General features: G+C 46.2%; 1 protein-coding gene and 1 long non-coding RNA gene across 6 annotated transcripts; one reads left to right on the top strand and one right to left on the bottom strand.

Moving 5' to 3' along the window:
• Positions 1-38,180: 38,180 nt before the first annotated feature.
• Positions 38,181-46,676, bottom strand: LOC125512373. 5 transcript variants are annotated; one of them, XR_007285338.1, is made up of 7 exons: positions 46,402-46,676; positions 44,853-45,198; positions 43,872-44,769; positions 42,378-42,543; positions 42,172-42,251; positions 41,631-41,733; positions 41,244-41,513 (listed from the first exon to the last, which is right to left on the bottom strand). It is a non-coding gene; the product is annotated as an uncharacterized LOC125512373 (long non-coding RNA). The 5 variants fall into 5 exon arrangements; XR_007285337.1 differs by having other exon boundaries at positions 42,378-43,929; positions 44,660-44,769; positions 46,402-46,670; XR_007285340.1 differs by lacking the exon at positions 41,244-41,513 and adding an exon at positions 38,181-38,569 and having other exon boundaries at positions 42,378-44,769; positions 46,402-46,672.
• Positions 46,677-48,745: 2,069 nt separating this feature from the next.
• Positions 48,746-76,237, top strand: LOC125512371 (nuclear pore complex protein NUP205). The gene is made up of 44 exons (XM_048677463.1): positions 48,746-49,008; positions 49,108-49,203; positions 49,802-49,876; positions 49,975-50,079; positions 50,164-50,274; positions 51,174-51,333; positions 51,542-51,624; positions 51,739-51,861; positions 51,967-52,194; positions 54,699-54,788; positions 54,972-55,127; positions 56,064-56,180; positions 56,251-56,457; positions 57,198-57,299; positions 57,385-57,516; positions 59,395-59,525; positions 59,619-59,738; positions 60,010-60,127; positions 60,828-61,025; positions 61,112-61,230; positions 61,546-61,696; positions 61,785-61,897; positions 61,969-62,050; positions 62,144-62,230; positions 62,317-62,394; positions 62,986-63,180; positions 68,962-69,054; positions 69,122-69,235; positions 69,310-69,468; positions 69,548-69,603; positions 69,714-69,786; positions 69,888-70,078; positions 70,184-70,394; positions 71,080-71,244; positions 72,101-72,271; positions 72,354-72,488; positions 73,113-73,256; positions 73,331-73,453; positions 73,532-73,624; positions 74,580-74,708; positions 74,926-75,026; positions 75,421-75,540; positions 75,630-75,705; positions 75,906-76,237. Exons 1-44 carry the CDS (start codon positions 48,862-48,864, stop codon positions 75,987-75,989), a joined length of 5,562 nt encoding a protein of 1,853 aa, XP_048533420.1. The 5' UTR covers positions 48,746-48,861; the 3' UTR covers positions 75,990-76,237.
• Positions 76,238-144,179: the final 67,942 nt, after the last annotated feature.

Below are 144,179 nucleotides of genomic sequence, written 5' to 3'. Positions count from 1 at the left end.
AAGAGAAATTGATCACTGCTCCAGTTCTGACTCTGCCTGATGAATCCAAACCGTACGAGGTCTTTTGTGATGCCTCTCTCCAAGGTCTTGGCGCAGTATTGATGCAAGAGAAGAAAGTTGTTGCTTATACATCTCGCCAGTTGAAGCCTAATGAGAAGAACTAGACCACTCATGATCTCGAGTTGGCGGCAGTTGTGCATGCTCTTTTGACTTGGAGACATCTTCTATTGGGAAGAAAAGTGGACATTTTCACTAATCACAAGAGTCTCAAGTACATCTTCACTCAGCCTAATCTCAACCTCAGGCAAACTCGATGGGTCGAAATGATTCAAGAGTATAATCCGAGTATTGAGTATACTCCAGGCAAGGCTAATGTGATTGCTGATGCTTTGAGCAGAAAGGCCTACTGCAACAGTCTGATTCTCAAGCCTTATCAACCCGAGCTTTGTGAAGCTTTCCGCAAACTTAATCTGCAAGTTGTTCCTCAAGGTTTACTCGCCAACCTTCAAGTCTCTCCTACCTTAGAAGACCAGATTCGCCAAGCCCAGCTTCTTGATGCTATGGTGAAAAAGGTGAAGATTGGGATTGCCAAGAGTCAGTCCAAGTACAAGTGCTACCGCCTTGATGACAAGGACACTCTCTTCTTCGAGGATCGTATTGTTGTGCCCAAGGGTGAACTTCGTAAAGTGATCATGAACGAGGCTCACAATTCTCTCCTCTCCAGCCACCCTGGGAGCACGAAGATGTATCAGGACCTTAAGCAAGCTTATTGGTGGACTCGAATGAAGTGCGAGATCGCTCAATTCGTGAATGAATGTGATGTCTGCAGAAGAGTGAAGGCAGAACACCAAAGGCCAGCAGGTCTCCTCCAACCTCTTGCCATTCCAGAATGGAAGTTTGACCACATTGAAATGGACTTCGTGACTGGGTTTCCAAAGTCCAAGCGTGGCAATGATGCTATATTTGTTGTCATCGACAAACTCACCAAAGTGGCTCATTTTCTGCCTATCAAAGAGTCAATTGCTGCAGCTCAATTGGCGGAACTCTATACCTCTCGCATTGTCTCTCTGCACGGTATTCCTCAAGTGATATCTTCAGACCGTGGCAGCATCTTTACCTCGAAGTTTTGGGATTCTTTTCAGAAGGCCATGGGCACTAACATCCGCTTCAGCACTGCTTTCCATCCCCAAACAAGCGGTCAAGTCGAGCGTGTCAACCAGATTCTTGAAGATATGCTCAGGGCTTGTGTGATCTCCTTCGGCATGAAGTGGGAGGATTGTCTTCCTTATGCTGAATTCTCCTATAACAACAGTTTTCAAGCAAGTTCGGGCAAGGCCCCATTTGAAATTCTGTATGGCAGGAAGTGTCGTACCCCTCTCAACTGGTCTGAAACCGGTGAACGTCAGCTTTTGGGTAATGACTTAATCACATAAGCAGAAGAAATGTGCAAAGTCATTCGTGATAACCTCAAAGCAGCCCAATCCCGCCAGAAGAGTTACTATGATAGTAAGCACCGTGATTTGGCTTTTGAGATCGGAGATCATGTTTACCTCCGTGTCTCTCCTATGAAAGGTACTCGTCGCTTCGGTATCAAAGGGAAGCTTGCCCCTAGATACGTGGGACCTTTCAAGATTGTCAGCAAGAGAGGCGACCTCGCCTATCAACTCGAGCTTCCTTCAAACTTTGCAAATGTTCATGACGTGTTCCATGTCTCTCAGCTTCGAAAGTGCTTCAAGACTCCTGACCGCACCGTCAACTTCGAGGACATTGAGCTCCAAGAAGATCTCTCCTATCGTGAGCACCCAGTTTCTATTCTTGAAGAGACTGAACGCAAGACTCGCAACAAGTCAATCAAATTTCTCAAAGTCAAGTGGTCACACCATTCCGACCGTGAAGCTACCTGGGAACACGAGGATCACCTCCGTTCTGAGTACCCGGAGTTCTTTCAGTCCTAGATCTCGGGACGAGATCTTTTCGTAGTGGTGGAGTGTTGTAACACCCCGGGTGTAACTTTCCCTTTTTGTACTCCAACTCTTGCCATTTCCGGCGTTAAGTTATATTTATTTCTAGGGTTCGGGTCTTTGTCTCCTTGTGTTGTTGCCTTTTTCATGCATCTCATATCATGTCATCATGTGCATTGCATTTTCATACATGTTCGTCTCATGCATTCGAGCATTTTCCCCGTTGTCCGTTTTGCATTCCGGCGCTTCGTTCTCCTCCGGTGGTCATTTCTAGCTTTCTTTCGTGTGTGGGGATTAAACATTTCCGGATTGGACCGAGACTTGTCATGCGGCCTTGGTTTACTACCGGTAGACCGCCTGTCAAGTTTCGTATCATTTGGACTTCGTTTGATACTCCAGCGGTTAACCGAGGGACCGAAAAGGCCTCGTGTGTGTTGCAGCCCAACACCCCTCCATTTTGGCCAAAAACCCACCAAACTCTGCTCCATGTCCTAGAGCGTTCGATCACGATCGCGTGGCCGAAAACCGCACCTCATTTGGACTCTCCTAGCTCCACTTATGCCTATAAATAGACCCCCCCCCCTTTTTCTTCTTCTTCTTCCCCCCGAAACCCTAGATCCGACACCTCGCGCGCGCCGGACACAAGTCCCATCGACGGACTTTGTCCGCCCCGACGTCCGCCGACACGTGGCGCCCCCTCATTCGCCCCGCGCCTCAGGCCCACATCGCCGCCGCCGCCAGCCCGCGGGGCCCGGGACGGGCCCTCCCGGCCCACGCGCGCCCCCGCGCCCTCCTCCTCCCGAGCCGCGCGCGAGCTCGTCGCCGGCGCCCTCCGCCGTCACCAGCCCGGGGCTGCCGCCTCGCCGGCCGCCCCTCGCCGCGGCTCCCGTCTCGCCAGCCCGCGGCTGCCGCCTTGCCGTCCGCCCTCGCCGCGGCTGCCCTCGTCGCCGGCGGGTCCTCCGGCGCCGGATCCGCCCGACCTGGGCCTCCTCCGACTTCCCCGGCGCCTCTCCGGCGAGAGCTCCGGCCGCCGCGCCCTTTTTTCTTTCGGTGAACCTCGAACGGCTACAGTGCAGCGCCGCGCCTCGGTTTCCGTGCGAAACCCTATATCTGATCCGAGAGGTTGATTTTTTTTGCTAAGTCCTAGGAATTTCACTTCATATGCTCCTGTTCGAGGCCCCGTAACTTTGCATCCGTAGCTCCGTTTTGGACATATAGTATATCAGAATGTTCGTCTCGACGAGTACATCATTTCATTCCATTGCATCATTTTCATATGAGTTCATCTTGATGCCCAAAATGCTGTTAGAAGGAGGCTTCGTGAGTTAATTGCCAGATCTGCTAGTTCATCTTAGACTTTTGTCATTTTTGCCATGATTATTGTGTGCACGCTATGCCTGTGAGTCCTTCATATGTTTTGTTAAGGATTTTGTCTTCTTTCCAGTGGTGCAACCCATGCATTTTTAGGATGTGTGTGGTGACTTGTGCAAGCTTGCAAAGTGAGGCACCCGGGAAATCAGTTTTCAGGGACTTAGTAGTTTTCACTAAGTCTGGGATTATTTAGTTCATGATGCCATGTGTTCAGCTTGTTTCCTAGTGATCCGTGCCTCTCTTGAGGATGATCAGTAAGGAAGTTTTGTTAATCATGTTATGCTCTATCCACCCATGTCTTTGTTTGCAATTATGGAGCACCCTAGCTTGAGTCAATCGAGCTCTACTTTTGCTTCGTTGTGAATCTGGGCAGATCGTCAACTCGTTTGCGATTTTGCCGGCGTTGTTGTAGTTGATCCGTGCATGCCATGCCATTGTTCTTGCCATGTCTAGCTTGTATTTTGTGCCTTATTAATGAATGTATGCTTGCCTTTCCATGACTTGCACCGTGGTGAGTGCATCGAGCTCGTTTACATGCCTTCGTGAGTTATATTTCAGCATGTCTCAGTTTTCACTAAGTCCGAAAACTGATTGTGTTTGAGCTATGTTCGTGTGCTTGTTAGTATATTTTGTGATCCCTTTTGACCCCAGGTCACTTTGGGACTTTTGTTAATATTGTTGAGTAGCTCCATGCCATGTTCTTACTTGTCTTAATCAGGTCATGTATCCTATTGTTTTGCTACTCCGAAGAGGGCTTCGTGATCTGAAATTTCAGACAAGTGTTAATTTCACTAAGTCTGGAATCTGTTTTGCATTTGCATTTTTGCCATGCTTGTTTGAACCTCATAATGGATGAATTGGCCGTAGCTCAGTGCTAGTCTTTTGTTAAGCATATTTTGTGCATCCCTGCCATGTATTTTTTTGTCATGTTTGGTGGCTGTAGCATGTTCATCTCATTGCATTTAGATGCCTACTTGTTGTAAATCGCAGACCAGTGTCATTCTTAAAACGCTTGCCATTTCCAAACCGTAACTCCGATTCCGATGATCTTTATATCGTTTTCAAGCGATTTCATCTCATCTTTTTAGTGGCACCCTTAGAATTCCAAGTTGAGTCCAGGTTCATGCATTTCCTGTCATATCTTGCATTTTTGCATCCCGCATCGCATCCTGCATAGCATATCATCGTTTCATCATATTGCTTGGTCTTGCACGTGGTTGATTGTATCCTTGTTGCTTGTTTGTCTTATTTGGGTAGAGCCGGGAGACGAGTTCGCTACCGAGGAGCCCATTGAGTTTGCTTGTGAGAATCCAGTCAACTCTGACAACTGTGCAGGCAAGATGATCATACCCTCGAAATCACTACTATCTTTGCTATGCTAGTTTTCTCGCTCTTTGCTATGCCAATGCTACGATGCCTACCTTTTGCTTGTCAGCCTCCCAATTGCCATGTTGAAACTCTAACCCACCATGTCCTAGCAAACCTTGATTGGCTATGTTACCGCTTTGCTCAGCCCCTCTTATAGCGTTGCTAGTTGCAGGTGAAGATTGGAGGCCGTTCCTTGTTGGAACACCATTTATTTACTTGTTGGGATATCATTACATTGCCATGTTATCTTAATGCATCTATATACATGGTAAAGGGTGGAAGGCTCGGCCTCTCGCCTAGTGTTTTGTTCCACTCTTGCCGCCCTAGTTTCCGTCATGTCGGTGTTATGTTCCCGGATTTTGCTTTCCTTACGCGGTTGGGTTATAATGGGAACCCCTTGATAGTTCGCCTTGATTAAAGCTTTTCCAGCAATGCCCAACCTTGGTCTTACCATTTGCCACCTAGCCTCTTTTTCCCTTGGGTTTCCGGAGCCCGCGGGTCATCTTATTTTAAACCCCCCCCCGGGCCAGTGCTCCTCTGAGTGTTGGTCCAAATAGAGCCACTTGCGGCGCCACCTCGGGGCAACTTGAGGGTTGGTTTTAGTTGTACGTAGTGTTCATCTGAGTGTGCCCTGAGAAAGAGATATGTGCAGCTCCTATCGGGATTTGTCGGCACATTCGGGCGGTGTTGCTGGATTTGTTTTAACCTGTCGAAGTGTCTTGAATTACCGAGATACCGAGTCTGATCGGAACGTCTTGGGAGGAGGTCTATTCCTTCGTTGACCGTGAGAGCTTGTCATGGGCTAAGTTGGGACTCCCCTGCAGGGATTGAACTTTCGAAAGCCGTGCCCGCGGTTATGGGCAGATGGGAATTTGTTAATGTCCGGTTGTAGATAACTTGAACCTTAATTAATTAAAATGAATCAACTGAGTGTGTTACCGTGATGGCCTCTTCTCGGCGGAGTCCGGGAAGTGGACACGGTGTTGGAGTAATGTTTGCGCAGGTTACCCTCTAGTTTCTCGCTCGTTCTTTGCCTCCTCTTCTCGCTCTCTTTTGCGAATAAGATAGCCACCATATATGCTAGTCGCTTGCTGCAGCTCCACATATATATTTGCCTTACCCTTCCTATAAGCTTAAATAGTCTTGATCGCGAGGGTGCGAGATTGCTGAGTCCCTATGGCTCACAGATACTATAACTCCAGATGCAGGTCCAGGTGATTCCGCTCCAGGTGACGAGTACGAGCTCAAGTGGGAGTTCGACGAGGACTCTCAGCGTTACTACGTGTCTTTTCCTGATGATCAGTAGTGGTGCCTAGTTGGGGTTTGATTGGGACCTTGTCGCATGTTGGGTTTCTTCTATTTTGGCGCCGTAGTCGGGCCATGAGTGTTTGTATGATGGATTTTATTTATGTACTTTGATGTGACGTGGCGAGTGTAAGCCAACTATGTTCCCCCCCTTTTATTATATATTACATGGGATGTTGTAATGATTGCCTGACTTGCGACATTGCTTTCAATGCGGTTATGTCTCTAAGTCGTGCCTCGACACGTGGGAGCTATAGCCGCATCGAGGGCGTTACATTACTCCACCAAACAGTAGCAAAACCAGTGAATGTACCAACCGCGAGCTTAACTTTTTAACATTCGGGAAAATTATGGGAATCAAATATAGCATTTATTTCGAACTCTCATTCAATATATAAATCAGGCTTAAAATGACCATTAAAAGGTGGCATGGAAACAAGAACCTGTTTGTGCGTATTCTGACGTCTTTGTACCTCTTGTGATGGTGGCTGTATTGTCTGAGGTGATGGCACGTCTCCCACAATCGATGAAGCCCAATCGATTTTGGAACCTGCCATGATTAGTAGAAACAGGAAACAAAATCCGTTCCTATGAACTACTGGGATGTGGTGATAAAACGCTCACAGTAGAGAAAAAAATCAAAGTCTGGCAAGTTCTTACCATGCAGCAGGAGGTGATCGGCAACCAGCGGTGTCAAATAACTCCAAAAGTTGGGTAAAGCGATTGCCAGGTGAACGTATATATGCACGGTGTAGAAATATGTGGAGCTAGGTGTTGGGGAACGTAGCAATTTCAAAAAATTTCCTACGCACACGCAAGATCATGGTGATGCATAGCAACGAGAGGGGAGAGTGTTGTCTACGTACCCTCGTAGACCGAAAGCGGAAGCGTTAGCACAACGCGGTTGATGTAGTCGTACGTCTTCACGGCCCGACCGTTCAAGCACCGAAACTACGGCACCTCTAAGTTCTAGCACACGTTCAGCTCGATGACGATCCCCGGACTCCGATCCAGCAGAATGTCGGGGAAGAGTTCCGTCAGCACGACGGTGTGGTGACGATCTTGATGTTCTACTGTCGCAGGGATTCGCCTAAGCACCACTACAATATTATCGAGGACTATGGAGGAGGGGGGCACCGCACACGGCTAAGAGATCAATGATCAATTGTTGTCTCTTTGGGGTGCCCCCCTGCCCCCGTATATAAAGGATCAAGGGAGGGAGGCGGTCGGCCTAGGAGGAGGGCGCGCCAAGGGGGGAGTCCTACTCCCACCGGGAGTAGGACTCCTCCTTCCCTTGTTGGATTAGGAGAGAAGGAAAGAGGGGGAGAGGAACAAGGAAAAGTGGGCTGCACCCCTTGTCCAATTCGGACCAGAGGGGGGGGTGCGCGCCTCCTTCCTTTTGGCCTCTCTCCTCTATTCCCGTATGGCCCAATAAGGCCCATATACTCCCCGGCGAATTCCCGTAACTCTCCGGTACTCCGAAAAATACCCGAATCACTCGGAACCTTTCCGATGTCCGAATATAGTCGTCCAATATATCGATCTTTATGTCTCGACCATTTCGAGACTCCTCGTCATGTCCCCGATCTCATCCCGGACTCCGAACTCCTTCGGTACATCAAAACTCATAAACTCATAATATAACTGTCATCGAAACCTTAAGCGTGCGGACCCTACGGGTTTGAGAACTATGTAGACATGACCGAGACACGTCTCCGGTCAATAACCAATAGCGGAACCTGGATGCTCATATTGGCTCCCACATATTCTACGAAGATCTTTATCGGTCAGACCGCATAACAACATACGTTGTTCCCTTTGTCATCGGTATGTTACTTGCCCGAGATTCGATCGTCGGTATCTCAATACCTAGTTCAATCTCGTTACCGGCAAGTCTCTTTTACTCGTTTCGTAATACATCATCCCGGAACTAACTCATTAGTTGCAATGCTTGCAAGGCTTAAGTGATGTGCATTACTGAGAGGGCCCAGAGATACCTCTCCGACAATCGGAGTGACAAATCCTAATCTCGAAATACGCCAACCCAACAAGTACCTTCGGAGACACCTGTAGAGCACCTTTATAATCACCCAGTTACGTTGTGACGTTTGGTAGCACACAAAGTGTTCCTCCAGTAAACGGGAGTTGCATAATCTCATAGTCATAGGAACATGTATAAGTTATGAAGAAAGCAATAGCAACAAACTAAACAATCAAGTGCTAAGCTAATGGAATGGGTCAAGTCAATCACATCATTCTCCTAATGATGTGATCCCGTTAATCAAATGACAACTCATGTCTATGGCTAGGAAACATAACCATCTTCGATCAACGAGCTAGTCAAGTAGAGGCATACTAGTGACACTTTGTTTGTCTATGTATTCACACATGTATTATGTTTCCGGTTAATACAATTCTAGCATGAATAATAAACATTTATCATGAAATAAGGAAATAAATAATAACTTTATTATTGCCTCTAGGGCATATTTCCTTCAGTCTCCCACTTGCACTAGAGTCAATAATCTAGTTCACATCGCCATGTGATTTAACATCAATAGTTCACATCACCATGTGATTAACACCCATAGTTCACATCGTCATGTGACCAACACCGAAAGGGTTTACTAGATTCAATAATCTAGCTAGTTCACATCGCTATGTGATTAACGCCCAAAGAGTGTGTGAACATGTTTTGCTTGTGAGAGAAATTTAGTCAACGGGTCTGCCACATTCAGATCCGTAAGTATTTTGCAAATTTCTATGTCAACAATGCTCTGCACTAAGCTACTCTAGCTAATTGCTCCCACTTTCAATATGTATCCAGATTGAGACTTTGAGTCATCTGGATCAGTGTCAAAACTTGCATTGACATAACCCTTTACGACGAACCTTTTGTCACCTCCATAATCGAAAAACATATCCTTATTCCACTAAGGATATTTTTGACCAATGTCTAGTGATCTACTCCTAGATCACTATTGTACTCCCTTGCCAAACTCAGGGCAGGGTATACAATAGGTCTGGTACACAGCATGGCATACTTTATAGAACCTATGGCTGAGGCATAGGGAATGACTTTCATTCTCTCTCTATCTTCTGTCGTGGTCGGGTTTTGAGTCTTACTCAACTTCACACCTTGTAACACAGGCAAGAACTCCTTCTTTGACTGTTCCATTTTGAACTACTTCAAAATCTTGTCAAGGTATGTACTCATTGAAAAAACTTATCAAGTGTCTTGATCTATCTCTATAGATCTTGATGCTCAATATGTAAGTAGCTTCACCGAGGTATTTCTTTGAAAAACTCCTTTCAAACACTCCTTTATGCTTTGCAGAATAATTCTACATTATCTCCGATCAACAATATGTCATTCACATATACTTATCAGAAATACTATAGTGCTCCCACTCACTTTCTTGTAAATACAGGCTTCACCGCAAGTCTGTATAAAACTATATGCTTTGATCAACTTATCAAAGCGTATATTCCAACTCCACGATGCTTGCACCAGTCCATAGATGGATCGCTGGAGCTTGCATATTTTGTTAGTACATTTAGGACTGACAAAACCTTCTGGTTGCATCATATACAACTCTTCTTTAATAAATCCATTAAGGATTGCAGTTTGTTTATCCATTTGCCAGATTTCATAAAATGCGGCAATTGCTAACATGATTCGGACAGACTTAAGCATAGATACGAGTGAGAAACTCTCATCTTAGTCAACACCTTGAACTTGTCGAAAACCTTTTTGCGACAATTCTAGCTTTGTAGACAGTAACACTACTATCAGCGTCCGTCTTCCTCTTGAAGATCCATTTAATCTCAATGGCTCGCCGATCAATGGGCAAGTCAATCAAAGTCCATACTTTGTTCTCATACATGGATCTCATCTCAGATTTCATGGCCTCAAGCCATTTCGCGGAATCTGGGCTCATCATCGCTTCCTCATAGTTCATAGGCTCGTCATGGTCAAGTAACATGACCTCCAGAACAGGATTACCGTACCACTCTGGTGCGGATCTCACTCTGGTTTACCTACAAGGTTCGGTAGTAACTTGATCTGAAGTTTACATAATCATCATCATTAGCTTCCTCACTGATTGGTGTAGTAGTCACAGGAACAGATTTCTGTGATGAACTACTTTCCAATAAGGGAGCAGGTATAGTTACCTCATCAAGTTCTACATTCCTCCCACTCACTTCTTTCAAGAGAAACTCCTTCTCTAGAAAGGATCCATTCTCAGCAATGAATATCTTGCCTTCGGATCTGTGATAGAAGGTGTACCCAACATTTTCTATTGGGTATCCTATGAAGATGCACTACTCCGATTTGGGTTTGAGCTTATCAGGTTGAAACTTTTTCACATAAGCATTGCAACCTCAAACTTTAAGAAACGACAGCTTAGGTTTCTTGCCAAACCATAGTTCATACGGTGTCGTCTCAACGGATTTAGATGGTGCCCTATTTAATGTGAATGTAGTTGTCTCTAATGCACAACCCCAAAACGATAGTGGTAAATCGGTAAGAGACATCATAGATCGCACCATATCTAATAAAGTACGGCTACGATGTTCGGACACACCATTACACTGTAATGGTGTTCCAGGTGGCATGAGTAATGAAACTTTTTCACATTGTTTTAACTGAAGGTCAAACTCGTAACTCAAATATTTGTCTCTACGATCAGATCGTAGAAACTTTATTTTCTTGTCACGATGATTTTCCACTTTACTCTGAAGTTTTTGAACTTTTCAAATGTTTCAGACTTATGTTTCATCAACTAGATATACCCATATCTGCTCAAATCATCTGTGAAGGTCAGAAAATAACAATACCTGCCGCGAGCCTCAACATTCATCGAACTGCATACATCAGTATGTATTATTTCCAATAAGTCAGTTGCTTGCTCCATTTGTTCCAGAGAACAGAGTCTTAGTCATCTTGCCCATGAGGCACGGTTCGCAAGCATCAACTCATTCATAATCAAGTGATTCCAAAAGCCCATCAACATGGATTTTCTTCATGCGCTTTACACCAATATGACCTAAACGGCAGTGCCACAAATAAGTTGCACTATCATTATTAACTTTGCATCTTTTGGCTTCAATATTATGAGAATGTGTATCACCACAATCGAGATCCAACAAACCATTTTCATTGGGTGTATGACCATAGAAGGTTTTATTCATGTAAACAGAACAACAATTTATTCTCTTACTTAAATGAATAACCGTATTGCAATAAACATGATCAAATCATATTCATGCTCAACGCAAACACCAAATAACACTTATTTAGGTTCAACACTAATCCCGAAAGTATAGGGAGTGTGCGATGATGATCATATCAATCTTGGAACCACTTCCAACACACATCGTCACTTCACCCTTAACTAGTCTCTGTTCATTCTGCAACTCCCGTTTCGAGTTACTACTCTTAGCAACTGAACCAGTATCAAATATCGAGGGGTTGCTACGAACACTAGTAAAATACACATCAATAATCTGTATATCAAATATACCTTTGTTCACTTTGCCATCCTTCTTATCCGCCAAATACTTGGGGCAGTTCCGCTTCCAGTGATCAGTCCCTTTGTAGTAGAAGCACTTAGTCTCAAGCTTAGGACCAGACTTGGGCTTCTTCACTTGAGCAGCAACTTGCTTGCCGTTCTTCTTGAAGTTCCCTTTCTTTCCCTTTGCCCTTTTCTTGAAACTAGTGGTCTTGTTAATCATTAACACTCGATGCTCTTTCTTGATTTCTACCTTCATCGATTTCATCATCATGAAAAGCTCGGGAATTGTCTTATCCATCCCTTGCATGTTATAGTTCATCACGAAGCTCTTGTAGCTTGGTGGCAGTGATTGAAGAACTCTGTCAATGACACTATCAACAGGAAGATAAACTCCCAGTTGAGTCAAGTGATTATGATACCCAGACATTTTGAGTATATGTTCACTGACAGAACTATGCTCCTCCATCTTGCAGCTATAGAATTTATTAGAGACTTCATATCTCTCAATCCGGGCATTTGCTTGAAATATTAACTTCAACTCCTGGAACATCCATATGATCCATGACGTTCAAAACGTCTTTGAAGTCCCGATTCTAAGCTGTTAAGCATGGTGCACTAAACTATCAAGTAGTCATCATATTGAGCTAGCCAAACGTTCATGACGTCTGCATCTACTCCTGCAATAGGTCTGTCACCTAGCGGTGCATTAAGGACATAATTCTTCTGTGTAGCAATGAGGATAAACCTCAGATCACGGATCCAATCCACATCATTGCTACTAACATCTTTCAACTTAGTTTTCTCTAGGAACATATCAAAAATAAAACAGGGGAGCTAAACGCGAGCTATTGATCTACAACATAGATATGCTAATACTACCAGGACTAAGTTCATGATAAATTTAAGTTCAATTAATCATATTACTTAAGAACTCCCACTTAGAAAGACATCCCTCTAATCCTCTAAGTGATCACGTGATCCAAATCAACTAAACCATAACCGATCATCACGTGAAATGGAGTAGCTTTCAATGGTGAACATCAATATGTTGATCATATCTACTATATGATTCACGCTCGACCTTTCGGTCTCAGTGTTCCGAGGATATATCTGCATATGCTAGGCTCGTCAAGTTTAACCTGAGTATTCTGCGTGTGCAAAACTGGCTTGCACCCGTTGTAGATGGACGTAGAGCTTATCACACCCGATCATCACGTGGTGTCTGGGCACGACGAACTTTGGCAACGGTGCATACTCAGGGAGAACACATTTATCTTGAAATTTAGTGAGAGATCATCTTATAATGCTACCGTCAATCAAAGCAAGATAAGATGCATAAAAGATAAACATCACATGCAATCAATATAAGTGATATGATATGGCCATCATCATCTTGTGCTTGTGATCTCCATCTCCGAAGCACCGTCATGATCACCATCGTCACCGGCGCGACACCTTGATCTCCATCGTAGCATCATTGTCGTCTCGCCAATCTTATGCTTCCACGACTATCGCTACCACTTAGTGATAAAGTAAAGCATTACAGCACAATTGCATTGCATACAATAAAGCGACAACCATATGGCTCCTGCCAGTTGCCGATAACTCGGTTACAAAACATGATCATCTCATACAATAAAATTTAGCATCATGTCTTGACCATATCACATCACAATATGCCCTGCAAAAACAAGTTAGACGTCCTATACTTTGTTGTTGCAAGTTTTACGTGGCTGCTACGGGCTTAGCAAGAACCGTTCTTACCTACGCATCAAAACCACAACAATAGTTTGTCAAGTTGGTGCTGTTTTAATCTTCGCAAGGACCGGGCGTAGCCACACTCGGTTCAACTAAAGTTGGAGAAACTGACACCCGCCAGCCACCTATGTGCAAAGCACGTCGGTAGAACCAGTCTCGCGTAAGCGTACGCGTAATGTTAGTCCGGACTGCTTCATCCAACAATACCGTCGAACCAAAGTATGACATGTTGGTAAGCAGTATGACTTATATCACCCACAACTCAATTGTGTTCTACTCGTGCACAACATCAACGCATAAAACCTAGGCTCTGATACCACTGTTGGGGAACGTAGCAATTTCAAAAAAATTCCTACGCACACGCAAGATCATGGTGATGCATAGCAATGAGAGGGGAGAGTGTTGTCTACGTACCCTCGTAGACCGAAAGTAGAAGCGTTAGCACAATGCGGTTGATGTAGTCGTACGTCTTCACGGCCCGACCGATCAAGCACCGAAACTATGGCACCTCCGAGTTCTAGCACACGTTCAGCTCGATGACGATCCCCGGACTCCGATCAAGCAGAATGTCGGGTAAGAGTTCCGTCAGCACGACGGTGTGGTGACGATCTTGATGTTCTACTGTCGCAGGGCTTCGCCTAAGCACCACTACAATATTATCGAGGACTATGGTGGAGGGGGGCTGTCGTAGTTCTAAGTCTGACAGTAGTGTAGGGGGGTAAGTATGGAGAGGCAAGATCTTAGCTATGGAGAAGTTGTAAGCACGCAAGGTTTACGAGTTCAGGCCCTTCTCGGAGGAAGTAATAGCCCTACGTCTCGGAGCCCGGAGGCGGTCGACTGGATTATGTGAGTATGAATTACAGAGGTGCGAACCCTTGTCTCGGAGGAGGGGGCGGCTTATATAGAGTGCGCCAGGACCCCGGCCAGCCCACGTTACAAAGGGTTCAATGTACATTAAGGCAGGGCGTTACTAGTAACGCTAGTAATAAAGTGCTATGATGACCATAAAAGCTACTTAATGTTCGACCGTTAGCGTGTGGAGTGACTTTAGGTCTCCTGGCCGTCGAGTGATTGCTTCTTGGTCGAAGTGATTGCTTCTTGGTCGAGTGTCTTCGAGTCTGTCGAGTGGAACACCTCCAAGTCGATTGAAAGGTGATTTCTTCTAGGGCAGTTAGGACAGGTCCATGACCCTACCCTAGGTACATAGCTTCATCATTAGCCCCCGAATGGATCGAGGTTTGAGTGGGGAAGGAGTTGAGAACTTCTCTGACTCGTTTTTCATGCCGTGAGCATATCTTGTTTCGGATCAACGGATCTGAGTGATGACAGCAACTTCCTTTTCAGTCGCCTTGATCCATTCTTAATTCTTCGTCGAGTGGGTTTCTTTACTTGTAAGGCTCCGAGTGATGGTGCGGAGGAGATCTTTGGTCTGACAAGTTGTTCGCTGCCTGCAGATTCCGTGGGATCCGAATTTTGGGAAGCACGCGGGACGGGGGAGGCCGCAGTAATCGGATGGGATAGAGCGGAGCCGCCTCGATCCCCGCGCCGCCTTTTTCGCCACGTATCGCGCGCGCGATCGTTACGGGATTTGACAGAGCCACCTGGGGCTACCCGTCAGCCACTCGGAAGCGGCCTCATATAAGGCGTTGGACCGGAGTCTCCCAACAGTGCGTTCCCATTTCCTCTTCTCCTCTTCACGCCCCCCCCCCCGTTGCACTCGTTCTTGCCCCAGCACCACCGCTCCGTACGCGTCTCGCCGGCGACAATGGGGAAGGAGAAGACGGCGGCTCTAGAGCGGGCAAAGAAGGCGACGGCGAGGTCGAAGGGGAAGGCGACCAGCCGGGGCAGATCTTCCTCACGGACCGGCCTACCGAAGGGCTGGATCCAGGGCGACTGGATCCACTCGAGGATCACCCAAGAAGACCTTGACGACCTGGCTGAAGGGGGGCTGATCCCCTATGACTCGGCGCGGCTTCCGGGGAAGGAATCTGAGCCGCAACCTCGCGAGGGTGAGCGTGTTCTTCTTGCCACCCACGTCGATCGTGGATTTTTCTTGCCTCCTCACCTTTCTTTCGAGGGTTTCTGAACTTCTTTGGGGCACAACTCCACCATTTTACCCCCAACTCAATCGTTTATCTCGCCGCTTTCATTTCTTTGTGTGAAAATTTCCTGGGTTGCCGGCCTCACTGGGGTCTTTTCAAGCATATTTTCACTTGTCGCTCCCAGATAGTGAAAAAGGCTAATCCGAGTGACGAGAGGACCCAAGTGATCCAGATGTGTGGGGGTCTTGGCATCCAGACGAGAGGGAAAAGCTCCTTTCCGGCCATGATTCTTCCTAACTTAGTTCGCGGATGGCAGTCGGCCTGGTTTTACTGTAAAGACCAGTCGACGCCAGGGCAATTGACTGGCCTCCCTCCCTTTACCATGGACCGAGTGGAGAAACCCTCCCCTTTGAAGGTGCTCCCGGAGGAGAAGGCGCACGTGAAGGTGTTGGTCGATCGAGTGGTCCAGCTTATTCGTGACGGGATCACTGGTATGGATCTCTTGGAGGTCTTCCTTCAGCGACGCATCCAGCCTCTTCAAGCTCGAGACCATCCGATGTGGATGTATTCGGGTCTTGAAGACTCCACTCAGATCCACCCGGAGGAGGTCCACGACGACACGCTGGAGAAGTGGTTGTCGGGCATTACCGGGAACAAGGACAATCCCAGGGGATCCAGGAGAGTTCCCCCATTCGACCAGTCTCATGCACCAGAGCAGGTCTGATTCTGAGTTTTTGCTTGTAATCTGAATTCACTCGCGCAGCTGCCTATATTGCGTCGACTGACTTTGTTCCCCCTGCTTTCTTTCAGGCCATTATTGAAATTTATTCAATGCCCAACGGGGAGCAAGAGCAAGTTCTGGAAGGCGAGGCGAGTGGCGGCGACAGTGGCGAGTGGACTTCCGATGGTGAAGGGGATGGAGGAAGCGACGACTCAAGCGATGGAGAAGAAGTCGAGTCGCCCCCTCGCAGGGAGAGGCGATCCAAGCTTGACCAAGAACGGCTGAGTGCCCGCGACAAGGCAACTACTCAGGCTGGTCAGTCTTCGAAGCGTCCTCGGATCTCTTCACCAACCCCGACTGAGAAGGCACCAAAGCACCCCAAAGTTGCAGAGCCGAGGACTCGGAAGGCGTTGCCGAAGATCAAGATTGATATCCCCGTCGCCTCCGCGTGAGTGTCTCTCTTTGTATTCACTCGACGCTCCGCGCTGTTTGTTTTTCTTGTTTTAACTGGACGAACTTTGGAATTGTCAGAGCTGCCACTTTTGGGACCTCAGCTTACAGGGATGATGATGAGGTGATGGAGGATGCGGTCACTTCTAATCCGGGTATGATTTCTGCCATACTATCTTTATTCGGTCGATTCAACTGCAATGTGCATCATTGGGTGACGTGATTTTGGCAATTGAACTTTGCACAGCTCCCAACATTATTGACCTCCCTGATGATGATGAAGAGTCCGAGAGGCCTTTGACGAGGAAGAATAGGCGAGGAAGAATTGGCCTCCATGTAAATCCTACTACCATCGGCTGTCACATTCGTTCCCACTTACCGCAGGGATGGATCAAGTAACTGGTGATTCTTTTCAAGGTCAGATGCTTTTTGGGCTTATTTTCTAAAAAAATCTTCATTTTGATCAAAAAAACCCAGGGTTAGGCGAATGCGCGGGTACTCTTGATCTGGCTGCTCCATGTAAATTTCCTCATCCAACTCCCCATTAAGGAAAGCCGTCTGCCCATCTGATGAACGAGAAGACCGTGCGAGGCAGCCCGTGATAGTAGTACTCGAATGGTGGTAAATCTAGCCACAGGTGAGTAGTATCAAAGAAATGCCTACTTTTGCTGCTATGCGGATGGAGGACTTTTGGGCCTGGCATTACGAGAAATCAGGACCTCAGCTTACAGGGATGATGATGAGGTGATGGAGGATGCGGTCACTTCTAATCCGGGTATGATTTCTGCCATACTATCTTTATTCGGTCGATTCAACTGCAATGTGCATCATTGGGTGACGTGATTTTGGCAATTGAACTTTGCACAGCTTCCAACATTATTGACCTCCCTGATGATGATGAAGAGTCCGAGAGGCCTTTGACGAGGAAGAATAGGCGTGCTCCTGTAAGTGAGGCGCTACAGTCGACGCCGAGGGCGGAACCAGTCGTTCGGGACACTGGCGACGTCAATCGGGGTTCTGTTACCTTCGCTGAGCCACTGTCGAGTGCCTTGCCTTCTTCGTCGACTGCTCGGGCCCCTGTCGACCCGCCTTCACTTTTTGCGACCCATCATGTCCCGGAGGACGAGGTGAATGCTGCTAGGGAAGCCATACGCCAGGCGGGCATTATGATGGAGAAGATGAAGACGGTGCGGGACGCCAGCCAAGCCGCCTATGATGCCAGCTCAGCTCTCCAGAGCAACGTTCAGGTTAGTTGGTCGCAACTTGTTCTGTTAGGATATGCTATCTGAAGACTCTTTCCGAAAATCTTTTCATCTGTACACCCACTGGGTGTGTCGATTGAATTTTTTGGACTAGTGGGGGCACGCTGAGTGCACCCACTGGGTGTAGTCCCCGAGACTACGGTGGACTGCTGGCAGTCGACTGTAGTCTTTGTATTTTGTCGAATGTATAAATAGTTTGTCTCTTCCACTCAGTCTGGTTGAGTGGGATCAGAACCGGTGGGGGCAGACAAAGTGCACCCACTGGGTGTAGTCCCCGAGACTACGGTGGACTGCTGGTAGTCGACTGTAGTCTGAGTTCTACTTTCTCTCTTTCTGCCTTTTTTTGGACTCGACTTCAGCAGGCCGGTCGAGTGGGATCAGAACCGGTGGGGGCACGCAAAGTGCACCCACTGGGTGTAGTCCCCGAGACTATGGTGGACTACGGGCAGTCGACCATAGTCTTAGTATTTATTGCCTTTGTTGTTTTTCGCTGTAAAATAACTTCTCCCCTTTGATTTCAGAAATCTTGTGATCTTGGAGCTCGCTTTGCTGACTTGGAGCTGGCCAGGACAGAGCTGCAAAAGGTCAGAGACGGCGCCGCTGGTAAGACGAGTTTGTCGACTGGTCAGTTTTAGGCTCGAGTAGCCTTCTACTATTTCTGAATCAATCGTCATTTCTTTGCAGAAAAACTGAGAGAAGCTCTGGCGAAGAAGGATCAGGATTTGGCTGCTGCTCATAAGGAGGCTGACGACAGGACCGCTCTGGCCGACCAGAAGCTGGCTTCGGTCGGCCAGTTGGAAGAAGAGAATACCAGGCTGAAGACCGCTCTGAATGACTCCAACAAGGAGTGCTCGCGCTGGAAGAAGGCGAATCTCGTCCAGGGCGAGAAAATGGAAAGCATTGCTCGCAGGAGGGATGATCTGGAGAGCTATCTGAGAAGTCTTGCCAAGAAGTTGTTCATCAAGCTTGAAGGTGCACATTCTGTTCCGACTGATTTTTTTTGTGTCGACTCAGTGTACGAAAATTGACTTATCCTTGGATCGTGGATGCAGAGTTTTGCCAGAACTTTGAAGAGGAGACTGGGCGGATCGAACCATGTTTGGATCCAATCAACTCTCCCGTGAAAGATGAAACTGCCATGAATCTGCTCCGTCTGGAATCTTGCATCGACAGTGCCGTGGGCTACTTGGCTCAACTGAAGGTCGCCATGTCACGGATCGACCCGGCACTTTGGCCAGAGGCTGTGCTCCAAAATGATAGAGTCCCTGATGACTCGACTAAATGAAATCCCAGACCGAGTGCAGGAGTGGAAGAAGTCTGCTGCTCGGTGTGGCACTGACGTGGCTCTGTCTTTGGTTCGTGTCCACTGCAAGGAGGTGCGACAAGACAAACTGGCAGCAATCAAGGTTGCCAACACTTAGAAACATGACTTCCGAACCTTTATGGAGACTTTCATCGCTGCAGCCACTCGGATAGCCGACGGCGTCGACCTGGATGAGTTCGTCGAGCCTGCCAGCCCTCCTCCTGCGGAGTGAACAAACTCTTATGTCCCACCTTAAATTTGCCTCAGAATGCCGAGTGGTTTTTGTAACCGTTTAAACTTTTTCGGGCTGCATGCCTGAGTACTTCGATCTGTGATCCGGGACCTTTAGAATTTATCTGAACTTGGTTTACCGTTGAATATCTTTATGAATCTCCTGCTGAGTGAACCCGTTCTCCATTCGAGACAACTTTTGTATTCGCAACGCAGCTCCGAAGGAGAGGGAAGCAGTCGACCCATGTCTTGTCGCCCTTGCGGGTCGGCGATGGAGTGCGCATCGTATTTGTGGCGAAGCTCTCCAGGGGAAGGCGGCGGTCAACCCACACCACATTGTATTTGTGGCGAAGCTCTCCAGGAGAAGGTGGCAGTCAACCCGCACTTCGTTACTATAGAGCGGGATGAATCGCGCATTGTATTTGTGGCGAAGCTCCCCAGGAGAAGGTGGCAGTGTTGGAAATATGCCCTAGAGGCAATAATAAAAGCATTATTATTATATTTCCTTGTCCATGATAATTGTCTTTATTCATGCTATAATTGTGTTATCCGGAAATCGTAATACATGTGTGAATAATAGACACCAACATGTCCCTAGTAAGCCTCTAGTTGACTAGCTCGTTGATCAACAGATAGTCATGGTTTCCTGACTTTGGACATTGGATGTCATTGATAACGAGATCACATCATTAGGAGAATGATGTGATGGACAAGACCCAATCCTAAACATAGCATAAGATCGTATAGTTCGTTTGCTAGAGTTTTTCCAATGTCAAGTATCCTTTCCTTAGACCATGAGATCGTGTAACTCCCGGATACCGTAGGAGTGCTTTGGGTGTACCAAACGTCACAACGTAACTGGGTGACTATAAAGGTATACTACGGGTATCTCCGAAAGTGTCTGTTGGGTTGACACGGATCAAGACTGGGATTTGTCACTCCGTATGACGGAGAGGTATCACTGGGCCCACTCGGTAATGCATCATCATAATGAGCTCAAAGTGACCAAGTGTCTGGTCACGGGATCATGCATTACGGTACGAGTAAAGTGACTTGCCGGTAACGAGATTGAACGAGGTATTGGGATACCGACGATCGGATCTCGGGCAAGTAACATACCGATTGACGAAGGGAATTGTATGCGGGGTTGCTTGAATCCTCGACATCGTGGTTCATCCGATGAGATCATCGAGGAGCATGTGGGAGCCAACATGGGTATCCAGATCCCGATGTTGGTTATTGGCCGGAGAGCGATCTCGGTCATGTCTACATGTCTCCCGAACCCGTAGGGTCTACACACTTAAGGTTCGGTGATGCTAGGGTTGTAGGGATATGTATATGCAGTAACCCGAATGTTGTTCGGAGTCCCGGATGAGATCCCGGACGTCACGAGGAGTTCCGGAATGGTCCGGAGGTAAAGAATTATATATAGGAAGTGCTATTTCGGGCATCGGGACAAGTTTCGGGGTCACCGGTATTGTACCGGGACCACCAGAAGGGTCCCGGGGGTCCACCGGGTGGGGCCACCTGCCCCGGGGGGCCACATGGGCTGTAGGGGGTGCACCTTGGCCTACATGGGCCAAGGGCACCAGCCCCAAGAGGCCCATGTGCCTAGGGTTCAAGAAGGGAAGAGTCCCAAAGGGGGAAGGCACCCCCTAGGTGCCTTGGGGGGGAGGGATTCCTCCCTTGGCCGCCGCCCCCCTAGGAGATTGGATCTCCTAGGGCCGGTGCCCCCCCCTTGGACTCCCTATGTATAGTGGGGGAAGGAGGACCTCTCATAACACATCTTTGGTGCCTCCCTCTCCCTCTCCAACACATCTTCCTCCTCCATAGTGCTTGGCGAAGCCCTGCCGGAGTACTGCAGCTCCATCACCACCACGCCGTCGTGCTGCTGCTGGAGCCATCTCCCTCAACCTCTCCTTTCCCCTTGCTGGATCAAGAAGGAGGAGACATTACGCTAACCGTACGTGTGTCGAACGCGGAGGTGCTGTCCGTTCGGCGCTAGGATCTCCGGTGATTTGGATCACGTCGAGTACGCCTTCCTCATCCCCGTTCTTTGAACGCTTCCGCGCGTGATCTACAAAGGTATGTAGATGCAATCCGATCACTCGTTGCTAGATGAACTCCTAGATGGATCTTGGTGAAACCGTAGGAAAAATTTTGTTTTCTGCAACATTCCCCAACAGTGGCATCATGAGCTAGGTCTATGCGTAGTTCTCTTGCACGAGTAGAACACAATTGGTTGTCGGCGTTGATGTTGTCAACTTTCTTGCCGCTACTAGTCTTATCTTGCTTCAACGGTATTGTGGGATGAAGCGGCCCGGACCAACCTTACACGTACGCTTACGTGAGACCGGTTCCACCGACTAACATGCACTAGTTGCATAAGGTGGCTGGCGGGGGTCTGTCTCTCCCACTTTAGTTGGAGCGGATTCGATGAAAAGGGTCCTTATGAAGGGTAAATAGAAGTTGACAAATCACGTTGTGGCTTTCACGTAGGTAAGAAAACGTTCTTGCTAGAACCCTACTTCAGCCACGTAAAACTTGCAACAACAATTAGAGGACGTCTAACTTGTTTTTGCAGCAAGTGCTTTGTGATATGATATGGCCAAAGTTGTGATGAATGATGAATGATATATATGTGATGTATGAGATGTTCATGCTATTGTAATAGGAATCACGACTTGCATGTCGATGAGTATGACAACCGGCAGGAGCCATAGGAGTTGTCTTTATTTTTTGTATGACCTGCGTGTCATTGAGAAACGCCATGTAAATTACTTTACTTTATTGCTAAACGCATTAGCCATAGTAGTAGAAGTAATAGTTGGCGAGCAACTTCATGGAGACACAATGATGGAGATCATGATGATGAAGATCATGGTGTCATGCCGGTGACAAGATGATCATGGAGCCCCAAGATGGAGATCAAAGGAGCTATGTGATATTGGCCATATCATGTCACTATTATAATTTGATTGCATGTGATGTTTATCATGTTTTTGCATCTTGTTTGCTTAGAATGACGGTAGTAAATAAGATGATCCCTCATAATAATTTCAAGAAAGTATTCCCCCTAACTGTGCACCGTTGCGACAGTTCGTTGTTTCGAAGCACCACGTGATGATCGGGTGTGATAGATTCCAACGTTCACATACAACGGGTGTAAGACAGATTTACACATGCAAACACTTAGGTTGACTTGACGAGCCTAGCATGTACAGACATGGCCTCGGAACACAGAAGACCAAAAGGTCGAGCATGTGTCGTATGGTAGATACGATCAACATGAAGATGTTCACCGACGTTGGCTAGTCCGTCTCACGTGATGATCGGACACGGCCTAGTTAACTCGGATCATGTTATACTTAGATTACAGGAGGGATGTCTATCTAAGTGGGAGTTCTGAATAATTTGATCAGATGAACTTAATTATCATGAACTTAGTCTAAAAATATTTACAATATGTCTTGTAGATCAAATGGCCAACGTAGTCCTCAACTTCAACGCATTCCTAGAGAAAACCAAGCTGAAAGACGATGGCAGCAACTACACGGACTGGGTCCGGAACCTGAGGATCATCCTCATAGCTGCCAAGAAAGATTATGTCCTACAAGCACCGCTAGGTGATGCACCTGTTCTCCCTGCAGAACAAGACGTTATGAATGCTTGGCAGGCACGTACCGATGACTACTCCCTCGTTCAGTACGGCATGCTTTACAGCTTAGAACCGGGGCTCCAAAAGCGTTTTGAGAGACACAGAGCATATGAGATGTTCGAAGAGCTGAAAATGGTTTTCCAAGCTCATGCCCGGGTCGAGAGATATGAAGTCTCCGACAAATTCTTCAGCTGTAAGATGGAGGAAAACAGTTCTGTCAGTGAGCACATACTCACTATGTCTGGGTTGCATAACCGCTTGACTCAGCTGGGAGTTAATCTCCCGGATGACGCGGTCATTGACAGAATCCTTCAGTCGCTTCCACCGAGCTACAAGAGCTTTGTGATGAACTTCAATATGCAGGGGATGGAAAAGACCATTCCTGAAGTATTTGCAATGCTGAAATCAGCAGAGGTAGAAGTCAAAAAGGAACATCAAGTGTTGATGGTGAATAAAACCACTAAGTTCAAGAAGGGCAAGGGTAAGAAAGCCTTCAAGAAGGACGGCAAGGGAGTTGCCGCGCCCGGCAAGCAAGCTACCGGGAAGAAGCCAAAGAATGGACCCAATCCCGAGACTGAGTGCTTTTATTGCAAGGAAAGTGGTCACTGGAAGCGGAACTGCCCCAAATACTTAGCGGACAAGAAGGCCGGCAAAACGAAAGGTATATGTGATATACATGTAATTGATATGTACCTTACCAGTACTCGTAGTAGCTCCTGGGTATTTGATACCGGTGCAGTTGCTCATATTTGTAACTCAAAGCAGGAGCTGCAGAATAAGCGGAGACTGGCGAAGGACGAGGTGACGATGCGCGTCGGGAATGGTTCCAAGGTCGATGTGGTCGCCGTCGGCACGCTGCCTCTTCATTTACCTACGGTATTAGTTTTAAACCTCAATAATTGTTATTTAGTGCCAGCTTTGAGCATGAACATTGTATCGGGATCTCGTTTAATACGAGATGGCTACTCATTTAAATCCGAGAATAATGGTTGTTCTATTTATATGAGAGATATGTTTTATGCTCATGCTCCGATGGTAAATGGTTTATTCTTAATGAATCTCGAGCGTAATGCTACACATGTTCATAGTGTGAGTACCAAAAGATGTAAGATTGATAATGATAGTCCCACATACTTGTGGCGCTGCCGCCTTGGTCACATAGGTGTCAAACGCATGAAGAAGCTCCATGCTGATGGACTTTTAGAGTCTCTTGATTACGAATCATTTGACACGTGCGAACCATGCCTCATGGGTAAAATGACCAAGACTCCGTTCTCAGGAACAGTGGAGCGAGCAACCAACTTATTGGAAATCATACATACTGATGTGTGCGGTCCAATGAGTGTTGAGGCTCGCGGTGGCTATCGTTATGTTCTCACCCTCACTGATGACTTGAGTAGATATGGGTATATCTACTTAATGAAACACAAGTCTGAAACCTTTGAAAAGTTCAAGTAATTTGAGAGTGAGGTTGAGAATCAACGTGACAGGAAAATCAAGTTCCTGCGATCAGATCGTGGAGGAGAATACTTGAGTCATGAGTTTGGCACACACTTAAGAAAATGTGGAATAGTTTCACAGCTCACGCCGCCTGGAACACCTCAGCGTAATGGTGTGTCCGAACTTCGTAATCGCACTCTATTAGATATGGTGCGATCTATGATGTCTCTTACCGATTTACCGCTATCTTTTTGGGGCTATGCTTTAGAGACTGCCGCATTCACTTTAAATAGGGCTTCGTCGAAATCCGTTGAGATGACACCGTATGAATTATGGTTTGGGAAGAAACCTAAGCTGTCGTTTCTAAAAGTTTGGGGATGCGATGCTTATGTCAAGAAACTTCAACCTGAAAAGCTCGAACCCAAATCGGAAAAATGCGCCTTCATAGGATACCCTAAAGAAACTATTGGGTATACCTTCTACCTCAGATCCGAAGGCAAGATCTTTGTTTCCAAGAATGGGTCCTTTCTAGAGAAAGAGTTTCTCTCAAAAGAAGTAAGTGGGAGGAAAGTAGAACTTGATGAAGTATTACCTCTTGAACCGGAAAACGGCACAACTCAAGAAAATGTTCCTGAGGTGCCTGCACCGACTAGAGAGGAAGTTAATGATGATGATCAAGATACTTCTGATCAAGCTCCTACTGAAATTCGAAGGTCCACAAGGACACGTTCCGCACCAGAGTGGTACGGCAACCCTGTCTTGGAAATCATGTTGTTAGACAACGGTGAACCTTCGAACTATGAAGAAGCGATGGCGGGCCCGGATTCCGACAAATGGCTAGAAGCCATGAAATCCGAGATAGGATCCATGTATGAAAACGAAGTATGGACTTTGACTGACTTGCCTGTTGAGTGGCGAGCCATAGAAAATAAATGGATCTTTAAGAAGAAGACAGACGCGGATGGTAATGTGACCATCTATAAAGCTCGGCTTATCGCTAAGGGTTATCGACAAGTTCAAGGGGTTGACTACGATGAGACTTTCTCACCGGTAGCGAAGCTAAAGTCCGTCCGAATCATGTTAGCAATTGCCGCATTCTATGATTATGAAATATGGCAAATGGACGTCAAAACGGCATTCCTTAATGGTTTTCTTAAGGAAGAATTGTATATGATGCAGCCGGAAGGTTTTGTCGATCCTAAGAATGCTGACAAGGTGTGCAAGCTCCAACGCTCGATTTATGGGCTGGTGCAAGCATCTCGGAGTTGGAACATTCGCTTTGATGAGATGATCAAAGCGTTTGGGTTTACGCAGACTTATGGAGAAGCCTGCGTTTACAAGAAAGTGAGTGGGAGCTCTGTAGCATTTCTCATATTATATGTAGATGACATACTTTTGATGGGAAATGATATAGAACTCTTGGACAGCATTAAGGCCTACTTGAATAAAAGTTTTTCAATGAAGGACCTTGGAGAAGCTGCTTATATATTAGGCATCAAGATCTACAGAGATAGATCAAGACGCCTCATAGGTCTTTCACAAAGCACATACCTTGACAAGATATTGAAGAAGTTCAATATGGATCAGTCTAAGAAGGGGTTCTTGCCTGTATTGCAAGGTGTGAAATTGAGCTCAGCTCAATGTCCGACCACGGCAGAAGATATAGAAGAGATGAGTGTCATCCCCTATGCCTCAGCCATAGGTTCTATTATGTATGCCATGCTGTGTACCAGACCTGATGTAAACCTTGCCCTGAGTTTGGTAGGAAGGTACCAAAGTAATCCCGGCAAGGAACACTGGACAGCGGTCAAGAATATCCTGAAGTACCTGAAAAGGACTAAGGAAATGTTTCTTGTTTATGGAGGTGACAAAGAGCTCGTCGTAAAGGGTTACGTCGACGCTAGCTTCGACACAGATCTGGATGACTCTAAGTCACAAACCGGATACGTGTATATTTTGAATGGTGGGGCAGTAAGCTGGTGCAGTTGCAAGCAGAGCGTCGTGGAGGGATCTACATGTGAAGCGGAGTACATGGCAGCCTCGGAGGCAGCACATGAAGCAATTTGGGTGAAGGAGTTCATCACCGACCTAGGAGTCATACCCAATGCGTCGGGGCCGATCAAGCTCTTCTGTGACAACACTGGAGCTATTGCTCTTGCCAAGGAGCCCAGGTTTCACAAGAAGACAAGGCACATCAAGCGTCGCTTCAACTCCATTCGTGAAAATGTTCAAAATGGAGACATAGATATTTGTAAAGTACATACGGACCTGAATGTAGCAGATCCGTTGACTAAACCTCTCCCTAGAGCAAAACATGATCAACACTAGAATTCCATGGGTGTTCAATTCATCACAATGTAACTAGATTATTGACTCTAGTGCAAGTGGGAGACTGTTGGAAATATGCCCTAGAGGCAATAATAAAAGCATTATTATTATATTTCCTTGTCAATGATAATTGTCTTTATTCATGCTATAATTGTGTTATCCGGAAATCGTAATACATGTGTGAATAATAGACACCAACATGTCCCTAGTAAGCCTCTAGTTGACTAGCTCGTTGATCAACAGATAGTCATGGTTTCCTGACTATGGACATTGGATGTCATTGATAATGAGATCACATCATTAGGAGAATGATGTGATGGACAAGACCCAATCCTAAACATAGCATAAGATCGTATAGTTCGTTTGCTAGAGTTTTTCCAATGTCAAGTATCCTTTCCTTAGACCATGAGATCGTGTAACTCCCGGATACCGTAGGAGTGCTTTGGGTGTACCAAACGTCACAACGTAACTGGGTGACTATAAAGGTATACTACGGGTATCTCCGAAAGTGTCTGTTGGGTTGACACGGATCAAGACTGGGATTTGTCACTCCGTATGACGGAGAGGTATCACTGGGCCCACTCGGTAATGCATCATCATAATGAGCTCAAAGTGACCAAGTGTCTGGTCACGGGATCATGCATTACGGTACGAGTAAAGTGACTTGCAGGTAACGAGATTGAACGAGGTATTGGGATACCGACGATCGGATCTCGGGCAAGTAACATACCGATTGACGAAGGGAATTGTATGCGGGGTTGCTTGAATCCTCGACATTGTGGTTCATCCGATGAGATCATCGAGGAGCATGTGGGAGCCAACATGGGTATCCAGATCCCGCTGTTGGTTATTGGCCGAAGAGCGATCTCGGTCATGTCTACATGTCTCCCGAACCCGTAGGGTCTACACACTTAAGGTTCGGTGACGCTAGGGTTGTAGGGATATGTATATGCAGTAACCCGAATGTTGTTCGGAGTCCCGGATGAGATCCCGAACGTCACGAGGAGTTCCGGAATGGTCCGGAGGTAAAGAATTATATATAGGAAGTGCTATTTCGGGCATCGGGACAAGTTTCGGGGTCACCGGTATTGTACCGGGACCACCGGAAGGTTCCCGGGGTCCACCGGGTGGGGCCACCTGCCCCGGGGGGCCACATGGGCTGTAGGGGGTGCGCCTTGGCCTACATGGGCCAAGGGCACCAGCCCCAAGAGGCCCATGCGCCTAGGGTTCAAGAAGGGAAGAGTCCCAAAGGGGGAAGGCACCCCCTAGGTGCCTTGGGGGGGAGGGATTCCTCCCTTGGCCGCCGCCCCCCTAGGAGATTGGATCTCCTAGGGCCGCCCCCCCCTTGGACTCCCTATATATAGTGAGGGAAGGAGGACCTCTCATAACACATCTTTGGTGCCTCCCTCTCCCTCTCCAACACATCTTCATCCTCCATAGTGCTTGGCGAAGCCCTGCCGGAGTACTGCAGCTCCATCACCACCACGTCGTCGTGCTGCTGCTGGAGCCATCTCCCTCAACCTCTCCTTTCCCCTTGCTGGATCAAGAAGGAGGAGACGTTACGCTAACCGTACGTGTGTTGAACGCGGAGGTGCCGTTCGTTCGGCGCTAGGATCTCCGATGATTTGGATCACGTCGAGTATGCCTTCCTCATCCCCGTTCTTTGAACGCTTCCGCGCGTGATCTACAAAGGTATGTAGATGCAATCCGATCACTCGTTGCTAGATGAACTCCTAGATGGATCTTGGTGAAACCGTAGGAAAATTTTTGTTTTCTGCAACGTTCCCCAACAGGCAGTCGACCTGCCCCTCGTCGTCCTTGAGGATTGAGATGTGTTTCGTACTCAGGCGAGTTCTGGACTGCAGCTAAGCCCCCGAGTGGGAGGATTGCTCTCCACTCGGTAGGATTTTTTCAAACTTAGGCAAGTGCCGGACTGCAGCTAAGTCTCTAAGTGAGAGAACTTAGGCGAGTACTGCACTGCAGCTAAGCCCCCCGAGTGGGAGGATTGCTCCCCACTTGGTAGGATTTTTTTTTCAAACTTAGGCGAGTGCCGGACTGCAGCTAAGTCTCCAAGTGAGAGAACTTAGGCGAGTACTGGACTGCAGCTAAGCCCCCGAGTGGGAGGATTGCTCTCCGCTCGGCAGGATTTTTTCAAACTTAGGCGAGTGTCGGATTGTAGCTAAGTCTCCAAGTGAGAGAACTTAGGCGAGTACTAGACTGCAGCTAAGCCCGCGAGTGGGAGGATTGCTCTCCACTCGGTAGGATTTTTTAAATACTTAGGCGAAATGGATCCGCAGCTAAGTCCCCGAGTGGGAGGTTGGCTCGCCACTCGGTAGGATTTTTTCAAACTTAGGTGAGTGCCGGACTACAGCTAAGTCTCCAAGTGAGAGAACTTAGGCGAGTACTGGACTGCAGCTAAGCTCCCGAGTGGGAGGATTGCTCTCCACTCGGTAGGATTTTTTCAAACTTAGGCGAGTGCTGGACAGCAGCTAGGCGAGTACTGGACTGCAGCTAAGCCCCCGAGTGGGAGGATTGCTCTCCGCTCAGTAGGATTTTTTCAAACTTAGGCGAGTGGCGGACTGCAGCTAAGTCTCCAAGTGAGAGAACTTAGGCGAGTACTGGACTGCAGCTAAGCCCCCGAGTGGGAGGATTGCTCTCCACTCGGTAGGATTTTTTCAAACTTAGGCGAGTGCCGGACTGCAGCTAAGTCTCCAAGTGAGAGAACTTAGGCGAGTACTGGACTGCAGCTAAGCCCCCGAGTGGGAGGATTGCTCTCCACTCGGTAGGATTTTTTCAAACTTAGGCGAGTGCCGGACTGCAGCTAAGTCTCCAAGTGAGAGAACTTAGGCGAGTACTGGACTGCAGCTAAGCCCCCGAGTGGGAGGATTGCTCTCCACTCGGTAGGATTTTTAAATACTTAGGCGAAACGGATTCGCAGCTAAGCCCCCGAGTGGGAGGCTGGCTCGCCACTCGGTAGGAAACTATTTTTACAAACTTAGGCGAAGCGGATCCGCAGCTAAGCCACCCACTGGGGGATTTCTTATGCAAACAAAAACAATAATAATCACTGGGAAAATTATAACGCTCTTGTCTTTGATAAATAAACTACAGGAGTTTTTCTTATTACATCTCATCCGAGTAAGAATTTAAGTATAAAAGGGGCGGAGTAGCTCCGCATTCCAGGCTCGTGGCTCATCAATCTGGCGATCAACATTGTAGAGGTGGTATGCTCCATTGTGGAGGACTCTGGTGACTATGAAGGGGCCTTCCCAAGTAGGAGCGAGCTTGTGTGGTTTCTGCTGATCCACTCGGAGGACTAAGTCGCCTTCTTGGAAGGCTCGGCTCTTCACGTTTCTGGCATGGAATCGACGCAAGTCTTGCTGATAGATGGTCGATCGAATCAAGGCCATTTCTCTTTCTTCTTCTAGGAGGTCGACTGCGTCCTGCCGGGCTTGTTCTGCTTCATCTTTAGAGTAGAGCTCGACTCGGGGAGCGTTGTGAAGCAGGTCACTCGGTAAGACTGCCTCGGCTCCGTAGACCAGAAAGAATGGGGTTCTTCCGGTCGATCGATTCGGGGTTGTCCTCAATCCCCAAAGGACTGATGGAAGCTCGTCGACCCATGCACCTGCTGCGTGCTTGAGATCGTGCATCAATCGAGGTTTCAGTCCTTTGAGAATTAGGCCGTTTGCCCTTTCTGCTTGCCCATTCGACTGGGGGTGAGCGACCGAAGCATAGTCAACCCGAGTGCCCTGAGATGCGCAAAAGGCCCTGAATTTGTCGGAATCGAAGTTTGACCCATTGTCCGTGATGATGCTGTGCAGAACTCCATATCTGAATATCAACTCTCTGATGAAACTGATAGCGGTGCAAGCATCAAGGTTCTTGATAGGCTTGGCTTCAATCCATTTGGTGAACTTGTCGACTGCTACTAGCACATGAGTGAAGCCGCTCCTGCCTATTCTTAGTGGTCCAACCATGTCCAGCCCCCAAACAGCGAAGGGCCAGACGAGTGGGATGGTTTTCAGGGCTGACGCGGGCTTGTGCGGCATATTGGAGTAATACTGACATCCTTCACATTTGTCGACTATCTCTTTTGCCATCTCATTGGCTCTTGGCCAGTAGAACCCCGCTTGGTATGCTTTAGCCACAATGGTCCGAGAGGACGCATGATGACCACAGGTCCCCGAGTGGATATCGTTAAGGATCATCTGTCCTTCTTCTGGTGTAATACACTTCTAGCCGACCCCAGTCACGCTTTCTCTATATAACTGTCCCTTTATGACTGTAAAGGCCTTGGATCGACGGACGATCTGTCGAGCCTCTTCTTCGTTTTCTGGGAGTTCTTTCCTTAGGATGTACGCGATGTACGGTTCCGTCCAGACAGGAGTGATAACCAAGACTTCCATGATCAGGTCGACCACAGCTGGAACTTCAACTTCAGTCGGATCCGTGGTGCTTTTTGGCTGCGGGGCCTCTTCAGTGAAGGGATCCTCCTGGGCTGATGGTGTGTGGATGTGTTCCAAAAACACATTGCTGGGAATGGCTTCTCTTTTGGAACCTATTTTTGCCAGATCATCAGCTGCTTGATTTTTCAGTCAGGGTATGTGATGAAGCTATAACCCCTTGAATTTCTTCTCCAGCTTTCTCACTGCATTGCAATAACCAGTCATGGCTGGACTTCTGACGTCCCATTCCTTCATCACTTGATTAACCACCAAATCTGAGTCGCCATAGACCATGAGGCGACGGACGCCGAGTGAAATGGCCATGCACAACCCATATAAAAGTGCTTCATATTCTGCCTCATTGTTAGAGGAATCAAAGTGGATTTGAAGAACATATCTGAGTTTATCTCCTCTGGGGGAGACCAACACTACTCCGGCGCCGGAACCATTTAGCATCTTGGAACCGTCAAAGAACATGGTCCAATGCTCCGAGTGAACCTGAGTCGGCAGTTGTTGTTCAATCCACTCGGCGACAAAATCCGTGATTGCCTAGGACTTGATAGCTTTATTTGCCTCAAACTTGATATCTAGAGGAAGGAGTTCAATCGCCCATTTTGCCACTCGACCAGTTGCGTCCCTGTTATGCAAGATCTCTGACAACGGAGCATCGCTGACGACTGTAATGGAATGATCAGAGAAGTAGTGGGCAACTTTCTTTGTGGTCATATAAATCCCATATACGAGCTTCTGATAATGAGGATATTTTTGCTTCGATGGGGTCAAGACTTCAGAAATATAATACACTGGGCGCTGAACTTTGAAGGTTTTCCCTTCTTCTTCCCGCTCGACCATAAGTACCGTACTGACGACTTGTCCTGTGGCTGCAATGTAAAGCAGCAAAGGCTCCTTGCTGATTGGGGCAGCAAGCACCGGCTGGGTGGAGAGCAGAGCTTTGAGCTCTGCGAACGCTGCGTCAGCTTCAGGAGTCCACTCGAACTTGTCAGACTTCTTCATCAATCGGTAAAGAGGCAATGCCTTTTCACCGAGATGAGATATGAATCGACTTAGGGCGGCCAAGCAACCAGTAAGCTTCTGAACATCGTGCACTCGCACAGGACTTTTCATTCGGAGTATAATACTGACTTTTTCTAGATTGGCGTCGATTCCCCGTTCGGAAACGAGAAAACCGAGTAACTTTCCGCCAGGAACCCCGAATGTGCATTTTGATGGATTAAGCTTGATATCAAACCTTCTGAGGTTGGCAAAGGTTTCAACAAGGTCAGTCAACAGGTCGGAACCCTTCCGTGACTTGACCACAATATCATCCATGTACGCCTCCACATTCCGACTGATTTGTGTGAGCAAACACTTCTGAATCATCCTCATGAATGTGGCTCCGGCATTCTTGAGGCCGAATGGCATGGTAACATAACAGAAGCACCCGAATGGAGTGATGAAAGCTGTTTTGATCTCGTCAGGCCCATACAGACGGATCTGATGGTACCCGGAATAGGCGTCTAAAAAGACAGTCGCTCACATCCCGCAGTCGAGTCGACTATCTGGTTGATGCGGGGGAGAGGAAAATGATCTTTCGGGCAAGCTCGATTGATATGTTTAAAGTCAACGCACATGCGAAGTGACTTGTCCTTCTTGGGGACCATGACAACATTGGCGAGCCACTCGGAGTGGTAGATTTCTCGGATGAACTCCGCCGCTAAGAGCCGAGCTACCTCTTCGCCAATGGCCTTTCTCTTCTGGACGGCGGACCGTCGGAGATGTTCCTTGACAGATTTTATTTTTAAGTCGACTCTTGGGCGGTGCTCAGCCAGCTCCCTGGGAACACCCGGCATGTCAGAGGGCTTCCATGCGAAAATGTCCCAGTTCTCACGAAGGAACTGGATGAGCGCTTCTTCCTATTTGGAGTCGAGTGTTGTCGAGATATGAGTTGGAGCAGCGCTGGGGTCGGTCGGGTGGATGTGAGATGTCTTCGTATCGCCAGTCGACTGAAAAGCTGACTCTGTAGCGGGCTTCTTGGCTCGCAACAAATCACTCGGGTCTGCAGTCTTCTGGTATTCCTGCAACTCCACCACTGCCATCTGAGCATCGGCGATCTTCGAACCTTTCTGAAAACATTCTTCCGCTTTCTTCCGATTGCCCGTAATAGTGATCACACCTTTGGGGCCAGGCATCTTCAATTTGAGATACACATAACACGGTCGGGCCATGAAGCGTGCATAAGCCGGCCTGCCCAAAATAGCGTGGTAGGCACTCTGGAAGTCTACAACTTCAAATGTCAACTTCTCTTTGCGGTAATTCTTGGAATCACCAAAAACCACATCAAGAGCAATATGGCCGAGTGATTCAGCCTTCTTCCCAGGAATGACCCCATGGAAACTCATATTGCTGGCACTGAGTCTGGACATCGGAATGCCCATCCCTTTCAACGTCTCAGCATACAATATGCTCAAACCACTGCCACCATCCATCAGGACTTTGGTCAGTCGAGTGCCTTCAACAACTGGGTCGACCACCAAAGCTTGCCTCCCAGGGGTGGCGATGTGCATTGGGTGATCGGACTGGTCGAATGTTATGGCAGTCTGAGACCATTTCAGGTAACTAGGTGTCACCGGAGCGACCATATTCACCTCTCGGTTAATAACTTTCAGTCAACTTTTGCTTTCAACATCGGCAAAAATCATCAGAGTGGAATTGACCTGAGGGTATCCGTCGTCACTGTCTTCTTTGTCCTCGACCTTGTCTGACTCCTTTTCCTTACCTTTGGGATGCTTGCCCTGGAACTGCTGGATTAAGAGTCGACACTGTCGAGTGGTATGTTTCGGGTAAATGAAATTACCCTCTTCATCTTTCTTTATGTGGACGAGACATGGTAAGTCCAACACATCATTTCCGTCCCGGTCTTTAACTTTTTTGGGGTTCCAAGGTCCTTTAGGTTTCCCTTTAAACTTTCCTTGGGTTAAAGCCAAGGCCTCCCCAGGAGCCGCTGGCTCGGCTTTCCGCTTCTGTTTCCGATTGGAATTTCCTCCGGTTTCTTGGGCGACTGACTTGAGCTTGCCACTCCTGAGTCGATCTTCATCTTCACCATTAGCGTACTTGGTGGCAATCTCCATCATCCGATTCAGGGACATATCTCCGGTTCGACCGAATTTCAAATTCAGTTCTCTGTACTTGACGCCTTCCTTGAAGGCACAAACTGCTTGGTGGTTAGGCACATTCTCCACCGAGTGATGTAACGTGATCCACCTCTGGATGTAATCCCTCAAAGTTTCATTCGGCTTCTGCACGCAAGACCGTAGTTCCGTCAGCCCTGCCGGTCGCTTGCATGTGCCTTCAAATGTGGTGACGAACACTTGGGAGAGATCTTCCCAAGTGTAAATGCTGCTAGGTGCTAACTGGTTCAGCCACGCTCTGGCCGAGCCCTCCAACATGAGAGGCAGGTGCTTCATGGCCACTTCATCATTGCCGCCGCCAATCTGGACGGCCACTCGGTAGTCCTCAAGCCAAGTATCGGGCTTGGACTCACCAGTGAACTTATTGACTCCAGTCGCCAACCTGAACTTGGGAGGAATCACAGCGGCCCTGATGGCTCTACTAAAGCACTCTGGCCCCGAAACATGTACTCTGCTGCTGGTAGGTGCATCTCTGTCGTGACCTTCTTGGTGAGCCCTGTTCCTGTTGACCAAACCTTGGACGAGAATGGATCTCGCGTCAAAGCCTGGCCCTCTGGGGTCGACTGGAATCCTTCGTCCACCACTATGAGGGCGCCTGTCATCCTGGTAGCGAGGCGTGGGCACTCGGCGTCGACCGTCACGATCGACTCGGTGATCATACTGCTCATGGTTCCCATACTGGTCACGCCGGTCTCCACGTCCCTCACGCCTCGGGGGCGATCTCGGGCTGTGAGCCGACTGGATTGTGTCCGCAACAACGGATCTGCTGTGAATCCTGTTCCGCGACTGAGAAACAGCGAAATTTTGATCTCCTACTGCCCGAAGTAACGCTCTGATCTGCAGCAAGCCTCTACCAGCCTCCGACTGGGAAGGCTGAATCGACTCCGCTATACGGGCCGCAGCTGCTAAATTCTGAATCGGAGTTCGATATACCTACGGGGGCGGAAAGAGCTGACGTCGACTGGATTCGGGAACCCGTTGTCGCGCACGCTCGTCGAGTGCTCGCTGGAGGTTCTCCAGTCGAGTGCGCTCGGCCAAGTTTGCCAGGCGCGCGTCCTCCAAGGCGCGAGCCTCGGGGGTTTCTCCAACGATAGGAGTGTGAAGTGCATCCACGTTCCGGCGGCGAAGTTCTTCTCTCTGCAGCGACGTGAGAGGCTCGGGAAGGTACTCCTCATGGAGATGCAACGGGTCGCCTCCACCCGCGCCTCCGTCGGTGCGGGGAAAACTGGGAGGACTGGGCGGTCCATCGACCATCAGAACCTCCGCCGCCGGATCGCTGTTGTCGCACTCGGATGCGGTCTCTGGGGAGCCAGTCGACAGGTCGAACAGGCCGTAGAGGGATTCGTCGGGCTCGATCGCCAGGACTTGAGGGGTGGCCGACTGACGTGCCACCGCGTGTCTCACCCACCGCTGAAGTCTCGACCGACCGGAGCGCTTGCGCCGGCGGGAAACGGGGAGGGAGGACAACACAGGAGCCGACCGGTAGGGGGTCGACGGTTGCCGCAGGAGAATGCCGCGGACGCACGCGCTAAAGTGCGTTGCCCCGCGAGCAGGGAGTGCGTCCACGTCGAGCGGAGCCTCCTGGAGCCAAGCAGAGTCGTCGACGATGAACGTGAGCGCGCCGAGATGGATCTCGCGGCCCTCCACCAAAACTCCGCCGAAAACCATGATGATTCGGGTCGGAAAAGGTCGCAACTCCTCCAACAAACGCTAAAACACCTGCCCCACGGTGGGCGCCAACTGTCGTGGTTCTAAGTCTGACAGTAGTGTAGGGGGGTAAGTATGGAGAGGCAAGATCTTAGCTATGGAGAAGTTGTAAGCACGCAAGGTTTACGAGTTCAGGCCCTTCTCGGAGGAAGTAATAGCCCTATGTCACGGAGCCCGAAGGCGGTCGACTGGATTATGTGAGTATGAATTACAGAGGTGCGAACCCTTGTCTCGGAGGAGGGGGCGGCTTATATAGAGTGTGTCAGGACCCCGACCAGCCCACGTTACAAAGGGTTCAATGTACATTAAGGCAGGGCATTACTGGTAGCGCTAGTAATAAAGTGTTATGATGACCATAAAAGCTACTTAATGTCCGACCGTTAGCGTGCGGAGTGACTTTAGGTCTCCTGGTCGTCGAGTGATTGCTTCTTGGTCGAGTGATTGCTTCTTGGTCGAGTGTCTTCGAGTCTGTCGAGTGGAACACCTCCAAGTCGATTGAAAGGTGATTTCTTCTAGAGATGTCCTTGGGTAGGGCAGTTAGGACAGGTCCATGACCCTACCCTAGGTACATAGCTTCATCAGGGGCACCGCACATGGCTAAGAGATCAATGATCAACTGTTGTCTCTTTGGGGTGCCCCCTGCCCCCGTATATAAAGGAGCAAGGGAGGGAGGCGGTCGGCCTAGGAGGAGGGCGCGCCAAGGGGGGAGTCCTACTCCCACCGGGAGTAGGACTCCTCCTTCCCTTGTTGGAGTAGGAGAGAAGGAAAGAGGGGGAGAGGAACAAGGAAAAGTGGGATGCACCCCTTGTCCAATTCGGACCAGAGGGGGGGCGCCTCCTTCCTTTTGGCCTCTCTCCTCTATTCCTGTATGGCCCAATAAGGCCCATATACTCCCCGGCGAATTCCCGTAACTCTCCGGTACTCCGAAAAATACCCGAATCACTCGGAACCTTTCCGATGTCCGAATATAGTCGTCCAATATATCGATCTTTACGTCTCGACCATTTCGAGACTCCTCGTCATGTCCCCGATCTCATCCGGGACTCTGAACTCCTTCGGTACATCAAAACTTATAAACTCATAATATAGCTGTCATCGAAACCTTAAGCGTGCGGACCCTACGGGTTCGAGAACTATGTAGACATGACCGAGACACGTCTCCGGTCAATAACCAATAGCGGAACCTGGATGCTCATATTGGCTCCCACATATTCTACGAAGATCTTTATCGGTCAGACCGCATAACAACATACGTTGTTCCCTTTGTCATCGGTATGTTACTTGCCCGAGATTCGATCGTCGGTATCTCAATACCTAGTTCAATCTCGTTACCGGCAAGTCTCTTTTACTCGTTTCGTAATACATCATCCCGCAACTAACTCATTAGTTGCAATGCTTGCAAGGCTTAAGTGATGTGCATTACTGACAGGGCCCAGAGATACCTCTCCGACAATCGGAGTGACAAATCGTAATCTCGAAATACGCCAACCCAACAAGTACCTTCGGAGACACCTGTAGAGCACCTTTATAATCACCCAGTTACGTTGTGACGTTTGGTAGCACACAAAGGTTCCTCCGGTAAACGGGAGTTGCATAATCTCATAGTCATAGGAACATGTATAAGTTATGAAGAAAGCAATAGCAACAAACTAAACGATCAAGTGCTAAGCTAATGGAATGGGTCAAGTCAATCACATCATTCTCCTAATGATGTGATCCCGTTAATCAAATGACAACTCATATCTATGGCTAGGAAACATAACCATCGTCGATCAACGAGCTAGTCAAGTATAGGCATACTAGTGACACTCTGTTTGTCTATGTATTCACACATGTATTATGTTTTCGGTTAATACAATTCTAGCATGAATAATAAACATTTATCATGAAATAAGGACATAAATAATAACTTTATTATTGCCTCTAGGGCATATTTCCTTCACTAGGTTGGATTTATATGTGTGAAAAAATGCTACAACCACGTTAATTAATGCAAGCTGAATATTGCGAATATGCATGAAATATTGATAAAAGTGGGGTTTCATAAGCAGTCTTGGTCTGGTCGTTGGACACAAACGAAGTACACGAAGTTGCAGCGATGGATAACTTTTAACTAAATAAAATCCCAAGTCTAAACGATGCCTTAAGGGCTATATTTATAGGGGAAAAGAGATGGGATTTCGTCCACACTTGGCAAGGTGGGACTAAAATACCTCCTGGTTCGTTTCTCCTATAATATGGACTCTAAAAACAGCCTATGAAGTAGTATTTGAAAATTACATGGACATGGCCCAAAAAATAAGGTGGCGCAACACCAATAATAAGCTATGGGCGAAATTTATAAAATGCCATGTTGTATATTTCATCCATCTTCTTATATGACATCATGGTGGCTTCAAAGTGCGGAAATCTCCACTACAAACTATGTTCTTGTTCTCTTCGCGCGCGCCTTCATCTTCATGCTTGATAATGCTCCAATGTTGTTCCTTCTTGTCCAAGCTAGGCCCTTCAACTATAAGCAACAAAAATGTATCGAAGTTAGGCAGCATCATATTCTCATGAACTTCAGAAACATTATCAAGAAACGAAAGTACCTGATAATATAACTACCGTGCGCAATCTATACTAATTGATCCAATAGGTACAATAGTAGGGGCTATGGGTGTAACTATGGCCTCCATGTCCTCATCAAGCAAGCCTCATAAACTTGGACTCGAAGCTCGCCCACGCTGGCGTTCCCTGGGATAATGAGTGACATCTCTCCGGAGAATCAGACCACGCGCCAGCGTCGTCACCCAGGTTTCATGGCCCGTCCTCATTCGGACCCCTGGTCCATCCCTCCCGAGAGACACACGAATGCCACCAAGTTTTGCCCAGCAATCAAACATGATCCGATCACTCGGAAAAACCTTTAGTCCAGAATCCGCAGTGGTTTCGCCTAGGTCACGATAGGTAACCACTTGGCAACGGATCCCGGGTGCTCCCGAAGCACTCAGACCAAGCCAATGATTCAACCCATTCGTCCTACCAAACCTCAGCCGACTCGGGGGCTAATGATGGGGTCACCTACTACTGGTAGGGTCAAGGACCTGACATCTAAGGCCCACCTAGGGTCTCACACCATCATTGGAAGGTCCTTGGACCACAAGCGCATTCGGATGCGCATCCCTAGAAATCCACTCAGATATTCCATCAGCACTCGAACGTCTTCCCACCAGTCGGCCTCGCCAGCATCACTCGGATAGCGGAGGCGTGGAGGCGACGTGGGAACCGCTAAGGTCAGGTGCCTTAATCCCAGATTTCAAGTATAGTTATAGCTGTCGCTACCGGTAACTGTTGTAGTTATGCTCATTTAACCCCTTGTAACATGACATTAATGGGTTGAGGCGCACTCTATATAAGCCTCCCCTCAACTCCATGGTAAGGGTTCAACACCCATTGTAGTCATACACCCCAAGAGAAAACACAAGCCTCCGAGCATGAGACGTAGGGCTGTTATTTCTCCGAGAGGGGCCCGGACTCGCTAAATCTGAGTGAGACACTTGCGCCGTAGGTAGGTTCCGCCCTTAGTTCGTACTCCTAGTACTCATTATCAGGTTCATTACCTCGACAATAGCCGCAACCATCCTTCTCCGATCCCTTTCTCCTCTCTGCAGCACGCCATGGCCTCCTCGCACTCCAAAGTCCTCGGGGTCACCCTCTCCTCGGAGCAGAAGAAGGAGATGGCCGCCATTACTGCAGGCTAGCAGGCCGGCTAACAAACAGCGGCCGATGACGCCCCAATGGAGGATGAGGCAGCGCCACCCTCCTCGCTGGTGCGTGCGGGCCTCACCGATGGTGAGGCCCGTGTGCACTACACAGACATGCCGCGGGAGGAGGAGGAGGCCAAGTTCCGGCAGGCGCTGGTCGACAAGGCCTACAACCTCCGCCTCCTCGAGGAGCACCATGAGGCGGAGGAGTTGCTCGTCGCCAGCACATCCATCGTGTTGTACATGGAGGTGCCTGAGTAAGAGGTGTTGCTCGAGTCCTACCACTCCGCCCGCGAGATCGACGGCGACCGTTGGTGGTTCCGCCAACACCAGGCAGAGTTAGAAGCCGCCTACAAGGAGTCCGACGAGGCGGCGGATGAGGTGTAGGGCAAGAGCAACGAGAAGGAGGATATCACCAGCTCCGCCCCGGCCGCGCCCTGCCACCACGGCCACGAAGCCGAAATGTTCACCGGCGCCGCCGGTAGCGAGGAAGAGTAGTGCATGGTAGGACACGACCGCTTGGGTACCAAGAAGGCCACTGCTCCTCCCCTCCCATTGGAGGCAAGCTTCTGGGCTGAACATCGTCGGTCGATTAGCTACTTGTTGGCGACGTGAAGGTGGACAGTTTCACTTCCGGGGTCTCCGGAGGCGAAGCTGGAGAGCGTCGAGATGAAATTGGAGAAGGCGAAGCTTCAATTCTCGGGGCTCATGGCCGGACATGGGGAACAGGCGCCGACAATCATTTAGTTTAGGTTTAGAGTAGGGTTTACTATGGTTTATATGAAAAATGTAATGAATTCATCCCGTTTATATGAAAAATGTTCAAAATGTAATGAATACCGTCCGATTTATATGAAATCCACCGTGTTTGCATGAATTTCGTCATGTTAGTTCAAACAGTGATGGAAATGTATACAGGCAACGTTGGGTAGCCGCCTTGAGCATCAGCGTCCGTGGCCTGGTCCCTCCTTGTCAGTGGATGGATGTCGGAGCAAATTTACGGGGAGAGCGTTGGAGATGCCCTTAGTTGGATTTGGGGTCGGCGCTGCAAAGCAACGGCGCGACGCTATTCCTGGTGCTCCCCAGTCCACCAGGGTTCAAGTCCTGATGCTCGCATTATTCCTGAATTTATTTCAGGATTTCTGACGATGCATTTTCAGTGGGAGAAGACTATCCCGTCGATGATGAGGCGCCTACGGTAACTTCGTAAAACTAAAGATGATATGCCGTCCCAGTCTCTCAAAGGTGCTCATAGGGGTAGGATGTGCATGTGTACATTCATAGAGGTGAGTGTATGTGTATATGTACTAAAGGCTAGGGCGCCACCTGGTGGTGCCTCCTGAGGCGGGCATGTCCGCACTCATCTTGTCTTCGCACATTAAATTCCCATACTCGGTCCTCGCTCTCACTCATATACATTAATATAGACGTATGCTATAGCATTTAAGATCTCTTCCTGTTGTGGATGTAACCATATAAAATATATTCATTACAACAATTCCTTGATGGGTTTGCCAACTGAAGAGGGGAGCGGGAAAATAGCTTAATTTAATATTAACTATTTGTTGGTTTGAAGCCAAACTTTAACCATACAAATGAAGAAAAAAGATGAGAAACATAAGACATTCCAGATTTTATTAGTGAGCATTTTCTGGACATAAAAGCTCAGTCGCTCACATTGATAGCCATCATCTTATCTAGAACAGTCTACAAAAGCATATATTAAGATGCAGTTAGAAGAAAACAATCATAAGTATGTCCAAACCCAAAAAATCAATGGAATATCTTTTAACGAAACTATATCAAGACTATGCCCAATCTCACCTTTTATGGCATTTTATCTAGATTCTTATGGAGGCACTCGGTGTGTAGTACAACCTAATCAACTTTGCCTAACATAAGCCTTGTTTCTTTCTACAACTTGTCGCTGGCCACCAGGTTCATAAAGGAAAATAATAGAAGAAAAGAAATCAGCAGTCAACTCAACACAGCTTATGAACTGCAACTAATAGGTGTAATCGCAACAAGAATTAAAATGTGATTTATAGTTTTATCAATGTTTTGTGACCGAAAATAACTTTGAGCATTGATTTTACCAACAACATGTGAGTTATACGCCACAAAGAGTATGCCATTGGATGCATATTTCAATGAACTTTCCAATGATATATTTTTGATGACGTATAACTCATATATTGTTGACCAATAAGTCAAAGTTTCACACAAAAGACACATCAATACAATGTATGCAATCTTCTCAAAATGTACAGACCAGGAAAGACAGAATGGAGTAACAGATATCCACCGCCCGTTCTTCAACTGGAAAGAAAAAATTATGAGACAAACCACCAACGAGTGCACGCACCTGAGTCCATTGACACAACCTCGCTCTTCTTGGTGGCGGCCTCCTTATAGAATGAGGTGTCTATAATTCTGAAGACAACACTAAAATACATAGAATGAGGTGTCAATAATCGGCGAACTGACACACACACCTCCAAAATGGTATACTCGTCTAAAAGTATGAACTTTCAACTTGTAGAGTTCGTAAAATGTTTCAGCTAGATTTACCTGAATGGGTGAAACATGATTCTTAAACAGGGGCAAAGGGAGATCAATCAGGAGGATACAGGGTTTGAACTGTATCTTGCTGAGTAGTAGTGTCCACTGTATTCGTCCTCCTGATCCTCTTCTTGGTCCAGATCCCGTTGGCAGCGTGAAAGATGCTTTTCATTCTCTACAATGAAAAGGGGAGCAAGGAAATAATAAACTTAAAATAAGCTAGCAGAAGAAGTTTCTGACTTGCATCTAAATGCCTCCCATCCTCCATTCACATGTCTTGTTAAATGTGAATTACTAAAAATCAGAGAATTTTGCCTTGGAACTAAAAGAATAAACAAAATAGGTCTCAATGGAAACAAAAGGACATAGTAATATATATGTGAGTAATGAGGATTCTCGTTTTTATTATTGCGATATCTCTATGCCAACATCCCTACTAAAGAATAACATATAGGACATTTAGTAGCAGTGCAAAAGTCTGCAACACCAACAATGCATGAAGTGCCTAAACCATAGTTCAAAAAAGTGCTAGGCGTTAATTGTGCGTTTTGTAACCTATGCGTAGTTATGCACAGATTAAGCGTAGTTATGTGCAATGCGTTTTGTCAACGCCTAGAGCCTAGGCGCGCCTAAGCGAGCGCTTAGGCGCGCCTTTTTTAACTATGGACTAAACCATCCCCCGCCCCAACAAAAAAAGTTTATCAAGTATTTATGCTTTATCTCTCCACTTCCATTTGCTAATTATAATATAGCCAACAGAAAGTCCAGGATCAGTTTAGCAGCAAGCACAACCCCACGAATTTGAACCCTAACTTGGGTTTCAACACTTTTGGCATGCTTGTCTAAATAAATTGGAATTACATAGGACCAGAAGTATGCAGATTCTTCAGAACTAAAACTGATCCACATTCCCATGTCTAGGAATGCAACAATTCAGTTTAGACATCCAATCGCAGTTAGGTTCAGGTTCATGCTATTTTACATGGCCAGCAATAGCAAATGGAAGGCCTTCGCCTTAGGGAACTACTTGTACGTATGTATGTCCTCTGACTAAACTGAATAAAATCACCACGTCGCTATAATATGGTGTCCCATTCTCATCCTTGTATGACCTTTCTCCTCCAAAAATCAAATATTTCTGAACCAAAACAGAAAGAAATTCGTTTCATTTACTTTTAGCAACATGTAACAAAAATAAATTGATAACATAAAGCCTACTAAATTTTACTTTGGTGGAATCTGCACTTTCATCTATCCAAAAGGGAACAATTTTGCACAATAAAGCACACATGCGGCAAGGACTAATACACATGAAGTGAGATCTCCCCCCCCCCCTAAAAAAAGTGAAATTAACCTATCATACATGCCTGTCCCTTAGTAGAAGTATCTACTAATGCCGAACAGTACCGTTCTTGGAAAAATGAAGGGAAAAGGGAACAAATTTAGAACTGAAACATATTTGAAACATATTGATAAGAAATAATTTTTGAATTTTTTTATGACCTGATGCATGGTCATGGGCTTGTTGGTGGATGGATGACGGCGCAAGGGAAGCTGCTCGCTGTATAAAACACACAATAAGCAAAATCAACCTACACATACTTATACAATAGCAGGGGTAAATCAAAAGGCACAAATTTAAAGGAAAGCTCACAGTGATGTTAAATAATCAGTCAAAATTCTATTTTTCTACTATGACATTGTGTACTTGCACATTACTCTGTTATGATAGTGTGCATTTTCAGGCCTACAGGAATTTGCAATAAAATTCCTTTGACAAATCATCAACCTGTCAATTGATATATAAAACTACGAATATCAGATACTGTGATGACTATTAGTTAGCAAACATTTTTAATATTCACGGGATACTGGAAGAAGAAAATGCTGACGTGTATAACATTAACAAGTTTGTAGCTGCTCCATGCCTTGTGTGAGTATTTTCTCTGTTCCTAATACCCCTATGGTGAACAACGCCTTGTCCTTGTTGAGCCCAACTGCCAATGACTCAATGTTGTACTACCCCGGCAATCCGATTGATCATCCCACTCTCATCCACAACAAAGGATGATATCCTGTGGCGCTTGACTACCCTATACGTACACGTTATTAAAGGGGAAAAGGAATCACAATAGATCAATGCTGAAGTGCATCCCATTTGTTCCAATCTTCACCCTGTTCAGCTGATTGCCTGATTTTGAACACCCACAGCTCTTGATCGGCCGAGACAGACATCAAAAACTTCTCGCTAGAATCAACATCCATCGACCATATCTTGATGTGATGGACACCTTACAATTTGAAGGCAGTGTTGTGTGTCGAGGTCCCAAACCCAGATAACCTTGTCCTTGGAGCAGGTCACTAGCTTCTTACCCGAACCCAGGAACACAAAATCAATTACCTGCAGCAAGCAATCCCCAAATTAGAGTTATTGGGCCACAGCAATGAATGGGGTCATAAAGAGGCATGAAACCATATCCAAACCTGATCACGGTGGCCACGGGGTCGGAAGAGGCCAGCATGTGCAATGACGTCCAAGAGGTCCTTTTTGTCGGAGGTGAGGATGGCACCGGAGGGAGCAAAGCGTAGGGCGGAAGCAGCAGAGCGGTGGCGGTGGAGTGTCACCTCGCAGGACACGAGGCAGACCCTTGGTTTCGCCGAGATGGACACGGACAAACGAGGCGGTGGCTGGTGGTGATGGCGGGATCCAGTCCGGACAACCGCCTAGCCGCCATGCCAACTTCGCTCTGCTCTGCCCGTGACGGCCGCCGTGTCTGCTCCCATGACACGCCGATCTGCCGTTGGCCGCTGCTGCTCCTCCACTGCCGGTCTAACAGATAAATTAGTGAGTTTATAATAGAACATATTGGTAGAAGTTTATACAAAAATTTAATCAACAACCATGTACATGGCAGACCCTATCACCATATCAACAAATTCAATTCTGTGTAAATCAATAACAAAGTTGACCTAACCAACCTTTATACGCATGCTCTGTTTACTCTCTGCAATGTATTTCAACTACTCCCTCCGTCCCAAAATAAGTGTCGTGGCTTTAGTTTAAATTTTAATAAATTTGAACTAAAGACACGACACTTATTTAGGACGGAGGGAGCATTACTTAAGGTAACCAGTACCCAAGCAAGATCTAAATCAACATAGCAGAAGCCATGCTAGTTGCCACATTACCAATTTTAGAAAAATAAAACAATCACATCCTCTCTGCTTTCCTAATAGAAGTAGGCACATCACGCACTAACTTCGATGGCGTATGGGTATTCGACCGTTGAAACAAAACATAAGATGACACACACACGAGCAATCTTGACCAAGTTGATGGTTATATAATCTTAGCTAAGGTAAAATCAGGGCTGTAGAAAAATCATATGATCTTACTTCGATGGGTGATTGACAAATAGTAGACATTGACATCCACACACCCGAAAGTGCAAGGCATTATAAGAAGGCACGACTGCACTTAATTACAGGCATAACACGAGACACAAAATGATACTACAAATAGGGGATATGCAAATGTCAATGATCTGAACATAAGCTCTAAATAAATAAAGGAACATTAATTCTTGTTTTGCCTCCAGCTCCTTAGACCAATACTCAGTTTTATGTGAGTACAATTTGTTAACACGTGAGAATCATTTGACCAAAATGTTGACTACATAAATAAAATTAAACAAGAGCAGTGAGTTTTCCATGATGGCATCAGTAGTGCACACTCGATGTTCTTGTTTTCTTTAAATTCTGGTTGTTGGCGAACTGGAGGTGAGCATGCTCGGATGTTGCTGAACTTTCATCAAACACCTTCTAGGCATAGACAAAAAAGAATTTGTGCAAAAAAATAGAGGAGCTGAAGAGAGAGGGTAGGAGGTAAGGGGGGGGGGGGGGGAGAGATTAGACTGTACGGCAGGTAGGGTGCGGCACCGCACCTTGGGGTCCGCAGCTGCCCTCTGTGTGTGTGTGTGTGAGAGAGAGAGAGAGAGAGAGAGAGAGATCATGGATTGGATCCGGGACTCACCGACGACGGCGCCGGCGCGGTGGACCATCGCTGCGGCTTGAGCTCCTCCCGGGGTCGCCGCTGCACGCGTGGAATAAGCCACCGCTCCCTTTGCTGCTAGGGCTCGGTGGTGGTGGCTAGCACCACATCGGCGGAGGGGAGATGAGGTAGGCCATTGCTGCGGAAGGAGTCGGGGTGAGGCAGAGGCGGCGGCGACGCGGAGGAGTGGTTGCGTGTGGAGCTGGAGAACATGGCCCGTGCGTTTGCTTTGTGAGGAAGGGAAAAGTAGAGGGTGGTGTTATCTAGCCCAGCCCCTACCCAATCGCTTCTCCAAGCATTTTTTGTTTCCTAGCGATCTGATGTGGCATAGCCCAACGAGCGCACCTTATTGTTTTGGATGGGCATTTGCGGGTGTATCGTGTTAAAAAAAAAATGACGCGGCGGGCGCGCCTAGCCCCCTCTAGTAAATGGTTTATTAGGATGTAATATTGTCAGAGTTGCTCTAAGTGCATCTCCAGCCGCGTCTCAGAAATGCCTCCTCAGGCGATTTTTCCGCGCCGGCGCCAAAAAAACGTGTGGCATTCCAGGAGCCCGATTTTCACCGGCCCGTGTCGAAAACAGCGCCGGCGGACCCAGGCCGAACCCGGCGCGCTGGGGGCGTCCGGACGAACTGTTTTGGCGCGAAACAGTCGCGGGCCCGCCGCGTCAGCGACACGTCGCCTCGTCTTCCCCCAACGGCCTCGGTTCCCGCGGGGAATCAATGCCAAGGCCGTCGCCGGTCAGCCTTGCCATTGATTCCTCACAGGCGGCGCGTCACGGGACGGCGCGCCGACGCCTCCCCTCCCTCGGCTCGGCTATATAGCTGGTGGCCTGCACTCGCCTGTGCCCACACCAGCCCCCACCCCCCCCCGCCGCCCAGCTCCTCCCTTTCCCTACCTTTCCCGAGCGCCGCCGCCCAGCCCCTTCCTCTATCTCTCTACCTCTCCCGAGCCCGTCGCCATGGCGGAACGCTTCCCCGGAGACGAGGCGGCGGCCAACGGCTTCGGCCGCCGTTCGCTCCGCGAAAAGGAGTCCTGGCTCCTGTTCCAGGCGAACATCCCGGCGCCGCCGGACATGCGTGCCGGGCCGACGGGGTGGAGGCTCAGCGCCGGGGGAGTGCCCATTCCCCCGTTGCCCGACGCCGTGGCGAAGCCGAAGTACTTCACCGAGGAAGTCGAGGTCGTGCGCACCTCCCTCACCGACGCCCAACTCTCCCTCCCCCAGTACGCCGCCGACAACCACGCGGCTTGGGCGGCGTATTTCAAGCGCCACCAGCAGCAGCGCTTGGTGTCCATCAACGGCGCGCCGGTGGTTGGTGGCCGACAGAATAGCGAGGGGCGCCACCTGTGGTGGGGCGTCCCCGGCCGCACACTCGAGGGCGTGTTGACGTACCTCGAGGACGGCAACGACCCGCCGTTGGCGTACCCGGCGAGGGCGGCCGCCCCGGCGCAGCACCGACGCGCCGGGCCATGGGCGCCAAGGAGGTTCGGGTCCTCCTCCTCTTCTTCCTCCTCCCGATCTTCATCGCACTCCTCCGGCACTGCCCGGCGTCAAGGCCGAGCCCGCGGCGGAGACGCCGCTCGGCCGGCGCACTCGCAGCGCCGGCATCGTCATCAACGAGGGCGGCCGGCGCGCCTACTCGTCGGCTCCTCCTCCGCGCTTCGTCAAGCCAAAGAGGGAGCCGGGGCTCGGCCGGTGAAGACGGAGTCGGGGCTCGCGCCGGTGACGACGGAGCTCGACGACGCGGCCCTGGAATGGGCGCGCAGGGACTCCATAGCGATGGAGAAGAAGCGTCTGGAGAAGGCGAAGGAGCGCCAGTGCGCCGCCCTGCTTCGTTTCGCGGAGCGTCGACGCGGCCGCAACGAAGGCGGAGTCGTCGTCATCTGCGACAGCGACGACGACGACGATGCGCCGCCACCAGTCCGCCACAGCGACGCCGAGCAGGGGTCCAGCAGGGGCGCCCGCGTTAAGGAAGAGAAGGCCGACGACGACGATGACGGCGACGGCGGCGACTTCAGCCAGTTTTTCCTTTAAATTAGTTTATGTATATGTGCTATGTAATGAAAATCCGTGAACTTCGTCGAAATGTGCCGAAATTTATCGTGTTTGGCCGAAATTTATCGTGTTTGGCCGAATTTTATCGTGTTTAAGCCAAACTTCGCCGAACTTCTTTTATTTTAAAACGTGTCTGGGACGGCCCTGAGACCGGCGGCTGAGGACCAACTCATCCTCAGGCCTAATTTTTGCGCCGGCTCATTCTCAGACGGCGATTTTAGGCGCCCGTGAGGGCCAACGGCTGGAGATGCCCTAATAAGCAGCCCAAAACTCCCGACTCCAAAACCCAGAAGCCCGCCTCGAGCTCCCCTAGGGTTTAATCCGCCCCCCTCCCATTCCGCCGGCCACCGCCGATTTATAGGGTTACGACGGGAGAGCTCACCGGCCATGGCGCCGCCACCGCCGCGCGAACTCCTGGCCGTCGTCGAGGCGGCGCTGCTCGGTCCCGCACCGGCGTCGCCGGCGCAGCGCGTGGAGCTCCTCCACGCCGTCCGCGATGCCGCCCCCGCATTCCGCACGCTCCTCTCTTACCCGGTTCGTCCTGTGCCCTCCTCGTTGTATAATTATTAGTCTGGTGTGAGCTCGGTTTGATTCGGCTTGGCTTTGGTGTCTCTGCCGTGTGCGCGCGTGCAGGTGCCAAAGGCGTCCGATCGAACTCAGGTGGAGGCCAAGGAGGTTCGGCTCTCGGACATGCCACCAATCACGCTCGATGACACCGACGTGCAGACTGTAAGTTTCCCCCCTCAGTCCCGATATATTGGTTCGAGACATGCAAGGAGCGTGTGCAAATTCCATAATTTGTTATATATGCTGCTTATGTTGATCACTGTGTGACATTTTGTGCTGTTAATTGGAGCTCACGAATAGAGATGACACCTTACTACAGTTAGCTCTTGATTCCTTGTAACTTTGATTAGTCTGTGGACTGTGGTAGATAACTGAGTGGGATTAGTGATTGCAAATGCACGGATTTTGTTGGGATTTTGTAAGGACGGGTTGGATTGATGTTTTCTCAGGTGGTGATTGTGGTGCTAAGTAGCTTATTCAACAATGTTGCATGAACAGACGGGTCTACTTTTGGTAGGCCATGCACAATTTTTTAAACCTACGCGTTGTGAATTTGGCTTATGGCGCTCAATTGAGATCGTGTACAATCGTCTTAGCTCAAGGTGCCTATTGTACCATAGAAAACTGTTGTTCACGTGTCCTGTAATTTCATACCTTCTAATTATACTTACGATTCTTTACATTCAGTTTGTAGTATGGCTCCTGGCATCCTTTTTGGTAGCTTTGTTGATGCTAAGATTTGCATCTATGATTTTTTCAGGCCCTTAAGCTGAGTGATGAACTCAATCTTAATGAAATTGAGTGTGTTCGCTTGCTAGTTTCTGCCAACAGAGAGGTACAATTTGCAGAACTAAAGTTTACTTTATGTCCACATGTTATCTATGTTTGTATTTGACCATTTACCTTACATGCATGCCTTGTTGTGATTTGTAGTGGGTTCTATATGGCCGGGAGCCACTGGAAATATATAGGCTTGCAGCTGGCCTTTGGTACATGGAGAGGAGAGATCTGATAACTTCTCTGTACATTTTGTTGCGGGTAGTCTACCAATCGAGTTCATCCTAGCTACATCGGAATTTGAGATTAAAGGGCGCTTTCATTGGTTTTCTTTATCTTCTGTAGTCTGTTGTACTTGACCAAGGACTTGATGCTGATCTGATGTACGAAATCCAAAATCAAATGGAGGCTCTTTTTAGCGACGGTCTCCGACAGCGGATAATCACCCTTGTAAAGGTTGGACTTTATGGAACTTGAATATGCCATATGCTGCATCCTTCACATTTTAAATACCAAGTAATATTGACATATATTATATTACAATCATGTGAGGCAACTGAATTTAGTCGCAAAGTTGCTAGCTTTTCTGCCTTTTTATGCACAGGGCACACAATTTTTTTCATGAAAATTTGCAGGCAACATAAAGTACACACACATCTACAGGTTCTTTCTATTTTTTTTGGAACATACATATGTCTCCAGTGGCAAAAAATGAACACAGGCTTCATATGCTGAATTGCTGATTTTGTGTACCTCCCCCCTCCTCCTATGAGGAGTTGGAGTTTGCTCTCGCTGAGCTCAAGCTTCAAGATTAATTTAAAATCAACTAAAATAGTGGACAATAGGAGGGGGCTTATGCATCAACTTCACCATAACCTGGCCCTGTTGCTGTTGCTGTTGCTGGCATTGCCCCCTTCAAATTTTTGTAGTTGTATTCCTAGTCAGACCATAAAAGTCATATCTTAGTGTCTACTCTGTTAAAAAATATATATTACATTTGAAAACGTGTAGCCAGTTTTCTCATACCGTGTCCACAAATAAAGAGCCATCTAATTTGACACTGCGAACTAGTACCATTTGATTTACCACCAGAAGTACTTCCATACTATAGATATTTACATTATTTTGTCAATACATTACTATTACAGAAAGTGATTGTCTTAACATATCACGGGCTGCCATATCCAAAGCACCGTTTATCTTTGAAGTTTGAATAATAGGAGTAGCGTATTGAACAATTCATTCCAGGATGATGCATTAGTACAGGTGTCATTTCTCTTTAATTTCTATGATGCATCTCTCTTTCACTCTATTGAAAAACGGCCACTGACAGTTTGATCTCTTTCCCCATAAAGGAGCTTAACCGGGAAGAACCATCTGGTATTGGCCGACCAAGCTCTGAGTGCTATGTGCTTGATTTCAGAGGAGCTCTTGTCGAGAGGCGTGCCATTGTCTCCCGAGAGAGATTAAGTTTGAGTCACTGCCTTGCTCTTTCTGCACTTATCAAACTAATGGGTGAGTTAAATGCAATATGAATTTGAATTTTCCATATCACCTGCTATGATCTTCTGATACGCTTGCGCGATGACTTAAGTTGTTATTCTTTCTGAGGGAAATGAATCATTGTTATTCATTAGCCTTCCTGGACTGGAAATGTAGGTTTATCCTTCTGTTCACTTCAAGTTAAAGCGAACCACCACTAATGATCTGCAACTTCATGTAGGTCCCAAGGAGGTTAAGGATACATTTTCAATATTAAAAGACTGCGCTGCTGAAGTAAATGAAAATTCTACTGTTGAGCTTCAGGTTTGAAGTTTTAATTAGTTACTTTGACATTTGTAGACATGATATTTGTGCAATTTTTAATTGTTTGTGTTCTCAACTTGTGATGCAATGCATAACTATCATTTACCTTTGCAGATCACCTATGGCGTTCTATTCTCTCTTGTAATAACTTTTGTTTCTGACGCCCTAAGTAATTCCCATGAGAAAACATCTTTGCCATCGTCTGATTCCTCGTTCAGACATGAATTTCATGAACTAGTAAGCTTTTTTAAAATATACTTATATTTACATATTAAACTAATCTATGTTGGAACATATAGCAAAATTTATGCTCATTGCAAGCTGGGATTGTCGTCATGCCAGGTGATGAAGACATGTAACGATACAACTGCTGAAGGATTTGTTGGTGTTGTGCGGCTTGCATGGACTGTTCTTTTGATGTTAACACAAGATCGAAATAGCGCAAGAGACTCAGTCATTAATGCTTCCTCCAGAGCTGTGACTGATATTTGGTCATGTCTGGATATTATCTGTTGCCTGAATGCTTTTAAATTTTTACGGGAGCGGGTTATGCAAGCAGCTGCTTACCAGGTATGGCAACTCTGCACTCTTGAGGCCATCTGGTATTCTGATTTGGTAATGGTATACCCAATTAACCATATGACCACCACTGTTTGAGCACAGCAAGCTTGTTTTGTACATAAGAATATAAATGTTTCTCATTCAGTATTTGTATTTGTACAACTGTGTCACCTTAGGGCCATTTAGAATGCTAGACATATAAAACACATGACTTAGAAAAATATGGGAACTTAGGGCCTGTTCGGATCCTCTCTGGCTCCGCGCTTAACCAAATCTGCGCGTGGTGCTGGCCCGAATGCTGCAGCTCCGTGAAGCCCATGCCTCTTTCAGTGTCATTTCGTGGAGCTGCGTTTGCCCAGCTTCGCCAAAAGAGGAAGCGTGGACTTGCTCGAAATTATGTGTGAGTGCCCTCCCGAAGTTGTGTGTACCGTCTCATCTTGCTAGAAGGCACCCTCGACCTTGCCCAGTCAGACCGAGGCCAGCGCCTCTCCTCTCGCGCTAACCCTAGGCAGCCGCCACCCCCATTGCCCGCTGTCGTTCTCCTCTCCCCCGAGCTCACCTGAAGTCGTCGTCCCAGGCTGTCCGGATCCCAGTCGCCTTCCTCTCCTACAGGAGGAGGCGTGCTGTAGTGAGGCTTGCCGCTGGCACACATTTGGAGGAACCATAGAAGCCCCATGTCAACGAACGGAGGTGGAAGAAGACGTAGTAGCCACTGGATATGGCGAGGTGGATGCATCACAGCCATCCATGCCTTTCACCCCAAATTGGGCCTGTAGCCCATGTCTCCATCTGCCTTCCCTAACTGGCTATCTGCCTGCAGACCATCCACAGCCCATGCAGTGTGGGGAGAAGCTGACCACATCCTCCTGAACGGACACAGCTCCTCACGGGAAGCTGGCGCATGAAGCCGGAGTCGTGGATTTGATGAAGCTAAGAGACATCCGAACGGGGCCTTAGTGTCATGCTGTCCAGTTCATTTGTACTGTTCTGCAGAAACTGGCGTTAAAGAAAATATTAAAATATGCAAAATATGTGTTTGATGCACCACTAAAAATGCAGGAATTTTGAAGAATATGTGACGAAAGTAGAGATCGAGAGGAGAGAGATGTTACACTTGCCCGTACACCCCATGTGGATGCTGGAATTGAGCTGAGAATTTGGCAATTGGAGTTGTGTCGCATCCATATCTGCTGTTCGGATGGGCAGGGCCAGGACCGGATTTCGAGCCCAATTCGACAGGCTGTGCTGAACAACTAGGACCAATAGCGAGCTTGACACTCTGTATCGTTTGGAAACAGCCACCTCTCATTTCCTTCAGTAACTCATGTCGACCCATCACCACTGCCGCCAAGCTCCTGTGACACGCTGCAGACACCTGATCCTCTTCTTCCCCATTGCTGGCCCACAACCTCTTCTTTCCCATTGTCGGTGCTCCCTCTTCTTCCCCGTCACAGGTGCCACCTCATCCTCTTTGTCTTTGCCGATTAAGCAGATGGGTGCAGATTCTGTCATCCGAATCTGAGTCTCCTGCATATTATCTGGTGAGCTCAAGATCTGCACCTCCCCTTACCTTGCCGTCTCCATCTCTTGAGGTTACATCTGGAGGAAAAAGTTCTCAATCTCTATTGTGTGCAGGGTGAGTTTACCAGAGTTCGGTCATGTTGGTAGAGTCGCAACTCAAGATGCTAGGGAAGCAATGGCCATGGATGGAATTGGGCAAGGGGAAGATGAGAAGAGGAAGAGTGGCATGAGTTTCTAGGCTTATATATGGATAGCCAGCAAGAAAACAGAAAATGGAACCAGGCTGTGATTTCATTTCCATGATAATATTCCTGAACCGCAATAAAATAATATCGAAGTATGGGATGCTCCCATTTTCACATGAATCGAACTGGTACTCTGGTTTCAGTAGACCAATTCAATTTCAATATGCAAACGGACACTTAGGGTTTTCAGCTGCACACACAGAGCCACGGCATGATGAGAAAGAGCTCGACACCATGGCAGTTAAGGGCACATTGCTGCCTTGATCTTGATGACAGCCATTCTCTCTTCCCCTCCTGCACTCGAGTCCCCTTAGCTAGTTGGCCACCTAGGTGAGCTGGGCGCTAGTTAGCCCTCTGCTGCCCGACCAGCACCTCGCACCATTTAGAACTTTGAGCTGATTAGGCGCTGCTCTGTTGCTTAGCGCCTTGGTGAACAAATCATCTATATTATTTGCTGTTTTATTGTTCATGAATACTTGTAATATGGACAGCTGAGGTTATCATTAGATGCCAAGTAATGGTTAATATTTTGTCGATACAATGCTACCATTTTCATATCAAAATTTGGCCAAATCTGACCACAACACATGCAGAAGTATGTAGATTTGGGCCATTGTGCACATGCAAAGTGAGATCAACATCTCTTTTGGCCATCTTCATTTTTTGATATTATTGGTCAAATTTGTTGTGTAAGAATAGTTTTTGATATGGAGGTAATATATCACTGTTTCTTTCCATTTGACGCAGAATGACGATGATGACATTGTTTACATGTACACTGGCTATGCGCACAAGTTGATGATGTGCTTTCTCTCCCATCCGACTTCTAGAGATAAGGTTAGAATAGTTCCTCAATGTATGTTGACACTTGCCACAACATGATTTCTAATTTCTTTGTTACAACCAAATGTGATCATTATTTAGTAACTGTTATACAATGCTTATAACGTGCTAAGAACCTTTAGTCACTCTTGTTACAGAAAAAGGAAAAGAAAACAATAACATTGTCTTCTTTAACAGATAAAAGAAATCAAGGAAAAAGCAATGAATGCTCTCAGCCCATACTCTCTACCATGGGATCATAGAGAAGATCCTAATATAAGTGGGGAGCAGATTGGTCAGCCTACTAACCAGCCTTTTGTATCCCTACTGGAACTAGTTGGAGAAATCTATCAGGTATTGCTTCATTCATTTATACGTTCTTCCAGTCAAATGTATGGACCTGAAAATGTACATGAGGTAGCGTGATGTCATGGTGTTTAACCTTGTCTTCTTGGTTTTATGATAATTTGTATAATTAGCTATAGTACTTTAGTGTTTCCTAAAGACACAGGAGTCATTAACTATCCTGTGCACCATACGATATGATGTGTGATTTCGGTTTCTTTGCTAAAGCTATGAAACTATTTATGTATGATGTGCATGTTTTTGGGATTTTTTTGCACAGATTTGGCATACTATTTAAATCACAGATAATGGTTCTGTCAATATTTCCATCCACTCCAGCAATACTGACTCAAACCACAGTTTGCTTTCCTAGTTAGATGCAACCTTTATTTTTATTGGTTAGGAAACTGTATCTACAAATATGAAGTGTTTGGTGCACCTAGATTCCTAGGCATCCAATTCAATACCTGCTGGTGTATATTGATGTCTGTAATGCTCAAAGATCTGCAATTTGTTTTTGTTGTTGCCAATTGCAGTAATTTGACCTGGATTTAGTGTGGTCAAGCTAGTTGACACACTGCTTGTACTGACTGAATTAATCAATGTTTTCTCGAAGTTGAGTTTAGGTTTAGGCTTCAGCAAACCTCTTCTTGACCAGTTTCATCTAGCAACTGCCACCAGCCATTGCCTTTGTGACAATTGTATGAATGTTTTTGTATCAATTGCTTGACCTTAACATAGAATTCCTGTTTTACATTAAAGAAACTTCACTGCCTTTATTATCTCTTTCTATGTACTTTTTAATTGTTGTCAGTAAAAGGACCTCCAAGTATGCTCACATTTACGTTTAAAAAAAGTGCTCACATGATAATTTTCGTTGCTTTATAAGCTGAGTTTTGATAACTTTGTTTCTGTGATTACTCTATCCTTTTGTGTTCTCATCAGAAAGAGCCTGAGCTAGTGCATGGAAACGAGGAACTGTGGACCTTTGTCGTATATGCAGGCGAAGATCACACCAATACACAAACCCTCGTGGCCTTCCTTGGACTTCTAAGTACTTTGGTATGCAAAATGTTTACTGATCTGTTGAATATTCCATCTTGTGCTCCGACTGAACTATTTGGACTTTCAGGCTTCCAGTGACGTTGGTGCCGCCAAGGTATACGAATTGCTCCAGGGAAAGATTTACCGCTCAGTTGGATGGAACACTTTGTTTGATTGCTTATCTATTTACGAAGAGAAGTTTAAGAAATCCCTACAATCTTCCACAAGCATGTTGCCTGATTTTCCAGAGGGAGATGCACAGGCACTTGTTGCGTATTTAGCTGTCCTTCAGAAGGTTTGCAATTTCGGCTGCTCTTATTCTTGTGCCTTATATCATCTTCCATAGTTGGAAATTTTCAAATTTATATTTTTTCAGTATTAGCTCCCCTGACATGTTATACATGCTGTAATTCTCTAGTTTTGGACAAATGTTGTCAAGCGTATATTTTTCTAGTGAAGTTGAGAAATCATAGTAAGATTATATGTTAGCAAATTCAATCTGTCTAACCTTTTAACTACTTCCCTTGTTTATGTTATTACCGGCATTCCGAAATAGTAGGATTTTCAACAAGGCTAATAAAACATTTGTCTTAGTTCTAAGTTATCTCACTGATCCCTGCTGCCTATCATGGTCCGAGTTGTTCTTCGCCTGATGTTCCTCTCTGTATATGTTGTATTTAAGCTAGACTGTCTTTTCTATAGGCTTGTTTATTTTTGCCAATGATGTATTAATATTTAAATTCATGCTGCTTTTATTACTTGTGCACATCAGCACATGCATCCGTTTCTCAATTAATCTGTTTCTGTTGTCTCAGTCTGCTTCTTAGATATGTTCTTTCTGAAGCAAGGAGCTATTTGTGGCTTGCCTAAAAAAGTACTCCCTCCGTTCCAAAATAGATGACTCAACTTTGTACTAACTTTAGTACAAAGTTAGTACCAAGTTGGGTCATCTATTTTGGAACGGAGGGAATATGTTTTTTGGTTACGAAGGAATACTCACTTCCGGTTTTTTTGGAAATTGTCAACATACTGTAGGTGGTGGAAAATGGAAATCCATCTGAAAGAAGAAAATGGTTCCCTGACATTGAACCTTTGTTTAAGCTTCTAAGCTATGAAAATGTGCCCCCGTATTTGAAGGTACATGTTTTTTTATGCCTACATGTGTACCTTTGGCATCTTTTTTTGTTGTTGCTTTTCATAATTTGTGCTAATTCATGTCCAGGGGGCTTTGCGGAATTCAATCACTGCATTTGTCAAAGTTTCACCCCAGTTGAAAGATGCTGTTTGGAGTTATCTTGAACAATATGATCTTCCGGTGGTTACGGTACCACCTGGGCAGCATGCGGCAACACAGGTACCCCCAAAGTTCACTTTGAAATTACTCATGTTTACCTCACATGGGTTATATTTGCTACTCAGCGACTTGAGTTCTAACTTGTTGTAAAGCAATACAAAGTGAAGGAAAATAAATTATTCCTATTCTCTGTCCTGTATGTTAAGAATATAAGATATAATATACTTAAATGGACTGTAGTTCTTGGTAATTACATTTTTGCTTGTTCATATTGCTGTTGTTTAGCATGCTAGTGCATATTTTTGGTTATTTTGAGGCATATTTGCGTCCTTTGACTACCCTTGCTACTTGCAAGTGGGCAATGCAATCACTGTTAGTGGAGGTGATCAATTTGTTTCTTCCTCAAAAGCAAGGAATTAAGGAAGTCCTACCTCACTTTGCCAAAAGCAAAGATTACAAGTCGTAAAGTCAAGTGGAGTTCGTGGGGGTACCGGCTTGTGGATTGGTCGAGACTAGCTAAGATTAATCATGACTGATCGTTTACTAGTCGATACTACTATATCCTACAAATACCATACCTAATAACAACAAATACGAAAAATAGGGAGGATGACCGTTAGTTGTTGGGCCAGCCCAGCTAGTCCCATTTCCTCTCCCAATGTCAAGACCCACTGGATGCTACAACTATTAATCTGCACCGTCAACTCAAGCCCCTATCTCTCTCTGCTCTAACTCCGTGAGAAACTGTGACCAAGCCGCCACTGCTCAGTCCTCACTTCCATAAGATGGATCTCTCACGTCTCAACTCCCTTAGCTCTTTTGCCACCGCCCTCCTCTCTTGCTGCTGCAGTGGGGGGTGCGGCGGGGGCGCAGCAGCAGCTTGACGGCGTGGGTTCCTCCTGGTCCAGTGCCTCCTCAAGTGGGATAACCAGGAATCTCCGATTAACAGCGCCTAATCGATGATTAGTCACCCAGTTGCGCAACCAGGACCGCAAGTCGAGTCGAGCCCAAGTCGAGGCTGCTTCTCTGACCGGTGGATTAATCGATGATTAGTCGTCTAATTTTTTTCTTTTGCCAAAAGTAAAGCTAGGCAACGGAACCACACATGTATCCGTTACCTCCATTTGCTCTTGTTGTGGCCGTGAGCATGCTCACCTCCTTCTGTACGTATGCAGGGGGGATGATGACCTATGTGTTGGAGCTGTTAACACTGCCACCACTGCTCCCTTCCTTTCCCCCTTACATTTCATCTTTCCTCTCTTCTCCAAGCCAAGTCAACAACTTGGAGTTCAACTCGCCGGCTAGCTAACCTAGTCAAGTCACTGAGTCTAGTACGCTGGTCTGATACAGAAAGTGAGGTGGCACTTTTCTGGTCACTGGCAAGCCCAAATTGGTGAATAGAAGAGGTACACCAAAGGAGAGGAGCTCAGCAAAGTACCAGTTGTGTAGCTGCCAACATGGCAATGAGCCAATGACCAGCCTACAAGTGATTTTGCACCAGTTTTGATAGTCTTAGGGTGTCGAACACCTGGTTTTGTTTCTGGATTGTGACCAGGAGGTCACGGGTTTGAGTCCTGGAAACAGCCTCTTGCAGAAATGTAGGGAAAGACTGCGTAGAATAGACCCAAAGTGGTCGGACCCTTCCCCGGACCCTGCGCAAGAGGTAGCTACATGCACCGGGCTGCCCTTTATTGTTGGGCATGAATTGAGAACTTGAGGGGGTAAAATGGAGTTCTTACTAATTTCCTACTCCCTCCGTCCGGAAATACTTGTCATCAAAATGGATAAAAGGGGATGTATCTAGATGTATTTTAGTTCTAGATACATCTCTTTTTATTCATTTTGATGACAAGTATTCTCGGACGGAGGGAGTATATAATACTAGGTGTAAGTAGCTCGGTTAATGTTTTTCATTGTTGATGAAAGTATTTTTCATAGGTCTATGACATGAGGTTTGAGTTGAATGAAGTTGAAGCAAGGAGGGAGAGTTATCCATCAACCATATCATTTCTCAACTTGGTCAATGCTCTCATTGCAGAAGAAAGAAACATAAGTGACAAAGGCCGGAGGTAAGTTATCATCATCATCATCATCATCATCATCATCATCATCATCTATTCTGTACTTAAAACATTTTGGATAGTAATATCTTTTCCTTCTAGGTTCATGGGTATCTTTAAATTTGTATATGAGGATGTCTTTGGGCCTTTTCCCCAAAGAGCCTATGCTGACCCTCGGGAAAAGTGGGAATTAGCACTGGCCTGCTTGGAGCACTTTCATATGTGAGTATAATGATTTATATCTCTCTCTTTATGTATATTTTGTTTATTTGCGAACAGTCGGGAGAGGCGTATTTATATTGTATTGAAAGACCAACTATATGCAAGTGGGAAATAACTCCTCTATGTTATCCTAGCCAGTGGGAAATATCTTCCTTAGTGAGAGAATTCAGCAGTTTTATTGTTGATGGAAGTTTCTTTTATACTGAAGTTATTCTGCTACACAATGCAATTATTATGCTCTTCAAATAAGTTGGCTATTGTTCGAATCCAGGGTTTTGCGCATGTACGACATAAAGGATGATGATATTTATGCTGCTTTTAACACGTCTGGGCCTTCAACATCAAATGCCTCAGTCGAGAAACAGCTCCCGGTGCTAGAACTTGTGAAAGTATGTCCATTTTTTTTGCCCTTAGATCTTATATAATTTACATGTCAGTATTGTACCTGGGAGTTCATCACAACTTTTTCGCCGTTTGGATCCCTTGTGAACGGTGTGTAACTTTTGTCCTTACTCATTGCCCAATGCACTGATCTACAGTAGTATGTCCTATTATATTTCTGTAGTAGCCTTTCACTTTATTTTGGTCAAGGGTCATCTGGCATTATGCTGTATTGCATAGTTTTCTTGATTATAGTGGCTGATAACTTTCTTGAGACCCTACTAAAAGTACAAAAAAAAACAAAGATCTTCCTCTACCGTGTTTAGAAATTGAAGGCCGGAAGATAGTCTCTGGCACTTGTCATCAGGCTTGCTGTCAGCTTTCTTTTCGTATGTCGTGCATCTTAGCAATGATCTGAGAGAAAACTCTTTTCAGGAAATACTATCTGATTTAATTTGTTAATTCTCATGCTTATCAATGTCAATTACAGTGTACAGATTTATTTTCTTGACTGCATATTTCTCAACAAAACAAAGGTTTAAAGCAGATGAGTATACATTCTGTGCTCTTGAATTTATATAATATACTCATGTTCTTTGCTCCAGTAGCTGATTGCTGCTTATGCTTTATGGTGTATCTCTGATGACATTGTTTCAAAGATCTAAAGATTTTTCATGAACTTGTACACAACAACCTTCATATGTGCAGGATTTCATGTGTGGGAAGGTTGCATTCCGCAATATTATGAACATCATACTAATGGGTGTTGACACTCTTATTAATGAACGGACTACCCAAACTTACGGGATTCTTCTGGAGAAAGCTGTCCATCTTTCACTTGAAATATTTATTCTCGTAATGGAGAGAGATGTGGTTCTTGCTGATGTTTTCCGTCCACTCTACCAGGTTTTTATTCTTTCTTATGTCATTTTCTAGTTTTTGTTGGTCATTCCTCTCTCTATCTGATTGTTTTTTTCCTTTGAATTATGCAGCCCTTGGACATTATATTATCTCAAAATCATAGACAAATTATATCTTTGCTAGAGTTTGTTCGATATGATTATCTTCCTCAAATTCAGCAGTGTTCAATAAAAATTATGGGCATCCTGAGGTATGGATTTTCTCTAATATTTTGATAGAAGTATTTTCTGGAAATTTTCACTTGGGAATCCATATTACTTGCATTTTTTTTGCTTCCGGCTGCCTGTTTCAGCTTGCTATATGTTGGAGACTACATTTCATTTCCTATCAACATCTACAATTTACTGAAGAGAAATATGCAAATTGCCAATGTGCTTACTAATTTCTTCCCATGACCGTTCTAGAATAGTTGGGCTTGTACTGCATTTCGTTCCCTATAATCTACAATTTACTGAAGAGAAATATGCAAATTGCCAATGTGTTTACTAGTTTCTTTCCATGACAGTTCTAGAATAGTTGGGCTTGTACAGTTGCTTCTGAAAGAAGATGTTGCTAAATCTGTAATTGAGGATTATGCTGCTTGCTTGGAGTTCCGTTTTGACGATTTCCAGGTCATAGAGAACACAAAAGATGACGTCGGTGTTCTAATACTGCAGGTTGCTATTTGTAGCTTTCTTTGAGTTTCTCTTACGGACTACTTAATATACCTGTCATTTTTAACTCTGCTAGACATGTTTCATGCAGCTACTTATTGACAATATTTGTCGTCCAGCTCCCAACATTACACATTTACTCCTAAGATTTGATGTCAATGGACCTATAGAACGAACTGTTCTAAAACCAAAATCCCACTACAGGTTAAATTCATGCCACATGCTTACATATAGTGATGTACTTTCTTGATGAACTGACTATCATTGTACTACAGTTGTTTAAAGATAATCCTTGACAATCTCGAAAAGGTGACAAAGCCAGATATAAATGCTTTACTTCATGAGTTCAGTTTTCAGGTTTGTTTTCTGAGTTGACAGAAATCAGATAATCTTATTTTACAATTTTTGCCTTTTTGCACAAAAAAAATCATTTGCCTTGTCTGAATTCAGCTGATGTACGAGTCATGTCTTGATCCTTTAACTTGTGGACCTGTCATGGATCTCCTGAGTACAACGAAGTACCAGTTCTTTTCAAAGGTTCTCGTTTCTTGTTTTCTACTGTTCGATCAACATAGTTAAATGCTTAAATTGAAACTCATAGTTTTCTTGCCTACTGATTTCAGCATGTTGGGACCATCGGTGTTTCACCACTTCCCAAAAGGAACAATAATCAAGCTCTTCGCATCAGCATGCTCCATGAGGTATAAAATCTCTACACATCGATCTTTCTTGATTTCTTTGTAGAAAAAATCTTTCTCGATCATCAATCTTTAAAAGTCCTTTTTGAATAGTTAACAAAACTGAGAACCAATCTAGGTAAAAACTTGATGTCAATCCATTGAGCGATTAAATCTTCCATTGAATTATTCTTTATATATATATATATATATATATATATATGAATATAAAATTATAGTTTGTCATGAAATGTAGGAAGCACAATCTGAAAACAGTAAGTTAGGGACATGCTAGGTAGTTTAATAGCAACCTTCAGGTATTCTCCATTTCAGGTAATTTGTTGCATTTGTGCAACTACTTGGACACTACCGAACTGCTAATACTTTGCAATAACTGAAAAGTGCTAGTGATTTGACAGCACAATTCTTTTATCGGATGGGATATGGGAAAACAACTGGATTATTGGAGATCTTGTTTTGCTACTTAGCAATCATATATCAGCTGCGAAACCAAATGGCTGATTTTCAGGATATTATTGGTTTTGGTGGTTGACTGCTATTTTAGTCTTGTTGGTATATTTGTTGTGTTATTAAACTGTAGTTTGTTGGTTTCAGAGGGCGTGGTTACTAAAGATACAAGCATTGGCACTACATGTATCTGATATATCATCATCTGTGTATCGGGAAGCTTGTCTGGCTATTCTTAATGATACTTTTGGTCACTGTGCTGAGAACATGAAGAATGCAAGCATGTTCCAATCTCCTGGCACTCCCATTTGCACTAGCAGTGGGCTGATGAATAGAAACAAGGTAATGCTTGATGTCTGCTATTTTTGTTTGTTGACTTGCTTGTTTTTTGAATGAAGAAATAGTTCTGTGCGGTAGTGCCTGTGTAAATCTGTGATCTAGTGTGTGTTGGATTATTGTCAGTATATTTTCATACTAAATGCAGCTTGTTAGAAGATGATCTGGTTATGAGAGTTGAACTTGATTTCCGCCTCCAAGTGTACGGATTATACTGAACTACAAAATGTCCAGGGAACTGATGTCACCATTAGCATTCAGTTGGACATGTGTACTTAGATAAGTATGATGTTATCTCCATTGTGATGGAATGTTTTTTTTTGGGGACAGGACCTATTTTTTATTACCTCATTGTAGCTCTGTGCAATTATTGCGAGCCCTTAGTTTCTTAGAGCATCTCCAACAGGCGCCGGTCGCGCCGCGCGCAAAAAACAGATATGCCGCGCGCGCATCGCCTGGTTTGGCGCGGCGCGCAGCGCTGGCTCCAGCAGCCGCGCTAAAATGCAGCGCGTGCGCCGCTCCAGCAGCGCGCCAAAATGCAGCGCGCACGACTCGCACAAACAACATATGCATTCGAAAACAGAAGCAAAAAGATCAAAACAAACAAAAATAAATAGATCAATTTCGTTTATTACAACTCAAACAAACAGTTTTTATCGTTCAATACAACAAATAGTGCAATTAAACACAACAAATAGTTCAACAATACAATAAACGAACGCACAAATCATGATGCTCTTTGTCGTCCATTCCATGCCCACCACTCCTCAATGAGATCCTTCTGAAGATCATTATGCGCTGTGGGACGTCGAATGGCATGATAGGAGGCAACAAAACGGGCCACCCTTTCAGCCCTTCGTCGCACTCGCACGGGATGTCCCAAGAGCTCATACTGAGAGTAGTCTACATCTTGGCCACGCTCATTCTCGATGATCATGTTGTGCATGATCACAAGCGTGCATTATGTACCAAAGCATCTTCTGATCCCAAAATCTAGCCGGTCCTCTCACAATAGCAAATTGGGCTTGCAAAATCCCAAAAGCTCTCTCCACATCTTTTCTAGCCGCCGCCTGAGCATTGTGGAAATCAAGATTTTTCTTACCTTCTGGCTTTTTCAACGGCTTGACAAAGGTTTGCCATTTTGGATAGATGCCATCCGCTAGATAAAAGCCATAGTTGTATGTACGGCCATTTGCTACAAACTGCACCGGTGGCAACTCCCCATTTGCAATCTTACTCATCAGTGCTGACCGGTTGATAACATTGATGTCATTCAAAGATCCAGGCATTCCAAAGAATGCATGCCAAATCCAAGTCTCTTGATCGGCCACCGCTTCAAGGATTATAGTGGAACCCTTTTTTTGGCCGTGGAATTGCCCATGCCATGCCTTTGGACAATTTTCCAAGTCCAATGCATGCAATCTATTGAGCCAAGCATGCCAGGAAAACCGCGAGCTTTGTTCATCGCTAAAAGCCTTGCGACGTCTTCAGCGTTGGGAGATCTCAAATACTCCTCGCCAAACACCTGCACAATTCCGACTGCGAAGCGCTTGACACACATGATGGCTTGGCTCTCACCCGTAGCCAAGTGATCATCAACTAGATCAGCCGGTATACCGTATGCCAACATACGCAAAGCGGCTGCCACCTTCTGAAAGGTGCTATGCCCGAGCTCTCCGGCGGCATTCCTCCTTTGCTGAAAAAAGCGGTCATGGCTCGCTAGTTTCTTTGCAATGCGCCTGAACAACTCGGTGCTCATCCTAAACCGGCGACGAAAATACGACTCGGGGTATGTGGGATTCTCCGCAAAATAATGCCTGATCAATTTGTTGTGGGCATCGATCCTATCCCTCCAAATTTTTTACGACCCATAACCGAACCACCGTGCTTCAGTTTTTTATTCAGTTTTTTATTAATATGCATAGCTAGGATCATTGCAAGATCCTCCTCTTCCATATCAAATTCTTCATCGGAAGAATCATACGACGAACTCATCTACAATGTTGAATACTATGCTATAAATACAAAACTACAATCAACATGCACGAAATTCATGGCTTTTGAGCAATACATACCTTCTAGGCGTTTTGTCGAACACCTTGCGGGCGCCGAGCGGCAGCGAGCGCGCGGGCGCTGTTCGTCGGAGGACTAGCACGCGCGCGGGGCGTCGGGACTAGAGGGGGGCCGGAGAAAGCGCGCGCGGGGCGGGGATAGACCGGGGAAGCGCCGGAACGGTCGCCGGGTGGCGCGGTCGGCGGCGGCGTCGCGGCTGGAGGGGCAAATAAGCGGCGCGCGATTGCGTTTCGGCCCGCGCGCTAGACTACGTATGCCGCGCGCGCGGTTTGCGCGCCCACTGGAGCAACTATTCCGGTTGCGCGCGCGCTAAAAGGGGGGATTTTGCGGCGCGGCGCTAGTTTGGCGCGCCTGTTGGAGATGCTCTTAGTGAAAGCGCCTCGAAATCTGTTGGTACCATTAAGGCTGTCAGACTGAACCTCTCTTCTTTCTTTCTGGAGACACACACACAAGAAAGTTGTTGTTCTGGGCAACAGATGCCCTTGCTCTTTCACTTAGCAGCCAATGCTTATTTTTTACATCCATGGGGCGCATGTCCTTATATAAGACTTTACTCAAACCGACCTAGCTAGACTACTCTTATACAGCTAGCACATGATCAGTATCTTCTACCAAAACAAGAGTACAACTCTGACACCTAAGGTAAATTCCAACTTCGCTTTGACTACTGCTTGCTGCAGCCCTTTCTTACTCACTACTAAGGCAACTAGCTAGCTATTGCTGGCAGCTTCTGGCACGAACCCAACTTGGACTTATCTTCCTTGTTCAAGTCACAATAAGGTTAGCTCCAACAAACCACAGAAATATGGCTGGAAATACGGTGGCTACTGTGTTACTCGTTGATCATCGTCCTAGATATAATTCTTGCTGCTGCCTTTAATAGTCCAACTTGATTTCGCTGCCTGCCTGCATTTTTGTCAGTTCCTTTTAGTAACCATAAGCTAGTATCACACCTAAGGTGTGTTTGGTTGGAGAATGTCGTGGATTGTAACGAGTTGGTTCCAGATTTGGGGCCATCCGGCTGTTTGGTTGGAGGAGTGGAGTGCAATGAGGTGGTTCCACACAGAGGAATATTCACCTCAGATGCGGAGGTAACACCAAATCAGCCGGGCTGTCTTCTTCTTGCTAGAATCTTATGTTCTGTGCTCTCATGCGACTTCCCAATCTCACCACGCCATCCTCTCACCCAGTAACCTCTCACATACTCACCTCCTCTCTCCCGTGGGCACACCTCAAGCATCGATGTGCAAACGTTGTGGAAGGGGGAGGCAGGGGGCCAGGGCTGGTTTTGGCCAGCGGTGGCCACACCTGGGTGGCAGCCCAGCAAGGCGAGCACACACAAGATCCATCGGGAAGTCAACGTCTGCGCTGTGGAATCTCTGTAGGTGCTCTTGCGCCAGGAGACACACCGGTAGCAGGTGCCACACTGCATCGTTCGTGAGCCTGTCTACGGCACTGTTTTTAAGTTGAATGACTAGCCGTCGACTAGTCGATGAGTCATAAAAAATGTCGACTCAACAACGTGTCGACGTCGACGAGTCGCGACTAGTCGCAACTACAGGGTCGACTATTCAAGAGTCACTACCCCAGAACGACTCGTCGACTCGAAAACCTTGGCCCAAGGGCAAGGGTATCAAGCTCACCATCATTGAGGAACAGAGGAAGAGGAGTGCGTCCGCCCGCCTCGGCTTGATTCTGTGGCGTCACTTTGTTTTGCTATCATGAGTCATCTGCAAGGATATAGAACCATGTTCCCAGAACTTCCATTTCTAAGTTTTGCCTGTTTTTCTTGATTTGCGAACCCGAGGTTGCTAGATGTAATGTGACTAAACCTGGCAATGGTTATACAACTCAACCAAACCTAAACCATAACCAGTCAACGCGGAGTTTGAATCAGAACTAAACCACACCTCCAATTATCACGCAGAACCAAAACCAAACCAAACCGTACGCCCTGTCCACCTCAACCAAAACCAAACCACTATTCAAACTATGGGTTTAACCTAGTTCTTAGTTTTGGGTTGAAACCAAATCAATCTGCTGTATGTACAAAGCTAACCAAGAAACAAGCAAGCTAGCTAGTAGCTTAATTGATCCATAGTAGCAGCCCAATACGTATGTATCCAGACGCGTCGCGTTGCGTACATACATGTGTGACCAGCCACGTCACGTCGCGTGCATACACCCACTTCAAGAACCGGTTCTAAACCAGGATTTGCAACTGTTAGCGACCAAACCATTTAGACCCACACCCAGCCATACCCAACTTGTTTTTATGTAAACCCAAACCAAACCAAACTGATAACAGTCTGGCCCATCACAACCCGGACCAATTAAGCCCAGAGCAAAAAACCGAACCATTGGCCCCAGTTAATCAAAACCCATTCCCAGATTTAAATGTGACAGTTTACATTATTTAAGTGCTATTCGAGGCATCCTTGGTTTTCTTGCATGTTCCAGTGATCAAGTTTCGGCATTCTCTATCGAGATGCTTTGGAAGTTTGGATCATAGGTTATACTCCCCCCGTCCCATAACACTAGTGTCAAAAAACGTCTTACATTATGGGACAGAGGGAGTATAATTTTACTTCTCAGGTGCACTAGGAAGTAGCATGGTGTGGTCAATTATTTGAGGTGCTTGTTTCCAGTAAAGATATAGTGTTTTTTAGTCACATTAGTAACCTTTGATTTTTTTGTTGTTGCTGAAATCGAGAAAACCTCGATCTGTTCTTAATGTTGACTTGTGTGGTTGTATGCACTAATTGTTGCTACCATCCGAGTTATGATTGTTGAGAACTTGAGATTATACGTAGCATATGAGAGAGAGAGGGGTGAGGGGGGGAATGTCACCCTTCCTATTGAAGATGAGATATCTCTCCAACAAAACACCGAGATGGAACCTTTCCATTATACTTTACTATTTTCGACCAAACAGAAGAATCGACCTGTTCCATTCCAGTTGGATGGAACCATGACATTCCATTCCATTCCGCTTGGTTCTCCAACCAAACACACCCCTAGTTGGCCATTATTTCACTAGGTACCATATACATGAAATCAAAAATCTATTAGAAATTTCTAGCACCTGTGCAACTACATCAGCTTAGAAGATTATGCATGGAGAATATTTTTGGGCGATTTGATAATTTGCCACCCCTTATTTCCCCCTTTCACAATTTGCCACCCATTGTCTCAATGACGGGCGGGCCCGGGCCCCACCTGTCATTCTCAGGAGGGGGGCAAATTATGAAAGGGGGAGGTAAGGGGTGGCAAATTATCAAATTTGCCAATATTTTTGGACCAAAAAAGCGAATTATGGAGCAGTCTAGGTGCTCAATACCCAGAACATTGGTTTCAAAATTGAGTGAACCATGGACCACAAAAGACAGCTTCTTTTGACGAGGGACCATCTGGTGGCAACATCACTGGCTGGTTGGATTGCCTTTTAGACTTGGCAATGATTTGGGATTATTGATGGCCTAGCCACTGAGCAGTGAACGACAGAGTCAGAGGTGGCTTGAAGTGCAAATGCTTCACCGGCGTTAATAAAACTCATGCCTGCACATGGAGCAGTCCTGAATGGTTCACCATTCAGGACACCGCAAAACTTCAGAAGTATCCGGACTTGCTGAACTTTTATTCCTTAACAGTGAGAGTAAGATGTCTTGACAATTTGTCAGCTAGAAAATCTTATGTGCTATTTGTTTCATGTAGGTTTTGGAATTGCTTGAAGTTGTACAGTTCAGATGTCCAGACACTTCAATGAAATACCCTCAGTTGCTTTCAAATCTGAGAGTTGAATCGAAGGTGTGCATGTGAACCTGTGAAATTATTATTTTGTTTTTTGGTATCTCATCAGTTTTTTGATTCTTAGATTGAAGAGATCCTACGGAATTCTGCAACATCTGAATTTGGCGGTGTATATTATTTTTCGGAGAGAGGTGATCGACTGATTGATCTGGATGCGTTCCATCAAAAGCTTATCCAGGTTGCGTGTTCAGTCCTGTTCATATTGGGTTTTGAGATTATTATGTTCTTCAAGTTGCTTCTTTTGATGTTCAGATGTCACAAGAACTGCACACACAATTGAGCGAGTCTGAGAAAGGAGAGCTAAAAGAATCGTTCCATCATATGCTGAAATGGGCCTGGAGATATAACAAAAATCTTGAAGAACAGGCAGCCCAGCTTCACATGTTAACTAGCTGGTCTCAAATTGTTGAAGTGAGTTGTGTGTGTACCTGACCACTTAATCTTTTCTGTTGGAAATTTGATATAGTAACCCACTTGTTGTTAATTTCAGGTAGCTGTATCAAGAAGGATGTCATTGCTTGAGAATCGTTCACAGTTATTGTTTGAGTGAGTTTGGCCTCTCTTCTTTTTTGACTATAAATTTGGCCTCTCTTCTCGTAGAATGTAAACTCTTGTTCTTGATAAGTGTAACAATCATATTGGACACAATGCTGCAGGCTGCTTGATGCTTCATTGGGTGCCACATCATCTCCAGACTGTTCAGTGAAAATGGCGTATATTTTAACCAATGTAACTTGTCCTTTAGCTGCTCTGTATCAATTATCATTCTCTTAATCGAGTACCGTACCTTCTGTAGACTACTTAAATTTGTTCATGTGGCCATTTTCAAGGTAGCACTGACCTGTATGGCTAAACTGCGGGATGAAAGATTCATATGCCCAACTGGTGCAGATTCTGATGCAGTTACGTGCCTTGACATTATTTCGGCAAAACAGTTGTCAAATGCAGCCTGTAACTCATTGTTGTTCAAGCTCATTATGGCAATAATGAGAAATGAATCGTCTGAAACCTTGAGAAGACGGTAATTTCACCATCATTGGTGACTAGAGCACGAAGGACCTTTTTTTATCCAACTTGTTCTTTCCTTTTTCCAGTATAAATGCTGACTTTGGATTGTCTTTTGCAGCCAATATGCATTACTATTGAGTTACTTCCAGTATTGTGGTAGCATTCTCGACTCTGATGTTCCTCCGTCAGTTATCCGTTTCTTGCTACTTGAAGAACAGGAGGGAGATGATGATGAACTCACTCTTCAAAATGTTCTGAAGGAGCAAAGTGAATTAGCACGTGCCAACTTTGCTATCATAAGGAAGGAAGCTCAAGCGGTCATCGATTTGGTTAGGCATTCTTCTGTTAATAAAAAATAATGGATGCTTTGTTTGATGTGTTGCACCAGTCAGTTGAATTTTCTTTGAAAACCTGTCATGTCTGAAGATGCATATGAGGTTGCTTGGGGCCATAATACTCAAAGGCCAGGTAGCTGAAGTGACAACTGACAGTTATTCAGTTGACACTAGGCTAAGTTTGCCATATGCTAGCCTGACCAAATTGTTTGGATAAATTGTAGATATTTTCTGTACTATTTGTCATGCTTTACATGATGCTCTTATTGGTGTTGGATAGCATTCCTTTCTCTGGCCTTATGTTCTAATTAGAGATCTAGGCAAAATTTCTATCGCGATTATGTTGAAGAGAAGCATAAGGTATTGCAAGTTTGCTGTACATCTGTGACATGGATATGTTGCACCACTTAGTCTCAATCAAAGCGGCTGTGTAAACTTTTTATATGCATATCTCTGCCTGTCATCACCACACCAACATGGTTCTGGTCTTCTGTAGATGATTTTGGACCCTAAATACAACATTCTCCAATTATACTTACTAAAGTGTGCATTACTGTATTCTTATGTTGTCCACCAACCCTAATATTCATGAAAGTTCATGTCTTATTGTAAGTTGACTACATTTACTAAGCACATTGTTGAATGTTATATGGTTCATTTTCATTTTGTTCTATTACAGGTTACTAAGGATGCTATCCATGGGAGTGAAACTGGGAAAGCAATTTCGTTCTATGTTCTTGATTCATTAGTTAGTATTGACCATGAAAAGTATTTCTTAAACCAGCTTCAAAGTCGAGGAATTCTCAGATCATGTCTAACTGATGTTAGCAACTATTTGTCAAAGGTGCAGACTTTGTTGCCAACTGTTGTAATTTTTTTTTTGAGAATCTGCTGGCTAGTTTTAGGCATTATTTTATTTTATGCCACTGACTTATTGCTAACCTCCTTTGAAAATGAATCTGTGCTTGTGTTGTGAAGCTTTTCTTTTTCCTTGTCACTCTCTATGTGGGATAGAGCTACCACTTGGGAGTGTATCTAATAATAACTAGTACAAAAATAGGACAATGGGAAGTAAAACTAGTCTAGGCCACCATATCAGATTTGGGTAGTGCAATTCAAGCAGGGGTGTCTTCCATTTTACTAAAAGGTACACATGGATAGGAATTTAAAGGTGAAATTGTTATGGATTTTCTGGATAAATGTTGGTTGCTTTATTGGCCGTTTCAAACCATCAAGATATGGTCGTCCCTGGGTCTGGCAGCCAGTGTTGTTAAATCTGATTATTTTGTGGCTTTTATTTTTATCTGTCTGAACCATGAAGATATGGTCCGACAGCAAATGTTCTTACGTCTGATTGTTTTATGGCTTTTATTTTATCTGTCTGAAACGAGGAACTCTGCCTATGTTCTTTTTTTCTAGAAGGCAGTGATAACATATCTCTATTGTTTTATGAAGCCTGATAACTGCATTATTTTCCATTATCTTTGTCTTTTTGTGCACATGGAGTATTAAAGATGAACAGCCACAGTAAGATGGGGTTTGTGTGGAAAAGTTTAGTGGAGTTTCTCTTTGAAAGATTTCGTTTATTGTCAGTGCGCTCGTGGTTTTGTAATTAGCATTAGCAATGAAGTTTGCTGCCTATAGTTCTTTGTCTTGCTTTTCCTACTGTCCTGTTTCATCAATTTTCTTTTGTTTTGTAGGACATGTCATGCTCATCAGAGTTTTCACAGCGGTTTTGCACTATTGATGCTCAGTTTTCATTACTTCTGAGAATCACTCACCATTATGGCAAACATGGCTCTCAGATTTTGTTATCCATGGGTGCTTTACAAAATCTTTCATCGTGCAACCTCTTGGGTTATCAGAAAAAGGTGTGCTATGAAGTCTGTACCATTTAGCTGTTAAATGCTTATTGTTTATGCAGATGCACTTACAATATTTGTATATTATCAGGGAAGTTCAAGGCTAAACTCCAATGTTGTGAAGGAACGAGCTGGGGAAATTGACAAGAAGTGGTCACTTACTGCACCAGTACTGCGGATAATCACATCTTTCACATCCCTCGTGGACTCAGCTGATTTTCTTGAGGTCAGTATGTCCACATTTTCTTCATGTCATCTGCACCGAGCATTTGGAAACATAAATGTGTACTATTTCTGGGTATCCACTTATTTTTTCATGCCATATGCCTAGTTACATTTGGGGAAAAAATTATTTGCACGAGAACCAAACAATGAAGATTAAATGGCATTTGATCTCTGTGAAGTTCAATTTCTTTTTGATAGTCGTATCGGCAGGTGATGGCCCTGCAAAAAAGCATTAAATAAAAGAATGTAAAAAGTAAAAATTAGAAATATAAATTTTGATGAGCTATACGCTAACATGAAGTACATCGCACTACTTCTAGGTATTTCTACATTATTTCGTATTTAATTATGACGATCGATGGCTAAATATGATTAGCTGAACGATCTTGCTCTAGTCTTGCTATTTTGTCAATCGACCATTGCAGTGACATAACTTCAGCGGCATTTTACTGTTTAAGTTAAATAGCAATTCCTTCTAAGTAGCATTGGGCATAATCAATGTTCTTCATGGGGACCGTGGGCTATTGGTCGTGATGAGTTCTACTTGAGACGCATCCTTTGCTTTGATGTTAGTCTGTGAAATTTCTGTATTTCTGTTCCACTAGAAATTTAAATCTTGATTCAGGTGAAGAACAAAATTGTACGTGAGATAGTGGATTTTGCCAAGCAGCATCAGTCCATTTTTAATAGCATTTTAAGAGAGAACATATCTGGAGCTAATGCCTTCAGCTTGGAGCGGCTTAATATGGTGGTTTCTATTCTCAGCAAGGTTTGTTATTTGCTTCTCATTTGATTTTTGTCTTCTACATTATGGTGGGTTCACCTTCTTTGTATACTTAATAGATATGGGCATACGAGGAAAATGATGAATGCAGCTATGTCCAAGATCTATTCTCCATGATGCATTCTCTTTTTAGTCTTGATTTTGGATCTCTGAATTTCATTCAATCACCAAATATGATTGAGGCAAGTCCTAATCTTCTATTTGTGTACTCTTATGCACTTGGGTCTCTTCTAATACATGTAAATGTCACTGCCCACCAGAATCAGAAGTCAGAGTTGGTATTATTTGGTATCTGCTTTGGCCTAATCTCTTACCTATATTTTCTGGCTACAAAGAAGAACATGCGGTTTCAAGTAAGTGATGCTGTTTAAACCCCTATTATGTTTTTTGTTCATGGTCGTGTTGTCTGTACAGTCAGGTTTAAGTACAATAAAGGAAAAAAAGTATTTTGGTGATTTTGCTATTTGGTTGCAGTCATCCTACTTTTTGATTGGTTAGAACCTTGCTCATAATATTCTGTTAGTTAATAAACTCGTGCTTGTAGTGATTAGGCATGAGGCTTGTGAGTTGTGATGTCTCTCTCATAAATTTATATTCAATGCAACTCCTATGCTGCTTTCTACTCGGTATTTCTAAAAAAAGGCGGTGAAAGAAAAACAATTTTGTTCCCATGTTACTGCACATGTCCCTAATAGTTGCTTTGGTGGTCTCCAGTATGGAACTTTGATTGTTTATTTTGAAGTAATATGCTGGTAAACACATAAACTTATGATATTGTCAAAATAAATATACAAAAATTCTATCATGTGATATGGCTGTCTGCAATCCTGCATAACACTTGGCATTTACTCCCTCCGTCCGGTGAAAAGTGTATGTTTGGCTTTAAAATTTGTCCACAAAGAAGTGTACGTCTATCTTCCCAATGCACTTTAAAGTAGAACAAAATGATTTTCTCTCATCACACGGTAATCAAGACCAATAACATTCTACACATGGTCTTCTTAATTTCTACATGCACTTAGCTCATTGGGGGTTGGCTAATTAAAGAGGAGAGAGATGGTGGCTTGCATCTTCTCGATACATTTTTTACTCCACTTCATAATTTGTCCTAAAATTTCTATATGTACACTTTTCACCGGACGGAGGGAGTACTGCCAAATCAATGCAGGGGGTTATGGAATTGAACTAAGTGACCAATGTAGTGTTATATGTGTATCACCATGTAAAAGTCAAATGCAGAGTCCAATTGTTTGGTGCTTTATATGTTTTCATACATTGTTGATAACATTCTGCAACCTGACCTTGCAGATTTCAGACGGTGATGACAACAAATTTGGTCAGCAGCAACCAACACTACAAATGGTTTCAAATCTTCTGAACTCTGTAACACTTGCTCTTGAGAGAGTAGGTGAAGAAAAATATTTGTTGTTGAATAAGGTATTTAATTTGCTAAGCTACCTTGACACTAAATATATTACTTAGAGCGGATTCCAAGTAAGGAGCATATCCGCTGAATATGTAGTTGGAAGTTGAATACATATCTGGAGTTGATGGAAATGATCTGGTGGTTTAGTTCTTTGGATTTGAAAGTAACTATGTGTATGCTCTCAATCTTTGATTTCACAAGAGTTAATTTGTCTGCTTCATCCTACAGGTTCGTGATTTGAATGAGTTATCTAGGAAGGAGGTCGATGAGATAATAAAAGTATGCATGAAGCAAGATTGCATCTCGCCCAACGATAACATCCGTAAAAGGTACCACTCTATTTTGTTTCTGGATTCTTACCCACAATCTTGGTTCAGATGTACGCTATCTTGTCATTCAAACATCTCAGCAATAATGTGCACATTTTGAAGGGGAAAACATAATAGAGAAGTAAAAAAATATTCCTGGTCCCTTGACTAAATGTTCTTTATTCTGCTTGGGATGACAATAGCGAAAATATACAAGTACATCATTATTTGACTGTGGTAAAGTTTTTTCTCTCATGTGTTGTCATGCTATTACTAGGCACTGTATCATGCATTAGCTATCCTGCAATGATCGTAAGTTTATATTGTATCAATGGTTGATGCTATCTACGGAGTAGTATCTACTCATCAACAGCATTTTCAGTAGGTAACCACTAGACTGTTTCTCTCTTTGTAGGAGATATATTGCAATGATAGATTTGTGTTGCATGGCTGGCAACCGAGACCAGCTTATAACACTTCTACTCCAAGTTGCTGAATGTGCCATCACTATTCTCCTTGTTCATTTCCACGATGAGTATGAATATTTATTGGTTTTGCAAACACTTTGTTTCTTACTGTTTTATTTTTGAAGTCTGAAACACCATTACGTTCATATATTTGTAGAGCTTGTGCAGAAGACTTGTCTTCATTTTCCGACGAACTACTCCCTTTATTGGAGAGGCTAGAGCATTTAAAAGAGGTACAGAACTCATATAAATGTCTCAATTCATTAGCTCAGCTTTAAATTAATGTATGTATGTAAGCAAAATTGGGCCAGGTGAATATACAAACTTCTATTGAACTTGCTGAGAAGTTTGGGATCTACTTCTTTCTCATGCTTGGCTTTGTTGAGGTTGGTGTGCTCTGAAAATGAAACAATATCTTTGGCTGCCCTTGCAGGACAAAGTTGGACGTAATCTTAAGTTGTTCTACAGATCTGTTAGCACTCTGAAAGAGATGACCGTAAGAAGCATGACCATGTGATGGATACCGGGGAGCAGTATACAATAGAAATGATTTGTAGGATATGTGTAACAATGTTGTTGTATATGGTGACTTACTGGCATATCGAAATGTTATTGCTCTGGTGAGAGGCCAATTTCTGCTCTGATATGTTGTTGATTGGGGAATTCAATAGTTTTGTCAAATTGTAAATTGATCTCCATCCTTGAGATCTAGGCTTGACATTCATAATTTGGAGGATTTGTTGTTAAAGGTATGGATTATCCTTATTTTGGCTGTTTACATGAAGGGAAACACTTCCCTACAGTATTTCGATGTGAATCATTTGTCAGACTCGTCGGACAAAGTCGATTTGTATTTGGTCTCACGGCTGAGAGATGCCCTTAAATCAAGCCTGATTTTTTTCGAGACATATCAAGCCTGATATTAACCACCGGATTTTCTGGCCTACGCCCCATAATCTCTCCATCTCTCCTGTCCATCAGATGCACATCGAAGAGCTTGCCATGCCCATCTCCGGTTCTCTACCGCCAAGCACGAGTTACACCTCGTTGTTGTGTCCCCTTGTCTGGCGCGGGGACTGACCCACCACCTGCTCACCGACAAGCTAGTAACCTCCATCGTCGCCGTGCTTAATTTTGCCAGGATTGGGCCCTGTTACACCTGCAGTTTTGGCCTCTGATCCACCTTGCCTGAGCGCTGTCCCGGTTTGGATACGAGGCCAACTGGGATAGCCTCTTACGCGATGCAGGAGAGGAGTGTGGATTACCCGGCGACGTTGTATCTCTGCATTGCATGTACAAGTAGGCGACCAGGGTGAAGCACATGTGAGTCCTGACTGATGCACTAGTTTGAAACTGGATTGCATGTATCATTAAATCATCATGGATGAATGGAGGGGGCATAGTTTCTATTGTTCTTTTCTCCATTTGGGCATTTTCATAATTTTAAGCATTGTAGAGTTCTTCTCCATCGCTTTAGGATATGTTCATCGAATTTTGTTAACCCAGTCGCATGATCATATCTCGGATTGCAGGAAGTATAGAAGAAGGTAGTAAGATGTAACACGTCTTTCCACAAGGCCATGGTGCCCGTCACAATCTTCACTTATGCTTGCAGATCGTGTTACTGACGTAGATGGTTCAGTGCTTCTTGATCACAATGGAAGCAATTTTTTTGTTTAACTGGTGCAAATGTTCACAATTGTGGAAATCATATATTTTCCTTTTTTATTGAAAAAAATATATGTTTGTATGAAAGCAATTCTCTGATATATGAAAATAGTATCATAATGATTTAGAAGCACAATATGTATCTTTGGAAGCATGGGCGTCTACATTGTGTTTATGCGGTGCAAAACCTGGTTAGATGCATTATTTTTGTTGTATATGGAAGCAAATCCTCATTTTTCTAGATGCAATACAAAATTCTTTGGAAGCAAATACTCATTTTTTTAGATGCAAGTTCAAAATTCTTTGGAAGCAAATTCCCATTTCTTCATAGTTTTTCCCCGAAATCCTAAACCCTCTGGCGGCGCCCGAGGCGATCTAGGGTTTTGACGTGGAACTCGACGTTCGACCGGGGATTTGTCGCCGGCGCGAGGAGGGATTGACGGCTGGGATACCGGCGATGGCTGCCCCTCGCGCGACAGCAGGGGACGGTTCTCAGGCGGGCAGCGACATGAGAAAGAAGCTGGAGGAGGCCTTGGGAAAGCTTGACATATCTGAGGAAGAGGCGACTCCGCTTGTGCTTGATGGTCGGACGGAGGGAGGATTGGGGAAGTGGCTGCTGGCTGGTAAAGTACCGCACCGTAATCCTGTTCATATTCAGACCATCACCAACGCGCTCCGTTCGGCGTGGGGCAATCCACGGGGGTTGTAGTTCCGTCCTACGGGGCTGAACCTGTTTGTGGCGGAATTCGAGAATCAACGAGATAAAGATCGAGTTTGGGGTGGATCACCATGGCATATCAACAAGCATGCTATCATATTGGCAGAGTTTGATGAGTGCATGAGGCCGGATGAGGTAAAGTTTGATAGGCTGCATATTTGGGCTAGGGTTATTAACCTACCCTACAATTTGAGAGATGAGCCATGGTGGATGCCCATTGCTAAACAGATGGATCAACATGCACAACAAGTCAAGTTTGACCACAATGGGGGGTTCCTGCGTGCAAGGATCTCCATTGACGTGAACAAACCACTTAGAAGGTGGATTATGATAGATTCTGCAAGGAGAAAGAAGGTGGACATGTATGACATCCAATATGAGTAGGTGCCATATTTCTGTTTCTCCTGTGGCAGACCGGGACACTCTGAACTTTACTGTCCGACACCAGGTTCGAGAGATGAGAAAGGAGAACTTCCATTTGGTCAGTCGCTTCGTGCTCTGGACGAGTCAAGGAAGCAAGGCTATGATGGTTTCCCCAAGGAACCAAAGTCGGGTACGAACAACAAACAAACAACGAGAAATTCTAGCACCCACAAGGAAACCGGTGAGGAGGTGATCTCCCCACATAAGAGCAAGACGCAGCCGAAGCGCAAAGAGGGGCCAAATCAGGTATACATGCCTGTGGCGAAAACTTTGCTCCTTACTGGGGGAGGAACAAATGCAGATGGAGCTGGCACAAGTAAAAACGATGAGGATCCAACTTCAGCTAGCAATGACACTGATGGGGAGGATTTCATCCGTGAGCAGAAAAGAAGAAACCCACACCGGACAATTCGGCAGAGATCGCTCCGCGATCCTGCCCGTCCCAATGAGCTGTTTGAGCTGGAACTGTCGGGGGCTTGGGAACCCCGAGGCAGTTCGAGAGCTTCGCAGTATTGTGAAGCTAGAAGGACCCACCCTCCTCTTTGTTATGGAAACAAAAATCAATGCAAAAAGAGTTGAGGATTTGAAATACACTCTAGGTTTTGGAGGTTGTTTTGCTGTAGACAGTGCCGGCCTTAGTCGCGGTATTGGTCTTTTCTGGTCTCGCGATGTTATTGTCGAGTTAAAGAATTTTAGTCAGTGCCATATTGATGCGGTTGTCCAAAGTAATGATCAAGTTTCTTCAACATGGCGTTTCACGGGTATATGCGGGGCACCAAGAGTTGATGGTCGTCACCAGAGTTGGCAAACCCTCCGCTCCCTTCATGCAATACCTCATGCGGCATGGTTGTGTGCGGGTGATTTTAATGAAACTTTGTTCGCTTCCGAGCACTTTAGTAAAACAGCACGGCCGGAGAGGCAGATGCGCGCTTTCAGGGAGGTGATCGACGATGTTTCTTTATAGGATCTTGGCTGGTCAAGGACAACATACACATGGGATAATCATCAAGCAGGCGATGCAAATGTCAATGCCAGGTTGGATAGGTTTTTTGCAAACGAAGAGTTCAGACAACACTTTGCGCATATCAGAGTTAGACATCTTCCATCGGTGGAGTCGGATCACTGCTTCGTGATGACAGAAATAAAGTTGCATAGCCCGGTAGGTCACGGGCAAAGAAGCAATTCCCCTATGAGAATGTTTGGCAGACTCATCTGGATTATGACCGTCTGGTTCAGGAAACCTGGTGGGGCATACAACGAGGACCTGGGCTCCAAGGGATTTCGATGGCTTTGGATACATTACAACAGACACTTGAACCATGGGGTTCTAGAGAATTCGGCAGTCTTACGCGCACTGTTTGACAACTGCAGAAGAGGCTAGATTGAATTCGGTGCGAGTCTGTTGGCTCGGGGCCAACGGAGGAGGAGAAACAAATTGTGCAAAAACTGAAGGAGACGCTGCACCAGGAAGAGGTGTGGCTTAGACAGCGATCCAGAGTCCCCTGGCTTCGTGAAGGAGACTGAAATACGACCTATTTTCAGGCTCAAGCGGCACAGCGCAAACAGATCAACAAAATATCCTGCCTTCGACAAGAGGATGGCTCGGTCTATTCGTCTGAAGAGGAGGATAAGATGGAGGTGCAAGATTTTTATCAAAACCTGTATGAAACACAGGGTTTTTCGGATGCGAGCGATCTATTATCGCATGTGCCTGTTAAAGTTTCCCAGGCCATGAATGATGATCTCAGTAAGACCTACACGGCCGAAGAAGTGAAGGTGGCACTATTCCAGATGGCACCTTCCAAAGCTCTGGGTGTAGATAGTTTTAGTGCAGGTTTTTACCAGCGACACTGGGATTTACTAGGTGCTGATGTTACACTAGTAGTGTTGGATTTTCTCAATGGAGGAGAGCTACCAGCGGGGTTGAACGATACTTCTATCACACTAATTCCCAAGGTACGCCACCCACAGTCGATCACACAATATCGTCCTATTGCTCTGTGCCCGGTCTTGTACAAGATTGCAACCAAAGCTATTACTAACCGGTTGAGGAGCTGGATGGATTCAATCATCAGCGAAGAACAAAGTGCTTTCGTCCCGAGACGCCTCATTACAGATAACGTGTTGGTTGCATATGAGAGTATACACACCATGAAAAGGAGGAAGAAGGGACAGAATTATTTGTGTGTGGTCAAGCTTGATATGATGAAGGCTTACGATCGCGTTGAGTGGCATTATCTTAAAGCAATATTGTTGCGGCTCGGTTTCAGCATGAGTTTCACTAGATTAATCATGAAGTGTGTCTCCTCTGTATGATTTTCAGTTCGTGTCAATGGAGAGCTACTACCTTACGTCACACCAACGAGGGGTTTTCGTCAAGGTGACCCGATATCACCTTACTTATTTCTACTGTGTGCGGAAGGGGTTTCCTCATTGTTAAAATTCTACAATGGAGGAGTTGTTGATAGGGGGCTGCGTGTGAGTTACAGATCTCCTCAGGTCACTCATCTACTGTTCGCGGACGATAGCCTTATCTTTATCAATGCAAACAATTTGAGTGCTATTCGTTCGAATGAAATTCTTCGAGTCTATGGGGAAGCTTCGGGGCAATGTGTCAATAGAGAGAAAAGTTCAATATACTTCAGCTCTAACTCACCATCAGATTTGCGGCAATTATTGAAGGCTACCTTGAATATCCAGGTGGAGGCCTTTAGTGAAAAATATTTGGGCTTACCCATCGCTGTTGGATGGATCACAAGCGGTACTTTTGATCATGTCAGCGAGAGGGTGCGTTCCAAGATCCAAGGCTGGCCGAAGAGGTTACTTGCTTGTGCGGGGCGTGATGCTTTGTTGAAATCGGTAGCTCAAGCAATCCCCACTTTTCCTACGAGTACCTTTCTGCTTACTAAGAAAGTTTGCAAGAGTCTGACTTCACCTATGGCCAAATATTTTTGGAGCAACTCACTTGATAAGAAGTCACTGCATTGGGTGTCTTGGAAGGAATTGGCGACACCCAAGTGCAAGGGGGGTATGGGATTTCAAGATCCACACTTATTTAATCTTGCAATGCTCGATAAGCACGGATGGCGGTTTGTGACAAGCCCGAATTCCCTCTGCGCTAGAGTATTGAAAGGAAGGTATTTCCCCGATTCTAAGTTTATGCGGGCCTCTGCACCAAGTCAGCTTCTGCCACTTGGAAGGCGATTATAGCGGGGAGGGAAGCTTTGAGAATCGGGTTGATCACTCGTGTTGGAGATGGCAGTACTATCTCAATCTGGAATGATAAGTGGATTCCAGGTACGATTAATATGACACCCGTTTCACGACCACCGAACACTGACATTCAGCTAGTGTTGGAACTTATTGATTCTCAAACTTGGCCATGGAGGCAGGATTTGGTCAGAGAAAACTTCATTGCTTCTGATGCTGCGGCCATTCTTAACATCCCTATCAGGTCGGGCGGTGGCAATGATTTTCTTGCTTGGGCATTTGAAAAATCAGGCAACTACACAGTCAAAACAGCGTACCGTTCTCTTGTGACTCAGAACGAGCGTTTGGCTCTAGAGGAAGGGACGGCTACCGGAATCTCATCGAGTGATCAACAGTTGTGGAAAGCCATGTGGAAGTTGAATGTAATCCCAAAAGTCAGAGTGTTTTGGTGGAGAGTGCTTTGAGGGATTCTTCCTGATGAAGCAACACTCAATCATCGACACATTACAGATGCTCGTCAGTGCAAAGTTTGTCTCGCGGCAGACGAGGATCTGAAGCATGCATTATTACATTGCCCGCACGCTCAAAGTTTCTGGGAAGAGGCCTGTGCGTGGTTTGGACTGTGGCTACCTAATCTTCATTCGGAATCATGGGCACGTGACATTACGTGCGCCCCATGGTTCTCTTCTGACGACCGAGCAAGGATCACAACTATCATGTGGTCCATTTGGCATTCCAGGAACCGCATCAAGCATGGAGAAGAGGGTAGGGATCCGGTGTCTACTATGCGGGCTACCAAGGCAGCCATTGCACTCCTTCATCTTCCACGCAAGGATGCACAAGTTCTGCCTGGATTTGGATGGCGTCCGCCTAACGAGGGCTTTGCCAAAATCAACACTGACGACTGACTCAACCTTGAGATAGACCGGGGAGGGGCCGGTGGTGTTGCTCGGTCTCCCTCGGCCCTGCTTGGTGCGTGGTGCAAGCCTTACTCCGGGATTACAGATCCTCTGATCATGGAGGGTCTCTCCTTACGTGATGGTGTTCGTTTTGCTACTCTCCGAGGTTTCTCCCATGTGATAATGGAAGTAGACTGCTTGGAGTTGGTGACACTATGGAATTCTCGCCACAATTCTCGTTCTATTGTGGCCTACTTATTAGATGAGATAGGAGAGCCTAGTACCTACTTTGCTTCTTTTCATATTTGCCATGTAAGTAGATCAGCTAATCTTCCTGCGCATCTTTGTGCGAAGTGTGCTTGTGCACTTGATGTAACAGATAGCTGGATAGATGAAACTCCAAGCTTCTTGGTGACAAGCCTATTGGCTGACTCATCCATGAATGCTCTTCGATGAATAAAGCTCTCCAATTAGTCTGCAAAAAAAGCAAATTCTCATTTCTTTGGACGCAAATACCGAATTATTTGGAAGCAAAGTCCCAATTTAATTTCTTTGAAACCGCCAGTAATAACGATGGTAAAAAAGGTGTTTGATGAAATCATATATTTATATTGTTGGGAACATTTTATTATTGCACCGGTGACAACTCTATGGTCATTCAAAGTGAAATTTTCCCGCAGTCTAAACAAAATAAATGGTCGCGCTGGACACAAAATCTCACTGGATTGAAACAAGCTTCAGTTGATATGGAAGCAAATTCGCTAGGAGGTGTAAGAAAAATGAATTGCTGAAGTGCTAGAACGTGTTTCCATATGTGCTTCCCAGTCACAAAAAATTGACCAACAACATGCATCAGATGCACCAGTTTCTCTGCAAATTTCAAAGTGTGTACGGATGAAGCGGTAAGGAGGAGGTTACTGCTACAATTATGTAGGTCTAGCATGATTTCTGGGAGCAGTTGATGGGAAACAAATCGCAGTTAGTGCAACATGCAAACTAACTACCTAGGCCCACCTCTCCAATCACACGTCCAGGATGCATCAATCTAACGGTGGGCCAGGAGTCTGATATGAATCTAAATACCAGTAGTCTGATTCCTAGAGCTCCCCTTGACTAAAATTGGCCGACCGGCCACGCGCTCGCGCCGATCCAGGAGCTAGAACCAGCCATTGGGGGTGTTACGTCCCGCATCGGGTATTGATGAAGGTGACGTAGAGGATGCTACAACCGGCATGCCCGGTGTTACTACCAGCTCCCGTCGATGCCACGACCGGTGTCATCGGGAGCTGCGACAAGTCATCGTGCTTGTGGCTGGCGTTGATGGAATTGTCCTACCAGAGTGCTGCAACCTTGGCAACGCAATGCTGGAATCGGCGTCGCTGGAAGTCGCGATGGGCGCACAGTGTGTCAAGGATGCTATACTGATCACAACAGATGCTACGAGTGGCAATGTTGTGAGCTACGATGGCGCATCGAGGATGTTGGAACCGGTGAATGTGGATGCTACAATTGACAATGAGAGATGTTGCGATGGGGCTGCGACACACCGAGGATGCTGTAAGCAGATTTGCTCCCTTGGTGGTTTTGGTAATTCATGTCAACATACATATTGTTGGACTAATGTTTCCCTTGCATATATTTCAGGAAGAGTTCAATTTAGGCAAGTACATGGATGAAAATGTGGACCCCTCAAGCTACTAAGGACATGTGTTGGCAAAGGTTCAAGACTTTACATTTTGGTTTGATTCAAGATCACATTGAGTCCATAAGAAAGCCAATACTATTAAAAGGGGACGAGGTTTTGATCATGGACTAACTGCTCAAGTGCTTAGAGATATTGCTCCAAAACCCTCAACCACACTCTTACATTCATCTATGTCCAAAACCCTAAAGTCTACCTCGGTCGCACTGAACCACTCCTATCCGGACCCACTGAAAAACACTTGACATAGCCACTGCCTAAACCATAGCAACTCGGTCTCACTGAGATGACCCTTCGGTCTCACCGAAGAGCACTTGCCAAGCTTCTATTGCCAATCGAATTCATCTCAGAATTTCTAAGTGGTTTCGATCGGTCTCACCGAAGTGTGGAAAGTGATTAGGTTATCATCCATCGGTCTCACTGATACGTTTCCAATGTATCTATAATTTTTGATTGTTCCATGCTATTATAGTATCGGTCTTGGATGTTTTATATGCAATATATGTCATTATATATATATATATATCATTTTTTGGGACTAACCTATTAACCTAGTGCCAAGTGCTAGTTGCTGTTTTTTTGCATGTTTTTTGGTTTTCCAGGATATCAGTACCAAACGAATTCCAAATGCCACGACACTTTTTGACGATTTTTTCTGGACATAAGAGACCCTAGACGCTTCGAGAGGGGCTCAGAAGACGAAGGGGTGGCCCACAAGCCACCGGGGCGCGCTCAGGGGGTAAGTGCGCCCTGGTGCCTTGTGGGGCCCTTGTTGCTTCGTTTGACATAAATCTACCTCTATAAATTCTCTAAAATCAGGAAAGCAATAGAGAGCCACCCGAAACACTTTTTCTGCTACCGCAAGCTTCTGTTCTCGCAAGATCCCATTTGGAGGCCTTTTTCGGTACTCTGCCGAAGGGGGAATCGATCACGAAGGGGCTCTATATCAACCTTGTTGCCCTTCCGATGATGTGTGAGTAGTTTACCACAGACCTACGGTCCATAGCTAGTAGCTATATGGCTTCTTCTCTGTCTTTGGTCTTCAATACAATGTTCTCCTTGATGTTCTTGGAGATCTATTCGGTGTAATCACTTTTGTAGTGTGTTTGTTGGGATCCGATGAATTGTGAGTTTATGACCAGATTATCCATGAATATTATTTGAGTCTTCTCTGAACTCTTTTATGCATGATTATTATAGCTTTGTATTTCTCTCCAAACTATTGATTTGGTTTGGCCAACTAGATTGATTTTTCTTGCAATGGGAGAGATGCTTTGTGATGGGTTCAATCTTGCGGTGATATATATCCCAGTGATAGAAAGGGACAAGACATGTATTTTTATTGTTGCCATTAAGGATAAAACAATGGGGTTTATTCATCCGTGAGTTTACTTTGTCTACATCATGTCATCTTGCTTAAGGCGTTACTCCGTTCTTTATGAACTTAATACTCTAGATGCATGCTGGATAGCGTTCAATGTGTGGAGTAATAGTAGTAGATGCAGGCAAGAGTCGGTCTAGTTGTCTCAGACGTGATGCCTATATACATGATCATTGCCTTGGATATCATCATGATTATTCGCTTTTCTGTCAATTGCCCAACAGTAATTTGTTTACCCATCGTATGCTATTTTCAAGAGAGAAGCCTCTAGTGAAAACTATGGCCCTGGGGTCTATATCTTTATCATATATTAAAATCCAAAAATACCTCGCTGCAATTTTATTTACTTTATTTATTTTGTGTTTTATCTATCTATCTATCTATCACTATGAGATCTGATCCTTGCAATTAACCGCCGAGGGATTAACAACCCCTTGTTCGCATTGGGTGCAAGTGTTTGTTATTTTGTGTGTAGGTACTACTAACGAGGTGTTGCTTGGTTCTCCTACTGGATTGATAACCTTGGTTCTTAACCGAGGGAAATACTTATCTCTACTATACTGCATCATCCTCTCCTCTTCGAGGAAATCCCAACGCCGTTCACAAGTAGCACTCACCAAGATGTTCCATCCGGTCTCACCGAAAAGCCTAAAGTTCAAACCTTTCATACCAGTGGGTCTCACCGAGTGTTTTCACCCGGTCCCACCAAGTAGTGCGTAAAGGTGTATAACAATTAGAATTTTGGTGCTGCTATATACCTCGACCCATTCTAACAACTCAGAGAGCAACTGGGATGAAACCATCACTTCTCATATCCAATTTCTGAGAGAGAACCACCTACACTTGTGTTGAAATCAAGGGGATTCCACTCCACCCTTTGATCCTTGATTTCTAGCCTCCCCAAGTTGCTTTCCACTCCAATCCTTCTCCTACCACATAGCTAAATCTGTGAGAGAGTGATTAAGTGTTGAGGAGACTATCTTTTGAAGCAGAAGATCAAGGAGTTCATCACAACAACACCATCTATTACCTTTTGGAGAGTGGTGTCTCCTAGATTGGTTAGGTGTCACTTGGGAGCCTCCAAGCTTGTGGAGTTGAACCAAGGAGTTTGTAAGGGCAAGGAGACAACCTACTTCATGAAGATCTACCCCGAGTGAGGCTAGTCCTTCATGGGCGTAAGCCGTGATGGGGCAAACATGGTTGCTTCTTCGTGGATCCTTTGTGGGTGGAGCCCTCCATGGACTTGCGCATCCATTACCCTCAGTGGGTTGAAGTCTCCATTTACGTGGACGTACGATAGCACCACCTATCGGAAGCACGACAAAAATCACCGTGCCTTTATTGCATTTGATCTTCCAAGCTCTACCCCTTTAATTTCTTGTACTTGCATGTTGTTTACCATCCGCTGCCCATACTCTAGATATGCATGTGTAGACTGCATTGCTTGCCACTTAACTTGTGCTAAAATCTGCCTAAGTACCAAGGAAACTAAACATTGCAACTTTTGCCTTGTTAGTATCATTGCTGGTAATAGGCAACTGCAGTGCTGCAACCTCGACATGATAATTTTGAAAATTATGGACGATATTGCTACAAGCTGATGGCGCCGCTGCTGCTCCACCGGAGGTGTGACCGTTGCCAACGGGAGCTGCATGTGGGGAAGCCAGCAAGAGCCATGACGACCGTGGTTGCCGCGACCGCGAGCACGCGGATCTGTGATCGGGGCCGAGCCACATTGCAACCAATGACAATGAGGTGGGAGCAACGTTGACGACAGGGCGGTGAGTAGCATCACTAGTGGTTCAAGCAAGTGGCGACACGTGCAAGTAGCGGCACTGCTTTTTTCTCCCTTTTTCTGTGCTCTTTTGGTGGAGAGAGATGCATGTCGTGAGGTGCAAGAACGAGAATCATGAGTTGTTTGATCTGACGACTATTGAAAGGCATATCAAGCGGTTGGGAAGGACACCAGTGTCAGAGCTAAATCCGGAAGATCTCGGGTAGGGGGCCCCGAGATGGTGGTCTCAACTAGATGGTAACAGGAAGAATAGCGATACAATGTTTACCCAGGCTCAGGCCCTCTCAAGGATGTAAAATCCTATGCCCTGCTTTGATTGTATTGATATAATGGGGTACAAAGTACATGCGATCTACCTCGAGATCGTATGAATGAATCTAAAAGTGTTGCCTCTATGGAATAAATGAAGGAAATAAGCCCTAGAGGCAATAATAAAGTTGTTATTTGTATTTCCTTATATCATGATAAATGTTTATTATTCATGCTAGAATTGTATTAACCGGAAACTTAGTACATGTGTGAATACATAGACAAACAGAGTGTCCCTAGTATGCCTCTACTTGACTAGCTCGTTAATCAAAGATGGTTAAGTTTCCTAACCATAGACATATGTTGTCATTTGATGAACGGGATCACATCATTAGATAATGATGTGATGGACAAGACCCATCCGTTAGCTTAGCATTATGATCGTTTAGTTTTATTGCTATTGCTTTCTTCATGATTTATACATATTCCTCTAACTATGAGATTATGCAACTCCCGAATACCAGAGGAACACCTTGTGTGCTATCAAACGTCACAATGTAACTGGGTGATTACAAAGATGCTCTACAGGTGTATCCGAAGGTGTTTGTTGAGTTGGCATAGATCGAGATTAGGATTTGTCACTCCGTGTATCGGAGAGGTATCTCTGGGCCCTCTCGGTAATGCACATCACTATAAGCCTTGCAAGCAATGTTACTAATGAGTTAGTTGTGGGATGATGCATTATGGAATGAGTAAAGAGACTTGCCGGTAACGAGATTGAACTAGGCATGATGATACCGACGATCGAATCTCGGGCAAGTAACATAGCGATGACAAAGGGAATGACGTATGTTGTTATGCGGTTTGACCGATAAAGATCTTCACAGAATATAGGAGCCAATATGAGCATCCAGGTTCCGTTATTGGTTATTGACCGGAGATGTGTCTCGGTCATGTCTACATAGTTCTCGAACCCGTAGGGTCCGCACGCTTAATGTTCGATGACAATTTGTATTATGAGTTATGTGTTTTGGTGACTGAAGTTTGTTCGGAGTCCCAGATGAGATCACGGACGCGACGAGGAGATGCGAAACAGTCGAGAGGTAAAGATCCATATATTGGAAGGTTGTATTCGGACATCGGAATGGTTCCGAGTGATCCGAGTATACCGAGGGGTTACCGGAACCCCCCGGGGAGATCATGGGCCTCATGGGCCATGGGAGAGAAGAGGAGACATCCCACAAGGGAGAGGGGGACTCCGAGTTGGGCTAGGGAGGGGGCGCCCCCCTTTCCTTCTCCTCTTCCTCTCCCTTCCCTCTTTCCCCCTCCATTGGAAGGAAAAGGTGGGGGGGGGGGGTTCGAATCCTACTTGGACTAGGAGTCCAAGTAGGACTCCCCCTTGGCGCGCCCCTCCTAGGCCGCCGGCCTCCTCCTCCCCCCTTTATATACGGGGGTGGGGGGCACCCCAAAGGCACACCAAGATTTCTCTTAGTCGTGTGCGGTGCCCCCCTCCACAGTTTACACCTCTGGTCATAGCGTCGTATTGCTTAGGCGAAGCCCTGCACAGATCACATCACCATCATCGTCACCACGCCGTCGTGCTAACGGAACTCTCCCTCGACCCTCTACTGGATCAAGAGCTTGAGGGATGTCATCGAGCTGAACGTGTGCCGAACACGGAGGTGTCGTACGTTCGATACTTGGATCGGTTGGATCGTGAAGACATTCCACTACATCAACTGCGTTAACCTAATGCTTCCGCTTTTGGTCTACGAGGGTACGTGGACACACTCTCCCAGTCTCGTTGCTATGCATCTCCTAGATAGATGTTGCATGATCATATGCTTTTTTTTTTGAAATTGCATGCCACGTTCCCCAACAGTGGCATCCGAGCCAGGTCTATGCGTAGATGATATATGCACGAGTAGAACACAATGAGTTGTGGGCGATAATAGTCATACTGCTTACCACCAACGTCTTACTTTGATTCGGCGGTATTGTTGGATGAAGTGGCCCGGACCGACATTACATGACCACGTTCATGAGACTGGTTCTATCGACGTGCTTCACACACAGGTGGCTAGCGGGTGCCCGTTTCTCCAACTTTTGTTGAATCGAGTTTGACTACGACCGGTCCTTGTTGAAGGTTAAAACAACACACTTGACGAAAAATCGTTGTGGTTTTGATGCGTAGGTAAGAACGGTTCTGGCTAGAAGCCCGTAGCAGCCACGTAAAACTTGCAACAACAAAGTAGAGGATGTCTAACTTGTTTTTGCAAGGCATGTTGTGATGTGATATGGTTAAGACGTGATGAGATATAAGTTGTTGTATGAGATGATCATGTTTTTTAAAAGTTATCGGCAACTGGCAGGAGCCTTATGGTTGTTGCTTTATTGTATGAAATGCAATCGCCATGTAATTGCTTTACTTTATCATTAAGCAATAGCGATAGTCGTAGAAGCAATAGTTGGCGAGACGACAACGACGCTATGATGGAGATCAAGGTGTCAAGCCGGTGACGATGGAGATCATGACGGTGCTTTGGAGATGGATATCAAAGGCACAAGATGATGATGGCCATATCATGTCACATATTTTGATTGCATGTGATGTTTATCTTTTATGCCTCTTATTTTGCTTAGTACAGCGGTAGCATTATAAGATGATCCCTTACTAAAATTTCAAGGTATAAGTGTTCTCCCTGAGTATGCACCGTTGCTACGGTTCATCGTGCCGAGACACCACGTGATGATCGGGTGTGATAAGCTCTACGTTCACATACAACAAGTGCAAGATAGTTTTGCACATGCAGAATACTCGGGTTAAGCTTGATGAGCCTAGCATGTACAGACATGGCCTCGGAACACTGGAGACCGAAAGGTCGAACGTGAATCATATAGTAGATATGATCAACATAGAGATGTTCACCATTGAAAACTACTCCATCTCACGTGATGATCAGACATGGTTTAGTTGATATGGATCACGTGATCATTTAGATGACTCGAGGGATGTCTATCTAAGTGGGAGTTCTTAAGTAATTTGATTAACTAAACTTAATTTATCATGAACTTAGTCCTGATAGTATTTGCATATCTATGTCGTAGATCAATAGCTTGCGTTGTAGCTCCCCTATGTTTTTGATATGTTCCTAGAGAAAACTAAGTTGAAAGATGATAGTAGCAATGATGCGGACTAGGTCCATGATCTGAGGATGATCCTCGTTGTTGCACAGAAGAATTATGCCCTTGATGCACAGCTAGGTGACAGACCTATTGCAGGAGCAGATGCAGACATTATGAATGTTTGACAAGCTCGGTAAGATGACTACTTGATAGTTTAGTGCACCATGCTTTACGGCTTAGAACCGGGACTTCAAAAATGTTTTGAACGCCACAGAGCATATAAGATGTTCCAAGAGTTGAAATTGGTATTTCATACTCATGCCCATGTCGAGAGGTATGAGACCTCTGACAAGTACTTTGCTTGAGGGCTATGAGATTTATTTTGGAATATATGCGATTTTTGGGGAAAAGAATCAACGCGAGATGATGCCTGAGGGGCCCACAAGCTCGAGGGGCGCGCCCCCTACCCAGGGCGCGCCTGGCAGGCTTGTGGTGCCCCTTTAAGGCTTTTGGTGCCCTTCTTCGGCCGCAAGAAAGCTAATATCTGGCTAAAAATCTTGTTAAAATTTTAGCCCAATCAGAGTTATGGGTCTCCGGGAATTTAAGAAACGGTGAAGGGCCAAAAAACAGGAAGGTGAAATAGAAGAGAACAAAGAGAGAGATCCAATCTCGGAGGGGCTCCCACCCCTCCACCGCCATGGCATCCATGGACCAGAGGGGGAAATCTCCTCCCATCCAGGGGGGAGGTAAAGGAATAAGAATAGGAAGGGGGCTCTCTCCCCCTCTCTCCCGGTGGCGCCGGAACGCCGCCGTGGCAATCTTCGTGACGGTGATCTACACCAACAACTTTGCCTCCGTCATCACCAACTCTACCCCCCTCTATGCAGCGGTGGGGGAGGTAAAGGAATAAGAATAGGAAGGGGGCTCTCTCCCCCTCTCTCCCGGTGGCGCCGGAACGCCGCCGTGGCAATCTTCGTGACGGTGATCTACACCAACAACTTTTCCTTCGTCATCACCAACTCTACCCCCCTCTATGCAGCGGTGTAACAACTCTCCTCCCTGATGTAACCTCTACTTAAACATGGTTCTTAATGCTATATATTATTATCCAATGATGTATGGCCATCCTATGATGTTTGAGTAGATTCGTTTTGTCCTATGGGTTGATTGATGATCATGATTGGTTTGAGTTGTATATTTTATTTTGGTGCTGTCCTATGGTGCCCTCCGTGTCGCGCATGCATGAGGGATTCCCGTTGAAGGGTGTTGCAATACGTTCACGATTTTCTTATAGTGGGTGATGTGAGTGACTGAAACACATACCCGAGTAAGGGAGTTGTTGCGTATGGAGTAAAGAGGACTTGGTACTTAAGGGAGTTGTTGCGTATGAGTTTTACCTTAATGATATTTGGTAGTTGCGGATGCTTGCTAGAGTTCTAATCATAAGTGCATATGATCCAAGTATGGAAACTATGTTAGTCATGCCTCTCCCTCATATAAAATTGTAATAATGATTACCGGTCTAGTTATCGATTACTTAGGAACAAAATCCTTCTCTTGTGTTACAAAAGCTTTCTACTAAACAACTAATTTTCATTATCTTGCAAATTACTCATAATTTTATTCTCGCTAAGTACCTCTAGTTTTATCCTTGCAAACTTATCCCTACACCTACAAAATAGTTTCATACTTGTTCTAGGTAAAGCGAACGTTCAGCGTGCGTAGAGTTGTATCGGTAGTCGATAGAACTTGAAGGGAATATAAATCCTACCTTTAGCTCCTCGTTGGGTTCGACACTCTTATTTATTGACAAAGCTGCAATTGATCCCCTATACTTGTGGGTTATCACTGGGCATTCTTTTAACAGGGCCCTCCTTGAAATACCTTTTCTGGATCTGAAGACCCCTCTTAACTTAACATCGAAGGCTTATCACGTGGGAGTAGTGGGACGATCGAGTTGTGTCCTGGCAACTTTTACCCGAAAACTGAACCGCGACCACTCACCGTGGAACCAAGAGGTCCCATCAATAGCCATTACACGAGTTTATCGTGACTCGAGGTCACCACTATTGGCATGTCCCATCGATAAAGGGAACATGCCCCCCTAATTTTTAGCGACATCATCAACAATATCCCTTAATCTATGCACGCATATACTACACGTCACATTGGGAATGTGTAGATTTTATTGCGCAATGTGGGGCCCCTTGGCGTTTTTACTAGCCTATAAAAAGGGATGGAATGAATCTAATTCACCTCACGCTTCCTTCCCTGCCCCATTGCTTCAAACTCCCAAGCTCCAGCGCCTGGAGACCTGCGATTCACCCTGATTCCCATCTCCAAACCTCACCCCTTCACCGTCAAGAGATTCCTGTAAAGGGGAAGGGATCTGCCTCTCCGGCAGCCAAGGAGAAGGCCGCGAACAAGAGAGGGCTATCGATGTCCTCCATTGCCACCACCGGCAATATCATGAAGCCGCGGGCGAGCGGCTACCTCCCACCCAAGGGTGTGGTAAAATGTCGCTCCCCCTTGTTGGCAGCGAGATCTTCTCGGCGTCGCGGGTTCCAATACCTTGGGAGGGCGAGTGGGTTGTGTTCGTTTCCCACCTCATCCGAGGTTTGGGTTTCCCCCTTCACCCTTTTCCTTGGGGCCTAATAGTTTAACAATATCTGCTCACCCTTTTCTTTTAACAAGGCCCTCCTTTTCTTTTAAAAAGGCCCTCCTTGAAACACCCTTTTCAAACACCTTTTCTGGATCCGAAGACCCCTCTTAACTTAATAGCAAAGGCTTGCAACATGGGAGTAGTGGGACGATCAAGTTGTGTCCAGACAACTTTTACCCAAAAACTGAACCGCGACCACTCACCGCGGAACCAAGAGGTCCCATCAATTGCCATTACATCGAGTTTACTGCGACTCGAGGCCACCACTTTTGGCACGTCCCATCGATAAAGGGGTCATGCCCCTTGATTTTCATTGACATCATCAACAGAATCCCTTAATCTATGCACGCGTATACTACACATCACATTGGGAACATGCGGATTTTATTGCACAATGTGGGGCCCCTTGGCATTTTTACTGGCCTATAAAAAGGGATGAAATGAATCAAATTCACCTCACGCTTCCTTCCCCGCTCCATTGCTTCAAACTCCCAAGCTCTAGCGCTTGGAGACCTGCAATTCACCCCGATTCCCATCTCCAAACCTCACCCCCTTCACCCTCAAGAGATACCTGGAAAGGGGAAGGGATCTGCCTCTCAGGCAGCTGAGGAGAAGGCTGTGAGAAAGAAAGGGCTATTGATGCCCTCCATTTTCACCACCAACAACATCATAGAGCCACGGGTGAGCGGCTACCTCCCACCCGAGGGTGTGGTACAATACCGCCCCCTTGTTGGCAGCGAGATCTTCTCGGCGTCCTGGGTTCCAAGACCTGAGGAGGGCGAGCGGGTTGTGTTCATTTCCCACCTCGTCCGAGGTTTGGATTTCCCCTTCATCCTTTTCTTTGGGGCCTATTATTTTTCTACCGGCTCCAATTCCACCATCTCGCCCCCAATTCCATCCTCCACATAGCCACATACATCACATTCTGTGAAGCCTTCTTCCGCATCGAGCCCCACTTTGAGCTCTGGCTGAAGATGTTCTGTATCAAATCTCATAGCAACAATCCCAATCTTACGAAATGTGGAGGGGCCATGGTCAGCAAGCTCAAGAATGTTGGCTGGCCAAAGGATAAATTCATCAAGACAGTGAAGCATTGGCAGGAAGAATGGTTCTATATGGCCGACGTTCCATCAGGGGACCAAGAGGGGGTTCCTGACTTCTCGGTTGCGCCTTTGAAGAGGTTGAATTCATGGACGAACAAGAACCTCGACTGGGAGAACCAAGAGGATGTGGCGGTGCTTCAACGACGAATTAGGGTTGTCATTGCCGAGGGTGTTATCCTGGTGGACATGGTCCATGTGATGCTCCATCGCCAGATCCAGCCCGTTCAAGCTCGAGCCTCTTCGTTGTGGAAGTATGCTCTGGGGAGTGAGGACTCCAACATCCAAAGCTTTTGTAGGGGGAAGGACCTCGACGGGATGTGGAAGATTATATTCAAGACCTTAGGAAAGGACAACAAGTTCCAGATCGAGGGAGAGGACATGAGCCTCTTCCAAGCATGCTCGGCCGCCAGGGCATGTCTTTGGCACTTTAATTTACTGTTTTTATTTTTGCCGTATTCTTTAACTGAATGATTGGCTACTATGTTTGTTCTGCAAGGTTTAGTGTGCCTGCGTCAAGTCGATCAAGTCTCTGGTGCTTGAGCGGGAAGGGCCCGTGAGCCCCGTGCTAGAGGGGCTTTTGATCCATGACCCCTATGTGGTCGTGGTCAAGCCGAAGAAGCCCAAAGAGCCCAAGAAGACCAGGGCCAAGGGTCCGACCACACAGGGCAGCAGTTCTGACCTACCAGTTGAGAGCCAGCAGGGCTTGGAATCGGACTCCCACTACTAGGGAAAACCCTAGCATTAGTGTAGGTTAAATGCCTAGCAGTAGCGCGGGAGCCCACACTACTGCTGCATTGCTATAGCTAACTTTTAGCAGTAGCATGGGTACCCCATCTCCACTTCTATCCATATGTAGCTGTAGCACGTTTTAGAATACCGCACTACTGCTAAAAGCTGCAACGCCCCTATTTAGCACGCGCTACTGCTAAAGCAGCACTGCTGCTACACACATACCCCATACTACTATTATTATTTTCTGTATTTTTTCTGCAACGTATTTACTCTCTATTTTTTACAAGTTATATACAATAGTCTCTATCATATCATACACACAATAGTCTCATCATATCATACACATACAAATCTAATCATATTATACACATACAAATAGTCTCATCAAATCATGTTATCATCATAATCATCATCCAACACAAATGATGTCTCTCGTCATCATCTCAAAATAGTGATACATGTTATCACATATCTCGAATACATGCAACTACATCATCATCCTATACACATGTTTCATCACCCATCTAAACAATTATATAGAAGAGAAGAGCTGTCACTATGAGCAAGAGCGGAATTATGTAGTACATGAGGCGTCGGTTCTGATTCCTCTCTCACGCTAGTGTGAACCTCAAGTAACTAGCTTCCGCTTCTTGTCTGCTATCGAACCCTTTCTGGCTGCCGCCCGAGAACCCTGACACTTGGGCCAGACACTCTAGGCACTCTTCGTACACTCCTGGAACCCTCCCTATGTACACGACATAGCACTTCTTCACCATCAAGGACCTATGTACCTGTTAGAGATGCATCTTCATCAAGCGAATTGAACAATAATATGCAACATAATGTACTTGAGCAACATGAAGAGAAAGAGTTAGAAAATAGATGAAACATATAGGAAATATAATCTACGCATGTTCATCGTACCCAAACTAATTAACTAGATGTATGCAGGTTCATCGTACCCAAACTAGGTAACTAGCGTTACGCAAGTTCAACAGGACCGTTTACATCACAAAGTTTCATTGCTACAGATTGTAATTCAATCGACACGTCATCATCGACATCGTCAATCACTAGAAGTTCCATCCATCCATATCCGGGAGGATGCACCCTAGCTTCGTGAATGGTGTTAGGTCCAACCATTGTAGGCCTATGCGAGTTCGGACGTCATCTCGCGATATAGGGTAGTGATGGAACATCTGTTTCTCTTCGACGACTTCTTTCATGATGATCATTGCAATGTCTTTCTGGATGCGAAAGAAGTCATCTCTAAGTTTATAACCAGGTTCGGCCCTAAGGATTCTGCCCTTTTGCAGATCTGGGCATCATTTCTGGTTGTCATGCAAAGATGTTGGCGATCCCTTCTTAACTCCATCATGAGATGGAGGACGTAGAATCCATCGTTCTTGCTTGCTATTGATTGATGGACACAACAGAAGGTAGTTTTATGTGAGAAACCCGGTGCACCCTTCCTTTGTTTCCTGATCTCGATGTGGCCACCCCTTATGCTGAAGCCGTGGAGAGCAGCATCCAGAATATTCATTATGTGGGTGTAGTCCTTCTTCTGTAAGTTTTTGGGCGAGTCAAAATACACAACGTGGGAGACTCGCGGGAAAAGAACGATAAGGATGGCGCGCCCGTCGTTGCGCAAAATAAATACACCTCAAATCAACCTCCATATGAGCGAAGGAATGATTGAAATGTATGAAAGGGCTATCCGGCAATGACTTAAATTAGATAATAAGGCAGTAGAACCATTTCCTTGTCCTTATTCATTATCATGAAGTTTTTAATGTACTCCTACTAGTTTGACGTTCAAAGTCGCTGAGACTCAAGAAGGACTCATGCATGTAGTATGGGTCCGCCACCGAGATTTGCGAGATTTGGTCTCTCATGATGACGAAGTTCATATGTAGCGCAAAAAGGCAGACGATCGTAAAAATGAGTTGCCTCATGAGAAACATCTCAAAGATGTGATCAACCCACAGGAAGAACACCTCCGTGGGGAGTCTGTCGACGTAGCACTTGGCCTCAGGCACACGAACCACATAAAGCGGGTATCCTGGAGCCTTCGAGGTGAGAAGGCTTTTCTCTATCGACAACACATGGTCGTGCAGTCTCCTAAGATCCCCTGGTATGACCTCTAGCGGTTTCGGCGATAGGATCGGCTCACCAGTGACATGGAACATCACCGCACCTTTGAATGGTACACGGTCTGCAAAATTGGTCAGCGGAGCCGACTGGCTGCTAGAAGCTTTGGCAGCTTTTGCGGCAACAGAGCCTCTCTTCGGAGGTCTCTTCCTCTCTTTCTTCTTGGGTTGAGGCAGTGAGCCTTACAGACCCCCACCACCAGTTTTGTCGGGCTAAGCACTGCACAACCCTCGGTGATGAGGAGCATCCCAAGGTCATCCTCATGGACCTACTGCTGTCTCACCAAGTGCCAAGTGGACCCATGACACGTGCACATGAAAGAGCTCTCGAGGCCGAGGTGACATATCTCCTCTCGCAATTCCTCTTTGATACACATGAGACATGGCTACAACCTCAAGCGGAGGCACTTTGCATTCTAAGGTACCAAGGAGTTAGCCATGGCAGAGCTAAGGAGCAAGTATGATCGAGGGAGGAAGGCATACGCGAAGATGGAGAAGAAACAGAGCAAGACAGAGCTTGCCCAAATGATCCGGACCGGCGCCCGGACGATGGACGGATGATTCGGCTCCTGGTCCGGACGATCCAGCTATAGAGCCCAAATACTACATCAAGCCTCCCAGCGAAGCCGGATCATCCGGATCAACGCCCGGATCATCTGGACCCCCTCCAGCAGTTACGCCGCCTTCGGGCTATCCGGACAGTCGCTAAGATCATCCAGACTCCCGAAGCCCGGATCATCCGGACCACCATCCGGATCATTCGGACCTTCTGTGTGAGCATGACTTGGGATGAGGCCCGTGTACTCCTTCGTCCCCTAGACTATATATACTCCAACTCCGCCCACATTTTAGGGTTAGCATTGTGATAGCTCATTTTGGAGATAGAGCCTAGCTCATCCACTTGTACCCTACTCCTTTGGAGATCAAGGCCTCCTAGGAGAAGATCCCCCAAGTGGATTCAAGACCCCCATTGTGGGAAGATCCCCTAGTATCCTCCTTTGTTGGATTTGGACCTTTGTCACCCCTTTGTGTATGTGGATTTAGCATATGTGTGATCGGATCTCATTGATTTGAGTGTTTCCCCTCTCTTGTGTTCATCGTGTTGTTTGGGAATTCCCCTCCAAATCGTGAAAGGTCGGCCATTAGGGTCCCACCCTACATCATCTTGGTATCATGAGCCATGGTTGATCATGAATTTGGAGTCCCTACTGAGGGAGTCTTGGACTAAGGGGTCTTCGGGGTGCCGGCCCATCTCATGTGAGCCGGACTGTTGGGCTGCACCATATCCGGACCGAAGACCTTTTGTGTCTTGATGTGTACTCCAAGTCAAGATGTAACCAACTATGTGTAAACCCTAGTACCCCTGGTGTCTATATAAACCAGAGGGTTTAGTCCGTAGAGGCTAAGAGAACAATTGCCATCTTACTAGTTTAGGGTTTAGTTCCTCTGATCTCGTGGTAAATCAACTCTGTAATCCTCATATACACAAACAATATAATCAAGCAGGACGTAGGGTATTACCTCTTAGAGAGGGCGCGAACCTGGGTAAATATCGTGTCCCACGTCCCTTGTTCCCACTCGATCTGAGATCCACATTTCGGGACCCCCTACCCGAGATCTGCTAGTTTTGACACCGACATTGGTGCTTTCATTGAGAGTTCCACTATCGGATCGACGGAAGGATCGATGGCCTCCTATGCCAGGGACGTTTCATCCCCTGGCCGGGCTCTTGCGCCCGGTGGCATCAAGCTGCATACTGATCCATCCAGCCCCCAGGCTAGGATGGAAGTTTCACCCTCGGTCAGAAAATTAGGTTTGGGAGCCTAGAGTTCACCACCAATTGCCGAGGAGATCTTACTCTTGCTAAGTCGTCGGTTCCCCTTAGGGAACCCGCCGATCCCGATGTTTTGACTTCGGATATGGAGACCGACGATATGCAAAACCTGGCCTTAGATCCGGATTCCATCAATTCATCGGCCATACACCGTCCGGACTCTGTCTCGAACAAACCTGGAGCGGCCACAGTTCGAGTCAGCCCCGAACACTCGGGCAGCATGGACCTGGCGGACCTCTCATCCACAAATGATCTTCTAGATCGGATTCGGGCCATGGGAGTCTCCGACGGCCAATCCTCAGTTTACGACCGGATTGGGCTCGAAGCCGACAACAGGGAAACTCACATCCCGCTTGTCATGCACCTCGTCGCCACCGTTGAAGAATTGACCGAAGGATCGCTTTCGCCGAAGCTTAAAACGAGTTACGTCTGGATCAATGATCGGGCATCAAGCCCCAAAGAAGGTCCAAAGACAAACTCCAACATAAAACACGACTTTAAGTCCCCGACATCGTTCGCTGACAGTGCGGATGCCAGATCCAATATGTCAAGTGCCTCCGGGGTCGCAGAAACCACCAGAAGAGTTCCAGACACACAACCTGAGGCAACACAAAATTGTCTCCCACCCACCCCATGTCGTGTACTCCCCAGACAATTTAGGTCCTCTAGACATCTGGGATTTGATGTACGTGAAGCAGCGGCCTGGAGAGATGGTCCATCACTACTGGGCTAGATTCCTCTTGGTAAAAGAAAAAATCACAAGCTACCGTGACCAGGACATAATTATGACCTTTCGGTCTAACTGTCGAGACAAAGGGATCCTGAACGCCCTCTCCCGTCGACACGTGCAAAGCCTCACTGAGTTATCGGATCTGGTATGCAAATACTGTACCATGGAGAGCACCTGGAAGGAATAGCAAATGCGTGTGGAGTCAAACCACGCCGAATAGTCAAGCACAATCTGGGACAAGCGTGCCTACGCACAGCGGTCACCCGAACACGAGCCCGCTGAAAAAAGAAACAGATCCCCCACCAGACCCAGATCAGTGATGAGCTACCGGACAAGCCATGTCCTATACACTCGGCCCTGTTAAACACAAATCCAACTCACAAGCTTCGAGCTTATTGGGTTTTTAGACAGGTCGCCAAGAGTGGTGAAGCCATACTCCACCTTCTGTCGGTGCCACTTCCTGGTGTTCCTTTATCTTTACTTCGTTCATTTCCAATTCTTGCGGTGGTTCGTTCAAGATTCCCTTCCATGGTTATCATATTAATTCATTCGTTGTTTCATCTTACCGGTGGTTCATGGAAGACATTCTCAAGTTTATGCTATATCTCTCTTAAATTTTTTCTACGAGAATAAGTAATATGTCAAATCCGTTGATTGTCATCAATTTAATTAGTGAAGGATAAGCATAATGTAATTCTTATTCTTGTTTCATCGAGTGAACTCAATTCCCTATTCCGGAGGCTCATCAAATTCCTGATTTCAATTCCGGAGGCTCATCAAGCCATGAGAAGCAAGACACTACTAAGGCAAAACCTCCCTTGCCGGGTAGGCGAGCCTAGCGAGGTCGAGGTAGCCCCAAAGAAAGGGGTCTCCAGACTCCCTCGGCAGGCTTGCCAGGCTCAACAAAGGCAAACAACCCCGCCAAGGCTCCACCGCTCCACCTCGCAGCGACGCAAGTCATCGATCGGTGCGGTGTCAAGCCCGAATGTGACTAGGTGGCTGTTTCCTGCCACATGGCAGCCACTTCCCATGGGAAATCATCTCCATATGACAAACGTCTAGAGACGTGTTGTGACGCCCCGAGACCGATGTGGCAGGTGTCTTCCAGTTATTCGCTGTTTTTGCCTTGTCATTGCTTGCGTGTCATGCATTGCATATCATGTCATCATGTGCATTGAATTTGCATACATGTTCGTCTCATGCATCCGAGCATTTTCCCCGTTGTCCGTTTTGCAATCCGACGCTCCTATGTCACCCGGTGTCCCTTTCTACCTCTTTTCGTGTGCGAGTGTTAAACGTTTTTGGATTGGACCGAGACTTGTCATGCGGCTTTGGTTTACTACCGGTAGACTGCTTGTCAAGTTTCGTGCCATTTGGACTTCGTTTGATACTCCAACGGTTAACCGAGGGACCGAAAAGGCCTCGTGTGTGTTGCAGCCCAACACCCTTCCAAAGTGGCCCAAAACCCACCTAAGACCTCTCCATCATCTCGTTCGTTCGATCACGATCGCGTGGCCGAAAACCGCACCTCATTTGGACTCTCCTAGCTCCCTCTACCTATATATATGTGATCCCCTCCCCAAAATTCGCGGTACAAACCCTAGTCTCCCTCCTCATCGTGCCACCGGACATGTCCGCGCCGCACCGGACATGTCCACCGCCGCCAGCCACCTTGCTCCGGCAAATCAGACGCCGACACGTCATCCCCGTCGCCGCTCCAGGCCAATCGGCGCCGCCACCTGGCCTCCCCGCGTCCTCCCACCGCGCGGCCCGGCGGAGCCCATCGCGGGCCCGCCCGGCCCGAGCGCGACCGCGCGCCTACCTCCCGCGCCCGAGGCGCCTCGCGACCGCCTCCTTCCTGCCGAGCGCCACCGCACCGGTTCGCCGCACCACCGCGCCGGCTCGCCGCACCACCGCGCCGGCCCGCCGTCCTTCACCGCCGCCCCGTGCCTCCACGCCTCCCTGCCGAGCGCCGCCGCCGCCATGCGCCGCCATCACCAGCGCCGAGCCCCTCCGGCGAGCTCCTCATCTCCGGCCGCCTCGTCCTCCGGTGGCCTCGACTCCGGCCGGCAGACCTCGGGGCGCGTGCGTCTACAGTGATCCCGCCGGATCCGATCTGGATCTGGATCCATCCCCCGGTTGACTTTTTCCTCTGAACCCTAATTTTTATGCCTCCTTCATTGCATCATAACTTCATCACCGTTGCTCCAATTCACGCGTGTAGCATATCAAAATGTTCGTCTCAACGAGTACATCATTTCATCTCATTGCATCATTTGCATTTGAGCTCATCTTGATGCACGAAATGCTGTTGGAAGAGGGCTATGTGATGATAGTTTCAGATCTGTTTCAGCATATGCACTTTTGTCATTTTTGGCATGATTAATGTGTGCATGCTATGATCCTGAGCTCTACATGTGTTTTGATGTATGCCATGCCATATTTACAGGGGTGTATGCCATGTATTTTTGTGGTCCTTGTAGTGACTAGCATAAGCATGCAAAGTTGCTTACTCAATGATGCTGATTTCAGGGACTTAGAATTTCACAAAGTCCTTGTCCTGTTATTGTTTTTATGCCATATGTTCATGTTGTTTCCTAGTGATCCATGCATCTTTTGAGCATGATCAGTAAGGATGTTTTGTAGATATTGTGGTGCTCTATCCATCCATGTCTTGGTTTGAATTTATGGAGCACCCTAGCTTGAGTCAATCGAGCTCTACTTTTGCTATAAAATGTTCCTGGCAGATTGTTAACATGTTTAGCAATTTTACCGAGCTTGTTGTTGTTGATCCGTGCATGCTATGTTGTTGTTCTTGCCATGTCTAGCTTCTATGCCATGTCTATTTGCTGGGTGTATGCTTATTTTGTCATGCAATGCCTCGTAGTGAGTGCATCGAGCTCGTAAACATGCCTACTTGTTAACTATTTTGCCATGCTCCGGTTTTTCACTAAGTCTTAATCTGTTTATGTTTTTGCTATGTTCGCATGCTTGCAATTGTATTTTCCGATCCCTTTTGGCTCATGGTCACTAAGGGACTTTTGTCATATGCTTTGAGTAGCTTCATGCCATGCCTTGCCTTGCCATGATATGTTCCTGTAGCATGTAGTTATCATGCTCTAAAGATTGCTTCCTGATGATATATTCATGCCATGTTGATAATTTCACTAAGTCCGAAACCTGTTATCTTTTGCACTTTTGCCATGCTTGTTTGAACCTGTTAATGAGTGAATTAGCCGTAGCTCAGTATTCATCTTTTGTCAAGCATCATGAGTGGATCCCTACCATGTATTTTGTTGCAATGTTTGAGTGATGTAGCATTTTTGTCTTGATGCATTTAGATGGCTACTTGCTGTTTATCGCAGACCGGTGCCATATTTGTTTTGCTTGTCATTTCCAAATCATGCATCCGATTTCGGTGATCTTTATATCGATTTCGACCGAAATCAACTCACCTTTCCAGTGGCACTCTTGGATTTCCAAGTTGAGGCCAGGTTCAATCATTCCTTTCCAAATCATGCATATGCACCGCATCCCGCATCCCGCATACCATGCCGTGTTCATGTGTTGGTTGTTTACTATGTTGTGTGCTTCTTTCCGGTGTTGCTTCTTCGGGTTGGTTTCGATAATGTCGCGTTTGTGAGAACCCGTTTGGCTACGTCCGTTTGTCTTCTTCATGGACTCGTTCTTCTTCCTTGCGGGATTTCAGGCAAGATGACCATACCCTCGAAATCACTTCTATCTTTGCTTGCTAGATGCTCGCTCTTTTGCTATGCCTATGCTGCGATACCTACCACTTGCTTATCATGCCTCCCATATTGCTAAGCCAAGCCTCTAACCCACCTTGTCCTAGCAAACCGTTGTTTGGCTATGTTACCGCTTTGCGCAGCCCCTCTTATAGCGTTGTTAGTTGCAGGTGAAGATTGGAGTTTGTTCCATGTTGGAACATGGATATTTTGTTGGGATATCACAATATCTCTTATTTAATTAATGCATCTATATACTTGGTGAGGGGTGGAAGGCTCGGCCTTATGCCTGGTGTTTTGTTCCACTCTTGCCGCCCTAGTTTCTGTCATATCGGTGTTATGTTCCCGGATTTTGCGTTCCTTACACGGTTGGGTTATAATGGGAATGTTGGGGAACGTAGTAATTTCAAAAATTTGCCTACGCACACGCAAGATCATGGTGATGCATAGCAACGAGAGGGGAGAGTGTGATCTACGTACCCTTGTAGATCGACAACGGAAGCGTTAGCACAACGTGGTTGATGTAGTCGTACGTCTTCACGGCCCGACCGATCAAGCACCGAAACTACGGCACCTCCGAGTTCTAGCACACGTTCAACTCGATGACGATCCTCGGACTCCGATCCAGCAAAGTGTCAGGGAAGAGTTCCGTCAGCACGACGGCGTGGTGACGATCTTGATGTACTACCGTCGCAGGGCTTCACCTAAGCACCGCTACAATGTTATCGAGGGCTATGGTGGAAGGGGGCACCGCACACGGCTAAGAATATGATCACGTGGATCAACTTGTGTCTCTAGGGGTGCTCCCTGCCTCCGTATATAAAGGATCAAAGGGGGGGGTGCGGCCGGCCAGGAGAGGGCGCGCCAGGAGGAGTCCTACTCCCACCGGGAGTAGGATTCCCCCCTTTCCTAGTTGGAATAGGATTCGGGAGGGGGGAAAGAGGAGAGTGAGAAGGAAGGGGGGCGCCGGCCCCCTCTCCTTGTCCTATTCGGACTAAGGGGGGGAGGGGCGCGTGGCCCAGCCCTGGCCACTTCTCCTCTTTTCCACTAAGGCCCAGTAAGGCCCATATACCTCCCGGGCGGTTTTGGTAACCTCCCGGTACTCCGGTAAAATCCCGATTTCACCCGGAACTCTTCCGATATCCAAATATAGGCTTCCAATATATCAATCTTTATGTCTCGACCATTTCGAGACTCCTCGTCATGTCCGTGATCACATCCGGGACTCCGAACAAACTTCGGTACATCAAAATGCATAAACTCATAATATAACTGTCATCGAAACCTTAAGCGTGCGGACCCTACGGGTTCGAGAACAATGTAGACATGACTGAGACACGTCTCCGGTCAATAACCAATAGCGGAACCTGGATGCTCATATTGGCTCCTACATATTCTACAAAGATCTTTTATCGGTCAGACCGCATAACAACATACGTTGTTCCCTTTGTCATCGGTATGTTACTTGCCCGAGATTCGATCATCGGTATCTCAATACCTAGTTCAATCTCGTTACTGGCAAGTCACTTTACTCGTTCCGTAATACATCATCTCACAACTAACTCATTAGTTGCAATGCTTGCAAGGCTTATGTGATGTGCATTACCGAGAGGGCCCAGAGATACCTCTCCAATAATCGGAGTGACAAATCCTAATCTCAAAATACGCCAACCCAACATGTACCTTTGGAGACACCTGTAGAGCACCTTTATAATCACCCAGTTACGTTGTGACGTTTGGTAGCACACAAAGTGTTCCTCCGGTAAACAGGAGTTGCATAATCTCATAGTCATAGGAACATGTATAAGTCATGAAGAAAGCAATAGCAACATACTAAACGATCGGGTGCTAAGCTAATGGAATGGGTCATGTCAATCAGATCATTCACCTAATGATGTGATCCCGTTAATCAAATAACAACTCTTTGTCCATGGTTAGGAAACATAACCATCTTTGATTAACGAGCTAGTCTAGTAGAGCCATACTAGTGACACTCTGTTTGTCTATGTATTCACACATGTATTATGTTTCCGGTTAATACAATTCTAGCATGAATAATAAAAATTTATCGTGATATAAGGAAATAAATAATTACTTTATTATTGCCTCTAGGGCATATTTCCTTCAGTCTCCCACTTGCACTAGAGTCAATAATCTAGATTATACAGTAATGATTCTAACACCCATGGAGCCTTGGTGCTGATCATGTTTTGCTCGTGGAAGAGGCTTAGTCAACGGGTCTGCTACATTCAGATCCGTATGTATCTTGCAAATCTCTATGTCTCCCACCTGGACTAGATCCCGGATGGAATTGAAGCGTCTCTTGATGTGCTTGGTTCTCTTGTGAAATCTAGATTCCTTTGCCAAGGCAATTGCACCAGTATTGTCACAAAAGATTTTCATTGGACCCGATGCACTAGGTATGACACCTAGATCGGATATGAACTCCTTCATCCAGACTCCTTCATTTGCTGCTTCCGAAGCAGCTATGTATTCTGCTTCACACGTAGATCCCGCCACGACGCTTTGTTTAGAACTGCACCAACTGACAGCTCCACCGTTTAATGTAAATACGTATCCGGTTTGCGATTTAGAATCGTCCGGATCAGTGTCAATGCTCGCATCGACGTAACCATTTACGATTAGCTCTTTGTCACCTCCATAAACGAGAAACGTATCCTTAGTCCTTTTCAGGTATTTCAGGATGTTCTTGACCGCTGTCCAGTGATCCACTCCTGGATTACTTTGGTACCTCCCTGCTAGACTTATAGCAAGGCACACATCAGGTCTAGTACACAGCATTGCATACATGATAGAGCCTATGGCTGAAGCATAGGGAACATCTTTCATTTTCTCTCTATCTTCTGCAGTGGTCGGGCATTGAGTCTGACTCAACTTCACACCTTGTAACACAGGCAAGAACCCTTTCTTTGCTTGATCCATTTTGAACTTCTTCAAAACTTTGTCAAGGTATGTGCTTTGTGAAAGTCCAATTAAGCGTTTTGATCTATCTCTATAGATCTTAATGCCTAATATGTAAGCAACTTCACCGAGGTCTTTCATTGAAAAACTCTTATTCAAGTATCCCTTTATGCTATCCAGAAATTCTATATCATTTCCAATCCATTCAGGAATGCAGTTTTGACATCCATCTGCCAAATTTCATAATCACAAAATGCGGCAATTGCTAACATGATTCGGACAGACTTAAGCATCGCTACGGGTGAGAAGGTCTCATCGTAGTCAATCCCTTGAACTTGCCAAAAACCTTTTGCGACAAGTCGAGCTTTGTAGACAATAATATTACCATCAGCATCAATCTTCTTCTTGAAGATCCATTTATTCTCAATTGCTTGCCGATCATTGGGCAAGTCAACCAAAGTCCATACTTTGTTCTCATACATGGATCCCATCTCAGATTTCATGGCTTCAAGCCAATTTGCGGAATCTGGGCTCACCATCGCTTCTTCATAGTTCGTAGGTTCATCATGATCTAGTAGCATGACTTCCAGAACAGGATTACCGTACCACTCTGGCGCGGATCTCACTCTGGTTGATCTACGAGGTTCAGTAGTATCTTGTTATGAAGTTTCATGATCATTATCATTAGCTTCCTCACTAATTGGTGTAGGTGTCACAGAAACAGGTTTCTGTGATGTACTACTTTCCAATAAGGGAGTAGGTACAGTTACCTCGTCAAGTTCTACTTTCCTCCCACTCACTTCTTTCGAGAGAAACTCCTTCTCTAGAAAGTTTCCGAATTTAGCAACAAAAGTCTTGCCTTCGGATCTGTGATAGAAGGTGTATCCAATAGTTTCCTTTGGATATCCTATGAAGACACATTTTTCCGATTTGGGTTCGAGCTTATCAGGTTGAAGCTTTTTCACATAAGCATCGCAGCCCCAAACTTTCAGAGACGACAACTTTGGTTTCTTGCCAAACCACAGTTCATAAGGTGTCGTCTCAACGGATTTTGATGGTGCCCTATTTAACGTGAATGCGGCCGTCTCTAGAGCGTATCCCCAAAACAATAGCGGTAAATCAGTAAGAGACATCATAGATCGTACCATATCTAGTAAAGTACGATTACGACGTTCGGACACACCATTACGCTGTGGTGTTCCGGGTGGCGTGAGTTGCGAAACTATTCCACATTGTTTCAAATGTACACCAAACTCGTAACTCAAATATTCTCCTCCACGATCAGATCGTAGGAATTTTATTTTCTTGTTACGATGATTTTCAACTTCACTCTGAAATTCTTTGAACTTTTCAAACGTTTTAGACTTGTGTTTCATTAAGTAGATATACCCATATCTGCTTAAGTCATCTGTGAAGTTGAGAAAATAACGATATCCGCCACGAGCCTCAACATTCATCGGACCACATACATCTGTATGTATGATTTCTAACAAATCTGTTGCTCTCTCCATAGTACCGGAGAACGGTGTTTTTGTCATCTTACCCATAAGGCACGGTTCGCAAGTACCAAGTGATTCATAATCAAGTGGTTCCAAAAGCCCATCAGTTTGGAGTTTCTTCATGTGCTTTATACTGATATGACCTAAACGGCAGTGCCACAAATAAGTTGCACTATCATTATCAACTCTGCATCTTTTGGTTTCAACACTATGAATATGTGTGTCACTACTATCGAGATTTAATAAGAATAGACCACTCTTTAAGGGTGCATGACCATAAAAGATATTACTCATGTAAATAGAACAACCATTATTCTCTTATTTAAATGAATAACCGTCTCGCATCAAACAAGATCCAGATATAATGTTCATGCTTAACGCTGGCACCAAATAACAATTATTCAGGTCTAATATTAATCCCGAAGGTAGATGTAGAGGTAGCGTGCCGACTGCGATCACATCGACTTTGGAACCATTTCCCACGCGCATCGTCACCTCGTCCTTAGCCAATCTTCACTTAATCCGTAGTCCCTATTTCGAGTTGTAAATATTAGCAACAGAACCAGTATCAAATACCCAGGTGCTACTGCGAGCATTAGTAAGGTACACATCAATAACATGTATATCACATATACCTTTGTTCACCTTGCCATCCTTCTTATCCGCCAAATACTTGAGGCAGTTCCGCTTCCAGTGACCAGTCTGCTTGCAGTAGAAGCACTCAGTTTCAGGCTTCGGTCCAGGTTTGGGTTTCTTCTCTTGAGCAACAACTTGCTTGCTGTTCTTTTTGAAGTTCCCCTTCTTCTTCCCTTTGCCCTTTTTCTTGAAACTAGTGGTCTTGTTGACCATCAACACTTGATGCTCCTTCTTGATTTCTACCTCCGCAGCTTTCAGCATTGCGAAGAGCTCGGGAATAGTCTTATTCATCCCTTGCATATTATAGTTCATCACGAAGCTCTTGTAGCTTGGTGGCAGTGATTGGAGAATTCTGTCAATGACGCAATCATCTGGAAGATTAACTCCCAATTGAATCAAGTGATTATTATACCCAGACATTTTGAGTATATGCTCACTGACAGAACTGTTCTCCTCCATCTTGCAGCTATAGAACTTATTGGAGACTTCATATCTCTCAATCCGGGCATTTGCTTGAAATATTAACTTCAACTCCTGGAACATCTCATATGCTCCATGATGTTCAAAACGTCGTTGAAGTCCCGATTCCAAGCCATAAAGCATGGCACACTGAACTATCGAGTAGTCATCAGCTTTGCTCTACCAGACGTTCATAACATCTGGTGTTGCTCCAGCAGCAGGCCTGGCACCCAGCGGTGCTTCCAGGACGTAATTCTTCTATGCAGCAATGAGGATAATCCTCAAGTTACGGACCCAGTCCGTGTAATTGCTACCATCATCTTTCAACTTTGCTTTCTCAAGGAACGCATTAAAATTCAACGGAACAACAGCACGGGCCATCTATCTACAATCAAACATGAATAAGCAAGATACTATCAGGTACTAAGTTCATGATAAATTTAGGTTCAATTAATCATATTACTTAAAGAACTCCCACTTAGATAGACATCCCTCTAATCCTCTTAGTGATTACATGATCCAAATCATCTAAACCATGTCCGATCATCACGTGAGATGGAGTAGCTTCATTGGTGAACATCACTATGTTGATCATATCTACTATATGATTCACGCTCGACCTTTCGGTCTCCATGTTCCGAGGCCATATCTGTATATGCTTGGCTCGTCAAGTATAACCTGAGTATTCCGCGTGTGCAACTGTTTTGCACCCGTTGTATTTGAACGTAGAGCCTATCACACCCGATCATCACGTGGTATCTCAGCACGAAGAACTTTCGCAACGGTGCATACTCAGCGAGAACACTTCTTGATAATTAGTGAGAGATCATCTTATAATGCCACCGTCAATCAAAGCAAGATAAGATGCATAAAAGATAAACATCACATGCAATCAATATAAGTGATATGATATGGCCATCATCATCTTGTGCTTGTGATCTCCATCTTCGAAGCACCGTCATGATCACCATCGTCACCGGTGCGACACCTTGATCTCCATCGTAGCATCGTTGTCATCTCGCCAATCTTATGCTTCCACGACTATCGCTACCGCTTAGTGATAAAGTAAAGCATTACAGCGCGATTGCATTGCATAAAATAAAGCGACAACCATATGGCTCCTGCCAGTTGCCGATAACTCGGTTACAAAACATGATCATCTCATACAATAAAATTTAGCATCATGTCTTGACCATATCACATCACAACATGCCCTGCAAAAACAAGTTAGACGTCCTCTACTTTGTTGTTGCAAGTTTTACGTGGCTGCTACGGGCTTAAGCAAGAACCAATCTTACCTACGCATCAAAACCACAATGATAGTTTGTCAAGTTGGTGTTGTTTTAACCTTCGCAAGGACCGGGCGTAGCCACACTCGGTTCAACTAAAGTTGGAGAAACTGTCACCCGCTAGCCACCTTTGTGCAAAGCACGTTGGGAGAACTGGTCTCGCGTAAGCGTACGCGTAATGTCGGTCCGGGCCGCTTCGTCCAACAATACCGCCGAACCAAAGTATGACATGCTGGTAAGCAGTATGACTTATATCGCCCACAACTCACTTGTGTTCTACTCGTGCATATAACATCAACATATAAAACCAAGGCTCGGATGCCACTGTTGGGGAACGTAGTAATTTCAAAAATTTGCCTACGCACACGCAAGATCATGGTGATGCATAGCAATGAGAGGGGAGAGTGTGATCTACGTACCCTTGTAGATCGACAACGGAAGCGTTAGCACAACGTGGTTGATGTAGTCATACGTCTTCACGGCCCGACCGATCAAGCACCGAAACTACGACACCTCCGAGTTCTAGCACACGTTCAACTCGATGACGATCCTCGGACTCCGATCCAGCAAAGTGTCAGGGAAGAGTTCCGTCAGCACGACGGCGTGGTGACGATCTTGATGTACTACCGTCGCAGGGCTTCACCTAAGCACCGCTACAATGTTATCGAGGGCTATGGTGGAAGGGGGCACCGCACACGGCTAAGAATATGATCACGTGGATCAACTTGTGTCTCTAGGGGTGCTCCCTGCCTCCGTATATAAAGGATCAAAGGGGGGGTGCGGCCGGCTAGGAGAGGGCGCGCCAGGAGGAGTCCTACTCCCACCGGGAGTAGGATTCCCCCCCTTTCCTAGTTGGAATAGGATTCGGGAGGGGGAAAGAGGAGAGAGAGAAGGAAGGGGGGCGCCGGCCCCCTCTCCTTGTCCTATTCGGACTAAGGGGGGGAGGGGCGCATGGCCCAGCCCTGGCCACTTCTCCTCTTTTCCACTAAGGCCCACTAAGGCCCATATACCTCCCGGGCGGTTTTGGTAACGTCCCGGTACTCTGGTAAAATCCCGATTTCACCCGGAACTCTTCCGATATCCAAATATAGGCTTCCAATATATCAATATTTATTTCTCGACCATTTTGAGACTCCTCGTCATGCCGTGATCACATCCGGGACTCCGAACAAACTTTGGTACATCAAAATGCATAAACTCATAATATAACTGTCATCGAAACCTTAAGCGTGCAGACCCTACGGGTTCGAGAACAATGTAGACATGACCGAGACACGTCTCCGGTCAATAACCAATAGCGGAACCTGGATGCTCATATTGGCTCCTACATATTCTACGAAGATCTTTTATCGGTCAGACCGCATAACAACATACGTTGTTCCCTTTGTCATCGGTATGTTACTTGCCCGAGATTCGATCATCGATATCTCAATACCTAGTTCAATCTCGTTACTGGCAAGTCACTTTACTCGTTCCGTAATACATCATCTCACAACTAACTCATTAGTTGCAATGCTTGCAAGGCTTATGTGATGTGCATTACCGAGAGGGCCCAGTGATACCTCTCCAATAATCGGAGTGACAAATCCTAATCTCAAAATACGCCAACCCAACATGTACCTTTGGAGACACCTGTAGAGCACCTTTATAATCACCCAGTTACATTGTGACGTTTGGTAGCACACAAAGTGTTCCTCCGGTAAACGGGAGTTGCATAATCTCATAGTCATAGGAACATGTATAAGTCATGAAGAAAGCAATAGCAACATACTAAACGATCGGGTGCTAAGCTAATGGAATGGGTCATGTCAATCAGATCATTCACCTAATGATGTGATCCCGTTAATCAAATAACAACTCTTTGTCCATGGTTAGGAAACATAACCATCTTTGATTAACGAGCTAGTCTAGTAGAGGCATACTAGTGACACTCTGTTTGTCTATGTATTCACACATGTATTATGTTTCCGGTTAATACAATTCTAGCATGAATAATAAACATTTATCATGATATAAGGAAATAAATAATAACTTTATTATTGCCTCTAGGGCATATTTCCTTCAGGGAACCCCTTGACAGTTCGCTTTGAATAAAACTCCTCCAGCAAGGCCCAACATTGGTTTTACCATTCGCCACCTAGCCTTTTCTTTCCCTTGGGTAGGCCTGCCCAAGGGTCATCTTTATTTTAACCCCCCCGGGCCAGTGCTTCTCTAAGTGTTGGTCCAACTGAGCGATGTCCGGAGCTACCAGAGGCAACTCTGGGCTGGCCCACCCGACTTGCTCATCCGGTGTGCCTTGAGAACGATATATGTGCAGCTCCTATCGGGATTTGTCGGCACATCTGGGTGGCTTTGCTAGTCTTGTTTTACCATTGTCGAAATGTCTTGTAACCGGGATTCCGAGCCTGATCGGGTCTTCCTGGGAGAAGGAATATCCTTCATTGACCGTGAGAGCTTGTGATGGGCTAAGTTGGGACACCCCTGCATGGATTTGAACTTTCGAAAGCCGTGCCCGCGGTTATGGGCAGATGGGAATTTGTTAATGCCCGGTTGTAGAAAACCTGAAGTTGATCTTAATTAAAATACATCAACCGCGTGTGTAACCGTGATGGTCTCTTCTCGGCGGAGTCCGAGAAGTGAACACGGTGTTGGAGTTATGTTTGACGTAGGTTGTTCTAGGATCACTTCTTGATCATAGTTCATCGATCATGCTTTGCCTTCTCTTCTCGCTCTCTTTTGCGTATGTTAGCCACCATATATGCTAGTCGCTTGCTGCAGCTCCACCTCATACCTTTTACCTACCTATAAGCTTAAATAGTCTTGATCGCGAGGGTGTGAGATTGCTGAGTCCCCGTGACTCACAGATACTTCCAAAACCAGCTTGCAGGTGTAGTTGATGCAACCGAGCTCAAGGAGGAGCTCGATGAAGATCGTGTTTGTTATGTTGTTTCCGTTTCCAGTTGTTCAGTAGTGGAGCCCAGTTGGGACGATCGGGGATCTGTGTAGCATTTGGGGTAGTCTTCTTTTACTTTGGTTCCGTAGTCGGACCTTGTGTGTGTCTGGATGATGTAATGCTTTATTCATGTATTGTGTGAAGTGGCGATTGTAAGCCAACTATGTATCTCTTTCCCTTATGTATTACATGGGTTGTGTGAAGATTACCTCACTTGCGACATTTCTTTCAATGCGGTTATGCCTCTAAGTCATGCTTCGACACGTGGGAGATATAGCCGCATCGAGGGCGTTACAAGTTGGTATCAGAGCCTTCCCCGACTTTAGGAGCCCCCTGCTTGATCGAATCGCTGGCGTTGTTGAGTCTAGAAACATGTTTTGAGTCATTTAGGATTACATATATCGGAGAGTTAGGAATTCTTTTTACTCCTCAGTCCCTTCGTCACTCTGGTGAGGCATCCTGACGTAGAGTTTTGACTCTTCTCTTCTCAAATTTCACTAAAATTTTTTTAGGATCACGCGGGTATCTTGGAATCGTTCCGATGGTTTTGTGACGAGAACATTGTTCTTGGTGCCTCCTGACATTTAGGGGTTGTGGCAGTGTCCCGGGGAGTTGAGCTCCAAGGTGTTGTCGTCACAATTTTATCGTTGCAATTCTGGAATACTTGAGTTTCGCCGACATCAAAAATCTCTTTTATGCAGTTGTTGGTGAGATAACCTCGACGCCACCCAGTACTGGGGCGGGAGTTCGGGAGTATTTCCATAACTCGTATAATGGATGCTTTTTGAAGGTTGAGGTAAACAATTTCCGAAGGTTTCTTGGTTATGTGTTGAAGGATGGATACAGCTGGATGTAGGATTTGCTAGATTTGGGTGAGATATTATGCTTCCCCTGTATCCCCAACACCTGATTGCATAACCGGGAAGTTTCGGGAGTTTATAAGTGGGAATTCAAGTAGCTTTTAGGATATCTTTCTGACAGATGTATGATATGAAATTGGGGTTCGACGTCTAGTGGTCCGCCTATCCACGGTTGGTTTTACATTGGTCTCGTTGTGTCTTAAAGAGTCCTTGGCTATGCTAACTCGGGGACGCTCGTATATCATGTGCATTGCCTTGTACATGATGGTGCTGTACGATTGAGCCCGTGTAGGCCCCACCACGAAAACTTCAGACGAAATCTCTATCATATGTTTGTTCCGGCTTATTCTGCAAGCCAATCCTTGTTTTGTTTTGAGTTGTGGTATTCGAGTTGCTTCGAAGTCAAATGTTGATTCCATACCTTCCCCAAATGGTGTTCTCATACTCCGATGTGAATACTAATCCTTCTCGATAATCGAGATTGTCATATCAATCCTTTTCACCGATGTGTTTCTCTTCAAAGTGGATCCAATCATTTCAACATCAATAAGATCAAGTATCAGTTCTTCTCAATGGTGTTTGTTTCATCCGTCCCAAATTGCCTTTGTTTTTTCCCCCCCCCCCCCCCTTTTTTTTTTTGGCTCCGATTGCTTAATCAAATATCCATTTTATTCATGTGAAGTCTCTTCACTCTTTTTCGTCAATGTTCTTATCCGGTGATTCTCATGAAGATACTAACGGAGCTTCAAGTGTATTATTCTTCATTCTTTTCTTCTTCGGTGGATTCAAGTCAAGCTTTTTTGATCGTATCCTTTCCTCGTTTCAAATGTCTTCTCTTGCCGGTGAACCTCTTAATCATCCATTTCTCTCTATTCAATGGTTCCGGAGTGCTCAAGATATCTCAAAAGGCTCGTCTTGTCATTCAAGACCCGTTCAACCTATTTCGAGGTTGTCATCTCATTCAAGCCATTTAAATCAACCGGGGCAATCTCTCTTCAAAATCGTTCAATGGTGTTTCTTTTGAGTGGGCCCATAACCCACAGGTCATTTCTCAGGATCTTACTTGACTCTTCTAATTTTTCCAAAGCTTCTCAAAAAATTTCTAAAGTTTGACGTAAGAATTAATTTTCATCAGTCAAATGCCTTTCAACAAGATCTTTCAAATTCTTTTCATTGTTGGTTCAACCTTTCTAATTTTTCATCTCGAGATATCTCAACAATTCTTGGTGGTGTTTCTCATCATAACTCTCAGATTTTGAAGACCGAAGAAGAGTGTTTCCTCTAAATCTTGCTCCATTCCCTTCAAGATTCATGATTCTAGCTTGTTGCCATCCTCTCATAGTTGTTTTTTGGATTGTGAGAATTCTTTTCACCCTTCCGAAGCTATTCAAGAGTCTTCTCAGTTTGATTATCCAGAGTCCATCAATTCAGGTTTATTTCATTCTCAGCTTTCAGTTATCATTCTCCAATCATACCGGTGCTTAAATCAAGGATTCTCTAATCAGCTCGTAATCTCTTCGTTCTCATGTATCAAATTCCCTCAAGTATCCTGATTCGTTCTCTAAATCTTCCTGGTGTTCCTTTATCTTTACTTCGTTCATTTCCAATTCTTGCGGTGGTTCGTTCAAGATTCCCTTCCATGGTTATCATATTAATTCATTCGTTGTTTCATCTTACCGGTGGTTCATGGAAGACATTCTCAAGTTTATGCTATATCTCTCTTAAATTTTTTCTACGAGAATAAGTAATATGTCAAATCCGTTGATTGTCATCAATTTAATTGGTGAAGGATAAGCATAATGTAATTCTTATTCTTGTTTCATCGAGTGAACTCAATTCCCTATTCCAGAGGCTCATCAAATTCCTGATTTCAATTGTTTTTCATCTTCTCTTTTTCTCGGAGTTCCGACCTTTTTTTCCAACTATTTCACCACGGAGATTCATCTAAATCGGTACAAGGATTCACCTTGTGTTTTCAACTTCTCTTTCTTTCCGTTTAATCATTCTTTTGTTTAACGGAGTTCTTCATGAAGGTGCTACATGATGGTTCATCAAGGATTTAATTCCTTCTCGAAGTTTCCATTGAGATTCTTTTCAGAGGAGCTCAAGCATTCTTCATCTTGCAATCCGGAGTGCAATTCTTTCTACCTCATCTTTTGAGATGGTGTTATGTCACTCTTGACAATTTGAGTTTGTGTTTCATGATTCCCATGTTGTCAAGATTGGGATATTTAAACCCATCAATCTCTTCATTCGAGTTATCTTGGGTTATATTTCACCTAAAGCCTTCCCTAAGGATTGTTGCTTTTATGGTGCTTATAAATGACCCAAGCTCTTCATTTATCTTCCCGGTGAAATAGTTCTCGTCTCCTTGTTGATATTAATCCAATCCATTGTTTTTCGTTAGTGGCAGAATTTTCACCTCATAGTTTTGAGATGTTCCCCATAAGCCCACTACAAGCTTACTCTTTTTCTTTTTCGTTGTTGGTTGTCCAACAACTCCATTCGACCCTTCTCCTAAGGATGCTTTTAAGCTCTTTTGTAGCAGAAGTTGGCATTTTCTTCTCCATTCTTTCAATTATCTATCTTCTATTTCCTTCTTCCGTAGGTCTTGTGATGTTGCTATTTTCAATCATCACCTCGAATTGTGAAGATCATGTTCTTTTCGTGCTTATCCATTTAACCGGAGTGTCTGCCCGCTGCTCAAGTTCTTTCATTTTATCAAGCCTCGCATATCTTTCCAACCGGAGTGCTGTCCGAATTTGTTCTTCCGTCTTCCTTTTTCCTAACGGAGTGCTTTCAACTTCGCTCATTCTCATTGCACTCTTTCTTTCAATTTGTTCAACCTCTCAAGGCTCATGGTTTCACTTGTTTGTCAAAGAAGCAACTTAGTTTTACCTCTTCTCTTTCTCTTCTGTTTTCCTCCGGTGCCATTCTAGATCTCGGGACGAGATCCTCTCATAGTGGTGGAGTGTTGTGAACGCCCCGAGACCGATGTGCCAGGTGTCTTCCAGTTATCTCTGTTGTTGCCTTGTCATTGCTTGCGTGTCATGCATTCATATCATGTCATTCATGTGCATTGCATTTGCATACATGTTCGTCTCATGCATCCGAGCATTTTCCCCCGTTGTCCGTTTTGCAATCCGGCGCTCCTTATGTCACCGCCAGTGTCCCTTTCTACCTCTTTTCGTGTGCGGGTGTTAAACGTTTTCGGATTGGACCGAAACTTGTCATGCGGCCTTGGTTTACTACCGGTAGACCGCCTGTCAAGTTTCGTGCCATTTGGACTTCGTTTGATATTCCAACGGTTAACCGAGGGACCGAAAAGGCCTCGTGTGTGTTGCAGCCCAACACCCCTCCAAAGTGGCCCAAAACCCACCTAAGACCTCTCCATCATCTCGGTCGTTCGATCACGATCGCGTGGCCGAAACTCGCACCTCATTTGGAATCTCCTAGCTCCCTCTACCTATATAATATATATGTGATCCCCTCCCCAAAATTCGCGGTACAAACCCTAGTCTCCCTCCTCATTGCGCCACCGGACATGTCCGCGCTGCCAGCCACCTCGCTCCGGCGAATCAGACGCCGACACGTCATCCCCGCCGCCGCTCCAGGCCAACCGGCGCCCGCCACCTGGCCTCCCCGCGTCCTCCCACCGCGCTGGCCCGGCGGAGCCCATCGCGGGCCCGCCCCGAGCGCGAGCGCGCGCCTGCCCTCGCGCCCGAGGCGCCTCGCCGCCGCCTCCTCCCTGCCGAGCGCCACCGCGCCGGCTCGCCGTCACTTCACCGCGCCGGCCCGCCGTCCTTCACCGCCCCGCGCCTCCACGCCTCCCTGCCGAGCGCCGCCGCCGAGCCCCTCCAGCAAGCTCCACATCTCCGGCCGCCTCGTCCTCCGGCGACCTCGACTCCGGCCGGCGGACCTCGGGGCGCGTGCGTCTACAGTGATCCCGCCGGATCCGATCGGATCTGGATCCATCCCCGGTTGACTTTTCCCTCTGAACCCTAATTTTTGCTCCTCATTGCATCATAACTTCATCACCATTGGCTCCGATTCGTGCGTGTAGCATATCAAAATGTTCGTCTCGACGAGTACATCATTTCATCTCATTGCATCATTTTCATTTGAGCTCATCTTGATGCACGAAATGCTGTTGGAAGAGGGCTATGTGATGATAGTTTCAGATCTGTTTCAGCAAATGCACTTTTGTCATTTTTGCCATGATTAATGTGTGCATGCTATGATCCTGAGCTCTACATGTGTTTTGATGTATGCCATGCCATCTTTACAGGGGTGTATGCCATGTATTTTTGTGATCTTGTGGTGACTAGCACAAGCATGCAAAGTAGCTTACTCAATGATGCTGATTTCAGGGACTTAGAATTTCACTAAGTCCTTGTCCTGTTATTGTTTTTATGCCATATGTTCATGTTGTTTCCTAGTGATCCGTGCATCTTTTGAGCATGATCAGTAAGGATGTTTTGTAGATATTGTGGTGCTCTATCCATCCATGTCTTGTTTGCATTTATGGAGCACCCTAGCTTGAGTCAATCGAGCTCTACTTTTGCTATAAAATGTTCCTGGCAGATTGTTAACATGTTTACCAATTTTGCCGAGCTTGTTGTTGTTGATCCATGCATGCTATGTTATTGTTCTTGCCATGATATGTTCTAAATACAATTGCATCGAGCTCGTAAACATGCCTACTTGTTAACATGTTTGCCATGCTCTAAAGATTGCTTCCGGATGATATATTCCTGCCATGTTGATAATTTCACTAAAGTCTGAAACCTGTTATCTTTTGCACTTTTGCCATGCTTGTTTGAACCTGTTAATGAGTGAATTAGCCGTAGCTCAGTGTTCATCTTTTGTCAAGCATCATGAGTGGATCCCTGCCATGTATTTTGTTGCTATGTTTGAGTGCTGTAGCATATTTTTCTTGATGCATTTAGATGGCTACTTGTTTGTTTATCGCAGACCGGTGCCATATTTGTTTTGCTTGTCATTTCCAAACCGTGCATCCGATTCCGGTGATCTTTATATCGATTTCGACCGAAATCAACTCACCTTTCCAGTGGCACTCTTGGATTTCCAAGTTGAGGCCAGGTTCAATCATTCCTTTCCAAATCATGCATATGCACCGCATACCCATCCCGCATATCATGCCATGTTCATGTGTTGGTTGTTGTTTACTATGTTGTGTGCTTCTTTCCGGTGTTGCTTCTTCGGGTTGGTTCCGATAACATCGCGTTTGTGGGAACCCGTTCGGCTACATCCGTTTGTCTTCTTCATGGACTCGTTCTTCTTCCTTGCGGGATTTCAGGCAAGATGACCATACCCTCGAAATCACTTCTATCTTTGCTTTCTAGATGCTCGCTCTTTTGCTATGCCTATGCTGCGATACCTACCACTTGCTTATCATGCCTCCCATATTGCTAAGCCAAGCCTCTAACCCACCTTGTCCTAGCAAACCGTTGTTTGGCTATGTTACCGCTTTGCTCAGCCCCTCTTATAGCGTTGTTAGTTGCAGGTGAAGATTGGAGTTTGTTCCATGTTGGAACATGGATATTTTGTTGGGATATCACAATATCTCTTATTTAATTAATGCATCTATATACTTGGTAAAGGGTGGAAGGCTCGGCCTTATGCCTGGTGTTTTGTTCCACTCTTGCCGCCCTAGTTTCCGTCATATCGATGTTATGTTCCCGGATTTTGCGTTCCTTACACGGTTGGGTTATAATGGGAACCACTTGACAGTTCGCTTTGAATAAAACTCCTCCAGCAAGGCCCAACATTGGTTTTACCATTCGCCACCTAGCCTTTTCTTTCCCTTGGGTAGGCCTGCCCAAGGGTCATCTTTATTTTAACCCCCCGGGCCAGTGCTTCTCTAAGTGTTGGTCCAACTGAGCGATGTCCGGAGCTACCAGGGGCAACTATGGGCTGGCCCACCCGACGTCTTGCTCATCCAGTGTGCCCTAAGAACGAGATATGTGCAGCTCCTATCGGGATTTGTCGGCACATCTGGGTGGCTTTGCTGGTCTTGTTTTACCATTGTCGAAATGTCTTGTAACCTGGATTCCGAGCCTGATCGGGTCTTCCTGGGAGAAGGAATATCCTTCGTTGACCGTGAGAGCTTGTGATGGGATAAGTTGGGACACCCCTGCAGGGATTTGAACTTTCAAAAGCCGTGCCCGTGGTTATGGGCAAATGGGAATTTGTTAATGTCCGGTTGTAGAAAACCTGAAGTTGATCTTAATTAAAATACATCAACCGCGTGTGTAACCGTGATGGTCTCTTCTCGGCGGAGTCCGGGAAGTGAACACGGTGTTGGAGTTATGTTTGACGTAGCTTGTTCTAGGATCACTTCTTGATCATAGTTCATCGATCGTGCTTTGCCTTCTCTTCTCACTCTCTTTTGCGTATGTTAGCCACCATATATGCTAGTCACTTGCCGCAGCTCCACCTCATACCTTTTACCTACCTATAAGCTTAAATAGTCTTGATCACGAGGGTGTGAGATTGCTGAGTCCCCGTGACTCACAGATACTTCCAAAACCAGCTTGCAGGTGTAGTTGATGCAACCGAGCTCAAGGAGGAGCTCGATGAAGATCGTGTTCGTTATGTTGTTTCCGTTTCCAGTTGTTCAGTAGTGGAGCCCAGTTGGGACGATCGGGGATCTGTGTAGCATTTGGGGTAGTCTTCTTTTACTTTGGTTCCGTAGTCGGACCTTGTGTGTGTCTGGATGATGTAATGCTTTATTCATGTATTGTGTGAAGTGGCGATTGTAAGCCAACTATGTATCTCTTTCCCTTATGTATTACATGGGTTGTGTGAAGATTACCTCACTTGCGACATTGCTTTCAATGCGGTTATGCCTCTAAGTCGTGCTTCGACACGTGGGAGATATAGCCGCATCGAGGGCGTTACACGTGTCAAGCAGGCAGATGCGAAGCTGGCAAAGCAGCCAGGCAAGGCTTGCCGGGCACACCATGATGTGACACTAAGTGGCACATTTAATGCACTATGTCCTGGCTGCATAGTTAGGTTTGAAAGTGTAACGCCCAGATACAACTTTCCATATTTGTAACTCCGACTCTTGCCTTTTCTGGAGATGCGACATGAGATTCGCTTCGATGGTTGGGTTTTTGTCTTTCGTTTTGCATTTTGTTCATGTCATGCATTTCATATCATGTCATCTTGTGCATCACATTTGCATTCGGGTTCGTCTCATGCATCCGAGCATTTTCCCCGTTGTCTGTTTCGCAATCCGACACTCCCACATGCACCAGCGCAACCCGCTTGTCTCTTTTCATGAGTGGGTGTTAAACATTCTCGGAATGGACCGAGATTTGCCAAGTGGCCTTGGTACACCACCGGTAGACCGCCTGTAAAATTTCGTTCCATTTGGAGGCCGTTTGATGCCCGAACGGTTAACCCGGTTACCGCAAAAGCCTCTTTGAGTTGCAGCCCAACACCCCTTCAAAACATCCCAATAACCCATCTAAACCATCCCCATGTTCTCCGCCGGCGGATCACGATCGTGTGGGCGAAAATTGCACCTCACTTGGACACTCCCACCTCCTTCTACCTATAAATATGTGATCCCCTCCAAATTTTCGCGGATGAACCCTAACCTCACCCTCCTTCGGGCGTCCGGACGCGTCTGCGCCGCGCCGGACATGTCTGCCGCCCTCAGCCACATCGCCCGAATCAATCCTGGGGTGACACGTCACCGCCGCCGCAGCTCTCCTCCTACCGGAGCGTGCCAAGTGGCGCTCCCGCCGCCAGCCGCCGGCCTCCATCACGCCAGGCCCCGCGGGCCCAGATCCGGCCCGCTGGCCCGGTCGCCACCACCGTGAGCCCGCAGGTGCCCTGTGCCCCTGCCTCCCTGATCCGGCTCGGCCCCGCCGCCCTTCGCCGCCGGCGCTCCGCTCCGGCCGCCGCGTGCCTTGCCCTCGCCTGCACCGCCGCCCTCTTCACCGGGGTCACCGAAGTGCGCCGCCCCGCACCTTGACGTCCCCGTCCGGCCCCACTGTGTCCGGATCCGGGGATCCCGCGCCCAGATCCACCCGTTTCTGCTCGCGGCCGACCCTCCCCTCGCTGGAGCGCTGCCCGGATCCCGCCGGCCGCGCCCGCAAGCTTCGCCGGCCTCGTCCCGCTCGAGGAGGACGGCGTCCCCCGTCGGCCCAACCTCGTGGGCCCACATGGGCCACCGCATCCCTTCCGGCCCGCTTGCCTCACCCGCCTTCTTGGGCCGAGCCCATGAGGTGAGCGCCCGCCGATCCCCGCCCGAGCGCCGCTTAGTTATGTTACGCTCGCGGTGCTTGTTTTTTTGCCAAGTCCCAAAAACCTGATAATAATTATGCCTCCTTCATCATGATGTATCTCCATGAGCGTGGTTCCGAATCATGCCTATGATATGTCAAATTGTTCGTCCCATTGAGCTCTTAATGCCAGTAGAATTTCCATGCATGATACTGTTCATTATGATGTCTTTTTCATTGATGCAAGAGTGCTTTAAAATGTTAACTGTTGGTACTTAACAGATCACGAGATTTTGTCTTTTTTGTTGCATTTGATGTGTGCATCGTATGAGCTTGAGGTCTACATGTGTTTTGAACTACAACATGCCATCTTTATAGGGGTGCTTGTATTGTATTTTTGTGATCTTTGTGGTGTCTAGAACAAGCATGCAAACTAGGCTCCGTGATGTTGCTGTTTTCAGGGACTTAGGATTTTGCTAAGTCCTTGGCCTGCTGTTATTTGTATGCCATGTAAACTTGATGCTACATAGTGATCAATGCTTATTTTGGGATACTTCAATAAGGGTGTTTTGAACTTGGGGTTATGCTCTATCCATCCATGCCCCTGTTTGCAATTATGGAGTTGTCTAACATGTCCTTTTCTTGCTCCACTTTTGCTATAAAATGTTCCTAACAGAATGTTAACATGTTAATCAATATTGCCATGGTTGTTGCTAGTGATCCTTGCATCCTATGAACTTGCTCTTGCCATGGTTAGCTTCATGAACATTTCATCTTGTGATTCGTATGCTTATTTTGTCATGCACTGCTTTGTGGTGAGTGGCATGAGCTCGCAAAGTTGCTATCATGAATCTGTTTCTGCCATGCTCTGTTTTTCTGCCAAGTCTCAAACTATTAATAAAACTTGCTATGTTTACATGGGTGCATCATATCTTCTGTGCCTTTTTAGGTCATGCTCAGTAAGAGACTTTTGATCTATGCTTTTAGTAGATTCATGCCATGCCTTTGTTTGCAATGATATGTTCCTGTAGCATGTTGTTTGCTTGCTCTAAACTTTGCTTCCTGATGTTTTTTTGACATGTTAGTATTTTCACTAAGTCCGTGAGACTGATATCTTTTGCACTTTTGCCATGCTTGTTTGAACCTGTTCTAGTGTGATTTAGCCGTAGCTCAGTGTTCATGTTTTGTCAAGCATCTCTTGTATATCACTGCCATATGCTTTGTTTCTATGTTGGAATGTAGTAGCTTAGTTTCTTGCTGCATTCTAAGTGTCATCATTCTGTTAAACGCAGTTTCGCATCATCCTTATTTTTCTTGTCATTTGCAAACCGTGCATCCGTTTCCGGTGATTCTCATATCGATTTCGACCGAAATCACCTCATCTTTCCAGCAGAGTACTTGGTTTTCCAAGTTGATGCCTTGATCATTCTTTCCTTCCGGAGCACCCATATGCATTCCACGTCATATCTTGCATATCATGTCATGGCTTGCATCATGTTGCTTGTGCATTGCACCGTGATTGATTGTTGTTCCATTCCTTGTGTTCTTGCTTTGGGTAGAGCCGAGAGACGAGTACGTGATGAGGTACCTGTCGAGTACGCCTTAGAGGATCAAGCTTTCCACAACTCTGAGAACTTTGCACGCAATATGACCATACCCTCGAAATCACTTCTATCTTTGCTTGCTAGTTGTTCGTTCTATCGCTATGTCGTGCTACCTACCACTTGTTATATCATGCCTCCCATATTGCCACGTCAAGCCTCTAACCCTCCTTCCTAGCAAATCATTGTTTGACTACGTTACCGCTTTTGCTCAGCTCCTCTTATAGCGTTGCTAGTTGCAGGTGAAGATGAAGTTTGTTCCATGTTGGAACATGGATATGTTGGGATATCACATTATCTCTTATTTAATTTTATGCATCTATATACTTCGTAAAGGGTGGAAGGCTCGGCCTTATGCCTGGTGTTTTGTTCCACTCATGCTGCCCTAGTTTCCGTCATACCGGTGTTATGCTCCTTGATTTTGTGTTCCTTACGCGGTTGGGTGTTATGGGAACCCCTTGATAGTTTGCTTTGAATAAAACTCCTCCAGCAAGGCCCAACCTTGGTTTAAACATTTGCTGATTGATTTGCCACTGTGGTGACCCCCCTGATCTATAAAAGGAGGCCCATGGCAACCATAGAAAGGATTCAGACCCTTGTACTCTCATACGCGCATAGCCACTCTCGCCCCAAGGCAACCCTGTCGGGCAAGAGCGCTGCAGTTCCACCACAATCCACCATGAATCTAGCAAAGCAGGAGTAGGGTTTTACGCCTCGCGGCGGCCCGAACTTTGGCAAAATTGCCCGTGCGATCTGTGCCGTGCCGTGCTATGCTTTTCCACTCTTTGTGCAACACACTCATCCCCCCTTCGAACCACAAAGGGGCTCATGGCCCCGTAGGTGGCCGTGGTTTCCCACGACATCTTTGGCGCACCAGGTTACAAAGATGTTGGTTGATGGCGGGGACGGGTTGAATCTGATTTCTCCAAAGGTCATCAGCAAACTTCATATATCATAGGAAGAGCTTGAGGTTACTGGCAAGTTTCAAGGAGTTAACCCCGGCATGAGTTGTCCTAAGGGGAAGATCACGTTGCTGGTGACATTCGGGGGAGAGTTGAATTACCAGACCGAGAAGGTTGTGTTTGATGTGGTCGACCTCCCCCTACCATACAATGGAATCCTTGGTCGCCCAGCTCTGGCTAAATTCATGGCGGCATCCCACTATGCCTACAACACCTTGAAGATGCCAGGGCCAATAGGCGTCATTTCCATTCCATCATACGAGAAGGATGCAATCATTTGCGTAGACATGATGTATAGGGACGCAGTCGCGGCAGAGGCCGCGGAAGCTAAGATTCCTGCCAAGGAAATCAAGATAAAGAAGAGGGATGATAAGGATGCCTGCAAGAAATCCGGGAAACATACCTCTTCGGAGAATGTGTGCCCGTTGATGACTTGCCGGAGAGTTCCAACAACAAGAGGTCCAAGGCCGCTGCACCCGCTATGAAAAAGGTCTCGGCAGGGCTGGTTGACACTCATGGTACCTTCACTATCAGTGGCACCCTCGATGACAAATAGGAAAGTGCGCTCGTTGCCTTCCTGCGAGCGAATGTCGATGTGTTTGCCTGGCGGCCATCTGACATCCCCGGTGTTCCCAGGGAGGTAATCGAGCACCACCTTGCTATCTGCCCACATGCCCGACCCGTCAAACAGAAGGTATGGAAGCAAGCCTTGGAGCGACACCAGTTCATTGCCGAGGATATTAAGAAACTTGAGGCATCTAGTCTGGTCAGAGGAGTATTGCATCCAACATGGTTAGCAAATTCAGTGGTGGTGCGCAAAGCTAACGGGAAATGGAGGCTATGCATAGATGTCATGGATATGAACAAGGCATTCCCGAAGGACCCATTTCCCTTGCCGTGCGCGCATCGACCAGATTGTGGATTCCACCTCCGGGTGTGACCTACTTTCCTTCCTGGATGCCTACTCTGGATACCAGATCTTTATGTCCAAGGAAGATGAAGAGAAGACTGCGTTCATCACCCCGTGTGGCACATACTGCTTCATACGGATGCCTTTCGGATTGAAGAGTGCTGGATCCACCTTCGCAAGAGCAGTCCAAATTGGTTTTGAGTCACAGTTGCATAGAAACATTGAAGCTTACATGAATGATATTGTGATCAAGACGAAGGACAGATCAACCCTCATTTAAGATCTATGTCACATCCCTAGCTTATGGTGCTGCCTAGTGTTTGCATCTTGTTTGCATCATGTTTAACTTTCATGGAAATTTGAAATGGGGATGATCAAACCCTAGCATCAAAAGGAATTCAAATAGGTTCAACCAAAATATTTTTCAACGATTTCAAAATGCCCTTTAAAAATGTTCACCATTTCTGGATCAAGGTGGAAGCATCTACCAAAAATGGTTCACATTTTTGCAGGACATATTTGGACTCTGAATTAATTCAAACATATTTGAATTGGAGCTATTTAAATGCTATATATATTTTAGATGCTCCAAAAATGTTGGAAATTGTTAAGGGTCACTGGAATAATTCAGAAAGCACCCATAATTGTTTCCAGGATTTTATGAAATGGTTTAGTATTATTACTAAATCAAAACAAATAGCAAAAAAATAGAAAACAGAAACTAAATAGAAAAGGGAGAGAGAGAAAGGCCAGAGGCCACTTACCTGGACTGGGCCAGCCCATCTGGCCGTGCCAGTCATCACCTACCTCTGCCAGTAGGCAGAGGAGGGAGACAACGCACGCACGCGCGAGGCGCCACGCCTCCTCCCTGCTCGCCTGCCTCACCGGACGCCTTGAAGCCCCTCCTCGACTCCACGCGACCCCTGGACCCTCTCTCACTCTCCCTCGAGCTCTCTCCTATCCCCTGGTGCTCCCTCTCTCGTTTGCCCGAGCGCGCCCGCCGTCGCCGCTTGCTGCCACCGCCCTCTTCGGCCACCCCTAGCTCCACCACCGCGTCCAGCAGCACCGCCCTGGACCAGAGCTTCTCCAAGCCGAAGACCCCGAGCACGGGAGCAGCCCATCGTCGCCGTCGAGCTCATCTTTTTCCTCTGCACCGACGGCCGTCGTCGCACGATTCATCGTCGTCAGCGCTTCCCCGACCTCGCCATTGTTGTTGCCAAACCCGCTGTGAGCCTCCGTGCCGAAACCCTCTCTTCCCCCTCGCGTTCGCGAGCTCCAGGATGCATCTCCGCCATGGCCGAGAGCTCGGCTCCGCCGCGCATGACGCCGCCGTTGTTCTAGCCACCGCCACTCACGTCCGAGCCTATCAACGCACTCAGCATGCTCCCAGGAGCCGAGCGCACACATCCGCTAACCCTCCCGTGCACTATAACGCCGAGCCCGAGCTTGCCGAACTCTGGCGGGCTGACGTGGTCGCTTAGTTAGGCGCTAATCACCACTAATCCCTCCCTAACAGACACTGACAGGCGGGTCCCGCAGCGGGTCAAATCCCAGTCAACACGGGATTAACTCCCAGTTAACAGTGAGCCAATGACATGTGGGACCCGGTCGTTAGGTTTGACCTGGTCAGCGTCAGTTGACTCGCTGACGTCATGCTTGCACAACGCTGACGCAGCTAAACATTTTCTGGATTTAAAATAATTCGGAAAATTCTAGAAAATGTTTAAAACTTCAAAAATGCAAAGAAATTCAATCGTAACTCCAAATGAAAAGATTTATATATGAAAAATGATCAAAAAAAATCCAATCTATCCTTCTGTATCATTTTCATGCATGTTAGAACAACTTATAGTTGCTAAATAGGGAAAATCATATGTCTGGCATTTGAATATCCACATATGGAGTTTAAATTTGAATCTTGGGTTCAAACCAACTTCATTTAACCCGTTGCTAGTTGCATTAGCTCAATCAACAGCATATTTCCATGTCATGATCATGCATCATATTGTGCATTGCATTGATTGTGTTTCCTCTCTGTTGCCGGTATTTGTTCCCCCTCAGTAGACGTTGATCCGGCGATGAGTTCGATGACACCGATGAAGAACTGTACTATCTTCAGAAGTGCCAGGCAAGCAAAACCCCCTTGTTCATTCCAATACAATCCCACTCTCTCGCTCCTGCTCTCTTTTACTGCATTAGGACAACAACGATTCAACTGTTACATGCTGCGGTAGTTGAACCCCTTTCCTCTGCATGACCTGTCATTGCCACAGTAAATAGATGAAACCCACTAGCATGAGTAGGAGTTGTTTGAGCCCTGATGTGGCTACTCATTCATGCTTGTTGTCATGTGTAACACCCTCGATGCGACTATAGCTCCCACGTGTCGAGGCACGACTTAGAGACATAATCGCATTGAAGGCATATGTCGCAAGTTAGGCAATCTTCACAACATCCCATGTAATATGATAAATAAAAGGGAGATAACATAGTTGGATTACACTCGCCACGTCAATCAAGTACATAAATAACATTACATCATCCAAACACTCATGGCCCGACTACGGCACCAAAATAAAAGAGAACCCAACATGCGACACGGTCCCAATCACCCCCAACTGGGCACCACTACTGATCATCGGGAAAGGAAACATAGTAACGTTGAGAGTCTTCGTCGAACTCCCACTTGAGCTCATACGCGTCTCCTGGAGCGGAATCATCAGGCCCTGCATCTGGTGTAATAGTAATCTGTGAGCCACAGGGACTCAGCAATCTCGCACCCTCGCGATCAAGACTATTTAAGCTTATAGGTATGGCAAGGTAAAATATGAGTGGAGCTGCAGCAAGCGACTAGCAAGTATGGTGGCTAACTTATTCGCAAAGGAGAGCGAGAAGAGGAGGCAAAGCACGAGCGACAAGGTAGAGAACAACCTGCGCAAACATTACTCCAACACCGTGTCCACTTCCCGGACTCCACCGAGAAGAGGCCATCACGGTAACACACTCGGTTGATTCATTTTAATTAAGTTAAGGTTCAAGTTATCTACAACCGGACATTAACAAATTCCCATCTGCCCATAACCGTGGGCACGGCTTTCGAAAGTTCAATCCCTACAGGGGAGTCCCAACTTAGCCCATGACAAGCTCTCACGGTCAACGAAGGAATAGACCTCCTCCCAAGACGTTCCGATCAGACTCAGTATCTCGGTTACTCAAGACAACTCCGACAATGGTAAAACAAGTCCAGCAAGACTGCCCGCTGTGCCGACAAATCCCGATAGGAGCTGCACATATCTCGTTCTTAGGGCACACCAGATAAGCTAAGCGTACGGGAGCCAACGTAACCCAAGTTGCCAAGGGACGGCCCCGCACGGTGCTCTAGGTTGGACCAACACTTAGAGGAGCACTGGCCCGGGGGGGGTTAAAATAAGATGACCCTTGAGTCCGCGAAACCCAAGGGAAAAGGCTAGGTGGCAAATGGTAAAACCAAGGTTGGGCGTTGCTGGAGGAGTTTTATTCAAGGCGGACTGTCAAGGAGTTCCCATTATAACCCAACCGCGTAAGGAACGCAAAATCCGGGAACATAACACCGATATGACGGAAACTAGGGCGGCAAGAGTGGAACAACACACTAGGCGAGAGGCCGAGCCTTCCACCCTTTACCAAGTATATAGATTCATTAATATAACATGGCAATATAATGATATCCCAACAAGTAAATAAAAGATGTTCCAACAAGGAACGGCCTCCAATCTTCACCTGCAACTAGCAACGCTATAAGAGGGGCTGAGCAAAGCGGTAACATAGCCAATCAACGGTTTGCTAGGAAAAAGGTGGGTTAGAGGTTTGACATGGCAATTTGGGAGGCTAGCAAGCATGGTAGGCATCGTAGCAATGGCATAGCAAAAGATCAAGCAAACTAGCATAGCAAAGATAGTAGTGATTTCAAGGGTATGATCATCTTGCCTGCACAGTTGTCAGAGTTGACTGGATCCTCAAAAGCAAACTCAACAGGCTCCTCGTTAGCGAACTCGTCTCCCGGCTCTACCCAAACAAGACAAACAAGCAACAAGGATACAATCAACCACGTGCAAGAACAAGCAATATGATGAAATGATGATATGCTATGCGGGATGCGATGCGGGATGCAAAATGCAAGATATGACAGGAAATGCATGAACCTGGCCTCAAATTGGAATTCCAATGGTGCCACTGGAAAGATGAGATGAAATCGCTTGAAAACGATATAAAGAACGCCGGAATCGGAGTTACGGTTTGGAAATGGCAAGCGATTCAAAAATGACACCGGTCTGCGATTTACAGCAAGTAGGCATCTAAATGCAATGAAATGAACATGCTACAGCACCCTTGGAATACATGGAAGGGATGCACACAAGATGCTTAACAAAAGTCTAGCAATGAGCTACGGCCAAATCATCCATTAACAGGTTCAAACAAGCATGGCAAAAATGCAAATGGCGAACAGATCTCAGACAGTAAAATCAACACTTGTCTGGAATTTCAGATCATATAGCCCTCTTCGGAGCAACGAAACAACATGATACAGGACCTGAACATGACAAAGAAAGACATGGCATGGAGCTACTCAACAAGCTTAACAAAAGTCCCTTAGTGACCTTGAGCCAAAAGGGATCATAAAATACAATTGCAAGCATGTGAACATAGCAAAAACATAATCAGTTTTCAGACTTAGTGAAAACTGGGACATGCTGAAACATAACTCACGAAGGCATGTTTACGAGCTCGATGCACTCACCATGGTGCAAGTCATGGCAAGACAAGCATACATCCCTTAAGAAGGCACAAAATTCAAGCTAGACATAGCAAGAACAATAGCATAGCATGCACGGATCAATTACAATAACGTCGGCAAAATCGCAAACAAGTTGACGATCTGCCCAGATTCGCAACGAAGCAAAAGTAGAGCTCGATTGACTCAAGCTAGGGTGCTCCATAATTGCAAACAAATACATGGATGGATAGAGCACTACAATATTAACCAAACATCCTTACTGATCATCCTCAAAAGAGGCACGGATCACTAGGAATCAACAAGAACATATGGCATCATGAGATAAACAATCCCAGGACTTTGCAAGTGCACCACTTTGCAAGCTTGCACAAGTCACCACACACATCCTAAAAATACATGGGTTGCACCTCTGGAGAGATGACAAACCCTTAACAAAACGTATGTAGAACTCACGGGCATAGCATGCACACAATAATCATGGCAAAAATGACAAAAGTGCTAAACGGAGTAGCAGATCTGACAATTAACTCAAGTAGCCCTCTTCTAACAACATTTCGGGCACCAAGATGAACTCAAATGAAAATTATGCAATGGAATGAAATGATGTACTATCTCAGATGAACATTTTGATTTGCTATATGCCCAAATTGGAGCTACGGATGCAAAGTTACGGGGCCTCGAACAGGAGCATATGAACTAAAAATATCCGGGACCTAGTGAAAAGAAAACTACCCCGAGAGAACCGACACGAGGAGGACCCGGGACGAGGAGATCCGGGCGAGGCGAGGTCGTTTGGATGGCTGAACTGGTGGATCTGGTCCACCCGACCAGATCGGATCCGGCCGGAGCTCCGGCGAGGCGAGGTCTCCGGCGAGCGGCGTCGGCGGTGGTGCACGGCAAACGGCGGCGAAGGGCGGAGGCAGGCGATGCGGGCGGCGCCGGCGATGAGCTAGGGCGGCGCGGCGGAGGAACCGAGGCGCGGCGGATCCGGCGATGGTCGGCGTGGGCGGCTGGCGGGAGGGCGCCGGCGACGAGGTCACGCGCGGCTCGGGAGCTCCTCTCCCTGGAGCTTGGCGCGGAGGAGCGGCGGGGAAACGGGCCCCGCGGGCCAGACGCGGGCCCCGCGGGCCGGCGGCGGCGGGATGCGGCGAAGTGGGCACGGCGCCACATGGCCTTGCGGGATTGGCCCGGGCGGATCGGGCGGACACGTCCGGCCCTCCGGATTTTTGTCCGGCGGTCGGAGGAGGAGAGGGGCTAGGGTTTGATCCGGAATTTTTGGGGAGGACCTATATATAGGCATAGGAGGAGCTAGGAGAGTCCAAATGAGGTGCGGTTTTCGGCCACGCGATCGTGATCAAACGCTGTAGGACACGGAGCAGAGTTTGGTGGGTTTTGGGCCAAATTGGAGGGGTGTTGGGCTGCAACACACACGAGGCCTTTTCGGTCCCTCGGTTAACCGTTGGAGTATCAAACGAAGTCCAAATGATACAAAACTTGACAGGCGGTCTACCGGTAGTAAACCAAGGCCGCTTGGCAAGTCTCGGTCCAATCCGGAAATGTTTAGTCCCCACACGCGAAAGAAAGCTAGAAATGACCATCGGAGGAGAACGGAGCGCCGGAATGCAAAACGGACAACGGGGAAAATGCTCGAATGCATGAGATGAACACATATGCAAATGCAATGCACATGATGACATGATATGAGATGCATGACCACGACAACAACACACGGAGACAAAGACCCGAACCCGAGAAAAGAAAATAACTTAACGCCGGAAATGGCAAGAGTTGGAGTACAAATAGGGAAAGTTACATCCGGGGTGTTACATCATGCCTGCTACTGCTTAGAGTTGAGTTAGGTCTGATTCATCGGGAATGAATTGGAACGTGGTGAACATATCCTACCGTTGTGAGCTAAGTGTGTGAATACGATTTGGTAAAGGTAGCGGTGAGAGGCCATGTAGGAGTACATGGTGGCTTGTCTCATTGAAACTGTCCTCAGGAACTGAGTTCTGTGTTTGTGATCCATGAACAATTACTACCACACACTGGGTTCCGATAACTCGACCCCTCTCAGCTTATTAACCAACTCGATCTCTCTCCAGGAGTTGCAACTAGTTTCTGGTGTTTGTAGGTAGTGTTAGTAGTCTACCATGTGGCACCTGGTACAGGTGGGCTTGGGACAGACTAGGCACAGTGGCACGGTGTACCAAGTGGCACCCGGATGGTGGGCTTGGGAACCCTGCTCACATCGTTTGGGGCCATGAGCGACACCACAGCCGGATCTCCTTGCGGATGGAACCCGAATAGGCGATAAACCTGGACTAGAGACTTGTGTGGTTAGTCAGGTCGTGGCCGACTCCCTCGCCAGGCTTCCGCTTGAAGGTTGCCGAGATACACGACGTGTACATGGTGGTAAGTGGCGAGAGCGTGTGTGAAGAAGTACACCCCTGCAGGGTTAACATAATCTATTAGAATAGCCGTGTCCGCGGTAAAGGACTTCTGGGTTGCCTGTACAGTTCATAGACAAGTGAAAGTGGATACTCTAAAATGCGCAAGATAAGCGTGAGTGTTATGGATGGCGTTCTCGTAGGGAGACGGGAGCGAATCCATAGTGGTGTATTGATATGGTGAATATGTGGACTCGTGTGCACCACCTCAAAAGAGTTACTTGCAGTCATAGTTTAGGATAGCCACTGAGTCAAAGCTGGCTTGCTGCAGTCAAACCCCACCACCCCCCTTTGTTGATACTGATGCATATGTAGCTAGTTCTGATGTAAGTCTTGCTGGGTACATTTGTACTCACGTTTGCCTACTTTATGTTTTGCAGAGAGATGTCAGTCTTGCTAGTAGTTCCATGTGGACTTCGACGTTTAGCTTGATACCTCAGCTACGATCTTGTGCCCTCGACATGATCTTGTAGATAGTCAGGCTTCTCAGCCTTTTTCATTTGTAGATGTCTGTACTCAAACATGTTAAGCTTCCGCATGTGCTTTGACTTGTATGCTCTGAATGTTGGGTCATGAGACCAATGTTTGTAATATCTCGCTCCTTGGAGCCTAATGAATAAATACTTTGAGTCGTAGAGTTTTGTTGTGATGCCATGTTGTATTTACACATATCAAGCATATTGTGTGTATGATTGAAATGCTTGGTATGTGTGGGATCCGACAACCTAGTTGTTTATCCTTGGTAGCCTTTCTTATGGGGAAATGTAGTCTCGTGCTTCCATGAGCCATAGTAGTCCGCTACAGCCCGGTTCACCGGAGTCCTGCTAGTCCAGCACTACTGCTCCGGAACACTTGACTGGCCGGCATGTGATTCACTTCATTCCTGTGTCTGTCCCTTCGGGGAAATGTCACGCGTTGACATCCGGAGTCCTATTAGCCCAGTGCTACAGCCCAGATTCGCACGCTGCTGACCGACATGCTCGATGTTGATTCATGTATGCCTATCCCCGTAAGTTAGTGACACTTTGCGTTCACGACTAGTCATGTCGGCCCGGGTTCTCTGTTATATGGATGCTAGCGACACTATCATATACGTGAGCCAAAAGGCGCAAACGGTCCCGGGCCATGGTAAGGCGGCACCCATGGGAATACCGTGCGTGAGGCCGCAAAGTGATATGAGGTGTTATCGGCTAGATCGATGTGACTTGGAATCGGGGTCCTGACAGCTTTGGTATCAGAGCCTGACTGCCTGTAGGTTTACCAAGCCAAACTTGTCGAAGTTGAGTCTAGAAATGCTTTAGTTATGTAGGGGAATTGATTGTGGGAAGGGAACGTAAGGCTCTTTTTACTCCTTATACCTCATGCGCTCTGATCTGAGTCATCCTCTTCCTTTCTACGGGGATTAAGAACTAGGCCTTCACATCTATCTATCTGGATGATGAGTTACTAATCCATAGACTTATAGGATTGATGGTTTCAGGCCTCAGTTCAGGTCCTACTACTTATGTGTATCGTCAGTGGGTCTCGAACCCTTGATATTGTGATGTTGAGTGGTTATACCACCATTTTATAGGATGTCTCAAGTCTTTTTCGAGCATTTACAGCTGTTATGCTGTCCGAGTCATCCCAGGTTTCGAAACAATCTGATGCATTTGCAAAATCCTTTCCCTTTGGTTTCGATGTTCCTTTAGGCCATGTTAATCACACTAATTGCTGAGTTGAGGTACTCTATTGCCTCGACATATATGTTGGAATTATTATTATGACCCTAGGTGTCTTAGGGGATCAGCTAGTAACCTAGCCATGTTTTGTGTCCCAGTGTGATGATTCTGGCCATCATTCTTGAAAGCATCCCGTGATGCCATTTAGTTAGTAGGCCTTCTATTTCTGGGTTCTTGAGCCCAAAATTCACCCTACTTACTTCATGTTGATAGTGTTGCTAGTTCCTTTAGGATATTTGTAACCTTTGCGATAGTCCTCGAGGTTCGTGGTATTTCCTTCTTCCAAATACCATGAACTACTTATGGCAGAAGTTCCTCGTTGAACCGAACGATCACAACCAGAGTGCTCTTAATGACTTCTCGATTCTATATTGTGACTCTGCCAGTTCTACCTTTCTGCATGGGTTATCCGAAAGAAATATGTTGAACTCGTTCAACATGCCAATCCATGCATTTCCAACTCAGAAAGTTATATGTTCCTTCGAGTTGTTCATCCCTAGTTGTTTTCTGACCTTCATCTATCAATTGGTAGTCAAGAATATGCGTGCATTCGTTCATCGATGCCTATTATTCTTGTGGTCCGTCAAGCCATTCTATTCCGGAGTGACTAGGAGGAACAAACTCGAGTACCTTATCCATTTCTTGGATTGGGTCAAAGCAATTGTTTTCCACAGATCAAAATGCCAATCTAGATTTTGTTCTGTTCTACCCTGGAGTATTACCTTCCTTATGTCAGGAATATCATGGGAATTGCACACCATCCTATGAACTCTTGATACAGTGATACTTCTTGCCATCATCTTTCACTCCTCGGCCCCGTGTTGTCGCAACCAAAATGCCGACAAGTGAACCATGATGTGTGAAATCAATACCCCTAGCAACCGTGTTGCTCGGTAGTTAATGGACATTAATATCATTCTTAGCGTGTTGGTTATCGAATCACTATTCTAGGATTGATCGTGCTACATTGTCCTTATTTTGGTGCACTCTTTGATCCTTGAGTTAGGATTGAATCCCTTGCTCTTCTGATCATGTCTTCTTGCCTTGAAAAGCAAGATTGTTCTCGAGCTTAATAACATATCGGTGGTTCATGATTTACCGATTATCTTCTCGGAAGTATCACCAGTTGTCCCCTGACTGTTATGTTGAGTTCGTGATCAAGTTGGTTTTCCATTAAACCACCCTTTCTCCAAGGATCTGTGTTGGTTACCCCTGAACTAATTGGATAAGATAAACAATAACTTGGAGAGTTGGGAGATAAAAGCTTGTCCGACTTAGTTCATTTTTAGGGGATATCTTGTATGTGTGTTGAAGAAAGATGGTATTTTCATCGATTGACCTTCGTGATGAGTTAATGGATCTATCATCTTATCCAATCTTTGATTTGAGTATGGGTTATCGTTAAATCAAATCAGAACCAACGATATTCTTAATGTTGTCTTACTCTTGGTTGATCCCTCGAGCATACACCATTATATCTTTTGGGTCTGACCAATGCTATCACTTGTTCACATAATTATGGAATTCCACTTACATGGAAACCTAGATGAATTGTTGTCGAACCCATCAGCAATATTTTTAACTTCTCCATGATTCGTGTTGAACATCCAGTTAGTGTTGGAAACTTTATAAGCATTTCCCTCATGTTCCGTTCATGAAGCATATGTCTGGATGAAAGATGTGACTTCCTCTAATTAATGTGCATCTGATGCAAGTTGCCGCCGTGGATTCGAGAAAGTCAATGTTGCTTCTTTTGGAATCATCCCAAATCGGTCATGCATACGTGCAAAGTATTCTGTGGTTCGGAGACTTGCAACCTTCGTTCTATATGTGTCCCTAGAACACCAAGCCACTGATTGATTTGTTCAAGGAAAAGGAGTTGTTGTGCAAATCCTAGGTCATGCACAAGACTTCGTTACCCTAGATGATGGTTCCCCACCAGAACTCGGTAGTGTTTTATCATAAGACTACTATGTGGTCATGCTTGTCTGGGACAACGTGTTCGCATGTGTTTAGCAGAACCATCTCATGTTTTGGAGCTTACTATCTTAGTTCATTCCTCGAGAATCTCGCAACACCATCTCGTCGACTTGTGTTGCAAACTTTGTTTCAGACATGCTGAGTCTGAAGTATCCTATCACCAATCAGATCTGAATCTCAGGCAGATATGATGGTTGGAACATTCCCAACAGTTGCATTTTGTTCCCAGCTTGCACTGCCATTGTGCCAATTCCCCATGGGCTGCCCTTCTCGGTAGTTGTTGTCCAATATCGTCTTCAAAAGTGGACTTACCATGAGTCCCATGCATTTCCGATGATAAGCAAAAATCATCCATTGCGTTGTCTTCAACAAGGTAGTCCACATCATCCATTCTAGTCCGGGTATGCCATTCCTCTGAACTTCACCAAACAATTGTTGGTGAATTGCCTTAGGCTGGTATAGAGAGTTTCAATGATCTCCATATCAAAAGTAATTCTTTTTGCCACTTAAGGGAATAACTCTATGAGTCATCTCCCCTAAGATGTCTCGTTATGGTATCATGGGAAACTTAACTCCTTGCTACCTTGAAACCCCCTCACCATCTATTTAAGCATGGAATTGTTGCCTACCAAATTGAACCTTCGCCATCTGTTTCTTCCATCCCTCTTGATGTATGTTTGTGTCTCAACTCGAGAGAGTTACTGTGTCTCATCCCGTGAGTTGATCGTGAATTGCTCAATCTTCAAGAAGATTGTTTCCTGTAGAATCTCTTTTTGCTGTCATCGAGTTGAATGAAGATTTCGAAAGCAAAGACGTCAAGGTCAAATTTGAAGCAATGAATCAACATCCTCGAGAAGAGCAGTTGGATCATGAAGATTGTGATAGTTTGAGTCCCCTCTTCTTTTTACACACGCTTGAATCTCGGGACGAGATTCTTGTTTAGTGGGGGCGAGTTGTCACATCCCTAGCTTATGGTGCTACCTAGTGTTTGAATCTTGTTTGCATCATGTTTAACTTTCATGGAAATTTGAAATGGGGATGATCAAACCCTAGCATCAAAAGGAATTCAAATAGGTTCAACCAAAATATTTTTCAACGATTTCAAAATGCCCTTTAAAAATGTTCATCATTTCTGGATCAAGGTGGAAGCATCTACCAAAAATGGTTCACATTTTTGTAGGACATATTTGGACTCTGAATTAATTCAAACATATTTGAATTGGAGCTATTTAAATGATATATATATATTTTAGATGCTCCAAAAATGTTGGAAATTGTTAAGGGTCACTGGAATAATTCAGAAAGCACCCATAATTGTTTCCAGGATTTTATGAAATGGTTTAGTATTATTACTAAATCAAAACAAATAGCAAAAAAAAAAGAAAACAGAAACTAAATAGAGAAGGAGAGGGAGAAAGGCCAGAGGCCACTTACCTGGACTGGGCCAGCCCATATGGCCGTGCCAGTCATCACCTACCTCTGCCAGTAGGCAGAGGAGGGAGACAGCGCACGCACGCGCGAGGCGCCACGCCTCCTCCCTGCTCGCCTGCCTCACCGGACACCTCGAAGCCCCTCCTCAATGCCACGCGACCCCTGGACCCTCTCTCACTCTCCCTCGAGCTCTCTCCTATCCCCTGGTGCTCCCTCTCTCGTTTGCCCGAGTGCGCCCGCTGCCGCCGCTTGCTGCCACCGCCCTATTCGGCCACCCCTAGCTCCACCGCCGCGTCTAGCAGCACCGCCCTGGACCAGAGCTTCTCCAAGCCGAAGACCCCGAGCGCGGGAGCAGCCCATCGTCGCCGTCGAGCTCATCTTTGTCCTCTGCACCGACGGCCGTCGTCGCACGATTCATCACCGTCAGCGCTTCCCCGACCTCGCCGTTGTTGGTTCCAAACCCGCTGTGAGCCTCCGTGCCGAAACCCTCTCTTCCCCCTCGCATTCGCGAGCTCCAGGATGCATCTCCGCCATGGCCGAGAGCTCGGCTCCGCCGCGCATGACACCGCCGTTGTTCTAGCCACCGCCACTCACATCCGAGCCTATCAACGCACTCAGCATGCTCCCAGGAGCCGAGCGCAAACATCCTCTAACCCTCCCGCGCACTATAATGCCGAGCCCGAGCTTGCCGAACTCCGGCGGGCTGACACTGACAGGCGGGCCGAACTCCCGCTTAGTTAGGCTCTAATCACCACTAATCCCTCCCTAACAGACACTGACAGGCGGGCCCCGCAGCGGGTCAAATCCCAGTCAACACGGGATTAACTCCCAGTTAACAGTGAGCCAATGACATGTGGGACCCGGTCGTCAGGTTTGACTTGGTCAGCGTCAGTTGACTCGCTGACGTCATGCTTGCACAACGCTGACGCAGTTAAACATTTTCTGGATTTAAAATAATTCAAAAAATTCCAGAAAATGTTTAAAACTTCAAAAAAGCAAAGAAATTTAATCGTAACTCCAAATGAAAAGATTTATATATGAAAAATGATCAAAAAAATCCAATCTATCCATCTGTATCATTTTCATGCATGTTAGAACAACTTATAGTTGCTAAATAGGGAAAATCATATGTCTGGCATTTGAATATCCACATATGGAGTTTAAATTTGAATCTTGGGTTCAAACCAACTTCATTTAACCCGTTGCTAGTTGCATTAGCTCAATCAACAACATATTTCCATGTCATGATCATGCATCATATTGTGCATTGCATTGATTGTGTTTCCTCTCTGTTGCCGGTATTTGTTCCCACTCAGTAGACGTTGATTCGGCGATGAGTTCGATGACACCGATGAAGAACTGTACTATCTTCAGAAGTGCCAGGCAAGCAAAACCCCCTTGTTCATTCTGATACAATCCCACTCTCTCGCTCCTGCTCTCTTTTACTGCATTAGGACAACAACGATTCAACTGTTATTTGCTGCGGTAGTTGAACCCCTTTCCTCTGCATGACCTGTCATTGCGACAGTAAATAGATGAAACCCACTAGCATGAGTAGGAGATGTTTGAGCCCTGATGTGCCTACTCATTCATGCTTGTTGTCATGCCTGCTACTGCTTAGAGTTGAGTCATGTCTGATACATCGGAATGAATTGGAACGTGGTGAACATGTCCTACCATTGTGAGCTAAGTGTATGAACATGATTTGGTAAAGGTAGCGGTGAGAGGCCATGTAGGAGTACATGGTTGGTTGTCTCATTGAAACCGTCCTCAGGAACTGAGTTCTGTGTTTGTGATCTATGAACAATTACTACCACACATTGGGTTCCGGTAACTTGACCCCTCTCGGCTTATTAACCAACTCGATCTCTGTCCAGGAGTTGCAACTAGTTTCTGGTGTTTGTAGGTAGTGTTAGTAGTCTACCAAGTGGCACCCGGTACAGGTGGGCTTGGGACAGACTAGGCACAGTGGCACGGTGTACCAAGTGGCACCCGGATGGTGGGCTTGGGAACCCTGCTCACATCGTTTGGGGCCATGAGCGACACCACAGCCGGATCTCCTTGCGGATGGAACCCGAATAGGCGATAAACCTGGACTAGAGACTTGTGTGGTTAGTCAGGTCGTGGCCGACTCCCTCGCCAGGCTTCCGCTTGAAGGTTGCCGAGATACACGACGTGTACATGGTGGTAAGTGGCGAGAGCGTGTGTGAAGAAGTACACACCTACAGGGTTAACATAATCTATGAGAATAGCCGTGTCCGTGGTAAAGGACTTCTGGGTTGCCTGTACAGTTCATAGACAAGTGGAAGTGGATACTCTAAAATGCGCAAGATAACCGTGAGTGCTATGGATGGCGTTCTCGTAGGGAGACGGGAGCGGATCCATAGTGGTGTATTGATATGGTGAATATGTGGACTCGTGTGCACCACCTCAAAAGAGTTACTTGCAGTCAGAGTTTAGGATAGCCACTGAGTCAAAGCTGGCTTGCTGCAGTCAAACTCCACCACCCCCCTTTGTTGATACTGATGCATATGTAGCTAGTTCTGATATATGTCTTCCTGGGTACATTTGTACTCACATTTGCCTCCTTTATGTTTTGTAGACAGACGACAATCTCGCTAGTAGTTCCATGTGGACTTCGACGTTTAGCTTGATACCTCAGCTACGATCTTGTGCTCTCGACATGATCTTGTAGATAGTCAGGCTTCTCGGCCTTTTTCATTTGTAGATGTCTGTACTCAGACATGTTAAGATTCCGCATGTGCTTTGACTTGTATGCTCTGAATGTTGGGTCATGAGACCAATGTTTGTAATATCTCGCTCCTCGGAGCCTAATGAATAAATACTTTGAGTCGTAGAGTTTTGTTGTGATGCCACGTTGTATTTACACATATCGAGCATATGGTGTGTATGATTGAAATTCTTGGTATGTGTGGGATCTGACAACCTAGTTGTTTATCCTTGGTAGCCTCTCTTATGGGGAAATGTAGTCTTGTGCTTCCATGAGCCATAGTAGTCCACTACAGCCCGGTTCACCGGAGTCCTGCTAGCCCAACACTACTGCTCCGGAACACTTGACTGGCCGGCATGTGATTCACTTCGTTCCTGTGTCTGTCCCTTTGGGGAAATGTCACGCGGTGACATTCGGAGTCCTGTTAGCCTAGTGCTACAGCCCAGATTCGCACGCTGCTGACCGACATGCTCGCTGTTGATTCATGTATGCCTGTCCCCGTAAGTTAGTGCCACTTTGGGTTCACGACTAGTCATGTCGGCTCGGGTTCTCTGTCATATGGATGCTAGCGACACTATCATATACGTGAGCCAAAAGGCGCAAACGGTCCCGGGACATGGTAAGGTGACACCCGTGGGAATACCGTGCGTGAGGCCGCAAAGTGATATGAGGTGTTACCAGCTAGATCGATGTGACTTGGAATCGGGGTCCTGACAATCTGGAAGAGACATTTGCTAATCTACGCAAGATCAACTTGAAGCTAATCCCAGAGAAGTGTGTGTTTGGCATTCCTTCCGGCAAGCTACTTGGCTTCTTTGTGTCCCATTGTGCGATAGAGGCCAATCCCGACAAGATCAACGCTATCGAGCAGATTCGAGCACCCAAGACAGTTAAAGACGTGAGGCATTTGACTGGGTGTGTTGCCGCGCTTAGCAGATTCATCTCCAAGTTTGCCGAGCGCGCCTTACTGTTCTTCAAAATCCTGAAGAAGGCAGGGCCCATGGAATGGACTCTAGAGGTAGACGCTGCACTACAAAATTTGAAGACCTACCTTTCCTCTGTGCCCACCTTAGTCGCTCCCAAACCACAAGAGCCGTTGCTGCTGTACTTGGTGGCAACTAATCAAGTGGTTAGTACAACACTGGTGGCGCAACAGGAAGTATAAGAGGCGGCAACCGCTGCCAGTGTCCCTTACAGAGAGGAAAATGAGCACACCCCAGGAAGGTCAGACACAGATCAAGACAGAGAAGAGCAAGGTAGTGGGGGCGGCCCTAAGGACGCGGAAAGGAAGAAAGTGGTATAGCGCCCAGTGTACTTTGTCAGCTCCCTACTGCAGGGGGCTAGATCCAGGTACTCTCGCATGCAGAAGTTGATTTTTGGCCTTGTCATGGCCTCAAGGAAACTATGCCACTACTTCCAAGCCCACGAGATCATGATTGTCACCCGTTTTCCCTTGCAACAGATACTCAGAAACCCCGAGGCCACCGGGAGGATAGTGGAATGGGCTTTGGAGTTATCCAGCTTTGGATTGAAGTTTGAGAGTACATCGACTATTCAGAGCAGAGCATTGGCATAGTTTATTGCAGAATGGATGCCAACTCCTGACGAAGAAGTGTTGGAAATAGTTATTCCCGGCAAGGAAGCACCCCAAGAATGGATCATGTATTTCGATGGTGCCTTCTCCCTACAAGGTGCAGGGGCTAGCGTGCTTCTCATTGCTCCCACTGGGGAACACCTTAAGTACGTCGTCCAGATGCACTTTCCTCGGGAGAAGGCTACCAACAATACTACAGAGTACGAAGGGTTCCTTGTCGGGCTCATGATTTCAACAGAGGGGGGATCAAGAAGCTGATCGTCCGCGAAGACTCGCAACTTGTGGTGAGACAAGTTAACAAGGATTACCAAAGTCCATTGATGGAGGCATACATTAAGGAGGCGAGGAAGTTGGAGGAGCACTTTGATGGGCCGCAAACAGAGCATGCACCCCGTGTAGAAAACATCATTGCTGATCACCTGTTGAAGTGCACTGTGCAAAAACTTCGTGTGGAACCAGGGACTTTTGTTCTCCATCTGACTCAGCCCTCCGTATCCCCGGCAACAATGGCCCGGAAGAGGAGGAAAATGGGCTCCGGCAAGCCTTTCTCGGTAGAACCTCTCGAGGCTCCCGGCAAAGAGCTTGGTGGGAACAACTCCCCTTCGGTCGTTGAGCTACCCCCTCCTGCTGGACCACCGGTCCCTGCGGTCGAGGGGTGTGCTCCCACGGAGGAGGAGGTGCCACTAGTCCTCGTTGCCAAGCCTCAGGCTCCAACTTGGGTGCGGCACATAGTACGTTACCTCCAAATTGGAGAACTCCCCGAAGAGCAAGAAGAAGCTGAAAGAGTAGACCAGAGGGCCAGTATGTATCAGTTCATGGATGACACGCTGTATAGAAGGAGGCCCAACGGTGTGAAATTGAAGTGTATTTTACAAGAAGAAGGAAAGGAACTGTTGGTAGATATACACAAAGTCATGTGCGGCTCACACATCGGATCGGGGGCTCTGGTTGGAAAAGCTTTTCGGCAAGGATTTCACTGGCCCACAACCCTCCAAGATGCAGTTGAGATAGTCACCAAATGTGAAGCCTGCCAGTTCCATTCCAAGAACATCCATCTGCCTGCCCAAGCTCTTCAGACAATCCCTTTATCATGGCAGTTTTTGGTCTGGGGGCTCGACATCTTGTGCCCTTTCCCCCGTGCTACCGGGGCTTTGAATTCTTGTTCGTCGCAATTGACAACTTTACAAAGTGGCCGAAAGTAGAAGCCGTGCGAAAGGTGACTGCTCAGTCAGCTATCAAGTTCTTGAAAGGATTGGTGTGCCGCTTTGGAGTCCCTCCCCGGATCATCACTGACAATGGCACCCAATTCATGAGCCACGCCTTCATGCAATACGTTCATGCCCTTGGAAGCAGGATCTCATTTGCCTCTGTCGCTCATCCCAGGAGCAATGGGCAAGCTTAGAGGGCAAACACTAAAGTGTTGCGAGGACTCAAGACAAGAACATTTGATAAGCTGCAGAAGTGTGGCAGGCGATGGATCGATGAGCTACCGGTGGCTCTTTGGTCCCTCAGAACGACACCAAATCGAGCTACCGAGCAGACTCCC

Source organism: Triticum urartu, chromosome 6 (assembly GCF_003073215.2).
Source record: "Triticum urartu cultivar G1812 chromosome 6, Tu2.1, whole genome shotgun sequence".
NCBI lineage: Eukaryota > Viridiplantae > Streptophyta > Magnoliopsida > Poales > Poaceae > Triticum > Triticum urartu.
Note: the sequence above shows the minus strand (reverse complement) of the source record. Positions and strands in the feature narration are given on the sequence as shown.

Coding starts and splice junctions, on each gene's coding strand:
- LOC125512371 (XM_048677463.1), top strand. CDS start 48,862: ATGGCGCCGCCACCGCCGCGCGAACTCCTGGCCGTCGTCGAGGCGGCG. Junction 69,469..69,547: donor GCTGGTCTCAAATTGTTGAA/GTGAGTTGTGTG, acceptor TGTTAATTTCAG/GTAGCTGTATCAAGAAGGAT. Junction 75,027..75,420: donor AACGATAACATCCGTAAAAG/GTACCACTCTAT, acceptor CTCTCTTTGTAG/GAGATATATTGCAATGATAG.